The sequence below is a fragment of the Callospermophilus lateralis genome, unplaced genomic scaffold, assembly GCF_048772815.1.
Source record: "Callospermophilus lateralis isolate mCalLat2 unplaced genomic scaffold, mCalLat2.hap1 Scaffold_93, whole genome shotgun sequence".
Taxonomy (NCBI): Eukaryota; Metazoa; Chordata; class Mammalia; order Rodentia; family Sciuridae; genus Callospermophilus; species Callospermophilus lateralis.
In genome coordinates this window covers 2,582,843-2,727,021 of record NW_027517451.1, presented here as the reverse complement: position 1 = coordinate 2,727,021, position 144,179 = coordinate 2,582,843, and the positions used below count along the sequence as shown (strand labels likewise).

The following is a 144,179-nucleotide window of genomic DNA, read 5'->3' as shown; positions in this document are numbered from 1 at the left end:
TCATCCCAGCAAGATGGAAATAAACACCCTGTTTGATAAGAGAAAACAGATAATTTATGTCCACCCTGAAGAGTTACCAGCTAGTGAGCCATTCCTATGGGTCAAGTGCTGCATTTGCATTTTGATGGGATATTATCAAGAAATTAATGCACCAGTCAGGATTTATTACCTCAGGAGCAAACTGAAAGGTTCATTAAAAAATCGGTTTCACTTGAAGATAGGCATTTCCTCAGAGTTAGCTTTGACATGTTGTTCCTCACTCTCTGTGCCCGTGGCAGCCATGGTAGAAGGCCAGTGAGGTGAAATTAAGGGCATTCACTTTGGGTACTCTTGTGATAATAAATGTATACATCAAGGCCGCACTGCCTTGTCAGTTTAATTGCTTCTTGTGCTCCTTAACAAGCCAATCTTAATCAGTCTGGACCACGTTATGAATAATTTAGGGATCAGCAGACTTCACGCTTAATAAGATGTACTAGATTATAAAACTTAAGTGCACTGTTTATAGAAAGCATGCAAAACACTTTAAGTTTTTATTAGCAGCAAGAAAAAAAAAAACAAGCAGTGAGTTATTCTAACATTTGCAGTTTGTGAGCAACAGCTGTGTTTCTTAATGCTGTAACCCCCTCCACTTTTGTTGAAGGCCACAGTTCAGCCTCTCGAGCCTTCTAAGCCTCGGTGAGACATAATGGGAAATTTGAGCAGGCTATGAGATTAAAGCTCTGAATCGATGGCCAACCAGCAATTGTCGTTTTAGAAAAAATTCTTTTATCTTTTTAAATGCAAAACAGACCTTATTCTAAAACAGTTTCCGATGGCCAAAATTACCTTTTTGTTGTTGTTGTTCTGTGGCACAGATGGATTTTTAACTTAATTGACTAAAGAGAATGGACATGGAGCCTTCTAAGTTTTCTTTAAAAAAAAAAAGGAAAATAGAAAGATGTCTCATTTCTCTCACAGTGCGTTTGTCATTTAGGACTGACTTTAAATAACACTTATGTAAGATGGAGTTTCTTGCTAAAAATCCAACCACAAGGTTTAGCCTTAAAAATGAGGTAGAAATGTATAAAATGAGAAGAATGAACAGATCTCCATAAGGTCATTAATATTTGTGCATTTAATAAATATTGTTTGATTTAAAAGGACCATTTAACCTTATTGTTTTAAAAGAACTCTTTGTCCTCCATTTTATCTCAACATTTGTGGGCTGTGAGTCATCCACAGCGTAATGCATCATTCCGTTTATGACATCTAATAAAGGCCTACTGCAAGCATTAGAACCAGGTGCTTCAACCATTTTTCTTCCTGCTCCTACCCCTATTGTTCTCACCGAAATAGAAAGAATTCCATTTGGGCCAGCTTCACTTTTATTACTTTTATTTAAATCAAGACACATTCTAATAACCACGTACTTTCATTTGGTGTTGCTGCAAATAATAAAACGTATGTGCGTGTGGGAGCGTGCTCATATTGATTGAACAAGGACCAACACATTTATATGTGTTGGAAATAAAAGAGTTCATTTTTTAGTAATTTGCTGAGGTATTAAAAGGAGGCTATTGTTGGAAATGAATTTATGAGTCAAAAATATGCATGGCAGTAAATGAAAAACAACTTCAAACCTATTTCTTAACCTATAGCTGGACCATCATACTCCTTTGTTCTTGTGCAGGTTAATAGAGATTGAGGAGATGGGCAGAGGAAAAGCACTGCAATTTTCTGCTATTTAAGCTTGGCAAAATGGCACTCTTCAGGAAGCAGGAAAAAGTATGAAAGCGTAATAGGCATTTTAAAAGTAGAAGTTCATATAGCTGCTTGAGAGATTCTCAGATTTAGGCATGCATAGAATCTCGAATGAGATAATCAGCATAATGAAATTGAAACCTGTCTGCTGCCTGCTGCTGTTCTTCCCTTTTTCAGTGGACTGATTTGTAACACTCATCTTGTTCAGGCAAGGCAGGCTTCAAGATTATCCAGAACTGTCAATAGTAATTGCCAAAGTATTTTATTACCTACAGAAAATCAAAGGAATTTTATAACAAACAGTTATCAAGTTTCAATACACGGTATAAAGAGAGCAATTTTAGTTGGAATACAATTGTGTTTGGCTTGCTTTAATGTTCTTGAGACAATTCCTGTGCAACCAACTACAACATTCCCTGTATTTAAGCTAGAGGCAAGAATCCACATATGTACTTGTAGCATTAAAAAAAAATTACATAATGCCTACAAGCTTCTGCAAGCAAGTGGTTTTTAATTGCCATACAAACTCTGCCTTAGCTAATTACTTCTGAAAAGGAAGAGGGTTTTGTGAAATGCAAGATGACATTCGAAGTTCTGCCATTAAAGAAATATAGTTTAACTAGGGTATTCTCTGTATGATATGGTACAGAATGTGCCTTTGAGTTAGAAATTAGGACTTTACAAACTTTGGTATTTAGACTGAATTGTTACAGAGTGCATCACTGTGTATACATAGAGAGCTTTTGCAGCATGTTGAATTCAAGTTTATCAGGTTTAGATTTCAGAATTATTTTTACACCACAGGGACAACCACTTTCAAATAGTTATTTATCTTTTGAAGTCAATATGTTTTCTGAAAGAAATGCAAGAATTCCCTGGGAAAACATTCCCCACAAACCTATCCTACCTTCACATTGGAATGTAAATGCTCCTATTATAGAAGAGAATATAATAAGATATTCTTTATATCTTCTGGTACTTATTTAGAAGTCCTAGTCCACAGAAGGGCCAAAAGAAGGCTTTTTGTGTCATTTTGTGGCTCTGAAATCCCAAACTGATATTTTCTATGATAGCACATGTTTTGCTAATTCCTGTCAGCATACTTGAGCTGTCAACCAACAGTCAGCAATACCCATTTGAGTGTAAAGACCATTTAACTGTAAAGGCACAAATTTACTTTAAAATATTTATGAGCAAGGGAAATTCCTCTGACTAGTTCTGAAACAAAATTCCAGACTTTTCTTTTGGAAGAATGTGAATCAGTATGGGGGCAGAGGAAGGATGGCACATGAGGCAGTTCTTTTCCTGTTTGAAACATAATATTAATTTTTTTTAAAAATAAGATGGCCAGGATGTTAATATTTATTCTTGTAAAGTACAACTTTGGAATTAAGGAAACTACACTTCTTTGAAAATATTTTCTTCACTAAGTCTTCCTAATTGCCTCTGAGTTGACCTGTTTTTTCATACAATTGGGATCATAAATCGGAGGTAACTTCCAAAGAGTATGCAGAATAACAAAGAGGTGAATGTTATCACAATGCTTAGTGTATGTGTCTATCATTAGCTGGATTACTTATTTAAAAGTAATTTAAAAGGTAACTTCAATAATTGCACACTCATTTCTATCTTTTAGTTTGAAATATTTGATTTAATATAAGCTTCAAATTTCCAAACTCAAAGTCATTTTAATGAGGGAAAAAAACAAGGTTCTTATAAATACACATTTGACATCATTATAAATATCTTTGCCCCACTATATTTCATTTCATTTTAAATTAAAAAAAATCACTGTGATAACATACCAATGAAGAATTCTCATTTGTATGAAGAAAAAAATAAATATACACTGTATATTTATATCCAGATCATAACTATACAAAATTGTTATAAATCATATTTAGAAACAGTTGTGTTGTCGCATCAGGTCATAATTCAGACTTAGAATATTTGCATTAAGTCCACCCATTGTTTTAAACGTCTGAGCAAATACTCACCTCAACATGAAACAAGAAATCTGAGATGGTTTTCCTTTGATTTTCCCCAAAATATTAGAATATATTCAGATGCCTTATTCCTGCCAAATAAAATGAAAGGAAAGCTGTAGCTGTGTAAATTCATGATTGATTTCACATCAGGTGATTTGGGAAGTTATGAAACTAATGGAAGCAACATGGATTGAACCATCAGGGCCTTTCCAGTACAGTGTTGAGTGCAGCCCAACGCCCAAAGGTTGGTTTTTAAATATCAATGAAAATTTCAGTTTGTAACTTAAAGCTGTATAAGACAATGTATATTTAGTGACTTTAGGATTTCTAGTATCAGAGGAATTTGAGCAGCTATATATTCTTTGAGGATTTGCAAAAAGATAGGAGGCCTACACTATTAAAGAAACAAAGCTTTTAAAAGTGAGTACCATAAATACTAGGAGAGAAATACTTTCATTTAAAACAAATTACCCTTCCTAGCTCAATAGACAAATCTATATCCTGAAGAAAAGGGAAAGAAATTAGCATTTTCATTGGCCTTTGAGAACAGTGTGCCTTTCAAAATGAATCCTGAGGTTCCAGAACTTTCCCTGTCCCTGCAAAAGCACTTCATCAACATGCAAACTTCTCCTGGTGTAGTGTTAACATGGAAAAGAGAAATTAGTTAATTACGTTTGTTGATTTGGGTTTACCTTTAAATATTTATTTATTTAACCAGTCCACTGGAAGGTTTAAAGTCGGATTAAGTGAGGTGAGAGGTCGAAGGGAAATTCCACAGCTGCATTTGTGGAGAATCATGCCTCCTCCTGTCGCCTGAGCCCTGGAAATGAAGTGTTGCTGTGTTGTTCACTCACTGGGTCAGATCGAAGCCCAGCTCAATAGCATTAAACTAGCCCCCATTTGAGAGATTTGTCTTACAAAACCCTGAAAACTGCTCTGAACATGCATACATTGATTTTGTTGCTGGAATCTATTGAGCTTTGATGAAAAGGCAGCCTCCACATGCAGGTAAAAGGGGTTTACCTCTTCAATATTAAAAAGAGAAGATTAAAGATTTCTGTTCTACTAAGGCTGCACTAATCAGTGGCACACAAGGCTGAGAGAGTAGGCCTCATGTCTAACGCTAAGCAATTTTCTGTGGTGGAGCAAAAAGTTAAAATCCCTCACGTGACCCTCTGTTTGCTGCAGCTTGCTGTTCGCCCATTTTGCACAGTTAATCAAGTGGCCTAGGGCACACAACCAAATTGGTTTTCCATCATTTACACACGATAGTTCTCGATTTTGTTAAGGGATATTCGTTTTAGTCATAGGATTGAAAATGAGAATATTATAAAAGGGGGGAAAGCATATGAATTCATCAGATCATAGAGTCTTACCCAATTTAGAATCCACTCAAGATGTATAGCCATGTTGCATTTTTGATATGAAGCTGAAGTCTATTATATTTACTTCCATGTGGTAAAAACACACACACACACACACACACACACACACAAATTTCTTTTTTTTTCCCCTACGAGATGAGATTTATCAATTAAACTCACCAAAGAATACTTGGCATTTGTCCTTGGTATATACAACACCTACTTTCTTTTCTAGCCAAAGATTATATGCAACTTTGCATATAGACACACACACACACACACACACACACACACACACACACCAGAGGATTACAGTGTCCTTAGATAGTTTGCACACATCATTTCTCAGCAGGGAATTCCAGAATGAAATGAATGCACCTCTTCTACAAGAAGACCAATTTTACACCCTGTAGCACTAATTCCTGTAATTACTTGTGTCCGTCTTAGCCATGATTTGGATAAAGTGATATGAAACCTTTCTGAAATTATGGTGTAAGTAAGCCTTTAGGGAGAAAAAAGGTTTAAATAAACTAGCCATGCTGTGAGATTTCATATATTGTATGATATCTGAAAATGTAACAAATTTATCTAGAATCAAGTCTTATCAGCTATGTCTTTGATCTATTATAAAAAAAAACACAATAATGATCCTGAAACAAACACTATCAAAGCAGATGAAGCTAGATAAGAGAATTTCAGAAATTAGATAACACTCATCTTCCATGCTTTATAGAAATCACTGGGTTTGCCTTTTAGGCATGTGTTGCCTGCACTTTCTCATGACTCACTCAGCATGGTTCATCATCTTCAAGCAGATCTCTTTTTCTATCACTGCTAAATTACAACATCCCACTCAAATAACATGTAGTGTGATCATCCAACAGACAAGATTCCTAGCTCCAAACCATTTAATGTCTTATGTCATTAAGATGATAACCAGTGAATGCAGAGAAGAGATGAGATGGCTTATGAAATTCCTGAGATCTGACTAGTGAGCTGTGGGTGTAGACTCAGTGTTATTTTTACTGAAGTTCTCCCAAGCCTGCTGTGAGATGGTATATTCAATCAGTTTTGGTTACAGATAAAATAGGATTAATGACATGGAAAAAAAATCTTAGCAAACATTTTTTTTTTTAGGAGCTGTTTCGGCTGAGGTGATAATTTATTTTATGGGACAGAACAAATATTTTTCTTAGGTCCACCAAACATGTATTTTTAGTTAGTTCTGTTCTTTCTTTTTAATGGAATAATTGGCAGTTTGCAGCTTTCAAGAGATGGAAAGAACTCAACTTTTAATTATTTTTGTTATGTGGATTTATAGCTTGAATCTTAAAATATTTTGTTTCTATAGTCATGTCCAAGTGCCCCCAGAGTTTTTAAGGAGAGTTTATTTACTGGGGTAAAAGCCAAACCTTTTTTATTATTATGTTTTTAATCTTTGCAAGCCAATCCATAAAGATGCCTTTTCACATTCTTTGATGTGATAAGAAAGTATTAAATCAAAGTGAATCCCTATTGGAGCCACCTAGGGACTGGATAGTGCTTGAGCCAATTGTTACTACTCCCGAGTGTTTAGACAGAACCACACATCTCTGTCTGCAGATCAGGGGGACCAGTGATAGGCATACTGTGCCACCTGCTATCATTTAATTAGTATCATCATCTGATTTCTAGTGGAAAATAATAACATCATGCACTTTTTAGTAAATATGATTGCCATAGTATATTCCAGATTATGTTACTCCAATGTTGTATGACTATTTTATGGGAAGGGATTCTTATATTCACAAATTTGGATCTCATGTGTGTGTGTGTGTGTGTGTGTGTACATATATATGTATATTATATATGTGTGTATATTATATGCATATATGTGTGTACATATATATGTGTATTATATATATGTGTGTGTATTATATATGTGTGTGTATTTTACCTATCTATTGATCTATCTATATCATACATATATTTCTATCCATTCCAAATTTTTCTTAAAATTTCAGAGCAAACCCAAAGATTCAAGAGATCAGAGCAAACCCAAAGATTCAAGAGATGTATAATAACCACCACAGACTCAGTACACAGAGAAAAAAAGGCTAATCTTTGAAATTGTATAAATTATCTTTTATACTCCTACTACATATGGTGAGATATTAAAGATTAGCAGTAAGATTAAAGGTAATTAAAAATACATTCCATATAAGCAGAATGTGATGGACTTTTCTGTCTCTCTTTCCAGGAATTACATGTCAGTAAATGAGTAGGGGGTTTCTGTTTGAGATGGCTTCTTTCTTATACAGACATCTCTGCACACTGAAGAATATGAGACCAAAGGACTGTAAGAGATGTAGGAGCATTGTCATCTTTAAACCAAAAAGCAACACCTATAGTCTCAAATTCCTGAGAAAGAGTAATGCTGACAAACAGATTTGCAGTCAGGGCTGTTAGAGACAGCTCTAAGATGCATTCCCCATGGAGAGCACTCGGTTTTATTTTTCTGATATAATATTAGAAATCACAACAAAAGGTATATAATCAGTGCTTCCTGCATCCACATTCCCCTTTAGTGGCAATTAAGACAACAAATAGGTAGATAATGATAGTTTGGAAATACACAGATAAATCTTCTTATCTATACATGTTTTTATTCATTCATCCATATTATATAATTGTTTAATTTTCTGTAGCAGTTTTATTTTTCATGAAAACCCTGATAAAAAATAAATTATAAAATGTAATATCTAGCACGTTTCCAAAATACAGCATAATCTTGTAATACTGTTGAATAAATATGTCCTTAAACGCACATAGACAGCATTTCCAATGGAAATGCAATTATTTTCTTTAAAAACTCTATTGTTTTTTAGCTACCATTGATTATAATATAACCAAGTATATGCATGTTAATGATCGTGTTAGTCAATAGAAGCCAATAAAACTTTCTTTACTAGTCAGTTGTTCAAAGATTTCATTTGTTTATACAATTTCAAAATATGCCCTATCTAAATCACTTGCTTTGAAAAATAGCCCCTTAAGAGGCCTATTTATCTAATAGTCACCCACATAGCTGTATTCACATTCTTCCTTTCATAATAGCAAAAGAAAAATAAAAGAAAGCGTGAGGTTGAGTTACCTTTTTCTCTATCTTTTAATTCTGTTTAAATTTCTATCCCTTCTTTGTGTTGTTTTGCGCATTCCTACATCTTGCAGTATTGTACACTGTGAAGACCTAGTAAGCGAGTTAAAGGCTGATGACGCTAACTAATCCCAGCGCAAATGACTGAATCGATAGGAAACCAGCCACTGCTGTTTAAGTGTTTCGATAAATGTACTTTATTTTCTCTTGAATGGATAAGTGTCGCACTTAAGAGTCCTATGGATCTCTCTCTCTCTCTTTCACACACACACACACACACACACACACACACACACACCACCTCACACTCCTTATTTTCTTTAAATCTGACAATTATTTTTTTTTCTGTTACTTTCAACCTCTTATCTAGTATACCTTAATCTTTCATTTACATCTCCAAAGGTTTGAAATGAAAAGGCCATCTAGATATCATATCCATATCACTCAGGCACCTCTGTGATTGCAATTTTAACAAGAAAGCAGTGTTATACTCCCATAAATATTTAAAGACATTTGAAGATACAGTCTTAGGCACTTTTATGTCATAATATGTTAGCAGTATTGTATGAATGCCAGTCGTCTTTAATGAAATAAAGCATTTTTGCCTGTGTGAACGTGTTTATCAAGAACAAGGTTAGCAAGTGCTTTTCATTTACTAACTTCCTTTAGACATAATCTCTTTCACATAACAGAAAATAGTTATGCTCTTTTTCCTTCCAGTTAGACAAAGAGAGCAGCCAAGTTGAAAGAATACAAATTGTATTACATGTAATTCATCTTGATTAACCTAATAAATTAAACTAAGGTACTTGTAGCTTTCAACATATCCACAAACATGAATGTTCTATTCATGACTCCCTATGAACCATCCATTATTTCCCTGTGAAACAGTTCAAAAACTATAGAGCCATCATCAATGCCCCTTCTCATGGAAGAGTTAATTTTGAACAGAACTTCTGATGACTGTCTAATGCAGTTATGATGCCACTAATTGAAGGTGCAAAGCTTCTCCTGCCCCCCTGCATTCTACGTGTATGAAATGCTATTAACAAATACTCTTTTGAATTGAAGGGAGGGACAAATTTGTAATTAAAAATTACATTCTACAATTATTAGAATTTTCAGTAATTCTATTTTTGTGTTTACTACTACTATTTTTGTTATTACTACTGTAATAACCCAAAGTTAACTTACAGTCTTATCCTGAATTATTTGACTGAGAAGTCAAACTATAGCATAAATATATTTTTGCTCTGCAGGGACAGTCAAAATGCAAGTCTTATCATTAAACTTGTACCAATAAAATTGATAACACTGAAAGTAGCTTTTCATCCTCTCTCCTTTTTCTTTGAAGACTGAAAAATGCCAACCTAAAGTGTAAGTACTTGAGCATAGCCAAGCTCAGAGCCTCAGCTGTCATTTTAACGTCTCGCTATTTGTATAAACTATTTCAACTCTTCTGCAAATTCACTCTTCTTTAATCTTGCATTGTTGTTCTCTTGATGCAACATCTCAGAACTCGCTCCATTCCATTTTCATTGTCAGGAGAGCTGCATCAAAGGAGAAGCTTTAAAAGAAATGGTGGGCTATCATTAGTTCATATGCATACAAGTTCCGCATGGGAAGATGCTGTGTGTAGGATCAGCCTTAAGATGTGACTGATAGATCTTATTTGTCTGATAGAGCTGGCCAGGGAAATAGAGCTACAGCTGGTTACTTCATTAGGTCCTCTCATTGATTGAACCCTGCTGAAGTGATGCAGCAGGCTCCTCAGAGAACTGCTGGTAATAGAACAAAATGAATTCTTATCACAGAGATTGGAAAGGCCATTAACCCTGGCCTCCAATGCTTTTCAGAGGTCACAGACAGGAAGCCAAGCGGTGAATGGGAAAACTGTTTTCTGTCTAACTACAGGTCACGTTAGAAGGGTGTGTGTGACTTTTTTACCCTTCGGCTTCTGTACGGATGAAACCGTTATTCTGGCAGATGTTAATAATCAGCTGTAAATAAATATTGGAACCAGAAGAAGAAAAATGAGAAAGCACAGAAATTTATTTCAATAAATATTTAATAAAAGAACAATTGTTACCAGGATATTTATGGCCGGTTCTCCTGCAGTTTTAAAACTAATACTTTTTTTCATATAAATTGGAAAGAAAAATACATAGAGGTACTTTAAAAGCAAAATTTAATATGAGCTTTTATAAATGTGTTTCCTTCCTTCTTTTCTGTCCTTCGGAGATGGTGATTATAATTGCTCATGGCTGCCTTGTTTCTTGTCCTTGCTAGGAAGTCACCACCAGGCCATCTCTGAATGAGCACCATGCTCTGCTCACCTTTCACCTGGTTGAAGGGAGCATAGATCTACAGAACAGTCCTATAATTTACATTTAATGCAACCTTTCAATTGACCAAGAGCCCATAACCTAAGCCCTCATCTCACAGCTGAGGACTTTCCCACATTTGTCAGGTTCTCTGCCACTGGGATCAGCCAAAAGGACTCATCCATTTAAGTCCAGAGCAGCACATGGCAGTTTATCTGTTTCCCTGAGGAGAAGTCTTTAGAGAAGTCACTGATATTTTAACACATCTAGTCTGAGAAAGATGACTTCATAGATGAGGAAATCCTAATGAAGAATGCATCTCATAGAAAGAAAAAAAATGGAGTGATTTCTTTCTGCAACAAATGCACATTATTTTCCAGTGTGTGTGTGTGTGTGTGTGTGTGTGTGTGTGTGCACGCAAAAAGATGTACCAATGACTATTTTTAACAATAAGTTGGTGGCTTCTATACTGATGACTGTGACTTAATTTCAGTGTCTGTGGTCATGTGGTATTCTCTGTTGGAGCCAATCTTTCACTAGGAGTTAGTTTATTTAAATGTAATTGGGTCCTGTGGATGGAAAAAAAACCTTACCGATTTTATGTCTTTGGAGACCCACCCAAACATTTGGTTTGGCCTTCCATACAAAAATAATAACAAGAAGGTGTATGCTGTCATTGCCCTGCTCGAAACACTGGAAGTGGTTTGGCAGGGAAGAAGCCAAAACAGATTATTCTGGATAAACATAGAATCAGATGTTTCTGCACATTAGGTTATGTATATGTACATAAGTACAGCTATATAGATTGCATTTTGGTGAGAATGGAGGAAATCCAAATTAACGTTTAGAATGTACATGTTGCGAGTATTTTTAAGTAACAGAAGGGCTTAATTTTACGTTTTTTTTTAGCATGAGTTTATATTTAATTGATTCAAGTATTAAAAAAATCATGTTTAAAATTGCATTAAGTAAATAATGTTTAGGGCATCAAATTCCAAATTAAAAATTAATTTCTGTTGTATGTTTGTAGGTTGCTTTTTGGTATAAAATTTTTCAATTTATTTGCTGTATAAGTTAGTAAATATGCTTTTAAAAACTAATTAAGTAAATGCTTTCACTTATTTCATTTATCAAGAATTTCAGATTCTGTTGCAGATGTTTCAGGGAATGACACAGAGGCCTGGAATTTCAGCTTGTGATACCTGGAGTGAAGCTCATGAAACTTTTAGACTTGTAATTAGTTGAGTTGTGCACTCTGAACCTCTGTGGTGGAACTCCAAGTTCAGTACACTTTGTCTAATAAAGAACAGGCATTTTTTCTTTGTTAGATTTCAGTCCAGGAATACTTGATAAACATTTTCATAGTTCTTCATACAGTGGGTATAATTAAGTTTTATTAAGTCAAATGGAAGAAACAGAATATGCTTTAAAGGGAGAGAATAGTGATATTTTTTCTTCTTATCTTTTAAGCATTTATCTCCTTCTATTAACATGAATGAGTTAGAGAATGGAAAGAGTTCTCCTTTTCAGTTCCATAAGGATTGTAAAGGAAAAAATTAATTAGTGAAACAGTGATTGTTTTCTTCTGCCTGACCTATTGCATAACTCAGAGCAAAGTTGTTTTTTTGGTGTGTGTGTGTGTGTGTGTGTGTGTGTGTGTGTGTGTGTGTGTTATAATGTATGTGATAGCAAATAACTAGGATACTTTTCCCAAAAACCAATTAGGCTTTGTTGACATATTTACATACAGCATATATTATTATGAATTTTAAAGACAGTGGTGGTGGCTATAGAACCAGGATTATGCATGTTCATAATATTTCAAAGTTTTAATTTTCAAATTGTTCCATGGCTTTTCTCAGGATATTTATTTAAGTCTATCAGTATTATGTACAAATAAAAGAAAAAATTCTAAAAATTAGTTTCTTGATGAGTCTTTTAAAATAATACTGTAAATATTCAAGTTTTTCAACTTCTTAGAAATTTTCTAAAGGCACCTTTTTATCTATGGAAGTCTTATAACATTTTTTTTTGTTTTGATTAAGAATTTTTTCAGGAAAAGAATATTACAAAATCGGTGAGCCAAAAATATCATCATCTTTCAATATTTTCATATTTCTTAGGTATTTCAGTGATAAAACTTGTGGTTGAATTGGAGAATTAAAAGGGGTATCTGGAAAGCAACTTTATTTACAAATCAGGTTGAAAGATTAAAATCTCTTCTTCCTTGGTATGGTTTTCAAATCAAAAATTTCTCCACTTTTTGTAGAATACATATTAAATTTTATGAAAGTGCTTTGAACACTGCCATTGGTATTTCTCTTGAAAGTCTTATTTGTCTAGCACTGAAATTCTCAACTTATTCCTAAAACTAGTGACAATACGGACACATTGGATGCTCTTCTGGTAATGTTCTAGGTGACATTGCTTGATGCAGTTATACTTTATTTAATAAACTGCATTCTGCATAAGGATTTAATTAAGTGTTTGGGGAGGCCATTAGCACTTTTAGATTCTTGGAGTAACATTTCTTGGCAATATGTAAGCAAATGATTCCAAAATATTTGATTATTTCAGTTTTAAAAAATCAGGGTTTTTTTCTTACTTTATATTGTAGAAATCATATAATCACTTTGTTTTTTTTTCTCTGTTTGAAGAGTAGTCTGTTTTGTTTTTATCTTACTAATCCACCAGTTTGCTTTCATGGAGACATGATTTGATAATAACTATCATGTTATTCTTCCCTAGCATTGTCCTTAATAATTACAAAAAAGAAACTCAAAAATTGTGACTGTAACAAATTAGACAACTTCATCCTTGGTTTTCTGGTAAATAAAAAAGTTTTTTTTTTTTTACATTAATGTGATAAAAAGGAATGTATATTACTTTCCTTAGAGTTATGTAACATCCCAAAAGGGTTTATTTAGGCTATTTGTACAAAGCTTATGAATCAGGAATCTAAGGATCTAGACCCCTTTTGATTGTCTGCAGAATTATCTATATGTGCGTTTTTTATAGCTTACACTAGATTATTAGTATTCCTTAACAAGAAATACTGTTCTCTTAGAATGCTGAAAGAAAAGTAGTACCATATGGTTTGAAATACACTTAAGAAATATACTTAAGAATTACATTTTTAAATTGCAGTCTTCTTTGTTGCTACTGTGTCTAATGCTTTCTCTGAAACCCCACTCTATGAACCTTACCATGCCCTCATGGAGGAACTGTGCCCCTCTGGCACCCTGGCTGCATAGACAAACCTCCTCTCCCCCAACTACAAGCTGCTAACTCAACAGCTTCCCGGGACATTGCATTCTTGAAAAAAGCATTTAGAAACTAGGATTTTCCTAAATCGAATTGACAGAACTGGTTCCAGAGTCACCTTTGTGTTTCTTCTTCTCAAGGCTTCAGCATTAAGCTCTCAGTCAAAACAAATCCATTTCAATGATTTAGAAAAACAGGTAACAGAGGGAGAAGGTAGAGTGAAGATAGATAATGACATATCCAGTCCCTTTAAGAAGAAAGAAATGGGAAAAAGCATAGAGTTAAGCGTTAAGTAGAGTAATAGGAAATATGAGCAAATGAGAATATTGTAAGATGTATTTCTTAGCAACTGAGTGATGAAAGGTATTTTACTGTGTGGTTAATATGTGGAGGAGTTACTCAGAAGACTTAAGATAATGAAATGAACATATTTTAGAAAGTATTAAGGATTATACAAATATTAAGGACCAAAGGCGAAAACTATGAAAGGGAATTTGTGAAACTAAATATAAATTTTACTGTTTTTATCTGTTTGGTTTGCTATACAAAATGCCATAAACTGGGTAGTTTATCAACAATCGAAATTTATTCCTCACAGTTCTGCAAACTGGGAAATGCAAGATCAAGCAAGGTCTGGACAGCTGCAGGTCTGTAGGGCTTCTTTCTTCAGATGTGGTGCCTTCTTGCTGAGTCCTCAAGTGGTGGAACGAATGAACTACCTTTCTGTGGTCTTTGTTTTTCAAAGAGCAATGAGTCCCCACCTCTCACCTTGAAGACTGGTACTTCAATATATGAATTTGGGAGGACATAAAAATTCAGATCACAGCACTTACAGTTAACAGAGTTAAGGTGAATTGAGAGTTAAGGTGAATTTTAAGAGCTCTCGGCTTCAACCTTATAGCAAGAATTTATAAGTTGACAAAAATAATTTGCAGATGTTCAGTTAATGGGAAAGACAAAAGAGTCCTTAAAGCTCATCTAGGCCCACCCCCTCGTTTCACATCTGAGGAAATAGCAGCTCCCAGAAGTTTCATGAATCAGGTTTACACAATTTACAGTACCGCACAAGCCTGGAATTCCTAGTTCAGCCTCCTGCTTCTTACCTTTATAACATTCTGCTATATGCATAGGTTGAGTGGAAGGTTTTAAAAGATGATCATTATCCTTGTTTTAGCATTTGTCTGCAAAATGTGTCTCCCAGTCACTTTAAAAAAATATATCACAATAAAAAATAAGATATACTGCATTCATAATTCTTTCTTTCACAACGTTAATTGCTGTGTTTCTTTTGGCTCCTATCACCAGCACATCACTTCCCCTCACAGTGGCAGTTGATTCTTTTCTCTCCTCCTTCAGATTAAGGATTTTGAAGGCACAGGAAGGCTGTCTAGTATCTCCTAGTCAAATAGGGCCATTGTTGTTGAGTGGGCATTTAGAATTAATCTAAGTGTCTTTTTTGCTCTGAATTAAAATTATAGGTCTATCATTATTTCTAGTCCCCCAAAACACTGTTACTATTACACATTTCTAATAAGATATAAACAAACAGAGAGATGGAAAATAAGGGGTTTAGGCAAATCAAGGTAGATAGAAAACAGTAAAAAAATAAAATAAAATAAAAGTTCAGCTGAAGTGAAATGGAATAGCAGGGGCCAAATGTTGCTTCAGAGATAGACCATTGTGGATCTCTAGAGATTTAATAGGCAAATGTTTTCATTTTAAAGGTTATAAAATAATTTTTAACAGCAGTCTCTTTGCTTACACAAAAAAAAGCACTTTAAAGGAAAAAAAATAAAAAGAGAAATTAAGAAAGTATTATTCAGGTTTGTACATAGTCTCAATTCTTTTTTAATAAACAGTCCTTTCACACTTAGTTTTCATCCCATTTATAGAAATGATTTTGACCCTTTGAAGAATTTTCTTGTCCAAACCATCATAGTTCATATAATTAAAAGTCAAGTTGACAGTTTATTTCATCCCTCAGCCAGATTTTCCTTGACCATGTTTCTCAAAGGAAGTTTAGGGAGATGACTTTATTGCCATTTTGCAATAATTGTGTACTCTTTTGTTTTCATCCTCTTCAGCTTTTGTTTTAAGCAAGAATGTGTTTGGACTTCAAATAATTAAATGCATAGGACTTACACATTCACAAAACAATCACAAGAAGGGACTGGGGAAAAGAAAACAGTGCATGGTGACTCATTTCTTTGGTGTTTAAATGTTGTACAGGAGGAAGAAAAGGAGAAAGGATTTCTAACAAAGCTAGTATATAACCTTAAAGAACATGCCTCCTCCTTTAAACTAATTATAGGATTTTAAACTCTTTGACCTTTGGGAAAAAAGTTTGCATCTAATAGGTGAGCAAGGAATTGGAATCAGAATCAAAATAAAGTGGAGAAAAAGATCCGATTTCCAGTATTATTTGGAGGATTCCTCCCTCTGTTGCCATCACTGACTATAGAAACTACTCAAGAGGAATGCACAGTGTTCAGTGTGTGGTTAGGAGTTTAGACAGAAGAGTGAGTCTCCCACCCTCAAGAACTTTATATGCTGCCTGGAAGACAGAATGAATGTATTTGTCACATTAAACCAGGTAAATTATAACATTTTGAGGGACAGCACATTCAGTACTGTTTAGGGGAGTGTCTGAACTGGGGATTTGTACAGCTAGTGAAGAAGGTATGAGGACATGAAGATGAATAGTATAGGAACATAAACTTTTATTTGTTACAGTGTGTGTGTGTGTGTGTGTGTGTGTGTGTGTGTGTGTGTGTGTTTGCTTGTTTACTTATTTATTTTGGCATGCTCCTTAGGAAGGAGGGAGGGAATGACATGGTTCAGACTTAGGGATTAAAAAAAATTGATAAGACTGTTTGACAGCAAGAAACTGAGAACCTAATAATAACCAGTTACAAAAGTAGGAAAAGCTAGCCACTTCCTCCTGCAAAAGATAGTCTAGACTCTGGAAAGCTTTAAAGGTGAGCCAATAAGTTCAGATGTGATGAAGCAGAAAATAAGACGATTCCAAAAGCTCTTGAAGGTAAAAATGGCATCCCTAAATAGGTGTTTAGGAAGGTTAATCTGGTCTGCCATATGTAAGAGGGATAAATAATGTTGAGGAGGACCTGGAGGCAGACAGCTCATTCATTCAAGGCCAATTAATACGTAGAATTGAGACTAGCACAGTGATAATGTTGGGAAATAGGAAAGTACACTGAAAATAAACCCACAGACAAACTTACCAACTAAACATGGGCATTAAAGGAGGAATCAAGGATTCTGCTGAAGTTTGGAAAAAAAATCTCAGACTAGGTGGGCATGGGGAAGGCTTTCTGGTATCTGAACACATACCATTTTGTGAAAACCAAATGGACTGTGCTTTCTGAACCTCTTTCCTGGACCCTGTTTTGTGTCACTCACTAGTGCTGGTCCTCTTTCCTCTCTCCTCTGTCCTTTCTTCTCTCCCAACTCTCCTTCCCAATTTTTGTCATAATTGTGATATTATTCTCTGAAGGTGATCAGCCATAACCTCAATTCCATTGTCTTTAGCATAATTAATTTCTTTCCCCCATTGTTTTACAGAAATTCACACCCAACTCCATCCTATGATACCTGCCACTGCCTCACTCTTGTCTACATTGATTTTTCCCTTGCCCCTACATCATTCCCATTATTCTACCAGTGTTCTATATATTCCTCACTTGTAAAACCTTCTCATGATGGTAAATCTACATTCGGATACTACTCAAATATTTTTATTCCTTTTTTTAAATCACAAAACTCCTCAGATAATTGTCTACGTTGACTTATTCATTTCCTTCATCTTCTTTCCCTCTTATATGCAAGTTCAGATGGTGTTTGCTGTCTCCTCCACAAAAGATGTTCTGCTCAAAGACCATAACTGCATTCTCTTTGGCAAATGATTGATCAATTCCTGTCCACCTTCAACTAGACCAACCAGCAGCCTTTAACAAGTTGACTTCTCCTTTCTTTATAAAATGCTTTGTTCATTAGACTTTCTGTGTCCCATCTCTCTTGTTTTTGTTTTTGGGTTTGATTTTTTTTTCACACCATATTCTTGCTCGGTCTTCTTCTCTGGTCCTTCCTTATATAGGAGGGAGTAGTCAGTGTGTCCCACTCCAGAGCAGCCACTAAAGAGAATGCAGTTCCTCTAGGAAATTTTAAAAAATAAGAAGAAGAAAGAAGGAAAGAAGAACAAAGATAAAACAATGCTGTTGTGCTTTATTATGATTGTTACCATGTGTTGGCAATTCCACATATTGTCAATTAAATTAATAAATAAATGAAAACACTTCTCCACTCTAGGACAGATTGTTCTTAGTGCCCACCTCTGGCATGCATTGTGTATCTCAGGCTGCCTTGAGTTCTTATTGTCTAGGTGACCTTTTCCCATCTGACCTCAAGGGCTTAAACTGCAACTTACATGTACACCTGTCCTCCTCTCTTATTTCCCTCTCCTTTTATGTTTCTGTCCCTTCCTCCCTTCATGGGCACACACCACCACAAACCCTTGCCTGTTTGATGCATTTACTTGCATAAATTAATAGAAGATGTCAAACTAAATGTATTCAAAATCATTGATTCCAAGTCTTCTCTTCCTTTCTAATTTGTCCTGCCTACATTTTTTTTCTCATTCTAATAAATGACATATTTATTTTCTTTTTTGGGGGACTAAAAACATTGGAATCATCCCTGATTCTTCTTTCTCTGTCACTTTTCTCACTGAATCCATTGCCACATCCTATCTAATTCTCCTTTGAAATATATACTCCCTCATTTGTCCACAACATTTCCAACTCACACGATCACCAGTGGCCGTATTTTTCTTCAGTCTATAATTTCACACTGTATGTTAAGCTTCTGGAAATGTTGTTTTCGTTTGGCCACTGCTTAGCCATCCACCCCAGGGTCCTGTGCCCACTCTTTGTTCTTTGTCAGTATCTTCTTTAGCCTTTAGTGTCCTTCATTGTCATTTGCTTATTAATTTTTGTTCCTCAGAGATCTTCACTCAGCCCTCATATTACATACTTGATTTGTTCTTCCTGAAGAATTCATTTACTCACAAATCATTAGTTAATGCTGCTTCCAAACATCTCCAACCCACACTTCCCTTCCAAGATCTGGTTCCATCAACTTTTATGTTTAATAAACATCTCAATTCAAATTCCTATTCAAAACTGAGATCATCTTTTCTCTCTCTCTCCAATCTTAGAGTTAACATTACTTTTCTCTCCACTGGAACCCATTTTTTTCCTATCTCCATGACATTTTCTAGGTATTAATAAATTGAAGTATAGTGGATGCTTTAGTGATGTGTGTGTGTATGTGTGCGCGCATGTGCACGCACACTTAGTGACAAAATTCCTCTCCTTGTATGTATTCCATCCTCTGCACTGCACCCCAAAGATGAAAGTATGATTATTGCACCCCTGCTTATAGCTCTCACTTTGCCAAGATGCAGGGACCTTTGCCAACACTTGCATTCACACAAGGGAGAAAATAAATTGGCTATTTTTCAAGAACAATTTTTTTTCTACTTCTAATACAGTCCAAAGAAAGCCATGTGCCAAATCTCATCGATCTCTTCCTCATTAATGAATGATTCATTGATTTATTAAGTATTGAAAATCCAGAATAGATTCCAATAGTACATATTTCACTCTTGGCTCCAACCAGGTCATTCTGAATTTCCTTTTCTGGAGCTACACATACTTTCACTACCTTTGCCTCTCCAGATGTGTTTAACTAATGTTTGTATTCGTCATTGCCTAGGTCAATGCCTAGGTCAAGTGTAGTGTACATCATTACCTAGGTCAATGCCGTAAGTGTAACATACCTATATAAATTTGACATGTTTTTCCCAATTTGGTGAGATGCAGAAAATTTCAAACCATGAAAACTCAAAGATTATTTACATAAAATTTAAAAAGCTTTTTCACATAGTAGGCTAATGGCAAATTTATTTCAACAATTTTAGTGTTGATAAAGGAATTTATCTAGTCATCTGAAGATTTTCCTGGTTATACATAAATCACAAAATAAATAAGTCTGCATATGAAAAACAAGAATTTTTGCCACATATGTATAACTGTATTTTATTATAAGCCGTGGTGAAAATACTCCATGTCAGTGTATGTAATCTTTAAATGTTTAGAAAATACTGTACAGAGATAGTACTTGTCCCTTTTCCATGATTACTGAGAGGTGGTGACAACAACTTAGATTCCGTCTGGTAACTAGGTATGGTGGCAAAGAGAGGTGATACTGTTTTCCCCATTTTATAGATGAGAAAACTGGCTTGAACACATTAACAAGTCAGTTTAAGTTTCCACAGATGCAAGCCAGAGCTCCTTATTAAATTTCTTACTTCATATATTTCCCACTTAACATTGCCATTGTGAAAGCTCTAAAATATCCTGGGTTCACTATGAATTGATTTAGAAAAAACTTAAAGAGTTTTTTGCTTTAATGCGATATTCTGTAATCCATGGGATTAAAGGGACTGCAGTGTAGGGAATAATCTAGAAAATTGCTCAAATCCAACATGTGTGTGTAGATGGAGCTTTTTAGAGTTGTCGGGTTTTTTTTTTTGTTTTTTTTTTAGATAACTACATTTGCCAAACTGCTTGTATATTCTAAGATTACTTATAGCTTCTCATCAAATTTTTACCTTACTGGAAGGTGGGTGGTGGTGGTCTAGAGTGAGGGAAGAGAGGATTGTCCTTCTTGCAAGAGAAAACCTAAGGCTTACTTATATACCACTACCTTCGGATTTCATCTTCTCTCACCGTTTTACACAGGGCCAAGCCAGTGTCGCTGAACAGTCTTTGCAACTGGTACACATACCACTTTCATTAAAGCATGTATAAAATTTCCTTAAGGACTTAAAAAAGCTTTCATATTATGTTGCTTAGGATATTAGTATTTAGTCTTGTTAGCATTTACCCTTTACAAAATATCCACACAAATAGTAGTGATCTTTTACTGGCCTAAAACACTAACTTTCCTGGTGGACAAAGAGTATAGTACATATAAATGTAATTTTAAATGTCTTAATAACCAAATTGCTGTAGCCTTTTCTTGAAATAAGTTGTGTTCAGCAGAATGGATGAAAGCCAGAGAATTGTGCATAAGCACAACTACTACTTATATGTTATTACACACTTAATATTCATTGACTTTACACTTCATTATAACCCTGAAATCTTGTTTTTTTTTGTTTGTTTCTTTTTTCATATATAGGATTCTGAATTTCAGAGAGGTTATGTAACTTGTTTGATCTCAAAGAGCTAGAAAATGATTGAGCTGTGATTTGAAGTCAAGTGTATTTTGTTCTTAAACCCATGGTTTTCCCTACAACAAATATATCCATAGGAGCATTCAATGTTCCCCTGAGGAAATACTTCATTAAACCACCTGGCTTCTGAGGGCCAGGTTGCTCTGGCAAAATTGGCAATTTTATGACACTTACGTATTTACTTTTATTTTTGCTTTCTCAAACCTTTCAAAACATAACCATTATTTCAACACAGAGTATACTTTCTGCAGTTCTCCACAGCAAGCACGGATGATGGCTTCATAGATAATGGTTCTAGGTATGTCACTGAATGTGACCAAATAGTGTAAATGAGAATGAAATAAAATTTTGGGAATCATGAAATTACAGGTTACAGAAAACATATTTTAAAAGTTGCAAAATGGATTTGGCTCTTTAGTTGTCATCATTTTAGGACATTTTAGGCTCAGAGGGAGGCACCTACCAGTGCAGAAGTCTTGGGGAAGAAGATGTTAAGTGAGAGAAGTTACAGAAGCTTTCAGGAACCCAATAAAATGATTGAACCAAAGAAAGGCAACTCCCCTAGGGTCAATGACATCTTTGAAAGAATCTTTAAAAGAGTGAAAAGAAATAGTGATAAAGAAGTACCCCTGAATAATCATTTGTTTTCTTTTCTTTTAAAAAAATTCTGAAAGTTTTGACTAAGTGTGGCTTTGTAGAAAATTTACTAACTGTGGAATAGAAAATAGAGGCTTTAATGGATTAAAAAGTAGGTGTGAGACAATGTGGACAAACCCTGAAAACATCATGCTAAGTGAAATAAGCCATTTGTGAAAAGAAGCATAACTTAATTTGACATACTCAAAGTGTCTTCAATAGTCAAACTGGTAGAATAGAATGTTAGAATGGTGTTTGTCAGGGAGTGGGGGTAGGAGGAGTGAGAGCAAATAATTGGAGGGTATAAAGTTTCAGTTAAGCCATCTGAGTAAGTTGTAGAAATCTATATAGCCTTTATAGCTGTAGTCAACACTACTTTACTGTACATGTAAAAATTTAAAGGATAGATCTCATATTAAGTGTTCTTACAATGAGAGAGAGAGAGAGAGAGAGAGAGAGAGAGAGAGAGAGAGAGAGAGAAGGAAAAAAAAGAAAGAAAAGCAAAAGCTAGCTCTGAGAGAGGAAGAAAAAAGTTGAAGTAACCGGCTAGTGTTCAACATGAACAACAGCCCTTACTGAGTAGAGCAGAGATGAGTTTGGAGAGGAGACCTGCTTATTGTGTAGATGAACAACCTATAAACATTAGGTTAAGGAATGAAAATTGTTCCAGACCATATAGACATTGTGATGAATTCCATAAGGACTTAAATGTGAGAAACTGCCCAATTCCTTGAGAGATGTGAATGCAATATTATGCTCAAATTATCATCATGGTAGTTCAATCTTTTAATTTTAAAGTAATCAAATGAAACAATCTTATATGATAAAATGTATTAGGAATTAGTAAATTTAAGAAAGACTATGTTTCGGTAAGAGCTCTTTAAAATATAAGGCATTAAGAAGATGTAGGAGTAATTTTTTGAAACTAATTGATATTGAGAACTTATTAAATTTCTTGGAGGCCCCATTACACTGAGGTAACAAATGATTCAAGAAGCAGAAAAAAGTGATCACACATTCCAGGCCTAGGAAGCCCCAGGAGATACTTCTCCTTTACTATATAAAAATAACTTCTGCGTAAAACCAGACAGGGCAGGGCAAAGTAGCTTTACATTTCCAGAAAATAAAAAATTACAAATCCAGCCCCATTCAGATAATTGACACTGGAGCATCCAATGCACTTCAATCTATTACTGCCTAGAAGAAATAATTTAAGAGAAAGCACTGCAGGTCAACAAAGATGATGTTGCTTGGTTACTCAAAATCATTTGGTAGCATGCTGAGTTGCTCAGCTTTTTAAAAGAGCACTCTTTGTATACACATAGGAAAAGGATGAAGAAGACCACTTGAAACCATTTTTTATTGTAAAATTGCTTTATCTGAACACTGACTTCACTTTTGCAATGCCTAAGCAAGTTCAGAGGTCTTTGTTAAAGTGTAAAGCTACCAAGATAGTAATAAATGCTGAATTCGAGTATTCTTCTAAATATTAATCTTGTTATGATGAATTTGCTCTGAAAGAGTCTGAGCTGTTTTTTTAGGAGGAAAAAATATTCAGTTCTTTGGCTTCCTGACCAAGGACTCCTTGGGCGCTGCCTGGAGGCAGCACTGTCCAGGAAGGAAGTTCAGAGCTTCAGAATCAGACTGACTCATCCAAACCCTCCCTCTGTTGCTCTCTGCCTTTGGAAAAAAATTACTTAAACTGTCTGAGCTTTGATGCCTCATCTCTTCCATAAAAGCAATGATGTTTCTGTTATAGATTAATGTGTGGATTGAGTAGGAAATTAATGTTTCATGCCTAGCACCTAACAGGTTTCCAACAAATGGTAACTTATTATTTGGAAATTAGAGAGATGCAAATATCTTTTCTTGTATTCACAGTCTTTAAAATATCCTTTTACAATGAGTCACATAGCTCTGTAGAGTCTGGAGAAGCTCCAAAAATGGAGGGGGAGAGGGGTGGTGGCTAGATGGGTTAAAGAGTGAAAGTTGTTTGAAACTTGCAGACTCAGTTTTAGAATGTAGTTTTATTCTCCAATTTTAAAAAGTGACTTAGAATTGAGCTTCTCACCATGGATACAGAAAGATGGATTTCAAAATGTGAGTGATGACAACAGAAAATGTTTTTCTTTCTCTTTATTCTGTTAGACCGCTTCGTTTAATATTTACTAAGTTTGTTGGCTCTTGTTTCTTTTAATGTGCTACAAATTTTTGTAGAAACAGTGATATACTTTATTGCTTAATGTATTAGTAAATCCAGAGAAGGGGTGAGCGGTGGAAGTTTTGAAGGCAGATATAGTACTTCTCCCTTATCTGCAGAGATATGTTCCATAGACCTCCATGGTAGGCATGAAACTACAAATAGTATTGAGCCCTATGTATATCATTGTTTCCCACATATGCATACCTATGGTAAAGTTGAATTTATATACTTGTACAATAGGAGATGAGTAACTTAATGTAGCTCTTAGCACAATTAGCATACATTTTTTTCCTTCTTTTTTTTTTTTTTTTTTTGCGGGAACGTCCTGAGCTTTACTCCTCGGCTCGCTGACCGTGGTCACCCCCAATGACAGAGCAATGACCATGACTCCAGGGTGCCCGGGCCTGTGGTCGCGGGCCAGGGTGGCTGCTGTGACTCAGGTGCAGGCTGTGGCCTGGCCGTCTCTGCTGGGCAGCGACTTGCCCGCTGGCCGGGACTGGTGTGGCCCCACCATGGGAGCTCCCCTCAGGCTGCAGCGGGAACGGACGCACTACACGCAGGTTCCCGGCTCTGGGCAAAGCCTGGGGTCGCTTCTGGCCAGGAGTGAGGTTTGTGATGTGTCCACAGCCCTGCTTGGGAGTGGACGCTGCTGGCGTTGGTGACAGGCTCGGCTTGGAGCCCGAGGCCTAAGTAGCTGCTTGGAGGTGTCCCTGGAGGAATCCGGGGTTCCTGGTCCCACAGACGTGGACAGCTCTGGGCTGCCTGCTCTGTTAGTCCTTCTGCTAGTCTAACTGCTCACTGGACAGACACAGGTGGGGATTCTCGCACAGCAGCCCTCTGTGCCAGCTCACAGCTGAAGTGTCTGCTCCTCGCCGTCATGGTCACTGTCCTCCAGCTGCTCCAGGATCCCGTCCAACACCACAGACCGCTTCTTCTTCGGGGGCTCGTGGAAGTGCTCGGCCGTCTTCCGCCGCAGGGCCTGCAGGGTCACCTCGGAGTCTGCCCATTCCAGGACCAGCCTTTGGCCGTACAAGTGGGTGCTGTAACACAGGGCATTGAAGGCTCTCTTGGCATCCTGCTTTGTGAGGAAGTCCACGAAGCCGAAGCCCCTGTGCGTGCCTGTCCCGGTCATCTTCTTGGGCAAGCGGACCGTCTTCAGCTCTCCGAAGGTGCTGAAGAGCTCGCGGATCTCCCTGCGGTCAGCCGGGAAGGGGATTTTCCGCACCAGGATCTTGGATGAGGTCTGCTTCCGGGGAAGCTGCTTCTTCCGGGCAGAGGTCAGGGTTGGTTTGGTGGCTTGTTCTGAGATCCGCACTTCCACCTTGTTGCCGTCCACGATGTGACCCTGCAGCTGTTTGAGGGCTCTCTGGGCTTGCTCCGGCTTCCGGTACTCCACAAATCCAAACCCCATGGAAAGCAGCGCCCCTGCTTTGTTCTTCTTCCTGGAGACGGAGCAGCTCCTCACGGCCCCCACTTTGGAGAACACTTGCTGCAATGTCTCCTCCGTGGTGCTGAAGTTGAGGTTTTTAATGAACAGAGTGCACCCTGGAAGGCTCTCCTCATCCTCCTCTTCCTCGTCTGCCTCCTCCTCTTCTGACTTGGCTGTGGGGGCCTCTGTTCCTTCCTCCGCTGGCTTCTCACCATCTGGGGCCTCACCATCAGCCACGGTTTCTGGCTCCACCATGTTCTTTTCTGCAGATGTTTCTTGAGGCTCTTTCCCCTGTGGGGCTGTGCTGGAGAAGACGCCAACTGGAGCCCACTCAAGATACAGGGGGACATGGTGGAACTTGGAATAGGCCAGGTGTCGGAAGGCCTTGCGGGCCTCCAGGGGCTCCAGGAACTCCACGATGGCAGTGACGCCACCCTCGGGCAGCAGCACTCGGCCCAGGCTCCCGAAACGGCCGAAGGTCTCCTGCAGCTCGGCCGCCAGGGTGCCTGCCGGGAGGTTCTTGGCCAGAATCACAGTCTTGCTTCGTTCTGCTGCCGCCTGGCTGAAAGAGTCCAGGCTGACGCCATTGTCGATGAGGAAGCGCCGCACTTCTTGGACCAACTGAGTCTCCCCGAGGGCCACGCGCACGGCTACGCTGCCCTTGGTCTCCTGGTCGAACACTTGGCTCTTGGTGGCACTGTACTTCTGCGCGATGGCATCGGCCACGGCATTGGGCCCCATGAACAGTGTGTTCCAGTTGTGGGAGCTGGAGCTACGGGCTTTGTCCTCGGACGCCTTCTTCTTCTTGTAGGAGGAGCCATGGACGTCCGCGTCCTCACTGGCTTCCTTCCTGATGGTGGACCGTAGCACGTGCAGCATCCTGCCCTGGAACACATGTCCGTCCACGGCCGCGTAGGCCTTCACCGCGTGCTCAGGGAACATAAAGGTGACAAAGGCAAAGCCCTTGGGCTTCTTGGTCAGGCTGTCGATGGGGTAGTGGAGCTCTGTCAGGGGACCATAGGTGGAGAAGAGCTTCTCCAGGTCCTCCTCGGTGCTCGTGTAGGGCAGGTTACGCACAAAAAGTCTTCCAGTCGGCCAGATCCTCCTCCTCTTCATTTTCCCCTAGTGTCCGGCCTTGCCAGGGCTGTGTGCTCTTCTGCAGTGGCCCCTTGGCTGTGGGGACTTGCTTCTCCCTGAACACCTCGATGTAGCGTCCACCCATGTACTCCCGATTGCACTTCAGGGCTCTCTTCACCTCCTCTTCACTGCTGAAATCCATGAAGACGTACCCTGTCTTGTTCCCATGTGCATTTCTCACTATTCGAATGGCCACTGGTTTCAGGGGCGCCAGGAATTCCAGGACATTTTTCTCTGTGACACTGAACGGGGCTCCCCGTAGCTTCACGGTGTAGGCCGTGGTGGGTTCCTTCTGGTTTGCTGGTTTCTCTGTCTGGGCTCTGGGCTCCTGTGGCCTCCCTATCCCAGGCAGGGCCCCTGGGCTCCCTCGCTCCGGCTGGTCGGGGGTGGCAGGGGACTCCTCTTCCTCGCTGCCTCCATCACAGTTTACGGCTTCGTCCTCGCTTTCCTCCTCCTCTGAGGAAGAGGACTCGGCTGCCACCACCTTGGACTTCAGGTACTCCATGTCCGACATGCCCCGCTGGGCAGCCGCCTTAGCTTCCAGGCCTTGCTCTCCTGGCTCCTCCTCGGCGGCCTCCTCCTCACTCTCCTGCCCAGAATCGGAGTCAAAGTTCAAGTAGTCGCTGGTCGGCTTGCTCTTCCCTTTTGGGAGCTCAGTGTCCAGGGCATCATTTGCCCAAGTGGCCACCTGTGTCCGCTTCTGGTGAACTGACAGGAATTCCTGGAACTCCGTATCTTCCTTCAGCTGCTCCAGTTCACGTGGGGCCTTTTTCTTCTTGTCATCCTTCTTAATTTCCGGGGGGACGGAGACTTGTGAGGGCTGCTCGGGCTGCCTTGGTCTCTGGGCATGTTTGCTCCAGGCTCGAGGCTTTGTTGGGCCCCCAAAGGACTTGCAGAACTCTACTGTGATCCGGGACGTGTCGATAAAGCTCTTGTTGAAGTGGTTCAGCGCAGCCTGGGCCTCCTCCTCGGAATTGAAGCCGATGAAGCCAAACTTGCGAAACTTGCCATCTTTGGTGTACTTGAGGCTGCGCCGAAGGCGGTGAAGAGTTGCCTGAATCGCTCCTCCTTCATCCCATTTGGGAGGTTCTTCACGATCAGTCGCGACATGGCACCAGGTTCCTCTGTTCTCTATTTTTTCTTCTTTTATTAAGAACTTTTACCTGTTCACTTAAAGGAAACACTTTATGTCTTCTCTTTGGCACATCCAAACTGCCAGCATCCCTACTCTGCACTTTTAGGCCATTATTATGTGAAGTAAGACTTTTTGACCACAAGCACTGGAATAGCTTGACAGTCAATCTGATAACCCAGAAATGACTAATGTTCAGGTAGCACATAGAGTGTGGATATACTAGACAGGGGGCTGATTCATACAGTGGGTGGGACAGTGTGGGATGACTTGAGATTTCATCATGTAACTCAGAACTGTACATGGTTTACAACACATGAATTATTGATTTCTGAACTTTTCTATTTAACATTTTCAGACTGTTGTGACTGCAGAAAGACAAAATGCAGATCATAGAAGACTACTTGTACTATCAGTACTATACCTGAACATCCACTCATTATTTTTAAAATTTCAATTGTGACCACACTTTGCGTTTCAAATTTTGTTGATAAGAATATACAAAGCAAATGCTGTTGCTGTCATCAAGTGCAGATTAGATTTATTCCCAAATCTTTTTATATCTAGACTGTTAAGAATTTAAATTCTAGATCGTTTTCTGACCATAATATTTCTATTGATTTTAGTTTTTTAAAATTGTTGTTGCAGCTGTCAGGGAGGAAAATATTTGCTAGAACTTGATGATTAAGTGCCTAAAAGATATCTGTTTATTTTCCAGAATAAATATCATTCATAAACGAAAGGGAAAGGTAAAAAGTGAAGCAGATATGGCAGGGCAAGGCAATGAGAGAGAGTTGTAAGAACTTTCATCCCACAAGGTAAAGGACTAGGAACCCTAGACTTCTAGACATTATGATCCATCTTTGCCAATATAGACCTGTGGGTTAGTCTCAGGGAAAAGCAAAGTTTGGGCCAGATAAGAAAAAATAACACAAGAAATAATTACAGAATTTAAAGGAAAGGTATATGGGGTTGGAGATATAGCTCAGTTGGTAGAGTGCCTGCCTTGCATGCACAAGGCCCTGGGTTCAATCCCTGGCACCACCAAAAAAGGAAAGCTACATTCAGGATTTTAAAAATATGGTTTAGTATATCATTGTGGTTAAGAAAAACTCCCCTGAAATGAGAGTATGACCTCAAAGCATAGCTGCATCACTTGGTTGGGGTGTCATAATGCATCAGAATCTGGCAGAGAGCAGATACTCTGCACAGTGTTGATGATGATTGTGATGATCAATACCCCATTCCCCAGAAAGGGCTGCTGATTACTATCTCATTGTGTTAATAAAAATGGAGTAATTTGCTACCATTTTCAAATGTGTGAGCATCACCAAATTGACAGGGTAGAATTGAATACTGGATAATCTAAGTCAATGGTATTATTTTTAAATAATATGAAACAAAAAAGGTCAGGGCTAGAGAACACAGTTTAGTAACCTAATTAAATCACCAGCAAAAGAGACAGATTCTGTTAACATCAGTCAGTTTTGTTATTACACAGCAATTATTAGAGTGAAATATTGCATGATGCTATGTATCATTATTAGGTTTTAAACATTTCATTTTACACAGGCAGAAAAGTATAGATTAATCAGTTTGTTTGATAAATTAAAAGCTCCTTAATTAAAATATTTATTATCATTTGTATAAAGGGAGCAACATGGTTGAGGCTCTAAAATGAATTCTGGGGCACTCTGAAATAAATTCCCTGATGAAATTATTTGCACAAGTAGGTCTTCTTGGAATAGTCTCCAAGCGCCGCAGGACCTAATTTGTAATATTAAGTAGCAGTTTCTTATTTTGACATTTTGTGCATTTCCCTAAATCACTATCAAATGAAATGATTTTTAACGTGACACCAAACTATTATTTGCTTTATTTTTCTATTCAAGGAATGTGAATGTGTTATGAAATATCAGATTTTTTCATAGGATTGGTGAAAAGTTTCTTCTCTGCCTGCCTGTCTGCCTTTCTTCCTCCTCTCCCTTTCTTCCCTTCTCCTCCCCTCCCCTCCTCTCCTCTATTCTCCCCTCCCTTCTCTTCCCTTCCCTTCTTTTTCTTCTTCTCACTATGTTTCTAGCCTTTGCTGAGCCTAGGAAAACCTTTATGGGCTCCCAAGTATTGTGGTATTACAATTGAATACATTTAAAATTTCTCAGCTTTTTTAGATCAGACAGACAAGAATTTCATTTCAAGCTCTATCAATTTATAATTTTATGACCTGGGACAAGTTACCCATATCTTTAAGGCCAAGTTTCCTTTTTGTAAATATTAATAACTGCCTCTTGAGTTTATTTTGAGGATCACATAATTGTTTCTTACAAACAGCTCATCAGAGTACTTGTCAGGAAACAAACTAAATAATTTTTTTATTCTTTGACATTTTTATTTTTAATAAATCTTCAAGCGGGCAGCAGTCATTTGGCCAAATTCAGTTAGTAGCACTGTATCTATTTTGGAGAAGCCAATATGATAACACTGAAGTAGGAATGGAAGGGAAAGTATTCTTGGATAAACTATACTTATTTTTCTTCTAGGAATGATCAGAAAAAATGGTTATACACACACAAACACACACACACAAACACACACACATGCACACATTGATGTATGTAACAGGAATTATTATCTGTGTTTAGCATAATTGACAGTGCTTTGAATTTAGAGTCCCAGGGCTTGGGGAAAATTTTATAAATTCGTATCATGAGTCTCATCTGTTTCAGGATATATAATGTAGGTATTTTTTGAATAAACGTGTCCTAGTGAATTTCGTATGATTTCCTCTGTCCTTATTTGAGACTCTGGGAAGATAAAAGGCTGCTCTTAAGGAATTCACAATTTATTGGGTAAATACAGATTGATCCTATAAAAACTTATGATAATGTATCAGTATAAATGCTGAAACATATATGTAAGATAATTGGCTGAGGAGCACATTGGTTTTGAGGGGAAAAAAGAAGGTTAAAGGGGGTAGAAGAAAACAGACACTTAAATTCAAAGGGACAACAGCGATCAAGGCTTAAAGTTATGCTTATTGGCCAAGAGGAAGTAGGTAGGCTTCTTGAGTGACATGTTGGATGTACATCAAGGCTGCCAACTATTTGGAAGTTACTCCTGGATTTATAATCAAGGACTAAGGATAAATTCTTTCTTTCAAGATTAATTTAAGATTTATTTATAAGTAAACATTATTTGGTGTGTGCATTTGGGCTGAGCCCTGTTTATTATGATTGTATTGTTTTAAAATAGATTACCACCAAAGGCCAAAGGTTTTGTACACAGCAGGAAAAACAATTAGTAAATGCAATAATAGTGCCTTGTTGTGCACTTCTATTTTCAAGGTTAATTATTTGTTTAATTAAAGCCTTCAGAATCAACCAGAGATGCTATTGCCTAAAAATATTAGATAAACATGATGATTCTCTTTGGCAGTGTAAGAATTGTGTAACAACTTTTTTAAAAAAAATCTTGATACTTTATGGCCTTTTATGACTTTGAAGACTATATCACATTGTGCTTTTATTTTTTAATGTTTTGCTCTTATTGACTATTTTTATACATATGTCTTCATTTTAAAAATGTGGGAATGGAGGCTTAGAGAACTAAGTAAATGAGAAAATACAGGAGCTGGGCTTTGTACTTAAGATTCTTAAGATAACTCCTGAGATGTTGATGAGGTATTAGATTAGAAAGGTTAGGAATTTGAGACAGGTGGGATGTTGTAGAGACTATGGAAATTGTCAGGGAACAAAATGGCAGAAAAAATAGACAACGTTAATGGAAAGCCTTGTAAAATGGAATCTACTTCATATAATTATAATTCATTATGGAGAAAGAATGAAATATTAAAGGCAATTTCTGAAATGTAGCTATTTTTAATAACTAATTTCCACACAACAGGGGACAAAAAGGAAGACTACAGTTAGGTGAAATTAATGATCTGTGTTTGGGTTGAGTTTGGCAAACCAGGATATTGTTGGCACTTCCACTCTGGAGCTCAAATACAAGATCAGAATAAAGATGTGAATCTAGTGATGACTTGGACTGATTCTTTGGGTTTCCCCTCAACTCCTTGATTTTTGCTTTGCCTCTCATGTCAGCTGCCATATAATGAATTTTCCTTTCCTTTCGGGGGAACTTGTCAGAGAAGTAAAAGAATACTCATAATCTGTGTAAAATACCATCATCATTAAGTACATAATCCTTTAATGTAGTCTTGGTCAAATAGCCAACAGGTAAAAATCAGAAAGAAGCTTTTCTGTTCCCAAGTTTTATCAATATTGGTGTACTTGTTCAGTGCTGCTGAAGTTTGACAGTTGAATCTAAACCTACCACACCCTGGTCTCAATTTTTCAACTACCGCTCACTATGATGTGTGCTAGCAACTCATCTGAACTTTACCTGGTAACTTACCACTTCCGCTAGCCAAAAGTGGGTTTCTTGTGATATTGGCAATGATACAAGAGCTGGGTATGACATGCTGATTACCTTCCACTCTAATGTCCTCTGCAGAAACTGCCTCTTTGGGAGCCAGGACCTGTGAGGATGATCTTACAGAGCAGCAATTGAGAGCAACCTCAGGTAATTATTTTCTTTTCTCTCAAAACCTTGCCCTGTTCTAAATGAGTTACATTTGTTACTATTATAATTTTTTAATTAATGTCCCCAAGAATTGCTATAATTATATATGATCAAATTTCTTACACAAATAAGTAAAAAGCAAAATCAAATATGTCTATATTTGGAAGCATATGCAAAATGACTTCAATTTTTAGAGTTTTAGGTTCACAGTGAAATTAAGATAAAGGTACAAATTTTATATATCTCCTATGCCCTACCATGCATGGCCTCCCTCATTATCACGATCCCATACCTGAGTGGTACATTTCTTATAATTGATGAACCTGTATTGACATAATTAACATCCAAAGACCATAGTTTACATTAGGGTTCATTCTTGGTGTTGTACATTTTATGAGTTTGGACAATATTTTAATGGTATGTATCCATCATTAAGATAGCATGTAGAATGGTTTCACTGCCCTAAAAATCCTGTATGCAAATTATTCATTATTTTTATTTCTTTTTTGCCTATCCCCCTACTTCACCCTGTGGTTATCCCTGATCCTCACCTGTGTCCATCATATTTCCAGAATGTAATATATATGAAATCATATTGTATGTATCCTTTCCGGATTGGCTTTTTTCACTTAGTAATGTGCATTTAAGTATATTCCATGTCTTTTCATAGCTTAATAGCTGATTTTTGTAAATCAATGAATAATATTTCATTGTATGGATAGTTGAGTTAATTTGTCCACTCATTTAAGAGCATCTTGATTGCTTCTGAGTTTTGGCAATTGTAAATAAAGTTATTATAAATATCTGAATGCAGGTTTTTGTGGAGGCATAAATTTTCAGTTCCTTTGGACAAATTTTAGGGAGCACAATTTCTGGATCACATACTAAGAGTAGGTTCAGTATTATAAGCATTTTGCATTTCCACCAGCAGTGAATGAGATTCCTGTCACCAGTATTTGATGTGAGTGTTCAGGATTCTGACCTTTCTAATAGGTGTACAGTGGTATTTCATTGTTTTTACTTGCCTTTCCTTGACAGCATCTTTTAATATATTCATTCATCATCTGCATATCTTTTTTGGTGAGATTTATCTTAAGGATTTTACCGACTCTTAATTGAGTTGTTTGTTTTCTTACTATTGATGTCGAATATTCTATATCTTGATAAAAGTCTGAGTTTTAATATTTTACATTTTGATAATTTTTTTTCTTGGATATGTATTTTGCAAATATATTTTTCCAAGCTGTGGCTTGTTTTATAATTACCTAGGCAGTGTCTTTCATAAAGTAAAAAAAATTAATTAAGTCAAGTTTACCAGTTCCTTCTTTCATGGGTCATGTGTTTGTTATGTTATCCAAAAAGTTGTCATCAAACAAAAAGTCATCTAGATTTTATTTTTTTATCTTTCAGGAATTTTAAAGTTTTGTGTTTTGCATTTAGGTCTACTATTCACCTTGAATTAATTCTACTGAAGGATGTAATATCTGTGTCTAGATTCATTTTTTGCATGTGTCTCTAGCTTCTTAAAGATTAAGATTTGTAATTTCTCTCATCTACATTTTTTAAGCTGTGAAATTTCACCTAAATGATCTGTTTTATATAAAATATCTTTCAATAATCCAGAGATCATTTTCAGTAATTAATGGAGTCATTGGAATTTTGTAGCCATGTCAACACATTCATGATTCTCTGTGCTTTGCATTTGTACATGTATATGTTAAAAATGGCAGTTGCACTTCCTTAGCTGCATTACATTTAGGTAACTTAAGAGGAAATTTACCCATGTTGATATAACACACCTCATTTGTTTCTGCTATATAAATATGACCTTGGTTGCCAGATTTATACAATTGAAATAATAATGTGCTATATTATTAAAAAAAAGTCCTTTGCATCCATTATGGTATATTGAAATACTTTTTTAAAAGGGCTTTGCACGTGAAAACATCCCTTTACTATGTAGTTAAGAATCCCTCTTTAAAAATTTCAGCTTCCAGGTGAAGCTTAGTTTACCTGTGCATGTCTCATGAATATTTTTTAAAATGCTGTATGTTATTTTCCCCTACAAAACTAGATAGCACATTTAAGATACAATAATATAAACTCAGTCTCCCTCCCTCCACCCCAAATTCATAAAGGTTTTATTAATGACTTTTTGCACAATATGGCAAAAACAAGACTTACAACAAAAACATTAAGTTAAAAAGAGACAAGTCCCCATTAATACATTTCTTTAATGTTTTCTAAACAAAGACACTAAAACTGTCATCCTCACCTCAATCTCTGAGAAGTTTTAGATTTAGATCTGTCAATGCCTTCTGATTGTTTTCATCTATATGTTCTACAGAGAAGTCAAATACAAATTCCAAACTGAATTCCTTTCTGCAAAATCATTTCTACTTTTCTGCATCTCAATTTATGATATCAGGCCATTGATATACTTACCCAAATAATTAAACTAGCAGCTGTCAGTTTTTCTTAAAATGTTGATGAGTTCCTTCTTTATGCGTGGGACTTCTGGGCACACATTATGAATAAGGTATATCAGTGACCCTTATATTAAATGACACTTCTAGATAAATAAACAACAAGGAATTTTTAGACTACAATAATTATGGTAAAGGATGTGAAAGAGGTGATATACCAGAGCAGAGATTCTTAAGGTGTACTCCTCTCATAGACAGCATTAGCATAACCTGGGAGCTTTTCACAAAACATATTCCTGGGCCCACCCATGACCTAAATCAGAAACACTGGGAGTGAGATCTAGCATCGGGTTTTACAAGCCCTGCAGGTGATGGTGAATCCTGTCCAACTCTGAGGACCCTTATCCTGAGTGACAGGTGATGCTCTACTTTAGTAGCAATGGTCAGACAGGTTCTTTTAGGAAGTGACAGGTTACTTGAATCCTGAATAAGGAGCATGGACAAATTATGCAAGGAGTCTGGGAAAACATATTCCTACAAAGGTAGGAAGAAGTTGGTTATATTCCAGGAAGTGAAGGAAGGCTAGGAGGAAGGAATATTAGAGAGTGGAGGGCCAGCAACATCCAATGTGGTACGAAAAGTAGGCAAGGGCCTAATCCTTCCATCCATAGTGAGGAGTTGATGTATTATACTAAGTGTAATAATAAAGGGTGCCAGAAGAGCAGGTTGATTTTCCTTAGCTTTATGGAATAAGTTATGGGAAAGCAAGAGTCAGTCTTATTTATTTGTGAAGCCATTACAGTAATACAGATAAGTTGCTAATGATACTGGCAAGGGAAATGTAAAGTAAATGAATGCAGTATGAACTAACTAAATATTTTGGAAGTAGAAGTCCTTCCAAGGACTTGTTGATGGATATAATGCATGTGATTGGGAAAGAGAAGAGTCCAGAATGGCTTGTGGTGGATGGTGGCACCATTAACTGAAAAGATGAAGTTGGGAGAAAAATGGAGTGAGGTACATTAAGTTGAAGAACTCTGATTTGAGCATATTGAGTTTGCTGTACCTGTTAGACATCAATGTGTATGTATATAATGTAATTTAAATATATAAAACTAGATGAAATCAGATAAAGAGATAATATACATTAAGGAAGAGGGCTTGGTACCAATGGGGGAGGTGCTTGACATTTGGTATTTAATGAAATAGTGAGTCCCTACCAAAAGTAAACTTTTAGAGTGAACTTCTAGAGACGTAGGATGAAACCATAGTAGTCTAATACAAGGAAATCCAAGAGAGGTGCTTTTTGCTAGAGATAAAGAGTAGCAACATCCGTTGATGAAAGTAAGTTAAGTAAGATGCAGAGAAGTGACCTTTAGATTTTATAGCATGGAGGTCATTAGTGACTTTGAGAAAAGTACTTAGAAAACAGAAGCTACACACATACATGTAGAGAGGGCTGAATGATGAGTGTGATTTTTCAGAGAGAAAATAAACACCCTTTTAAGTTTTATTGAAGGGCAATAGAGGAATGGGATAGAATTAGGACTCCTCCCTTTCTTCCCCTAATTTTGCTTCCTAAATTTAATTTAACATTCTAACTAAAATATATCAAAGGACTACTATTTTCCAAGCACTGTTCAAGGTGCTTCTTGCACAAAGATGAATACATCACTGTTTTCAGAAAATGTTTACCTATTAAGGCAAAGCAGAAATATTAATATAATTTCCATATACTATTATATAGGTACATTGTTTGATTGTTTGACATCAATGTACAGGAAAGAAAAAAAAAACTTACCCCAAAACAATAATCTTAGTTTGAAGTTCAGAAAAGACTTTTTGTTGAAGAAAACAATGAACAGTACTAGTAGCAATACAATGACCATTTTTAGTATTTATTTTATGCTAGGCTCTGTGTTGACTTATTTTATACCTTAGCTCATAATAAGCATATTGAGTAGGTATTATTAATTCTATTTTTCCAGATCTTGAAACTGATATTTCCAAAGGTGGTCATGAAGGGAAAAAAGTGGGAGTTATACTATAAAGAAAAGTTGTTCTAGATAAGATTTTTTTTTAATTTTTATTTTTTTATTGGTTATTCAAAACATTACAAAGATTGCAGAATCACATCGGTTACACATCCACATTTTTACATAATGCCATAATAGTAACTGTTGTATTCTGCTACCTTTCTTATCCTCTACTATCCCCCCTCCCCTCTCCTCCCATCTTCTCTCTCTACCCCTTCTACTGTAATTTATCTCTTTCCTTATTTTTTTCCCTTCCCCCTCAAATTCTCTTATATGTAATTTTGTATATCAATGAGGGTCTCCTTCCATTTCTATGCAATATAGGAAATATAATGATAAGTATAGGGAGAGAGGACATTATGAACAGATAGATGTTGGTTCCACAGTGCTTACAAAATATGAGCTGTATGAGAAGCATCAGCATGACCTGGTGTCTTGTTAGAGTTGCAAGTTCACAAGTCTTACTCTCAACTTACTAAATTAGAAACTTTACAGATGATGCCCAGCAATTGGTTTTAACATGTCCTCCAGGTGATTCTGATGTTCTAAAGTTTGCATATTAGTTGCTTGGTATGAAATGAAGAGAGATGGGTGTACACCAGGGCAGAGATATTCTTGCTTTGCACAGAAGGAGCATTCTCTTTTTATGTGATAGGGGTCACTTAATACTTTAAGTAGAGGAGTCAGATTTAAGTAGAAATTATAGAGGGTAGATTTGAATGGAGAAGAACTGAACAAAGGGACCTTGGAAAAGTCCAGGAGAAAATTCTCACAAGCCAGTTATCTTGAATAGAGATGCTCTATATATAAAACTGAAGACATTTAAGTGACCATCCTCTATTTCTCTTTTACATGATCACTCCATGGGCTTTGAAAGTATGCTGTGTGTTTTCACTCATATGAAAGCTCAAAAAGTTCATCTTAAAGAATGGAATAGGGTTTGCTAGAGACTCAGAATTGTAGGAGAGAAGGGTTGGGGGGAAGTTGGACAATGAGTTCCAAAATGCAATTAGACAGGAATAAGTTTTCATATTCTGTAGCCCAGTGGGGTGATTATCATTTATAACAATTTAGAATATATTTTGCAAACACTAGAAGAGTTTGAAGTTTCCCAACTCAAAGAAATTATAAATGTTTATGGAGACAGAAATGCTAATTACCCTGATTTGATCATTACATGTTATACATGAATAAAGCATATCACTACACATGTATCAAATTATCACATCTTACCCTATAAATATGTACAATTATTATGTGTGAATTGAAAAAATTTAAAAATCGCACAGTATTTCTTAGAAAACTCAGAATGAGGGTTCCCAAACCCAAGTGAATACTGAAACAGGGAAACGAGCACAATTGACTGGCCTTAGATGAGAGGAATCTCATTGAAGTAGATTTGCTTAGAAATTGTATATTATGATTTTGTAGGATAAATTGAAAGTGGTTTTCCAATCATTTTTTATTGTTGTTCAAATGAAGTATTCTAAGCTAGTCATTCAAAAACTTCTCTTTTAAATACAGTTGGTGTGTGGGTGTAGAGTAACATAAGATGATCATTTCAGGCATGTTAAAAATGCCGGGGGAAGGTAATTATATCATACTTCTGTAATATAAGACTACAGTATTTTGTCTTCTTTCTATTATCCTGTAACATTTAAAAATGAAAATATCATTTGTCTGAAAATTGGGATATTCTAGTGGAACCTAATGCACATTTGTGCTTAAGTAAGATACAAACATAGATTTTATTTTTTATATTCCGTGAAGCAAAGGATAATTAATAATACACATTCCGTGAATGCATCAGTACTACGAAATGCTATAATACTTTCATTTATTATTGTATGTAACAGTTTAGAGACAGTGATGAAAATGAAGACTGCTTTAGCATCTTTATTTTTGGAATCTTATGTAATGTTTTTATACCTTCAGTTCTAAGGAGTTTAAGACATTTAATATCATATATTTTTCCCCTGTAAAACATCTAACATTTAATGGTATTTTAAAATGGAGGAAATGTGGTACTTGGAAATTAGAATGTAGCTGGGCTCCCTCCCCTGACCCCAAATCTAAACCCATAGGTTTTTCCCGAGAAAGTGGTTTCTTCACATTAATTCTCATGACTCTAAAGTCTGTTTATATAATGAATGTCAAATTTATTTCTAAAACTCTCTTTGAGAATGAAAGTGACCTTTTATTCTGACTTATATGAAACTTTATGGTGTGTATAAGTTACTTTGTGATTATTTTTTGCATGATTAAAAATTTGCAAAGTTCTTATGGCTCCAAAGAGCCTACCTGCAATAAAAAGCTTTCGCCTTCTAAACCAGAAAACAGGTCTGAATTGCTTGAGCATTACAGCTAATTGCCTGCCTACTTCAAAGGAAGAATCAAAAAGAGAGAGAGAGGAAAAAAAAGTCACAGAAGCAGAGGCATTGCAGGCAAATCCACCTCTGAGGGTTATGAGTTGTGGCTTGGAGGAGCCAGGCAAAGTTATGGCCTCAGAACTGCTGTTTGCGTTTAAGTTGATGGGGAGAGTCTATCCCACAATCTTTCCCTGCTGCTGACACAGAGTCTTTATTCACATTCAGATTTCTCAAACTGTTGCCAGGGTCAGGCGGAGGTCAGACACCACAGTGATGTATAGAAGAACATGTCTGGGAATTTCTCTCATGCTTAAAACACATACCAGAAAATGAAGAAGAGGACCTTGCAAAATCTGTCTGATGAGATCCAGATTATACTGTAGCTTTTCGTTTAGTGCCTTCATAATTTTCTTTTTCTTCTCCTGACACACAGTGTTTTATTAATGTGAGTTGCGATAGCCCTTACAATTTTATGTCCCCTCAAGATAAGAACACTCAGTAGCACTCTGACACTTCATTTTCCAGCTCTGGGGGAAAAGTCCAGTAAATCTTCTCAAATAAGTCTTGCATCCCTTCACCACAATAGTTGAAAAGAAATTGTCACGGGCCTGACTCTGGATATCATACCACATTTGTGGGCCTGACAGAACCACAGCCTTCCAGCTTGGTCTGGACCACCATATCCACCTGTCCAGCCAGTGCTGGAAAGAGAGATCCTGAGTTGGATCAGTAACTGATGGTCACTGATGGGGGAAAGCAGGAGAGAACCAGAAAAGATTCTTTATCTTTTTATTGTAAAATCTCCATCTGTTTTTGCCTGAAAGGGAAGCTTCCCCCAAGCCCTTAGATGACTGATGACCTTCATTGGGGTCTCCCCTCTACTTTTGTGCAAAGTGCAAAAATAGAATAAATGGATTCCTATGGTGCCTTGGAGGACTCACAGTTGAACCAAACTCTTATTTGAATGTATTAAATGTCCTTGTTCTCCCTTTAGCTTTTTGGAGTTTCCTATAGAGCCCAGAACGGTTTCCCCTCTGTTGTTTTCCTACTCACACAGTTGCAGAGCATGGCTGGCAAGTGAGGCACTAAATATAATTTTTTTTTGTGCTCAGCTGCTACGTATGACAGTGGATATTTCATTCTGCTGTCAGAATGTTATTAATAAAACATGGGGTGTGGAGAGGGCCACGATTTCCCCTTTCAATCACTATAGCAATTGCAATGAAAATTGTATTCAGTGTGTAATTTTCAGTTAATGCTTGACACTTAAAATGTCTGTAGCAGCGTTTTGTATGGTTATTGAAGGGTTAATTGTATCAGGTTCTCTGCATAAAAGCTGTGCTTATCAAAAGCAAATAGAAGAGTGTATGCAAATGTGTGTCGATGACCTTTTGCCTTTCCAGGGTTAATTTATATGGTCATTAAAGATTTTATGAAATTGAGCAGCCTAGTGCTTCAAATCCCATTTTACCTTCTTCTCCTAATTTATGTAATTCATACCTGAACCGGGGAATATGATTTTTATTTTTTGTGCTGCAATGAAAACAGCATGCCATGCTGTGAGGAGTTGAGAGCCTGGTTATCTGGCATTACTCAGATTGCTAAAAATTCATTAAAATGTGACATCAGCACACTGAGAGACAAATGATTGCAGGATGAAAGAGAACAGTGGGCCTTTCACGGATTAGTGCTGCACAGCCCCAGCATAGAGGCTAACTGCATAAACAGATTAATCCACCAGCAGTGGCATAGCTAAGATTTACAGAATAATTAAATAAGTTTGAGTTACTATGAGGATTTCCATGTAATCTAGCTGGTGTGAACCCGTGAATGAGGTGTGGGGTGATGTGGTTGTCATAGAAGTATACCTTGTTATGTCCTAGGCCCTATATAGTTTCCCCTATTTAAAAAAATACAAAACCCCCAACTATAACTGAAGCTTCAAACTCTTCCTCTACCAAAATTTCACAGAATTCCTCTGAGGTCTGGTATCTGAAGGAAGGAGTAATACCTATCTTTTATTTAACCCATTTTTACCACATTATTTCACTAAGAATTTTTGCTAAGAATCTGATTTGTTCTGACACCTATTCAAGTTCATGGAACAAGGGCCATGTTGTTAGAAAGTTCTACTGTTAAAAGTACTGAAATGCCTTCCATCATTTTTTTTCATCTTTTCAGCTTAAACTATATCAAATTATACTAAAAATGATTTCTTTCTTTCTTCTTCTTTTTTCAGTATAGATGCAGGCTCTCAGTGGATTAAAAATGTTGTTATTTTAGATAAAAAATTGCATGGGTACAGTCAGCATGTTCTAATATGGACTTTTGCATAAATGTATGTTCTCTCTTTTGAGTAGGAATAGCTACAGACAATTCATGAATAAAGTTCTAACATGGCCACCAAGTTTATTTTAGTGTGTGTTTTAGTTTTTTTTTTCTTCTTTCTTCTTCAATTGTATTCACTGGTCTCATTTCTTAACAGAAGAACAAAGTGAGGAGACAGAAGGAGCTATTAAGCCCCCAGCAGTGGCCGAGGATGATGAGAAAGACACAAGTGAGAGAGACAATGGCGAAGGCAAGAGCTCCCATAAAGATTCTGGTAAGATACTAAACTCTTTCACCTTTCATTTTCCTCTATCCTTCCATTCGCTGCAATCAGCCCTTCCTTCACTCCCCCCACCACCAAGCTTATTAAAAGCTTTTATTCATTTTAAACTGTCGGAACATTCCTACTACTATTCATTGCATGTGCATTTTGCATGTGATTTCTATCAGTAGCCTCCCATTGACCTATTTTTAATCATAACCATCTGACAGAATAGATGTGGATAAGTTGAAGAATATTACAGGACAACCAGCGAGATTATTTTTTAATCAAATCAGTTTGTGTGTTTGTAATTTTTTAAGCCCTTTCATTAATCTTAGCTATTAAAATAAAAAGCATGAACATTATAATTACCAGGATTCTAGGTTCCAGACCTTCTATTCTAAATAAATACCATACTATAGTTTTAGTTTACTTTTTTCCCTTTACTGACTGTTCTTTTTGTTAAATTTCGTAACAGCTTTTAAAATGTTCAAAAATCTGTAAACATGCCCCTTGTTATTTAAGTCACAGGTTGACAAATTGTGTCCCTCAGGGAAAATATGGCTTCTTGCCTGTTTTGGAAATAGAGTTTTATTGGAATGGAGTCATGCCATTTGCTGATGGTTCTTACCTCACTACAATAGCAGAATTTAGTAGTTGCAAAATAAACTGTATGGCTTATAAAACATAAAATATTTACTATTTGCTCCTATTCAGAGGAAAAAACTGGTCAAAATATACTCCAGAATTACTGTCTCATTTCTGCAGGTGGCATGATGTTTTTATTTTTTTCAGAAGCCATTTTGTTTTGTAACGTAAACACTGACTCCTTAATATACATGTTTGCATTAAAGAATTTATCAGAGAATTACTACCAGTAAGAAATCAGAAGCAAAATAAATACAATAGTGCTCCATTTTATTTATGTTTTAAAGTCTTCAAGGTCAATAAAATTATATGTAAGATTGATTAATGCAGCTTAATCAGTTAATTAATATGGAAAATAAGTTTCTTAAAAATTAAAAAGTCTGTTCATTTATTCAGTGTTCTGAAAGTTAAATTATATTTTACTCTAAGTTTTCCATGTTTATTTAAAACTCTAAAGCATTTATTGACAATAAAAAGGCAGAAGATTTTCAGAAATAGCATCAATATTTTCTAAGTATTAAATTCATTATTTTCCAACTAGATTTTTATATTGTCATAAGATGCATTTTTGAAATTTTAATGATGATTAATGGGAAAATGTTATTGGTTTTGCATATGAGAGTTTACAAATGCAAATAATATTTATGGAAAGGCCAAGCTGAATAATAAATAGTTGTCTATACAGATTTTTATTAATTGAGAAATTTTTTGTTAAAGTCCATGACTAGATTTAAATTAATGTTTATTAAAAGTTTAATCCAAATTCATTTGTATAATAGAAATAAACTACTTGTTTCCTCATACTATGTCTTCAGATTATATTCTGACTTAGATTATTTCTAGATTTTCTAAAATATATTATTACTACACAAATTTTGACATGAAGGCATATTCTTTGATTGATTTTTAATAAAATAGATATTGTTACTCAAAATTACTCAAATGAGCTAAACACTGTTATTCAAAATAGAATGATTATGACATTATTTGCATTATATGAAAAGGCAAATCCTAATTAATCTAGTCATAACTCAATTTTTTTTGATGGTTTTCTGTTAGAAAACTTGAAGCACTTTAAAAGTTACATTTCAATTCTTTGACATTACATATTTCTCATGATTATTGTAGGTTAAAGTATAACATTATTTCCTCTGTCTTTTCCAATATGTCATCAATATGGGCTTTTTTTTTTGTCCTGAATATCATCAGGTTCCCCATCACTTTCTATTCTCAGTGTGTATATCAACTAATTGACATACATATTCAGAAATTTTTGATAATCCAATTTCTGGTTTAGAGTTTAAAACTCATTATAAATTTATGTTTTTTAACATGAAAAATAAAATTGAATGACATGCAAACAAGATAATATTTTTGTTTCTATTTCACAATTAAAATATGTTAATTGCCAATAAACAAATCATTCATGTTGGTTTAAATTGATATATTGATGCACTCTCTTCTGATTGAATGCTCTTACTCAATATGATACTATTATTTATTTTTTTTTTATAGAGGGCTTTTATGCTAGAATTGTCCAAATAGAACTTTATAGCAATTAGGTGATAAATGGAGTTTTATTCTATGTAAAATTTCTAAGAAGCAGTCATTCACTCTGTGGTTATTTCCCCATGTTCTTTAGTAATAAGGGAAGTATGCATTCTTAGTAACAGGTAAAATTCCCACATAGGTCCCTGAACCATCTGAGCCATGCAATGCTCAGATGCATAATGCTGGAAAGCACTAAGTGAAAGCTACATTGCTTTCCTAGGGGAACTGTAGAAATGCTTTATGAAGTGCTCAGTTCTCAGTGTTCATGCCTCTACAAATTCATATCTTGAAACTTAATCCAGAATGCCATAGAATGGAGAAATGGACCTTTAGTGCATGGTCGGCACATGAGAATTTCACTTTCATTAATAGACTTTCGTCCTCACAAAGGAGGACCAAGGGTATTGTTTTCTCCTTTTGCAATATGAAGATGTAGCAAGAAGGCAACATCAGTGAAGCAGGGGCCTCTCACCAAACCCAAATCTTCTCTTATTTCGATTTGGACTTCTTAACCATAAGAACTAAGAGAAATAAAATTCTTATGTTTATAAATTACCCAGTCTAAGATTTGTTAATATGGTAGTTTGCACTGAAATAGAAGGAAATAATAGGGAGGGAGTGATTTTGACCACTATTCCCATTTTTGTTATGATTAGCCTGTGCAAAGAGTAGGGGAACCTTGAATAATTATGTACATTAATGCCAACTTCATTGGTCTACATTCCACTAAAGTTTCAGAACTGATATATTTAATGGAGCAAAACAATACCATTCTAGGTATCTTATATACAGTTACTTACTTGGCAATGACTTCTATTTCTCTATACCTATTTATAAAAGAACACCAGAAGCAATCTGCTTGTACCTGGTAAGGTCAGCAATATACTTTTATGGGATTGTTTCTACTCTTCTGTTCTCTGCCAAAAGGCAGTCTATGGTTAGTTGTTATTGTTTTTATTGTACTGGGTATTGAACCCAGGGACATTCCAGCACTGAGCCATTTTTATTTTTAAGTTTGAGACAGTGTCTTTCTAAGTTGCCCAGGCTGGTCTCAACCTTGTGAATCACTTTTCTGAGTCTCTTGACTCACTGGGATTATAAGCATGTGCCACCATGCCCAGAGGTCTATAGATATCTTAATTGTCTTTACAACTCACAATGTCATACTGTTCTATAATATTGATAATATTTTGATGATTAGACCTGTAGAGCAGAGAGTATCCTGGATGTCTTATTAAGCACACAAAATAGGAAATGAGAGCCAAGAGGCTCAGAGAATGACATTTTACAAATTTTGGGGAACTAACTTGTTTAAAATATATCCTCACCAAATAAGCTACAAATTTATATAAATTATGTCACATTCTATTAAGTCTTGGGTCTGATATTTGAAGAGAACATATAGCATTGTTGAAGTGTTACTAAAAACCATTCATTGAATAATGTTTAAGGCTGTCATGATGAAGGATTAAAGTTATATGCCAAAGTGTTCTGCATGAGTTTTGCAACCTTGAAGCTCTAATAATATTAACAGAATCTGTGGCAAGTAAAGATGTTTTATGCAGCATCAGAAAAACCCCAATTAGAGATTAGTGTCACCTCCTGCCAGGATTTAGAGAAAAGCCTTGAACTCTTTTACAAAAAACCATCCTGTTTTGAAGCAAATCTTGATTTCTTATTGGTCTCAATAAAGGCACTACACCTGACTATAGGATATCATGTGATCATACACTCTGAACTTCCCATGATAAAATGAATATTATCACATCTCTCTCAAATTTTCTTTCTCTCACATATACCCCTTTTGATTATGGGAGATGGCTTTTCAAAATAAGGAAAAAATGTTTTAAAGTATGAAGAATAGTACCACACACACACACACACACACACACACACACACACACACACATCTTTCAGAACTGCTCAAGGTAATTTTTTAATTATTCCTGACCAATATATTGTTCTTACATGTATGTTGTGTGTCTATTGACATTCATTTTCATAAATAGGAAATCTTTCTTGAGCATTTCTTAAAGTCAAACAATTCATATAAGCAGATAATGTTTAATTTTCTCCACATATCCTCTTCCTAAATCTGTACATATGTTCTCATAGGAATTTCATAATAACTTACCTGAAAAGGAATTTTTACTCAAGCAGATTTATAATTAGATATATAAAATATGCTAATTATATTGTTATGCATTATTGTAGGATTTCATTCCCAATATTAAATATTTCTGAAAAACACTAAAAAAGGGACACTCCTTCATAAGAAGACTTTATTAAGGATGTTGACTTGTTGAACTTGTAACCTTAAAAATTGCTGGAAGCATGAATTTCTCTTCATTTATGAGAAATCACCATTAGTTGATCTAATTTTTAGAAAACTGGAAAGAATAAAATTGGATTAAGAATGGTGGCAAGAAGAACTAGTCAGTGAGGTATGGATGGACCACATATACAAAGATATTTGTCTCAGGTAGAAGTTCACTAAAAGGCATTTACTAAAAATTAAGCTCTTCATAATCATATGCACAAGGAGATATGTTGTATGCGTTTCAGTCAACCACTTCCTCAGATCCCCCTTTTTTTTTCTCTAAGGGATTATGAACAAAATGTTCATCTCATAGTTCTAGTGATCATTATGTTCTCCATGAAATCAGTTGCCCCTGAACATGATGGATCTACTTGCTACTCTTATGGTGTATCTATCTACCAAATGTATAGACCAGTGGTAAACATTCAAAATGACTTCACATGATGGAGGGGTCAGAACTAAGTGCTGGCAGGTTAATTATATTGGGACCCTTCCATTCATTTTCTCCTTTGAACAGAAAAAGGCAACTGACACATATTTTGTCATCTTGGCTTGACTTCTGCCATCATAAGAGTCCATGGAGTCATAAACAAATTCATCACCAATAAAAATTCTTCAGATTAACTCACTTCATATATAAGAAATATTGCTATGAATTTATGTATACAGAAAGATTGGTCTTTCAAGAACCCCATTATCCCAACTCCATAGAATTATTAAACAATCTTTGAAAACATGGACTTGTAGTGTCAGTTTGACAGCACCCTGAAAGGGTATCATCTAGCTTATCAAAGGAGGCAGTCATCATATATTCTTTTAATCACTGACCTACATATGTTGATATTTTTCCCGCGGCCAGAGTATGAAGGTCAAGGTGATAAAAATGGCAACGACTGTTCTCTCTACTCTATCTACAAATAACAAATAACTCTCTTATACTTATGAATCTTCTGTTTATTAAGACATCCATTTCCTCATATCTTGGTTATTTGTTGATTTAGGAATTTTGTTAGCTATGATAAAAGCATCATTACATATGGCTTTCCTTATTTAAGTTTTATCAATTTTGATAAAGACACAGCTGGTCTTTTCTTCTTTCTTTTTTTTTTCCCTTATTACTTCTTCCCTTTACCATCTACCTAAACCCATTTCTTATTTCATTCTTTTGTCCTTCTTGTACTTTCCTTTTTCATAAACAGTGATTATTATATGAATAATAAATATTATATAGTATATATTAATAAATAATATTTATATATTAATTATTAAATGTTTCAAATAATGTTTCAGAAAATCTAGGGTTGTATTTTTTTCTTTCACATGTAGAAACTAGATGATTGTAATTATCAAGAATGCTTTTGATATTTACTTGCCAACTTGTTTCAATTACCATTTTAGAATTAAATAAAAAGTAAAGCAAAATAAATATATAGTTTTGCAAGATGAAATTACTTTTATCCTAAAACATAAAGCTAAATATTCTTAATAATCTTATGCTTAACTTTTTTTAATATAAGAAAATTATTCATAAGTTGCTTTTCTCTATTACAATGAAAAAGTTTTTTTTTAATAAGATAATGCACTTTTGACTCTTCAACCATAACAATTGCAAATTATTTTAACATCACTTTTGTCAGGAATTGTAATGTTGAAGCAATTTTGCACTACATTTTATTATTCAATAAAAATCTTCAAACATTCAAATAAGGTCATAAAAATATTTTCTCTAGAACTACATTGAAACAGAAGCAGTCATTTGAGTCAGATTTTGAACTATACATTCCATCTAAAAGCCTTTTTCTTGTTTTGCAAAAACTACTCCAAAAAGTTATTACTCAAGTTTCCTCCATGGAAATGTTCTTAAATTAGTCATTTGGCCATCAGAACATTGCTGAGAATCATCCAGGGAGATGCCATAATGATTTTTGTTAGGCTTCAACTGAATACAGTGATTGAGAAACATTCGCTACCAAATTATTTGCTTTAAATTAAGTCAAAGGTAAATTTCTTTTTAAATTGACTAAATGATGGAACTGTAAATGTGTATTAGGCTGTTTTTCTATCCAGTTATCAGTTTCTTGAAAGTGGCTTATCTTTTTGAGTTTATTGAATTACTTTCCTTTCCACTTATCGTTTGTTATGTGCAAGTTACTATTTTAAACACTTATAAATATTAGGACATTAAATAAACATACTATGTATAGGATAATTAGATGCAACACTTTTACAGATTAGGAAATTGAGGATTATACAGCTATTGTACCTTATCTAAGCTGGTAAGTGAAAGGAAGTGATAGATAATAGGTGGTAGAGTGAATCCAAGCTTAACCCTGAAGACTGTTCTCCTACCTCACATGATATAATTTGTCCGTGAAATATAAAATTAAAACTTAATTCAATTTACTTTACTGTTTTATATTTGGTAATATTTCATTAGTAGATATGTATGTTTGTTTATACATACAAAAATGCACACAAATAAATACATACATACATATATATGAAGATATATATATAATTATTCTGAAGTATTAGGTAACACAACCAAAAAACCCTCTAAAAATTTTCTTTAAAGTACCTTCTGAAGCTTGATGCCATTAGTGATTATTGTAAAGTGTTTAATCATACTTAATTCAGCTTGAATTATTTTGATAATAACAGAGTTGCTATAGGAAATTCTGTTGCATTTCCTAAAGAAAATATGGTATAGTGAAAAGCATTTTGACTTATTTCACATCATTGACTAATTTGCAACCAAGCATAATTTCTTAATTACATCCTTTTACTTCACCAGGATTTTGTAACTGCATTTTCCTGTTGCAAGATGCTTTTTATTAAGAGAATATACTTCTAGAAGTTATGCAAAAATTCAATCATTTGCATTATCAGTGGTGAGAGTTTGGACTGAAGCAATTACTCAGTTGAATTGCACGATGATTTCTTCTACATACATTTAATAGTATAAGCAATGATAAAACCTGACATTCACAGAGTGTTTTCTATGTTTTAGGCACTGTTCTCAGAGATTTTTCTTGGATGAACTCATATATATATAAATAATCATTTTGATGCTCAATATTATTAGTAAGTACTATTATTTTCTGTTTCTCAAAAAATAATGAGTAAGGCAAGTCTTACAACTAGAAAATAAGGGCAATTATCTGTTCTCATGGATAGATTAAACCCAAATTAATCTGTTGTCAACTGTTGAAAAAAAAACTATTTTCATGGTATTAATTCAGTTTCATTTATTTCATTCATCCATTTAATATATAAATATTATGTGCCAAATACTAGAATACAGGATTCTAGTGGGGGGTACAACAATCAATCAATCAATTTTAAAAATTCTCTTCTCTCATGAACTTAATATTCTGAGGTTAAAAATAAATACCAAGCAAATAAATATATACTATGTCTGGTAGTCCTAAATGCTATGAAGAAACCAGTGTTAGGTTAAAATACAGAAAAATACATTTGGAGATTGTCTCTTATATGAGTAGGTCAGAAAAAGTATTAGATTCTCTCTAACTAGTCGACACAGGTGCAGAGAATGGAGAGAGGCAGGAAAGGGAGCCAGGAGTCAACAGAATGTAAATACTCCAAGCAGAGGAAAAACTCATCCAATCCTGACATGGGATCATGTAAGAGATGTTTGAAGAATAGCAAGGAGGCATGTAAGGAAGGAGGAGTTGGTAGAAGACATCAGGATGTAGCCACTGTTCAGAGCTTGTGGCTGTATAGTTCATCAGATCAGTAGGGCACTAAATGACTTTGAATTTTACTCTGAGTGACATGTAAGGCACAAGAACATTTTCATCAGATCAATGTTTTTACTTGACTTTTATTTCAAATGGGTTGCGCTAGTTACTTTGTGGAGAATGGAATATATAGGAATAAGAGTGAAAACAAGGACATAAATTAGGCTACTATACTATCCCAGGGGGACCATATGGTGAGACTGGACCAGGAAGATATAATTGGAAGTAGTTAAATGGTATAGGTTTGGCTATGTTTTGATGATAGACACAGCATCATTTGTCAATGAAGGAGTGCAAGAAAGAGTGAATTACAGTGAATCACAGGTCTGAACAAACAGATGAATGGAAATCTATTCACTGAGATGGGAATAATTCTAGTAAAATAACTTGTGAAAGACAAAATTAATTATATCAGACATGCTACATTTAAGATATCTATCTAACATCCAAGTGCAGATGACACACAAGCAATTAGACATATTAGTCCAAATCTGAACTGTACATAGAAAATTTTGAATTGAATTATTTCATCAAAACCTAATGAGAACACAGAATAACTGAGTGTAGATAAAAAAAAGAAGAAATCCAAGAACTTAAGATGAGAAGGGGTCCAGAGAGACTGAAATAATTTCCATTATGGAAGAAAAAAATGAAAGAGAGAATGGAACATTTTTTATGAAACTTTGAAAAGTACATTTAAAAAGAAGAAATGATGTATTGATATAATAAAATTACTAAAAAAAATTGCCATTGGATTAATCTATATTGAGATCTTGGTGAATCTGATAGAAGGGGTCCCAGAAGAGAAGAGAACTCATTGAGGTGAAGTGAAAGTATAGACAGCAAGTTCAGATAACTGTAATTTTTTTAGCAACTTTATCAATATGTTTTCTCTCATAAAATAGACAATAATTTTTAATTTTACTATAAAAAAGTGGTGCAGAATTGGAGAAGGACCTGAAACAGAGTATATATTGAAGAGAGGTAGGTTTTCAAAAACCAGTCAATTAATTATTATTTTTTAATATAAGAGATTTTGCACTATGTGCATATGAAAGCAATTGTGTAAGACATGTTTGCAAAAATGAAAACATTTAAGCCTCTAGAAGAGATAGCATACAAGGTAGAAGTTGAGAGGTTAGCTTTAGACAAAAGGAAAGGTAATGTTTCTCTAATATTAAGAGAGAAGTTAGCATGCATAGAGAAGCAAGTAGGTTGTTACATTGGCTAGTGACATTTTATAAAGTCTACTGATTGGTTTCAGTTTTCTCAGTAAAGTCTACAAGAGGTCATCAACTAGCAATGCAAAGATAGGGGAGGATCTTTAAAAGTCTCACCTGAGGGGAACAATATGGAATAGTCCTTGGGAGAATGAACAGATTAGAAATTATGGTTTGGCTGCATAAAAGACCCATATGAAGTTAAAGGTAACACATTCAGAATAATACTAATCAGCATGATTGGCAATTTTTTAATGACAAAAGGAGGTATTAAAACAAATTCAGAGTGAATACTGAGTTGGATATAACCAAGTATTAATCAAGGGAGACTTTGCCAAGGTATGCCACAGGACTGGGGACAGCAGAGAAATTGAGGGCATTCTATGAAGTGAAATAAGCCAGACATAGAAAGACAAGTAAGATCTCACAGAGTAGAGAGTAGAATGGTGGTGCCATAGGCTGTTGTGGGTAGGTGATGGTGAGAAGTTGGTCAAAAGAGACAAAGTTACAGTTGGAGATATAAATTCAAGAGATCTATTTCACAGCAAGGTGACTCTAGTTAATGATGATATATTGTATGTGTGCAAAATGTTAAGAGAGGGAATGTTGAATATTCGCACCACAAAAAAAGATACTTAAATGAAATCATGCCTCTTTAACTTAGCTCATTTAACCACTCGACAGTGTTGTATGTATACAATGAATATGTGCAATTTTATCTGCCAGTTAAAAATAAATACTTAATATTTTTTGAAAGAAGTAAAAAAGAAAGAAACCTTGAATGTCTACTAAGGAGTGAGTAAAGTGGTGATGGTATGAGGACTGTGAGCTGAGTAAGAATGGATGGAGATTCTACATCAGGGGAGGAACAGTGAATGCTGGGGGTAGCCATGTATAACTCAGAGATTCTGATAGGGTAAAATTATTTTATAATGGCCTTTATAAGTAGGGAAAATGTCACTTGCTGGTTTTCAGTTCAGACTCAAATGTACTTTTCTCTTTTGAAAATTTCTTTCTCCTAATATCTATGAGTACATAGATTTCAGTGATTAGTATGAAAATTATGAAATTTTAAAAAGTATTTTTAAAAAGAGGTAAACATTAGGTATAAATTCTATTTCAATGTTACTTGGGGTGAATGAATCTGTTTAGGTTGTAGACAAGCAATCAGGTTTTGTGTGTGTGTGTATACATATATATGAGTATATACATATGCATGTTACATATACACAAAGAAACATGCATACATATGCATACATATACACATACATATATCAGTAAAAAATAAACAGACTTGGGAAAGCAGTAGGGTAACATGGAACTCAATGCAATTATTTTTAGTAGTTTCAAGTACCAGATTCAGAATTTATGCAGAGGAAACTTTTAGCTTGAATGAGTTAAAGCTTTTGGATTTGAAAACCTGTCTGTTTCTTAATATAATCAGATATGTGAGTCTCTGTAAACTTTCTTTGCTTTCAAAGGCAAACATAATTAATAATTTCTGTAAAGGTCTTTAATCGTTCCAACATCTGTTCTTGGTTTACTATAAAAACCATGTCTCTGATCTCATGTGTTGAACTACTGTATGTTTGCCACTGTCTATTTCCTGTGAAAAAATACATCGAACAAAAATAGCTTTTGTTCCTAATGTTCCAACCACTAAAACAGCTGAACAAATAACATCCATGCTTTCATTTAGAATAATTTATTCCATGTACATGTTTATGCAGAGTCATTTGGCTTATTGGATGTTTCATCATTTAAAAATCAAATCTCAGAATTTTAGACTACTGAAAACTCTGCTCTAATAGTTTCCTCATGCTTATAGTAATTCTCTTAATGGCATTTCCTTCCTAATTCATCATCTTATTTTGTGTATGATTTGGTATATATAAGTAGAAGTGGTTAAAAATCTCCTTTATTAACAAAGTTAGCGGAAATTTCCATTGGAGGCCACACATTTTGCAAATAACATTTAAAGATTAAATAATTTGTCATTTAAACCATAAAAAGTAACTATGTTTGCTCTTTTGTTGCCTAAAAAAATAATAACTATAGATTAGTAATGATCTAAATTATAATACATTTTTCTGAGCTCAACACACTCCAGATGACTTAATGGTAGGCCAGGCAACACACAGCTAGCCTAACTTCCATTCTGAAAAATATCTTATTACATAAACTTTGCTAGCCAGACATGGAATAAGCTGTGTGCTGATTAAATAAGACAAATACAAACACTTTTTTAAAATCAAGAAAACCAGTTACTTAAAAATCAGTTCTAAATCATGTGCAGTGGCAACAGTTTGAAATATTTTTTAGCATGCAGATCTCTTCCACTCTTTTTTAAAAAATTAAGAATTATTTTTTAAATCTTGGTCACCACAACATTCTGTTGGAAACCAAACCCTGCAGTCAGTCATTCAGCTAACCAGTAGACCCAGTGTCTAATAGACCATCTGGAAAGCTCAGGACACCTAACGTTTTCAGTTTAATTCAGATATTGTAATCTGTGAGTAAAGTGATATCAACTGTCAGTTTTAAGGTTTGAGTTTGGAACAAGGTCAATATTCCATCAGAATTCAGCTACTTTGAGGAGTAACCACTTTGTTGATTGTAGTATATTCTAATATAGGATATAATAAGCTGTTTGTTTCTAGGGTTGCTATAACAAAATACTACAAACTTAGTATCTTAGAAGATTAGCAATGTATTATCTCACCATTCCCGAGGTCAGAAGTTTGAAATCAAGGTGTCAGCCAGACCATAATTATCCAAGGAAAAATTTATTTTGGCTTTTCTAGCTTTGGCGAGTTCCTTGACTTCTAGTAGCAATGATTACTGTCTTCACGTAGCATTCTCTTGTGTGCATGTCTCACTGCACCCAAAATGTTCCCTTCTCATAAGGACAGAACATATAAAAAATTAGGACTTCATTTTAACTGAATTGCCTCTGTAGACCTAATCTCCAAATAAGATGAAATTCTACAATACTAGTGGTTAGGTATCTTTTTTGGAGTAGGGGATTTTGGGGCAGGAGAATTTAACTCATAACAAAGTCTTTTTGTGTTGCCAGCCAGTTTTCTCATAGGTATGAGATAGGTGTGTTTTATGGCTCAAATTTTTTCAGCAATGTTACACTAAAATTTTATATGTTTGTGATTGGTAACATGTAATTAGTGTTTTTTAATAACCTTACATAAAAATGTTATTAACAACTAGAGTATTTCATAAAGAAAATTATGGCTTGGTAACTATTTCACAAATCTAGGGTTGTTTAGCTTGGAAGCTCTCAGAAGATACCACTTGTCTCACATCCAAGGGTGTGAATGGAATTCCTTCCACTCACCCTGACTCTCTGCTTGAGTCAAACCCTCAACCATAGTGGTGAGCACAGCTCTGGTTATTTATATCATTGTGACATCAAAAACTCTGATAGCTGCAAAGAGCAATGTTTGATAGCTTCTCTGAAAGTGTGTACTTAAGTTAATTTCTTATCTTCTTTATAACTTGTCAGAAGACCAAGAAGGACCTCAAATATTCAACTTGGTTTCATAATATCACATATTATTTTTCCATTCTTTTCTCTACAATCAAAAGCTGATTTTTACAAATACATTACTAATTTATTTTAAAACAGTCCACCAGAGATAGTTTAAGTAACTGATGGCTTATATTCATTTAATTTGAAAATAATTGCTATGTTTACTTGCTACCAATTTCTCTAAATTTTTTCTAATTTTTAACTTTGTTCAGACACAGCTTTCTTTAAAACAATGACTTGCTCTATCATGTTCATTTTCAAGAACAATTTTTTTTTTTTTAAAAAAGCTCTTTCATCTTCATGGAGGCATGTAACAAAAATGTATATATTTGCATGATGTAAACATGCTGTGAGACAACTTACACATTACTAAAAGATTATGCAAACTTAGATATTTAACAGATCCACCATTTCACATGGTTTGTTTTGTATTTAGGTGAGATAAGTTCAGATCTGCACAGAAAAATTCAAATATGTAATTTGTATTGTTCACAAGATTCACCATAAAGTACACTAAAACTCCAAAAGGTATTTATACTGTATAATTAAAACATTGTACTCTTTGTTGAATACCTTTGGCAGCCATTGTTTTATTCACTGAGTTCAACTTTTTTGGATTCCACCTGTAAGAGAGATCATACCATATTTGCCTTTCTGTACTTGACTTATTTTGCTTAGCTTAATCTCTGCCAGATTCATTCACATTCCTGCAAGTGACCAAAGAATTTTGTTCTTTTTTAAGTTGACTAGTAGAACCTTTTTTTATCCACTTGTCTGTCAATGGGCACTAAGGTTTATCCCATGTCTTTGCTATTGTGAATAATGCTGCACAGAACCTGCAAGTACAGATATCTTTTTGACAAATTTATTTCATTTTGTTTGCATATATGTACTCAGAAGAAAATTGAAATTCAACATTTTTTCATATTAAAGACTCTCAATAAATTAAGTGTAGGAGGAATATATGTTAACATAATGAAAATCACATGTGATATACCCACAGTAACATCATACTCAATGGTGAAAAGCTTAAAGCTTTTCTTCTAAGATCAGGAACAGGACAAGGATACCCAATTTCATCACTTTAATTCAATATAGTTTTGGAAGTCTTAGCTTAGCTAGAGCAATTAGACAAGAATAAAAATAAGCATCAAAATCATAAAGGAAGTAAAATAGTTTGTTTGTTAATGACATGATCTTATGTATAGAAAATCCTAAACATACTATTAAAAAATGGTTAAGGATAATAAAGGTACTCAGTGAAATTATAGGATATGCAATTAACATTAAAAATCTGTTATGTTTCTAAACACTAGTAACAAACCATATGAAAAATAAATTAATAAAATATCCCAATTATTATGCCATGAAAAAGTAAAATATTTAGAGTTGGGTGCATTCACACAGGCCTGTAATTTCAGAGGCTTGGGAGGCTGAGGCAGGAGGATTGCAAGTTTATAGCCAGCTGCAGGAACTTAGGGAGACCCTGTCTCTAAAAATAAGTCAGGGGTTGGGGATGTGGCATAGTGAGTAATCACCCCTGGGCTCATTCCCTAAGACCAAAGTAAAATAAAAAATTTATGAATAAATTAAACAAAGAGGATGAAAGATCTATACAATAAATACCATAAAATATTGATGAAAGAAATTACAGCGGGGCTGGGGATGTGGCTCAAGTGGTAGCGCACTCGCCTGGCATGCGTGCGGCCCGGGTTCGATCCTCAGCACCACATACAAACAAAGATGTTGTGTCCGCCGATAACTAAAAAAATAAATAAATATTAAAATTAAAAAAAAAAAAAGAAATTACAGCAGATACAAATTAATGGATAGATCCTGTGTTCATGGATTGGAAGAATTAATATTGTTGAAATGCTTACACTATCCTAATGGGTCTTCAGATTCAATGCAATTCCTATCAAAATTCTAATATAATTTTTTATGTTAATAAGAAAATAATACTAAAATTTTATGGAGCCATAAAAGATATAGAATAGACAAGGCGATCATGAATGAAAAGAACAAAGCTAGATGGACAAAATTAAATGTAATAAAATACAATAAAACACTGTGCTCTTCTGGAAGGGATGTCAGAATGCCATATGTAAAACAATCAGTCTTTAAAGTGCTTGTCAGTGCATTCTGATATTTTCTATTCTTTTTCCAGCTTATGCATTTCTATTTTCTTTTAGATTGTGGTAGTCCCCCCTAATCTATGAACCATATGTTCCAATGACAGAAACTGTGGGTTGTACTGAACCTTTTGCATACTATGTTTTTACCTGTATGTACACACCTGTGATAAGCTTAATTCATGGTTCTAACACCATAAGAGATTATAGCAATGATAAAATAAAGCAATTAATTTAACAATATAAGTTATATAATGTGGTCTCTCTCTCTCTCTCTCTCTCTCTCTCTCTCTCTCTCTCTCTCTCTCTCTCAAATTATCTTATAGTTCTTTCAGCTTTAGCTGCACCCCCAGCTCTTTTTATCTTTTATTTTGAGACAGGGTCTCACTAAGTTGCATAGGGCCTTGATAAGTTTCTGAGGCTGACTTTGAACTTGTGATCCTTCTGCCTGGGCTTCCTGATCCGCTGGGATTACATGTGTTCACTACCACACCTGATGGGTTTATTCTTAAGTGTTACATGAACCCAAGTACTGTGATACTGCTACCATTAGTCTGATGACCAAGACAGCTATGAAGTGATTAACTGGATACCCTGTAAGTAATGGATACGCTGAAGGGATGATTCATATCCTGGGTGGGATGGTGTGTGACAGAGAGAGATTTCATTGCAATGCTCAGAATGGTCTGCGTTTAAAAACATATGAATTGTTTCTTGCTTGAATTTTCCATTTCATATTTGACCATGGCTAACTGAAAATTGAAAAGCAAAATTGCAGGTAAGGGGAAATTACTCTATTTTGATTTCTTAAAAGTTCTAGACATGATGTATTAATGATAGTTTATAAATCACCACTGAGTAACTATTCATGGATTGAAAATCACACGATTAAATTATATGCTCTGAGAATGTTGCATTTGGTGACATTATACACACACAGACACACACACAGACACACACACACACACACACACACACACACACACACACACACACTGTGTTAGAGATACTGCTGTTCACCTGGTACTCTACTGGTCAGAAATGCACATTTGCTATTGTGCCTCATTACTTCTGCAACATAGTTCAGCATGGTTCTAGATTAATATTGCTTTCCTAGTGAAAAATGTCCCCTTTGTGGAATAATGCATTCTATCTATGATCCTCAAAAGCATCTTGGAGAAGGTCTGAAATTCACCTTCTCCATATTTTTCTCTCGACCATATTTCATTTCATTGACTCAAAAAATATTCATGGAACACTTTGTATATGCAGGATGCTATGCTAAACATTGACATTTCATCAGCAAGTCAATGCAGACTTGAGCTGTACCCTCACTGAGATTATAATTAGGTGAGGGAAATAAAAATATGTATTTACATTAAATAATGTAGAATTGTAGCATTTCATGGCATGGATAACAGAGATACTCTGGTTTCCAAAATTCCTCTCCCTGCTGTTTTCCCCTCCTCCCACCTTCCTTTTCCCACTATATGTTCTCTGTGTTAAAGTACCACAAGTGTACTGCCTACCACAGCTCCCCTCCAAAAAAGGAAAAAAAAAATCAATGTTCATCCCACAATATATACAGGCACACAGATAAAATATTACATTGTCTTTTGGTAGGGGGTAAGGTAGGAATGGAGGAATATTGGAAGAATGGAAGGAAGGAAGGAAGGAAGAAAGGAAGGAAGGAAGGAAGGAATTAGGAAGGAAGGAAGGAAGGAAGGAAGGAAGGAAGGAAGGAAGGAAGAAAAATTCTGACTTATTCCCTGCAAACTCATTTCCAAATACAGACTTGCAATATAATTCATTTGAATTTGAGGATTTTCAGCAATGCTATTTGATAAAGCAAAAGAACAGCCCCACAATTTTCATGAAATCAATTTTCTTTGATACATGAATTTTGTCATGGAGGGCAGAGATCTGCACCTTTACTTTTCCTGAGGCAGGTAGAGCCATGCAGATTCATAGGACAAAACAAATTTGCAACCTTTGTTCTTTCATTTGAACTGATTATTTCTTATCGAAATAGATTCTCTTTAAGTTTCACTCAGGCTTCCAGTCAGGGATGGTTTTCTTGAACAGTATTGGCAGGAGGCTTTTACTTTCATTTGGATTTTCAGCTTTAGTGTCAGGTTGAGTACAGAGTTGATTAAATTATTCTATTTCATTTCTAAGATACCATTTTTAAATGTCAAATCATTGCTAGATGCTAGACCTTTCTTTGTATTTTAAAAGTGTATTTCAGCCTGCTTTTAAAGAAAAAAAATACCCCCTAAAATATTGAATCAATAGGGTCTAAATGATGGATGTTTATGCAGTTGCATCAGTTGTCTGAAAATAAAACCTATGATACAGATGTCTCTTGCAAGCTGTGAACCAGTGGTAAAAGGAAGGGAAGAGGAGGAGGAAACAGTGGTTACCATTTTATTTTTTTTTTCAGCAGGTGCCATATGAATATCACCAGTAATTCTGATTTGCAGTGGTAATATCTTCAAAATGAGTTCTTAGGAGGAAAAGTGCATTTAGTGTTAGAGGTATAGACAGTTTGTAAAAACTAAAAGTTAGCCTAGTATCTCATTTAATATATTGCTCTGAAGAGAGTACCCTGCCTAAATGAAAATAGAATCCAATGTATATTTTATTTCATATATATGTTTTTCAAATCAGTCAACAACAGTTTGATTACAGGGTTTCTTCTCTCCTTTAATTCATAAATTGTCTCCAAACAATTAGAAAATGTAAGATTAGGAGTTAAAACAAGACATTTCATACTCATTTTTATTATATTAATATAAAAGCTTTACTTAGGTACAAGGTTATATGGCATTAAACCTGTATGTAAACTGTTACTATTAGTTACAGTTTTATACAGGATAGAAAAGATCTGGATTAGGTAATTGCAAATAAATTATTATTGGCACATAAATAACAAGGGGAACAACTGATAACTCATTAGTTAAACTTGTCAAATAATTACAGAATAATTGCAGCTCTCATCAGCAACTGTTATAAGCTGATGAAATTTGTTTCAATAGAACATGTATAAATTTGCACTTTGTTGAAACATCTGCAAACTGTGGTAAACACTTTTAGTGCATAGGGCTAGAGGCATTTTTGAAGTGACTTTGAAAATGTTCAAGCCAGTAGTTTTTTTCCTTCACATTTTGTTTCCGATAAACTTTTCCTTTTTGATTCTTTTCTCCTTTTTCTCTTTCTCTTCTCCTTATTTTTCCTCTTACTCTTCCAATCTATTTTATAAGAATTTTAAACACAGTACATGTGGTTCACATCTTTAAACTCTGAACCTAAAGCTCTTATATCTTTGAATGTAGTTTTATAATGCAATAGATTTTATACTTATGTAGTAAAAATTAATTCCCAAATCAAATCCAAATATGTAATGATGTTTTCTATTTGGACAGTTCTCTCATCTAAGATTCAGACATTCATCGACAAATATTTGTTGAACACAAGCTATATACAAAATACATGAGCTGTAGAATTGAAAAAGAGATCAATTTGTATCCAGAATTAATTTAATTAGATGGACTGTGTTCAAACTCCAAGTGATTTAGTTAAATTTTTCATAGTTCTAGGTTATACTAATGGCATAACTAATACTTTATAATTGGATTAAGAATGCATAAGAAGAATAGAGATTTGGAATAGAAACCAACCTTGAAACCTGCCTTTTTCATAAACTCCTTAGGTAATCCCTGGCAAAATTTTCTTGGCTCTAAACTCTGAACAAATTATTCTTTCTTCCATCTCAACTTCTACCATGTGAGTTAAGGTGCTTTTATCCAGATGCTACCTCACAGTCTCCTTAACACAGTAGCTTCTGCCTCAGCCTCTGCCCATTACACTCCATTAAGCACAAAGTCAGAGTAATTTTTCAAGAAAATGCACAAGCCAGATTACATTGCAATCTTAAATCTCTCCAATGGTTAATGCACTGACAGTGAATGCTGAGCTCTCTACCTGTGAGGCTGCTATCTAATCTTCCAAATTCACATTATTGAACTCAAATTGAGCTTCACTAGTCCTTTCTTTTGCTTGTGGAAATCCTATTACTTTGCAATTTAAACTCTATAAATTTTCATTTTTATCTGTCTAAATGATATTTCACTAACTCCCTGTGCATTTGATTTCGTACCTGGGGTCAACTTCTTAGCTCTAGACATAAGTTCTATCTCATCAGAGAACTCTCTCTTTTCCACACAGTCTATGATCATTCTTCATAAACTCAACAAATATTTATTGAGTACCTGTGAACTGAGTCCTGGCCAGTTAATCTATATCATATCACTAAGCTTTTAATTCCTTCATACATAAGATAATTGTTATTTATCTCATCTATGTATTTATTTACTTATGTATTCTGTCGTTTCACAAGTTTTAACACCCAAGAGGCAAATTTTTGTTGGTCTTATCCATAGACATGTCTACAGGGCTAAACATAGGATCTGGCATTTTATAAGCACTTAACAAATATTTTAAATAAATGAATGATTTCAGAATATTTTTTGAGAGGCATTATGTGTCAATCATTCAGAGTTGCTCAGCACACAGTTTTTGCCATCAAGATTGAAGGGAAGCAAATAAAAAAAGAATTTATTCATTCAACAAATATTTTTTAAACATCAAATAAGCATCCTCTATGTCCTATGTGAGATACTAGCTGAGAAGTTATGAATAAAACATAATTTCAGTCACAAGAAATTGACATCAAGGAGAACAGAAATTTTTATGGGCATGCACTTAAAATAGGTAAGAGGGTAAATTTTATATTGTGTGTTTTTTGACAAAATTAAAATATTAAAAGATTTGTTACATTAATTATATTTGAGGCACATTCTTTGATAAAGAAATACAAGTGTCTATGAAATTGCTTAATAGAAAGATTTGAGAAGAAAAAAGAAACAGTGGAAATTTATTGTTTCACTGTTCTGGAAAACAGAAGGTTCAAAGGAGAGTTTTGTTGAAAAAGTTACCTTTATATGGGAAATGAAAGACAGGAATTGCCTGATTTAAGACAAGCATAAAAGTTCTAGGCATAGTTTCAGACTTTAAAAAATGGAGTCAGAGCAAAGGGCACATTAGAAGACTAAGATGAGTCTGAAGGAGTCACTAGTGATAGGATTGCATGATGCTTCAGGGTGGGGGATTCTGAAGACACAGTAAATTTAATTTTGGGTTTTAAAGGATTTTCTGAAGGAAAAGTTACAAAATCTGAGTTGAGCACTGAGTGTGATTAGGGAAGGTGAACAAAATTTACTTCATATTATCCCTGCCAATCCTCTGGAAGAAAAACATGCTTTAAAAAGTGTTTCAAAAATGGAGTTTAGCTGGAAGTAAAAACAAGGAAGGGAATTACTGTCAGAGAGAATCAATGGAATAAATACAGGGCTTTTAAAAAAATCTAATAGTACACATTTCCTTCTTTCACTTAAATGAAAATAGCAATGAAAAACATGATGGACATATAATCATCAAATAAGATGGTGCATGTATCAGCTGACAATGTCTATCATAATTACAAACTGGATGGCTCAATCAGTGGAAATTTATCATTTTACTCTTCTGGAAAACACAAGTCCAAACTTCCAGGGTTGTTTCCTTCTGAGCATTGTAAGGAGAGAAAATGTTCCAGCATACTCCTTGGTGTGTAGGTTGACATTGTCTTCTTGTGTCTCTTTATATCATCTCCCAATGTCAATTTTTGTGTCTACAAGTTTTCCCTTCTTATAAGGACCCAAGACATATTGGAAAAGGTCCTACCTTAATGATCTTACTTTAAATTTATTATCTTCTTAAAGATCCTGTCTTCAAATAATATTTCATTCTAGAGGAGGAGCATGGGAGGATTAGATGAACTCTAGATAGGGCAAAGGGGTGGGAGGAGAAAGAAGGGGGTATGGGGGTAAAAAAGAAGATGGAATGAGATGGATATCATTACCCTAAGTACATGTATGAAGACACTAATGGTGTGAATGTATTTTGAGATATGAAAAATAGTGCTCTATATGTGTAATATGAATTGTATTGCATTCTGTTATCATGTATAACAAATTAGAATAAAATAACTTAAAAGAAAAAATTGTAAAAAAAAAGTCAGATTGCATTCTAAGTTACTGGGAATTGGGATTTCAATATATAAATTACAGGGGAATACAGTCAGCTTATAACAGTTTGTCAAAGTGTTTTTGTGAACAGTAAACTATCAAAAACAAATTAGCATTCACAATACTACATATTCCACTGGGTAACTTCAAGGATCCAAAGGTATTGCTTATGAGTACATAATTTCAAGAAAAAAAATGTATTCTTAAGACACTTAGGAATGTGAAAATACATTCATAGGTATGGATTAAGATTCTTAAAAGTTTTCAAAAGACATTGATCAGGTGCTCACTTTGGCAGCACATATACTAAAATTGGAATGATACAGAGAAGATTAGCATGGCCCCTATGCAAGGATGACATGCAAATTCATGAAGTATTCCATAATTTTTAGCACAGGAATTAAAATCAAGAAACAATGAATGGGATGGATTCAAACTCAAAAGCTTCTTCTCAGCAAAAGAAATAATCAGTGAAGTGAATAGAGAGCCTACAGAATGGGAACAAATTTCTAGAACATGCACATGAGATAGCGCACTACTCTCTAGGTATTTAAAGAACTCAAAAATCTTAACACCAAAAAACAAACAAACAAACAAACATACAAAAAACTCAAATAAGTCAATCAATAAATGGGCCAAGGAAATGAACATACACTTCTCAGAAGATGATATACAATCAATCAACAAATATATGAAAAAATGCTCAATATCTCAAGCAATTAGAGAAATGCAAATCAAAACTAATCTAAGAATTCATCTCACTCCTGTCAGAATGGCAGCTATTAAGGATACAAACAACAATAAGTGTTGGCAAGGATGTGAGGATAAGGGCACACTCATACATTACTGGTGGGACTGCAAATTGTTGCAGTCAATATGGAAAGCAGTATGGAGATTCCTCAGAAAATTTGGAATGGAACCACCATTTGACCCAGTTATTCCACCCCTTGTTTTATACCCAAAAGACTTAAAAACAGTGTGCTACAGGGACACTACCACATCAGTGTTTATGGCAGCACAATTCACAATAACTAAATTGTGGAACCAACCTAGATGCCCTTAAGTAGATTAATGGATAAAGAAAATGTGGTATATATACACAATGGAATATTACTCAGCATTAAAAGAGAATATAATCATGACCTTTGCAGGTAAATGAATGGAGTTGGAGAATATAATGCTAATTGAAAAAAATCAAAAAATCAAATTCCAAATGTCTTCTCTGATACAAGGATCTGTAAACAAGTCAAGATGGCTCCTGGCATTTTGCCAGAGGGAGTGGTTTGTGAAGTAATGCCAGTGAGCTATTAAGTGTGGAGATTCCTTATTGGTTGACTGCTGTATCTAGTTTATGTTAATTAAGATAAGCTGTGTGTAATGTATATATACCCCTCCTGTCCTACAATAAATGGCTCCCACTCCAGCTGTATCAATCTACACAAGTTGCTCTTCATCCCCCCTGTTATTTTGCTGCAGCCGGACTGCAGCACTGAATCATAAGGGTGATGGGTGGGGGGCAGAGCATGGGAGAAACAGAGGAACTTTAAATAGGGCAAAGGGGAGAGGAAGGAGAGGAAGGCATGGGGGTAAGAAAGATGGTAGAATGAGATGAACATCATTACCTTAAATACATGTATGAAAACATGAATGGCATGACTTTACTTTGTGTACAACCAAAGACATAAGAAATTGTGCTCTATTTGTGTAATATGAATTGAATTTCATTCTGTTGTCACATATATCAAATTAAAATAAATAAAATTAAAAAGAGGAAAAAAATCCATTGATTAGGAAGTAAGAAACATTTATGGCTCTTGCCTAAATTAAAAAAAAAAAGAAATTGTATAATTAAAAGAGATAGCAAAAAGAAGACTCATATTTGAGTATAGGCTAATTATGTTTTATTTGAAATGTTTGAGAGCCTAAATGTGTTAGATGGTTTTGGATTTAGGAATATTCACAAAAACATTATGAGATGTCATGGAGGTGAGACCCAAGTTAAAATATGAAATTCATTTGTGTTTCACATGTCTTAAACACATAACCTGAAGATATTTTGTACAACCTTTTTTAATGCACCTGCATTTTGACTAAAACCTATTACATGAGGCCAAGTGTGGCATTTCCCACTTGTGACATCTTACTGGAAATCAAAGAGTTTCAGATTTGGGTAAATGTCAGATTGCAGGTTTTTTTTTAAATTAGGCATGTGCAAACTGAAGTATATGGAGGACAGCTGGAGTGAAAGATACAGAAGACTAGAATTAGAAGACAGAACCTAGGAAAAGATATGTCTAATGTGGAGAATACTATATTGTATTTTGTATATTGTACTATATTGTATTAGTACGTATAAAAATAATTTATTTTGTGTTATTTTGCCCCACTTTGTTCCTGAGCAAAATTAATGCCCAAAATCTTCATTTTGTTTTCAGTATGGTCAAATTTTGGAAAATTAGACCTATTAATCAGGATTTTCCAGGGAAACAGGCCAGTGAAATAGAAGAGACAGAGAAATAATAGAGAATGAAACTTCTTATAAGGAATTGACCCACATGGTTATGGAAGCAGAGAGGTTTCATGATCTGCCATCTACTACCTGGAGACACTGGAAAACATTTTCATAGTTCAAAGGTTTGAGAACTGGAAAACTGATGGTGTAGACTCCAGTTCGAACCTAAAACCTGAGAACCAGGAGCACAGAGGGTAGGAGAAGACTGACATCCTAGCTAGAGCAGTTAAGAAAAGAGTGAATTTAATTTTCCTTGGCCTTTTTATTCAGTTTGGGCCCTCAAGGGATCAGATGGGGAGGCCCATTTGTTTTCCTCAGTTCAATTCCTGTGATGAGCTCTGTCAGAAACACTATCACAGACCCATCTCCAAATAATACTCAACCACTTTTCTGGGTATTCCATGGTCTAATTAAGTTGAGGTAGAAGATTAATCATCATAGCTGGTGAAAGTGCTAAATAGTTCAACATTATTATGAAGATGTTCAGTGTTATAAGATAAAAAGTGAAGTTCCTAGTCATGGACCATGGAGATAAATTTAAAAACAAAATATCTGCTCATTTCTATTAAAATTGAGCTATCAGAGTTGTACACCAACTAAGAATTATACACTGTAACTTTTGAGTTATCACTTTTCCCCCAGATAGTTATCAGTGTCAAAAACAATTATAGTCAATTTTCTAAAGACTCTAAATTTTAGGTTTGGGTCTTAAAAATATGTATGATTGCCTCTTCATTTCACCAAATTTAGTTTTGCCTAATATTTCTTTCAGCTCAAATTCCTTTCTTTCTATTTTCTTAACCCTCTAAAATAGACCCTTGTCCACTCAAACTATTTTCCTTATGTCTTAGCTTTTCACTATGCCTGTATTCTGTTTTAAAATAATTCATCTCTTTCATTGTGAAAAGCTGCATTCACTTTTAAATGTTTTTCAAGTAATTAATAGTACAGCAGGGCTCACAATTAAAACAAACAAACAAAAACTGATATTTCTTTGCATGTGGGAAAATAAACAGGTAACCATTAGTTCTCTCAACAAATATTTGTCATTTTATAAAGGCAGTCACTTGCTAATGATTAATATTTTAATTCTCCTACATTAAGCTTTATAGTGCTATTTTTTTAGATTTAAAAAAATCTAAAAAAAAAAAATCTGGGGTTGTGGCTCAGTGATAGAGCACTCACCTAGCACATGCAAGGTCCTGGGTTCGATCCTCAGCACCACATAAAAATAAGTAAATAAAAAATAAATAAATAAATAACCCACAGAAACATTCCAAATATTTCAGAAAACTGTTTTATTCTGGTGTGGCAGAAAAAAAAGTGGAACTAACTTGAATTTTAATTACATGCAATTTCAATCTCTCTCTCTCTCTCTCTCTCTCTCTCTCTCTCTCTCTCTCTGTACTGGGGATTGACCCCAGGGCCTCATGCTCAGAAGGCAAGCACTCTACAAGCTGAGCTATTTACTCAGCCCCATTTTTGTGGGTGGGAGACCAGGGATTGAAGTCATGGGCACTCTACCACTGAGCCACATCCCTACCCCTATTTTGTATTTTACTTAGAGACAGGATTTCACTAAGTTGCTTAGTGCCTCACCATTGATGGGACTGGTTTTGAATTCATGATCCTTATGTATCAGTCTTATAAACAGCTGATATTACAGGCATGCACCACCATGCCTGGACAACTTCAATCTTTTTTTTTTTAAAGACAGTATGTGAGAGAGAGAGAGAGAGATAGGGAGAGAGATAGAATTTTCTTTTAATATTTATTTTTCAGTTTTGGGCAGATACAACATTTTTGTTTGTACGTGGTGCTGAGGATTGAACCAGGGCAGCACGCATGCCAGGTGAGCCTGCATGCCAGGTGAGCCTGCCAGCGCTTGAGTGACATCCCCAGCCCCAACCAGCTTCAATCTTAAGGGCTAAAGTACTCGCAAATTAGATCAAAGTCCATGTCAATATCTTGGTACTATATATATAAAGTTGTTGATAGACCTTATATTCCAGTGCCTCATATGTGCCAGACATAAGTGAGCTCCACTGAGCCCCAGCACCTAGAATTTTTTATGGAGGATATTGGAGATTGAACTCACGAACACTTGACTACTAAGACAAATCACCAGGATTTCTTTTTACTTTATTTAGAGACAGGATCTCACTGTGTTTTTAAGCACCTCGCTTCTGCTAATGCTGGCTTTGAAATTTTGATAATTCTTCCTCAGACTTTTCAGCAACTTGGATTACAGGCTTGCACTCTAACACCCAGACCCTGGTACATTTTTAATACCTGTTTTATGTAGATTTTAACCAGTAGCCTTAACTTTTTTTCTAATATATATTTGATTTGAATCCATAACCCAGAAAACAGTGAAACAGAATCTATTTTTTATCTGCAACTCTGCTTTTGGTTATGTCAGTGTCTGAGTTAAGATTTCCCATTAAAGAATTTACTATGTCTTGTGTTCTCATTCTGACCTCCCATATGACTTAGTTCTGAGTTTTAGAATATCTGAAACAAGGTTCCCAGAGATTCCAAATTTTTTGGAGTATTTAGAAAACACCACTCTCTGAGTCTTGTCTTCTAGGGACCAGTTTGAATTTTAAGTGTGTAGCTTCTGAAGGGATGGATTAATTGGATTTTTTGCTGCTGGAAGGAATTTTCTGATATACTTTCTATCTAAAAGGTACTTTATTTGTTTCCTTTTATTAGATACTGTGAATAATGGTACAATAAAAAATAGATATGTGGCAATATATTTAGCAAAAGGATTCCAAATTTTTTACATATATACACAAAGTTATTATTACTGGATTGTATGGCATTTTTTTTACCAAGAAATATTATTTATAATTTTTTTTATTTATTTAAATACTGGAGATGAACCCCAGGGGACTTTACCAGTGTGCTACATACCCAGTCTCCAACACTTTTATTTATTTATTTATTTTTGAGGGAGGGTTTTACTGAGTTTGTTAGGACCTTGCCAAGTTCTTGAGTCTGGTCTTTAACTTAATGAATCCCTAGTTTTCTACCTCTTATTTTCCTAAGCCACTGAGAGTACAGGCATGTACGATTTTGCACTTCTACCCCAAATTATTACTAGTGGTTATGTGGTATTTTTATTTTGGTCTTTTAAAGAACCTTAACACTTTTATAAAAATATATTTATTAAATTTATATTGTCACCAACATTTTTACATATCTGTGTACCCTTGAATCCCTATAAATTATTAGATATTTGCTTGGTTTTGTATGGTTTGGTGCTGGGCATTGAACCCAGAGGTGCATACCACTGAGATACATCCACATTCTTTTTTATGTTATATTTTGAGACAGGCTCTCATTAAGTTGATTGCAGCCTTGTTATGTTACTGAGGCTATCTTTGTACTAACAATTCTCCTGTGGCATTTTCCATAGCTTCTAGAATTTCAGGCAAATGCCACCACACATGACAATTTTAGATTTTTATAATAGCCATTCCAACAGCACTGCATAGGCTGAATAAAATCTATTTGATTAATGCATTAAATCCCTGAGGCAAGTTTATGTGAAGTAGCCAGTGTAGGAGAGTTGTGTAAAGATTAGCAAGGATTGTGGAATGTGAAAGACATTATTATCTAAAGTACATATATGGGGCTGGGGATGTGGCTCAAGTGGTAGTGCACTTGCCTGGCATGCGTGCGGCTGGGGTTCTATCCTCAGCACCACATAAAAACAAAGATGTTGTGTCTGCCAAACACTAAAAAATAAAAATAATAAAATTCTCTCTCTCTCTCTCTCTCTCTCTCTCTCTTAAAAAATAAAGTACATAGATGAAGACAGGAATTGATGTGAACATACTTTATATACAAACAGAGGTATGAAAAGTTTTTTTATATGTGTAATAAGAGTTGCAATGCATTCCACTGTCATGTATTTAAAAAATAAAACAACAAAAAAATCTTTATATGTATTGCTGAGAATCAAACTCAGTGCTTTACATTTTCTAGCAAAGTAGTCTACAACTGAGACACAACTCCAGCCCATGAACCCAGCTTTTTATAGTCTCTTTGTAGTAATCAGAAACAACTTTAAAAATTAAAATTGCATTTATATCACTTTTCCTAGTACAGTAATGTATTACTAACTAAACTTATTCTTAGTATTTTTAAAAAATAATCTAATGAATGACTGTTATTTTTCCAGAGATTATTTTATCACTTCTTTAGGCCTTGGTGAAGGGTCTTTTTTTTTTCCAGAATATAGATTTCTTCTATTATCAAATGGGTCCATGCTAACTGTGTTGAAAATAGTGATTCTAAAACTCCACACAATCCACACATTTCCAAGACTATAGTGGAAAGGGAAAGACAATATTCACAAGCAAGAAACCATTCCCCATGGAAGCATAGTATCAGTGTCCAACCTGGAGTGTAATCCAGATCTTTCAGTGGTAAGGTTGTTTAAGAACCACAACCATAGGTTTTTGGGATCCTCTAAAGTACACTGAATGGCTTTAAATCACTTACTCTTCTTCAAAATAAAATTTCTGCTCCTACTTAAAAAATAAAGCACTATGAATGAGAAAGGTTAATGAGACTTAAGTTCTGTGGAAGTACTGAGGTTGACCTTTAATTATAGTTTATAAATAGTCAAATAAGAATGGCCTTAGTGTTGTCTCAACTTTTCCAACACATGATATGAAATACTTAGATGAACTGAGATGAAATAATGAAAATGCATTTCAGGGAAGTGATATCACAGAAATTTTCAGGGTAGAATCTTGGAAATGTGGAAAAATATATTCATATACATATGCATTTCTATAGAAAATAATAAGTGATAAGTATATGAGTATGAGGGTAAATTCAGTGTGCCTCATGCATTGTAGGTTGAAGGTAATGATAAAGTAGTAACTGAGGATATCCAGAACTCTGTAATCCTGGGAGACATTAATAGCAATTTAGAAAAAGAAAATATAGTTAAATCCCTTAGATTTACATCTGTCCTCTGTTCCTCTTATGAATAAGATTCTGTCAAATGAGATTATGTGGGTATGGTTCTCTCTGAATTAATGTTTTCTTTTGTTTTTAGGATTTTGTCAGCTATGTCATGTAAAGCCCTGTCTTAAACTCACTTTGGGGGCTCTTTTACCTCCTGTTCGGAACTGCAGAGCAGAGTCTCACCTCACTCATTCTGTGCAATGAATTGACTTTTGTCAATCATTGCAAACAATGGTTCGAAGAATAACCATATTGGAGCGTCTTTCCTATCCTATAATATGGTTGTCAGAACCTGTAGGTTAAAGGGTAGTTACTTGCTATGTTTGAAAAATCTTCCCTATAAAAAGGGCTTATCAATATATATATATATTTGTTTTGGAAACCCCATAAATACAGAAGAGAAGCATTTATGGTCACAAACAAAGGAATGCCAGAAGCCATTAGATAAGAGAAAATAAAATTAAATAAAATCTTCTCTTAGAGCTTTTAGAGGTAAAAATTTTATTTCTGCTTTGTGTAATAAAACTAAAATTTCTCTTTGGCTGACAATATTTTGATGTTTTAAACTTGCTTGCAATCTCTACCTGTGTTTTGAATTCATCTATGCCTGGCTATCCCTTACCAGATAACAATCCTCTCTAAAAACCTTACATGTGTCTCATAAATTCTGGCTCCTTCTGACCAAATAAAAATTCTCTATAAATCTCAGTGGAAACTTATAAATTCTAATGTCTGGAGCTGAATTTATTTCATTTTAGGGTCTGCTGGCTGCTCCTTGTCAATCACATGTCATTTGGAAGCCAATGACAGAACCACAGGGGCCCACCACAGATGTTGGATCACACACCTGCACTCCATTGCTCCAGGCCCAGTTCCCTGCTGGATCCTACTCACTGGCATCTCTGTTCTTCACCAAGGTCATGAATTCCACTCAGTCAAAAATGGCACTCGCTGGTTCAGTCATGATGAGCAACAGGAGATCTAAAGGTTCTCCAGGAAATTCTGGTCATGGGATTCTCAAAAACTTCAAGGTATTGGCCTAGCAATATTTCAAGAATGAAGAAGTTGGCACTGTGGGTTTTGATTCATTCAGGAGCCATTAAGTGTTGAGAAATCTCCTTTCAGTAAAAGCTCTGAAGATCCCATGCAGGCAAGGCTTTTCAAGGAGTGGCAAAAGGTCCCAGGAATCCAGGCCCATTGGGGTCTAAAAGGTGAGGTTCATGTGAGTTTTGGCTCTCAACTATAGCTCAAAAGGCTTTAACAGCAAAATCATGTAAACTCCTGGCTGAGATTCCCAGTGCTCTGGAGAAAACCCCCCTTGGCCTAGATCTCAGTTTCCAAAGGCTCCTCAAATGCCTGGCCTTGTAAAATCCCAACACAATTCATGGCAATAGTTCTCTGAGATCAGTTCCAGAACTCAGTCTCTAATGGCATCACACCAGAGTTCAAGCTGAGATGGACCCAGTCATCTTTTCCAACCACCACACAAAAGACCACTATTCTAACAAAAACACTCCCACATGGCCCTCATCTTCTTCGATACAGACACTCATCATAACATTCTGGCTTGGGATTTCCATAGGGGGAGCAGTCTAAGATGGTGTGCAAAGTAAGCTCTCATGCCCATCATATGCCAAATGTCATGGTGGCCTGGACACCCTTCCTGAGAAACAGGATAGATAAAATAGTTCTGTAGTTAATACTACTCTGCTTCTCCTATTAGAGGCCTCCTGCCTGCCAGGGGTAGATTCTTTATGTGCACTGGACTCATGAAAAAACCCAAATACCTGTGTGCTAGTTACTGGAGGGCTTGCAACAACTCATTTGACCCAGAGGATCCCTGTTCTTACTTCATAGGGGTCAGGAGCCTGACCAGAGGAAGGCAAGAGACTTCATCCAATATTACACTTCTTTTTCATCCTTTTAGAGTTGGATGGACACATGGGATTTTTCTTGTGATTTCTGGAGTGCTGTGAATGTAATTCACAGCCACACCCAGGGCCAAGAGTCTGATTCAGACACAGCTTTTACAAAGCACTTTACCTAAAAAGGCACAAATTAGGCCTCATTATTTCCATTTGAAACTGATTTCTTGAGGATTCCCAAAGGAGTGCCCCAAGGCAAACACCTTCCTGACATTCAATGGAACAGAACAATAGGTAAGAAAAAAGCCTGGAGAAAAACTTTTCTTTAATTGAACACTGTGGCACTGACAGCTCCTAATTATGCAACTTGGGTTGCGATCTATCCAAGCAGGGATTCTCCAGAGAGATCCTTACCAGTCATGCTAATTTTTGAGTTTTTTGAGATGCTTGGCATTCCCTTCAGCAATGCAGTCCATGGACATGTCACAGAGCTTGAAGGTGGTACACATCTTGGACACAAAGCCAGGAAACCTTCACAGAGTGGACAAAATTCAGGAAGAATGCAGGAACCAAGGATCTTGGCAGGTGTTGCCCATCTGCAAGGCAACAGAAGTCCATTCAAAATTGGCCATGAGGAGACCTGCAAAGATTTCCACTAGACAGGACACATTCACGGCTGCATTCTTTTCTCTACTCTCTTTAACCAAAAACCTAGTGGGATCCACAGACATAGAAAGACTCACTAGTTAACAGTCCATATCAAAAAACAACAACAACAAAACAAAAAAAAAAACAAAACAAAACAAAAATATGATTTGCCTTCATGGTCTAAGAATATGAGACAAAATGACAAATTGAAACACACACCCACTAAGGCACACAAACCACCCCTGTATTTGGTCTGCATCTATCCACTCTGTCCTCTGACTGGTGGGTGAAAATATGTTCCCCAGCAGTGGCCTGTCCTGTCTCAGCTCTGGTCTCCTTGGCCATCTCTGTGTAATTGTCAGGAGCCTGCAATGAGCCAACACTTCTATCTCAGGAAAGGCCCCTGTTCAGACTATTCAAGGCATTGGGCTATCCACACATCACTAGGTGCCATTAAAGAATGACTCTGGCCTTGGTACAGACAAACAAGTGAGCCCACTGGGACTGCAACTGCCTCTGGGTGCCTCGCCTCCTGGATCCCAAGGTCAGAGATTTCCATCACCAAGAAAGTGAGGTGAGGTCACTTCCTTCAGGGAAGTGAATGAGGTCACTGCCTTGGCAACCATTTTGTCCTAAGAGTTGTTTCCAAGGGTCCCAGGAGAGGAAGGCTGCCCCACCTTCCTAGGACATTTTCACAAGACAGAAAGGTCTATATACCCTAGGAGCCCAGGATCAGCAATCCACAGAGGCCTCATTGTGTCCATATTCCCTGCATTGAGAAGAGAGAGGCTGATTCTGCCACATCCCTTCATCCTGACTGGGTTGTTGGCCATGGAAGTTGACTTTAGAACTCACAGGTCCTACCTAGCTGCCTAAATTTGCTCCAGGGATCTTTTCTGCATCTACCTTTGAGCTTCTCAGCAGCTGTAGGATTCCCTACATACCTGTATGGCAAGATCAACTCAGGACATGCTATTATGTGAAAATAGATAGTGGGAACAGAGTATGGTTAAGGGTCATATCATATTCGATTTGGATTAGGAGTCATTCTGCTGAATGAATACAGGAATTGGGCAACTGGGATATTTATAAGAATGTAAGGTGAAATGTAAGTAGGAAAATAGAAAACTAGGTAAGATGAAGCATACAAAAGTGTTGGGCCCTTGGTTTGGATAAATAGTTTTGAATTATGTTCTGCAGAGATGAATCCTCTAAATCCATAGACAATGGCATAAAATCATGTACCTGCGACTACTGAATGTAGAAGAGAACTTCCAGTGAAATAGAGATAGTAGGCAGGATTCCAGTGTAGGGTAAAGAAGAAAAGTGAGTTTAGGATTTGGACCAGAGGCCCTCTTTGCCTTTGAATAAATTTCTATCAGAGTGTAAATGGGAATGTCAGCACACATGAAGAGTCAGTCACAACAAGGCACTTGGGGAAATGTCAATACGGATGTTAGTTGATCTGGCAAAGTACAAAATGAGTGATAAGATCAGGGATATTTTCAACAGGGGGGTGGTTGAATACACTATCCTAGGAAGAAAAATGTGTATAATCACCATAGGATTGAAATTTGAAAACAATAGGCAACGCAGATGTAGATGATTTTAGTAATCCATGCTCTCATTAAAATTAGTCTTTGGTAAAAAAATAAGATAAGTGTGAGTTTTGCATTTTGTGTCCAGAAGATAATGTGATGAAAGGAATACATGGAGCAGGTGACATGCGTATTTCTTCCACCATTTCTGGGAGCATGTTTTGAAACAGTATCATTTAGAGTTTGGGGATAAAAATAGGTGTACCCTGGGTCTACGTATATAGAGATGATGCATGAGTAGACCATACGGTGAATAAAAAATATAAAAGGTTACTATTTTAAATAATGGATTGAATTGATATTTTAAAAAATACATGAAATCTGTTTTTCACATACAAACACTCAATCCAAGTAGTTATACATGTAGTGGTAATATTAGGGTTTCTAATTATAACAAACTGTGTTTGAGTTTTGATTCAAAAATGATGGTGGAAATCAAAAGTAATGTGTTATAAAAGAAATCTCTTGAAAAAGCAAGTAAATCAACATGGAAAAATGCATGGGTTCTGATACAGGGAGTAAATGAAGGTAAATCATATGCATATCAATTGTTGAATTGTGGATGAAATGATACATCCTAAGATGTATATATACAGAATAAATAAGAATATAATAATTTTGATTGAAAATTTACTTCAAAATACACATCATGTTCCATATGAATGTACTTTCATTGATGTTAAACTGAGTCACTTACTGCTGAAATATTAGGCTTAGTACTCAATACTCCCTGAAGTTTATTTTTAGTGTTCAGAAATGAATATGTATGTCATGAAAATGAATATTTCTGAGAAATACCTTGTGAAAAGTTGATTATAAATCCACACAGAAAGACATGGAAGAATCAAGGTAGTATAAGTATATGACACATATATTCATGTTTGCAAATCCAAAATATATATATATATATATATATATATATACATATTTAATACATTAAAGTGTAATAGTACATATGCCAATTGAAATTCATAAAGGGATATATATCCTTCACACATATACCCAAAATATTCGTTTTCCTATACATTTTTTCATGTATAAACTTGTTGAAGTATAAAGCTCACCACAGCTTGAATATTCAGTTACCTCAGTGTATTGGGGGGCAGTGATTTCTTCATGAAATTCGTATTTTCCAAAGTGAGAGTACTCTCAAGAATATACCTGTGATAGCAGTAGGATTATATATATGTACATAAAATTGTACATTGTGACCCAGGCGACAGAGACAGGGTGTCAGGAAGTTATATATTTGTTAATTTTGATAATTCATGGAGAAGAAAAATGAGAAAAATATGTGATAGGTTTTATAATATGTATCTCTGATGAAGCAAAAGGCAAGTCCAAGTACACACCATGCCTCCTATCAAATGCCTCTACATCTATTCCTTTAGGATTATTTTTATCTATGTTAGGATAAGTAGTAGAGTCTAGGAGGTAATGGGTTAGTGTCAGAGATTCAATATTTCAAATGGCAAAATGGAAAATGAGACTAATATACATGCGAGCATGTAACACATAAAAATCTTCCACTGTCATCCACCACAATGCCTTGACATTACTATCACCCCAAATAAGACACAATAAGAGGAGAAGAGGAAAAAATCTGTGAATACATATCTGGAATTGGAAATTCTGAGCAGCTCACAAACCTGGGTGTGGCACAAGAGATCCCAAAAGTAGGGGACAGGGTAAACATTCCACAAACATGGGAGCTTGCTGGCCTTATGACTTCTTGACTTTCTGCCTCTGACATTTGTGCACTAGACATATAGCTTTGTGCTTTAGCTTCCTTTGTAGTGAGACCATCAAAGATTGGTCTGAATCTATGTGAATAGGAGAACATGGGTTCATATTTTTCAATACGAACAGGAGGCAGCAGACCTGAATCTTCTCTTTGTTGGTAACTGTGGCCATTGGGGTATGAATGTCTCCTGGCTGGATTGTGAAACCTTTGGGTCACTCTCAATTTTAAATGGCATTTCTTGCAGCTTCCCTGGAAAATTGGTGTTTGTTTTTGAAATACAAAAAGTCAACAGAGACACAGTGCTGGAGGCATCTCTGTCACATGGGGTGAGTCAGGGTCTGAAGGAAAAAATACAAACTGGGCTGCTATCCCAGATATCTTTCCCACTGGAGCATAGCAACTTGATACTGAGCATCACGCCTAATCCTCTCCCCACAAAAACATGCCTTTACATTTTAGGGTCTGCTGGCTGCACCTTGTCAGTCACATGTCATTTGGAAGCCAATGACAGAACCACAGGGGCCCACCACAGATGTTGGATCACACACCTGCACTCCATTGCTCCAGGCCCAGTTCCCTGCTGGATCCTACTCACTGGCATCTCTGTTCTTCACCAAGGTCATGAATTCCACTCAGTCAAAAACGGCACTCGCTGGTTCAGTCATGATGAGCAACAGGAGATCTAAAGGTTCTCCAGGAAATTCTGGTCATGGGATTCTCAAAAACTTCAAGGTATTGGCCTAGCAATATTTCAAGAATGAAGAAGTTGGCTCTGTGGGTTTTGATTCATTCAGGAGCCATTAAGTGTTGAGGAATCTCCTTTCAGTAAAAGCTCTGAAGATCCCATGCAGGCAAGGCTTTTCAAGGAGTGGCAAAAGGTCCCAGGAATCCAGGCCCATTGTTGTCTAAAAGGTGAGGTTCATGTGAGTTTTGGCTCTCAACTATAGCTCAAAAGGCTTTAACAGCAAAATGATGTAAACTCCTGGCTGACATTCCCAGTGCTCTGGAGAAAGCCCCCCTTGGCCTAGATCTCAGTTTCCAAAGGCTCCTCAAATGCCTGGCCTTGTAAAATCCCAACACAATTCATGGCAATAGTTCTCTGAGATCAGTTCCAGAACTCAGTCTCTAATGGCGTTACACCGGAGTTCAAGCTGAGCTGGACCCAGTCATCTTTTCCAACCACCACACAAAAGACCACTATTCTAACAAAAACACTCCCACATGGCCCTCATCTTCTTCGATACAGACACTCATCATAACATTCTGGCTGTGGATTTCCATAGGGGGGAGCTGTCTAAGATGGTTTGCAAAGTAAGCTCTCATGCCCATCATATGCCAAATGTCATGGTGGCCTGGACACCCTTCCTGAGAAACAGGATAGATAAAATAGTTTTGTAGTTAATACTACTCTGCTTCTCGAATTAGAGGCCTCCTGCCTGGCAGGGGTAGATTCTTTATGTGTACTGGACTCATGAAAAAACCCAAAAACCTGTGTGCTAGTTACTGGAGGGCTTGCAACAACTCATTTGACCCAGAGGATACTTGTTCTTACTTCATAGGGGTCAGGAGCCTGACCAGAGGAAGGCAAGAGACTTCATCCAATATTACACTTCTTTTTCATCGTTTTAGATTTGGATGGACACATAGGATTTTTCTTGTGTTTCCTGGGGTGCTGAGAATGTAATTCACAGCCACACCCAGGGCCAAGAGTCTGATTCAGACACAGCTTTTACAAAGCACTTTACCTAAAAAGGCTCAGATTAGGTCTCATCATTTCCATTTGAAACTGTTTTCTTGAGGATTCCCAAAGGAGTGCCCCAAGGCAAACACCTTCCTGACATTCAGTGGAAAAGAACAATAGGTAAGAAAGAAGCCTGGAGAAAAGCTTTTCTTTTAATTGAACACTGTGGCACTGATGGCTCCTAATCATGCAACGTGGGTTGCTATCTATCCAAGCAGGGATTCTCCAGAGAGATCCTTACCAGTCATGCTAATTTTTGAGTTTTTTGAGATGCTTGGAATTCCCTTCAGCAATGCAGTCCATGACCATGTCACAGAGCGTGAAGGTGGTACACATCTTGGACACAAAGCCAGGAACCCCTTCAGAGAGTGGCCAAAATTCAGGAAGAATGCAGGAACCAAGGATCTTGGCAGGTGTTGCCCATCTGCAAGGCAAGCAGAAGTTCATTCAAAATTGGCCATGAGGATTCCAGCAAAGATTTCCATCAGACAGGACACATTCATGGCTGCATTCTTCTCTCTACTCTCTTTAACCACAAACCCAGTGGGGTCCACTGACATAAAAAGACTCACTAGTTAACAGTCCATTTCAAACCACCACCACCAACAACAACAAAAAAAAAAAAAAAAAAAAAAAACAACGATTTGCCTTCATGTTCTCAGAACAGGAGACAAAAATGACAAATTGAAACACACACCCACTAAGGCACACAAACCACCCCTGTATTTGGTCTGCATCTATCCACTCTGTCCTCTGACTGGTGGGTGAAAATATGTTCCCCAGCAGTGGCCTGTCCTGTCTCAGCACTGGTCTCCTTGGCCATCTCTGTGTAGCTGTCAGGAACCTGCAATGAGCCAACACTTCTATCTCAGGAAAGGCCCCTGTTCAGACTATTCAAGGCATTGGGCTATCCACACATCACTAGGTGCCATTAAAGAATGACTCTGGCCTTGGTACAGACAAACAAGTGAGCCCACTGGGACTGCAACTGCCTCTGGGTGCCTTGCCTCCTGGATCCCAAGTTCAGAGAGTTCCATCACCAAGGTATTGAGGTGAGGTCACTTCCTTCAGGGAAGTGAATGAGGTCACTGCCTTTGCAACCATTTTGTCCTAACAGTTGTTTCCAAGGGTCCCATGAGATGGAGGCTGCCCCACCTTCCTGGGACATTTTCACAATACAGAAATGTCTATATACCCTAGGAGCCCGGGATCTCAATCCACACAGGCCTAATTGAGTCAATCTTCCCTGCAGTGAGAAGAGAGAGGCTGATTCTGCCACATCCCTTCATCCTGACTGGGTTGCTGGCCATGGAAGATTACTTTAGACCTCACAGGTCCTACCTAGCTGCCTAAATTTGCTCCAGGGATCTTTTCTGCATCTACCTTTGAGCTTCTCAGCAGCTGTAGGATTCCCTACATACCTGTATGGCAAGATCAACTCAGGACCTGCTGTTATTTGAAAATAGATTGAGGGAACAGAGTATGGTTAAGGGTCATATCATGTTCGATTTGGATTAGGAGTCATTCTGCTGAATGAATACAGGAATTGGGCAACTGGGATATTTATAAGAATGTAAGGTGAAATGTAAGTAGGAAAATAGAAAACTAGGTAAGATGAAGCACACAAAAGTGTTGGGCCCTTGGTTTGGATACATAGTTTTGAATTATGTTCTGCAGAGATGTATCCTCTAAATCCATAGACAATGGCATAAGATCATGTACCTGGGAGTACTGAATGTAGAAGAGAACTTCCAGGGAAATAGAGATAGTAGGCAGGATTTCAGTGTCGGGTAAAGAAGAAGAGTGAGGTTAGGGTTTGGATCAGAGACCCTTTTTGCCATCGAATGAATTTCTATTAGAGTGTAAATGGGAATGTCAGCACACATGAAGAGTCAGTCACAACAAGGCACTTGGGGAAATATCAATACGGATGTTAGTTGATCTGGCAAAGTACAAAATGAGTGATAAGATCAGGGATATTTTCAACAGGGGGGTGGTTGAATACACTATCCTAGGAAGAAAAATGTGTATAATCACCATAGGATTGAAATTTGAAAACAATAGGCAACGCAGATGTAGATGATTTTAGTAATCCATGCTCTCATTAAAATTAGTCTTTGGTAGAAGAATAAGATAAGTGTGAGTTTTGCAATTTGTGTCCAGAAGATAATGTGATGAAAGGATACATGGAGTAGGTGACATGTGTATTTCTTCCACCATTTCTGGGAGCATGTTTTGAAACAGTATCATTTAGAGTTTGGGGATAAAAATAGGTGTACCCTGGGTCTACGTATATAGAGATGATGCATGAGTAGACCATATGGTGAATAAAAAATATAAAAGGTTACTATTTTAAATAATGGATTGAATTGATATTTTAAAAAATACATGAAATCTGTTCTTCACATACAAACACTCAATCCAAGTAGGTATACATGTAGTGGTAATATTAGGGTTACTAATTATAACAAACTGTGTTTGAGTTTTGCTTTGAAAATGACAATGGAATTCAAAAGTAATGTGTTGTAAAAGAAATCTCTTGAAAAAGCAAGTAAAGCAACATGGAGAAATATATGGGTTCTGATACAGGGAGTGAATGAAAGTGAATCATATGCATATCAATTTGTAAATTGTGGATGAAATGATACATCCTATGATGTATATATACAGAATAAATAGGAATATAACAATTTTGATTGAAAATTTACTTCAAAATACACATTATCTTCCATATAAATATACTTTCATGATGTTAAACTGGGTCACTTACTGTAGAAATATTAGGCTTAGTACTCAATATTCCCTGAAGTTCATTTTGAGTGTTCAGAAATGAATATGTATGTCAAGAAAATGAATATTTCTGAGAAATACCTTGTGAAAATTGATTATAAATCCACACAGAAAGACATGGAAGAATCAAGGTAGTATAAGTATATGACACACATATTCATGTTTGCAAATCCAATCTATATATATATATATATATATATATATATATATATATATACACATATTTAATACATTAAAGTGTAATAGTACGTATGCCAATTGAAATTCATAAAGGGATATATATCCTTCACACATATACCCCAAATATTCGTTTTCCTATACATTTTTTCATGTATAAACTTGTTGAAGTATAAAGCTCACCACAGCTTGAATATTCAGTTACCTCAGTGTATTGGGGGGCAGTGATTTCTTCATGAAATTCGTATTTTCCAAAGTGAGAGTACTCTCAAGAATATACCTGTGATGGCAGTAGGATTATATATATGTACATAAAATTGTACATTGTGACCCAGGCAACAGAGACAGGGTGTCAGGAAGTTACATATTTGTTAATTTTGATAATTCATGGAGAAGTAAAACGAGAAAAATGTGTGACAGTTTTTATAATATGTATCTCTGATGAAGCAAAAGGCAAGTCCAAGTACACACCATGCCTCTTATCAAAGCCTCTACTTCTATTCTTTTAGGATTATTTTTATTGATGTTAGGATAAGTAGTAGAGTCTAGGAGGTAATGGGTTAGTGTCAGAGATTCAATATTTCAAATGGCAAAACGGAAAATGTGTCTAATATATATGCGAGCCTGTGGCACATAAAAGTCTTCCACTGTCATCCAGCATAATGCCTTGACATTACTATCACCCCAAATGAGACACAATGAGAGGAGAAGAGGAAAAAAATCCGTGAATACATATCTGGAATTGGAAATTCTGAGCAGCTCACAAACCTGGGTGTGGCACAAGAGATCCCAAAAGTAGGGGACAGGGTAAACATTCCACAAACATGGGAGCTTGCTGGCCTTATGACTTCTTGACTATCTGCCTCTGACATTTGTGCACTAGACATATAGCTTTGTGCTTTAGCTTCCTTTGTAGTGAGAACATCAAAGCTTGGTCTGAATCTATGTGAACAGGAGAACATGGGTTCATATTTTCCAATATGAACAGGAGACTGCAGATCTAAATCTTCTCTTTGTAGGTAACTGTGGCCATTGGGGTGTGAATGTCTCCCTGGCGGAATTGTGAAGCCTTTGGGTCACCCTCCAGTTTTAGTGGCATTTCTTGCAGCTTCCCTGGAAAATTGGTCTTTGTTTTTGAAATATAAAAGGTCAACAGAGACACAGTGCTGGAGGGATCTCTGTCACGTGGGGTGAGTCAGGGTCTGAAGGAAAAAACACAAACTGGGCTGCTATCCCAGATATCTTTCCCACTGGAGCATAGCAACTTGATACTGAGCATCACACCTAATTCTCTCCCCACAACAACATGCCTTTACATTTTAGGGTCTGCTGGCTGCACTTTGTCAGTCACATATCATTTGGAAGACAATGACAGAACCACAGGGGCCCACCACAGATGTTGGATCACACACCTGTACTCCATTGCTCCAGGCCCAGTTCCCTGCTGGATCCTACTCACTGGCATCTCTGTTCTTCACCATGGTCATGAATTCCATTCAGTCTAAAATGGCACTCGCTGGTTCAGTCATGATGAGCAACAGGAGATCTAAAGGTTCTCCAGGGAATTCTGGTCATGGGATTCTCAAAAACTTCAAGGTATTGGCCTAGCCATATTTCAAGATCTGTGTCTCTCTACACCATCTCTGGAGTATGTGGCTCTGGCTGGATCTCACCACACTGTGTGTTTTGTGCTGAAGTTTCTTCTTTTGTCACTATATTTTAAACATTTTGCACATCTGAAACTATTCTTGTTAATCATTCTTTACTAGTGTGCATGGAATCCCTTCCAGAAAATATACTGTAATTTATTTATTCAAAACTGCATTGGCCTCTTATACTGGCCATAGCCAGGTAGCTGGACTCTAGAGATGCAGCTCTCCTCTCATACACATACCCCAGCAAGTTCTCAGATCTAAGGATGGCCATCTCTGCAGAGGTTGTTTCAGCGCCTCTCCTTGCCTACCCTCTTCACATAGCTTCCAGCCTTACCAGCTAAGTCTAATAGTCTTCCCTATCTCTGGGTAGAGTCCATATCCTTGCCCTAGTGTGGGAGGATAGAGACTGAAATTATGGTGGCACTGACCTGCCTTGTTTGATGGCAGTCTGGTGCCTTGTTCTGATGGAGGCTGCCCATGGCCCCTGATGACACTCCTTATGGTAGCCAGACCCAAGTAGTGGGGACCAGAGTCAGGTCTATTGGTAGACCTTCCTAAGTAGCCTTGGGGAGCTGCTGAGTGGACAGAAACCAGAGTTCCCAGGTCAGCCCAGTTGGGCCTGGCACACAGTGAGCCCCATTCAGCACTCTGATACATGGACCTGGCCTGATCTGGGACATAGGGGTGTTAAGAGCTGATTTATTCTCATTCATATAGCCTATCTCATTCCCAGGGGTGCTCTCTGGCCCTCCAGTCAATACCTCAGCACTCTTAACTGGCCCTCATGAATCACAGTCCATAGAATTGAATCTCCACAGTTGGAAGATGTCAAACAAGGGTTTTAGGGTCAAATTTGGGGTCATTTGGGTTAAATGGTACTGAAATTCTTTCTTTTCTTCTTGACTGCAGGTCATCTCAGGGCCTTGGTTTTAGAGTGGGGTAGGTAATATTCTCTCTCATAGAATCCCTATGTGCCAAACTTCAGGGCCTGGTGTGCCCAGGAACCCATTTGGGAACCTGGTGACTGGGGTGCTTTAGAGAAGTGGAGGGGAAAACCCTCGGGCCCTCAGCAAGCAGAGGCCCTGAGATAAGTGGGAAATCCCACACAAATCTATACCCATGGGGTTCCTGATGGGTGGAGGAACCATGATGTTGCCTAGCAGTGAAAGGCAATGTACAAATTTAACCTTTGGATTTATGACTCCATTTCTTTGCAGCAAACGTCATGGGAAATGTCAGGCCAAGGCTGAAGCTGGGTGAGGGGCCCATCCAGAAAGAGGGTGGGGTTGAGGAGGCTGAAGGACAAAGGGATTTAAGCCAGCATGAGACTTCAGGCACCTCACCACCTCCTGGGAGCACTCTCAGATTGCTCCTTGCTTGTTTAGATCCCCAGCACTGTGTCCTCAATTTGCCCCAGCCATTGTAACCTTGTTAATATGTTGCTTTTATTTGCCCTCCTGCCAGAGCCCAGATTTGGCTGGCTCAGGGACCTTCCAGAAGTTCCCCCCTCCCTAAAGATTGGGAAGCCTTAGGATCAGCTTGTGAATTATTGCCTGGCTGTGTGACCTTGGGTAGCACCAGCCTTCCCTGGTAACTGGAGGCCTCATCTATAAACCACAGCTGTTGACCAGAGGTGGTGTTCCTAGCTCAGTGCCTTTATGAGTAGGAAACACTCCAAATCCTGGGATTGTTAGGTGTCGGGCTCTGGAAGAGATGGGTGGGGCTGGGTGCAGGGCCAGGATGAAGATTGGCTTGTAGCATCTCACAGTAGCCCCAGCACCTGGAGCAGAACCCACACTGTAGGTGCTCAGTAAAAATAGTGAGTGAACATCGAAGGCAGACAAGGTCTTAAGCTGACTGGGAGACTTGACTTCAACAAAGGGGACAGGTTAAGTTTGGGACCATAAAGACTTCCTTCCATACCCCAAAATTCTTACTCCTGGGGGACAACTCTAAGAGCCAGGAGGCCCCTCACTGAGGGTTCCAGGTCAGAGTGTGTGGACTGCTTCTTTGGCATGTAGGTTCTCCTCACACCTTGCTTCCTATGACAGGAAGATAACAGGTTTCTGTTGTCCCACTGCCTTTTCACTCTCCCTTGGGCCAGACTGGAGCTTAGGCTGCCTCTGGATTCATAGCTAGCCAAGTCCCTGTAGAGGTTGGGAATGTTTACAGTTATGGAGACTAAGGATAGAATTTGCATGTCTGGACTGTGAGTGTGGGTAAACAAATATGGCTGTGTGTGCATGAGGACATGTGCCTGGAGTATGCATATATGAGAATGAATTTGCATCTCTTTGGAGATGTCCAACTGTATACCTAGGTATTGTGTGTATTCGTATCTGTGTGCATGAACTGTTTTTGTGAGTCTGTATTTGTGTGATTCATAAGTTTGTGGGAAAGAGTAAGGTTGATTGTGTGCCTGTGTGGTGTGAGGTATGTGTGTGTATTACCCTTCCCTTGTTGCACCCCGCCACTTAGTCTGGCACCTTGTTGCAGCTATGTTTGCATCTTGGGAGTTGGCAGCCCAAGAAAATGGGAATACAAAATAAAGGACACAGAATAGAGAAATGGAAAAAAAGGCAGAGGGCAGAGTGTGGGGTAAAGGTGTGAGCAGAAATGACCAGAGCATGCAGGGAAATCAGGGGCATAGGAAGTGGCTCTTCCCAGCCCTGAGTGCTTCCATTTGGGCAGGTTCTGCAGCCACTGCCCATAGGCAGCATATGACATGGGGCCACAGGAGCCTGTTGTCAGAGAACTCTGGGAGGTGGGAGTGTGCACCTAGGGGCAAGTTGGTACCAACCTGGATCCTGAGTTCTTCATTGGTTTGCAAAGGTGGTAGCAGCGTTCCTGGGAAGATGGGCCATGAACAGAGGTGTGGCTTGGGAAACTAGAGATCTCTCACTAAAGAACCAATTTTGCTAGTCCCAAATTCAAAATATAACCAAATAATAGAAACTTTTCACTTATATAAAGAAGTATAGCATTCATCAAGATAACAATTGGATACTTTCACATATGGGATTTATAATGGCTTTTAAAGATGGGCCATGAACAGAGGGACTGGAGAACCTAAGGACAGTGGCTACCTGAACACAACCAAGAGATGATGGACCACATGATCTCAGGATATTGGAGAAGCACGGAGGACCAGTGTGCAAAGGCCACCTGGAGCTCAGGTGCCAGGTGAATACTGCACTCACCATCTAATGCTCAGTCAATTTAGTGGCAGTAGTGGATGACATGGTTCCTTGGTTTAGCTCCTTGCTAAAGGAGGAAAATATTTTTGTGTTTTTAGGAAATGTTTTTGCTAGAGGCATTAAAAGAAGGAACTGTGGAGAGAACAAAAGAGGTTATTCTCCCTGTTTTGGGCTGGAGTCTGGCAGGAGAGGAACTTCTGTAAAATTCTAAAATATAATTCTCTGAACTAAGCCTCATGATTATTGACCTTTAGAGGTTTTACCTTATGTCTTCTAGAATCAAGATCTTCTTAGAGGCCACACAAACACTATCTTTCTCAATTCCTTTTGCTAGATTAAATTTGAAAAATTTACTGAATGTATATGGATTAATCTTAGACATATCTTTAACTAAAAGATTGACACATTATGTAAAACTAACCCCCATTAGGACATTTTTACTAATTTTCAGAAAGCATATGACATGTAGACAGTAACTTCCATCTATTAAATTGTTTGTGAATGTGTTTAACCACTCACTCACAGGGCACATGCTGATTAAGGATCTGCACTCTAGTATTGCTTCTCCCAGGAATTTATTGAACATATACTTATTGGGTTCCAAAATAACCAGAGTTTGTGGTAGGTGTTAAATAGCAGTACAACAGAAGAAACATTTAACTAATGTAATCTTTACATTGTATGTTTACTTACATGGGCAGGGAGCACAGGACCATACTTCCCACTCATGTTCAAAGCTCTACAACTAGTGTACACAAAACTCTAAATTATTAAAAAACTAAGTTCAGCTATTTCAGGAATTTATATTAATGAGTAACATGGGATACTAATTACATGTTGTTTGAATAGATGATCTACAATTATTTTCTTCAAGGGAAACTAGAGATCTCTCAGTAAAGAACCAATTTTGCTAGTCCCAAATTCAAAATGTAACCAAATAATAGAAACTTTTCACTTATATAGAGAAGTATAGCATTCATCAAGATAACAAGTGGATATTTTTACATATAGGATTTATAATGGCTTTTAAATTTGGAAGAAATATGAAACTAAGTAACATTTTTTTCTGGTAATTTTATCCATTTCTTCCACAAATACTTATTTAATACCTATGATGTGCCAAGCTTCACGCTAAGTAGCAAAGATAATAATCATGAACATACTAATGTCTTGTCCTCAAAGAGACTAGATATAGTGAAAAAGCAAGCCTGAAATATAGTCACAGAGCAGTGTAATTCTCATAAAGGATATTTAACCCAGTTTCTTGAGGAGAGGAGATAAGAAAGTCTCAGAAACCAGAAAAGTATTTGAGGCAGGGAGTACAGTTAATGCAAAGTCTGGAGACAGAGTTTATGTATAATAAACACAGCTACCAGCCTAAATTATGTATGATAGATATTTGGATATGCTTGAATCTTCAAACACTATGTGATCTGGAAAGAGAGTTTGTAAAATAGTTAAAAATAAAATTTTATTTTAAATATGCTGAATCCTCATTAAAGCCGGAAATGCCATGTGCTACTAAAAACTCCATCAAAAAAAAGGAAACTAATAGAACAAATACTTAGTTTAGAAAAGTATTACTTTCTATCCATTCTGCAAAGATGGCTGTAATTTGTTGGGAGAAATAATAAATATTTAGTACATAATTTTAAAAGTTATAACCAGGAATGTTGTCATATCTAGATTATACATCCTGCATTTTGATTAATTTATTTTGTATTGCAACAGTTACAAATATTAGTTCAACATTGGAATGTGGGCAAACTTTCACAATGCCAGTGGCAGGGTGGTACCTAGGTATCTCTGTATTGCATGGGCACACACAGCCCCAAACACAGGAGAATGGGACCATGGTACTGAAGTAGCATTGCTTGAGGTTTTTCATGAATTTTGAAATACACTCCCAACCTAAAACTGCTACAGTCATTAAGTTATTAAGTTTGATTCTGACATCCCACTTTGTGTATGTTTTATGTAATGATTTTATGAAGAAATGCTAATATATTACACTACGGCATTTCCTTTAAAAATAGCATGCTTTCAGTGTTAAGATTTGGACTGAAGGGTTTCTAATGGGCTCACTCAATGCCTGTACATAGGAGAACAGAGTCCTTCAGTCCTTCAGGTCTAAGTACTGGGAAAGGCAGGCTACTTGTACATATGTTGGTGCACACAATGACACCAATGACATAATTACATTTGAAATCTAAGTATTAAAATAATTGCAGAAATGAAATATCTATTATCCTAATATAAAAGTTTAATATTGCATAATCAAACTTAGGCTATAAAAGTTAGTACTGTGGATAAATGTGTATTTTTAAACTTTTGGAAATATATAATATTGGCAGTTTCTCACAACTCACTCATTGTAGATATTTGCATGAATATTAGACCATTTTAAAGCAATAATGTGTTAACATAATATTCAATATGATTTGTATTTATTTCCAAGTATTATGGCTAAGGAAGGAAGAAAGAAGAGATTAATCCCAGTTGTAAAAATTGGTTGTCTGTATAAATTGGCCCCTAAGGGCAATTTTCCAGATTGGTTTCCTTGTTACTTGACAAGATCCAGTCAAAATCATATTTGTCTCTTTGTCATGTTACTTTAGCAGGGCAAATTGATTGAATGGAACAGGTGCCCATGTGTATGAATCAGTGATCATGGAAAAGCACTTATTAGCTGTTGCAGGGCACAGGAAGGCATGAGGGATTAGTGGGAGCAGGAGCACCAGGTTATTGATGAAGATAATAACAAGGCTCTTGGGGCTGCATGCACCAAGGCCATAAAGTTTTCCAGACAAGCACATCAGGATGTGTAGATACATTGATGGGGAACAAGAACATGAATAAATATGAAGCACAGCTTCTCACTTGGCAGAGTTATTAAAAGTCCACTGCAGGAAGATGAACCATTTAAATATATTAAGCACTCCAGGCTGCTAAGGCAGAGTTGCTGTCACCACCAAGGTCATTGTTTGAGGAGCTTCTGTTGTTGCTGTTTTTAATTCTCTTTCTCCTTTTGGAAATTTGAATTTGTTTTCACTCCAGCCACATCTGAATCTCAGCTCTGTGCACAGGCTTGGAAAAGCAAAGAAGCACAGCCTTTCTGCATGAGCTCAGTTAGCCTCTAATTTCTGGGACTTGCTGATCAACTTGTAAGTCAACAGGGAGCCTGCAGTTAGATGAGCTTACTGTCTTTTAAATATTAATTTGCTTGTCCATTTGTTCTGAGTCCTCTGTACCTAGCTTCACTGAGCTCAAAGCCTTGCCACAGAATTGTATTGGGGGTACTGAGCCTTGAATGGCTCTGTGTGAAAGGAAGACACAGAAGCAGAAATCCAGACTTAACCAATATAATATGGAGAAAGAATGTGCAATTTTAAATTACCCTGATGTCATTAATTTAGGAGCCACATAATCTGAAAAAAATAATTCTACATTTGCTGGAGTACAAAAAGCTCTAAATTGATATAGGCAACTCTCAATAATTTTGCTTCAGGGTTAAACCTCTTCCTTCTAAGGAAAGATCACTGCATGGTTCAATATTTTAAATCCTACTACAACATAATAACATTTTAGGGAGTGTTTGCAAATGCACACTAAGCTGCCACACTTGGAACAGTATTTTATTTTAGTATCTGAATCAGCCTTCTGCAGAGGCCTAATCTTAAGTGTGACATTTTTCTTGCTATCACCCATAGACTGGCATCAATATGATGACAGTGGAAAAATTCCACAACCTCTTCACTAATAAGATAAAGAAGGAGGTGGTGAAGGGGAAGAAGATGGCAACCAACATCATGCTGAGCCACATCTTCAACATCCCCAGACCTGGAACTTCATCAACCTGAGGAACTTCTTTGCCCAGTTCCAGGTGCCTATGATTTATGAAGGGAAAGCTCAGCCCTGGCATAGCCTGGGCCTCAGAGAGAAAGAGGTATCAGTTTTCCCCCAATCATCAGTAGCTCTGGTGTGGGTGTTCAGGGTCCCCTGACCTATTAGAGGCATATAGAGACCCTGTGACTAAGTAGGGCAGGTGTAGAGGGGTCAGAAAGGCCTTTCCATCCCTTCATTTCTGCACCACCTCTTGGATATTCTCTCCTTATCTCTCCTCCTGATTGCACCCATGAGCCTCATTCCCAGCACCAATCTTGCATTCTTTCTGGGCTTAAGCAGAGTTGAAAGAAAAGGTGGAGCCCATCCTTTCCCCTTCAGCCACACTGTGACTTGGAGACAGAGCTGGCACTCTCTCTCAGTTTGACATTGAGCTATCATGAGCATCCTGGGGCCTCCCAGACCCCCTCACTACACGGTTTGGGACTGAGCATCGATGTGCTCCTGCTGCTTCAAAAGCTAATATACTGAGAAGGTGGGGAGGTAGGGCAGATGGGGCCTTCCCCAGAGCTCTCTGTCCTCAGGACATTGATCCCCTGCCCAAGGGGCCTTCCAGCCTCCAGGGCATGCACTCCATGGTCATGCCTCTTCTTTTCTCCCTGCGTCAGATGAAGAAACACTTGTGGGAGTATTTTAAAAAGCAGATAAGATCATTTCTAGAAGAAAAAAGTGGGGATGTCCTGCATGAAGGCTGCCCTGTGTCAAGCAGACTGAGAATGGGACTGATCAGTCTCTTCCTTGGGGAAGATACCAAACTCTGCTTACCGGAGTGTGACCTGACCTCACAGTGCTCCATTCTCTGCCACAGTCCCTGCTCACCAGATGCCCTGCATGGTGACCTCCACCACATCCTGGTAACATCTGAGAGGTATCCCATGTTTTTTTTTTTTTTTTGTCAGAGATTTTGTAGGCATTTATCATGATTTCTATCTGATTATAGAGATAAGTGATAGAGAAAGGCTGAGTGCACACTGGGGAAAAATAAAACCACAGTCATGTCACCACTTGCTCCTGTCACTTTGCTGGCATGTATGTCATTGCTAGTGTTGTTAAATTCTGTGTTCTCCTGAATACCCTGACTTCAAAAAGCTTCACAGGACCAGGCACCATGACAGCACTGTCATCCCAGCTACTTGGGAGGCTGAGGCAGGAGAGTTGCTTGAGCCCAAGAGCTTAAGGCCAGCCTGGGCAACTTAGTGGAACCCCATCTGGAAAAATAAATGAATAATATAAAGTACATGATAGAAGTGCTCCTGGGAGGAACTTCCTCTTCACACTCAGCATGCCTTAGCACTGTGGCCCAGGCCTGCCTGCAGGTGTCACCTAGGTCAGCTGCAGAACCCACATGGATGCTGTTCTTGCTGGCCCACCTGTGCTGGTGGAAGCACACTGTCCCTGCTGTGTCAGCCGTGGCCTTCTATGTGGTAGGGGAATCCTCTTCTGAGCTGCTGTGCTTGGAGGATCTGCTTCTGTTTGGTTTGAGCTTGGGTAACATCAGGTGGCCTCTCCTGAACTCTTAGCACCTGTGGGTTTCCTAAGCTTTAAAGACCCAGACAGTTGCTGTGCCCTGTATGAAAGAGAGACAGTGGTAAGGATATCTACCAACAGCTGTGTATGGGTGTGAGAGAAGGAAGAAGCATCAATTTCTGTGCCCATGGAACACAAATCATGTGCCATTCCTTTTAAAAAGTGACTTTGTAGCTGGGCATGGTGACACATGCCTGTAATTCCAGCGACTCAGGAGACTGAGGCAGAAAGATTATAAGTTTGAGCTTCAGCAACTTAGGGAGGCCCTATCTCAAAATAAAAAAAAAAGGTTGGAGATATAGCTTAGTGGTAGAAGGTTTCTGGGTTTAATTCCAGTTTAAAAACAAAAACATTTGTTTTGTGTTTAGGTCCACCATTGTCAGACTGCCTGATTCAAACCCTAGGCCCTATGTGAATTCCTTAGTCAGAAACCAAGCACCTCAATACCTCAGCTGTATGGTGTGGGTAGAAATGACTCTAGTGGGTGTCTGTTGGCATTTGTGGTATCCTGGGGCACTGGGTTGGGGGCCAGGAACTTGTCCCCATTGCCACATTGTGCCTCCTGGTCTGGTACTCAGTCCAGGTGTGTATTATGCTCCCTGTGCTGGGTGCAAGTGGCTGTCCCTTCCCTCCTGGGACATCAGACCACAAGGCAGTTTGGACATAGAAATCCACAACTCACAGTAGGTCTTGGTTCCCTTCCAGATGGATTGTTGCAAGGGTATTTGGCTGGCTTGGCATCCTCCCTGAATTACTATATGCAGCTGGTCCCTCCAAGAAAAGACTCTGTGAGCCAGTCTGAGAACATCTAAGCTGCCCTCAAGGGAACCTCCTTCTCTCAGTTTCAGGAAGAATTGCTAAATGAGTAAGTTGTAAAGCTGCATTAATGTAAATGCATATTGGAATAATATGTCAGCACTTTGTCACGAAGCTACATCACCAGTTCTTTAAATTTTTAATTTTTGAAGCTGGGCATGTTTGCACATGCCTGTAATCCCAGGTACTCAGAGGTTGAGGCCAGAGTTCAAAGCCAGCCTCAGCAAAAACAAGGCACTAGGCAACTCAGTGAGACCCTGTCAATGATATAATAAAAAATAGGGCTGGGAATGTGGCTCAGTAGATTAGTGCCCCTGAGTTCAATCCCCAGAACCACTCCCCACCAAGAAAAAAAATATTTAATTTTTGAGATGGGTCTTGCTAAGTTGCCTGGTCTGGGCTTAACTCATGATCATCCTGTCTCTGAAACAACTGGGATCACTGGCATGGCCAAAGTGCTATGCAGTCTTCCTCTTATGACTATATTAATGTGTGTTTACTCATTTGTGTGACAGACACTTAGCAACTCTGTATATCCCAAGACTCAGCCCTGAGTATCACAAATCACAGTTTCTGATCTCTGACATTGCCTTTTAGCTGAAGTGGTGGATGATGAGTGCATTTGGTAGGGCTGGAGCAAGCTTCTCCTTCTGCTAGCCATAAAGCTCAGGCCATAGAACTGGCCAGAAGAAAGCAGAGGACTTCCACACTCTCTGCTCTCTGATTGTGAAGGCATTGCAGTGGCCCATGGGTGGGAAGCTCAGGCCTCCTGGAATGGATGTCTTGGGTGGGCAAGGGTACAGAGACAATATCTTGCCCCCACCTCAGGTCTTAAAGGCACAAGTGTATCCAGGTATTGCTAGGCACCCCTGGGTGGGATGGAAGGTGGGCTTGAACACCACTGCCCCCACTGAGAACTGTGCTTCAGCAGGAGAAATGGGACTCCCAGATGCAAAACTCCAAACTAAATACTAAGCAATATGCATTCCGCCAATTTAAAAAGCCAGAATAAGGCCAGGGCTGGGGCTGGGGCTTAGTGACAGAGCACTTATCTAGCTTGGCCGAGGCAATGGGTTCCATCCCCAGCACCACCAAAAAGATAAAAGTCAGAGCAAGAGTCACAGAGGACTAGAGAACAAAGGGACCAAGTAGGACTAAACCTCAGGGTAGAGAATTCAATCCAATCCCACACAGGAGCCTGAGAGAAGGAGCCAGCAGATCCAGATCTATAGCTCTGTGGAGCTCTGTGCCTCCTCTTCAGTGACTGTAAAACAATTGGCAGGAGAATGAATATGGTACAGATGTTGGGGAGAAAGCTGGAGGCCCAGATGGCACCCAGGGGCTCTGGCACCCTGCATGCCAAGACACATACCCTTCTCAGGTATGCCCGTGAGCACATGCAACAAGACAGGCTGCATTTTGAGCTGAACCACTCTCAGTACCCTGAAGGTGCTGCTGTTCAAGAGTGCATGTCCCTAACCACAGCTGAGCAGAAGGCTCTCTGAAAAATCCTTACATGCCTTGATGTGTTAACAGCATGCTTCTAAATAAGGTCATCTTGGAGTGAGGAAAGATTCTTCAGAGAAGACTTGGAAAGCACAACTACATAAAAACAAAATCAAAGGGAGCTGGGCTGTGCTCAGTGACAAAGGTCTGCCTAGCATGGGCAAGGCCCTGGGTTGTCTCCCCAACACCATAAAAAAACTTTTTAAAATTCAATTTAAGTATAAAACTTAAAATAAACCTGAATTAAACATGAAAACATCACTGTATTCACACACAGATAATTTTCATGTGTGGAATAACCTGTCCCCTTGCCCACTCCATCCACTGGGATTCAGTGCCATCATTAGGGATAAAGGTAGTGAGCTCAATTGTTCCCATCTCTCATCTAGTTTTGGAACCTTTTGAAATGAAGGTTTCAAAATGGAAATGTTTTTTTTTTAATTCATTTTTTTAGTGTCAGGGATTGAAACCAGGGGTGCTCAAACATGGAGCCACATCCTTAGTCCATTTTTAATGTTTTTTTTTTTTGAGACAGGGCCTCACTAAATTGCTGAGGGTGGCCTTGAACTTTTGATCCCCCTGTCTCAGCCTTCTGAGTTGCTGGGATCACAGGTGTGCCATGCATATGGCTATTTTGTTCAGTTTTCATTTGATTCACTCCATATGTTTGTTTCCATGATGCATTGATATCTACTTTAAAATCTTAGAATTCTGGACCTTCCCAGCCTTGCTTTTCCTTGTCTTGAGTCTGTTCAGTGCTCTCACTGCTGCCCTGGTCTCTGTCCCAGTTTCTTCCTTCAAGAACAAGTTTCTTGACTTCACAGAGAGAAGGAAGCAGTTGCTGTGTGTGGATGAGTATGTCTTTCGATCCTGGTTAAGTCTGCTATCTCTGGGAAGCCTCGTTCCATATATGGAAAACTCCACATAATACTTGAGTCTCATGCCTGCTTGGGTCCTGGACTGTTTTCTAGGGGCTCACAACAGGCTGCAATGGCTTCAGAAGATCTCTAAGATTCAGAAGATGTCTTGGAGGTTTGTGGTTGGAAGTAGATTGTCAGGTCCTTGCTTAGCAAAAGCAGGTAACATGCTGAACATTGAATGCTTGTGGGTCTTCTGTCCTGAAGTGCAGATTGGGGGAAGTGCTAAGAATTGCTGAAATAAGAAGTCATTATTTCTTAGGGTTAAAGTTTGACTTCCCAGAGTTGATTCTGGTCTAGTATACAGAGCACAAAGGAACATAGCCACTTGTTAATTATGAGTCTTAGAAGGCTCTGTGAACATCACATGTGTCATAGTTGCTGTTTTTCCCTTGATGCTTTTTGGGGTAAAGAAAATGGTATAAGGGCTGGGATGCAGCTCAGTGGCAAAGCCCTGGGATTGATCTCCAGCCCCCCCAAAACAAAAGACAATAAAAAGAACACCAACCAAAAAAAATGAAAATGGTACAAATTTTACCAGTGGAAAATGAAGATTGGCTCTTGAGCCCTTGAAGTTTAATGTGCAGGGAGAACAAGACAAGTCCCCATGCCCTACTCTCTTCTAAGCATGAACACCTGTTTTCTGGTTGATAGTTTCATATTTCCTTTTCTCTTCCTTGACTTAGCATGTTGGGTAGGTTTTCAAAATGCTCATTTACCTCATGAACATCTATAATGTCATGTAAGTAGATCAGCCAATTGCTGCAAGGCTCCTATGTTGTGTGAGCCACCTCCTGTCAAAGGGGGAAGGTGGCACACCAGCAAGTGCCCTAGTGTACTCTGCAGTTGTGAATCCAGCCATCAAGGTTTTAATTTCTTCTTTTTCTTAAAGAAAATGAATTGGGCTTTGGATGCAGCTCAGGGGTTGAGCGCTTGCCTAGCATGTGAAAGGCCTGGGTGCACTCTCCAGGACTAAAAACAAACAAACAAAAAAAGCCAATCATAGCTCTTGGGTGCTGAGATTTTGCTTAATTCCCATCCAACATTTTGGCCTTTGTGTTTCTTTATTTTTAAATGATCATTTTCAGAATGAAAATGTATGTGTCCTGCATTTTTTTAAAATGTTTGCTTCTATGGTTTTTGTAAGTTGCATGAGTTTAAAACAAAAATCAAAGGTTGCCTTGCAGAATCATTTACTCCCGCACCTGTGCATGACCTTTGCCACCTGGAGAAACAGCACAGGAAACACAGAACAGGAATGTTCACCAGGGGCCCAGGTGTTTATGGAGTCTCTCAGCACTTCTGGTTTCCCTCCTCTGAGCCCCTGGGATGTCTGGACGTGGGGAACAGCACAGGGTCTCCCTGCATGACAAGTCTTTGGGACTTTGCAGGGTTCTTTCTTGTATCACCAGGCTGTCAGTTAGTAAATGTAATACCCGTTCACACCAGGTGGAAAAAATTCCATACACAGTGCACACTCTTCTTCTAGCACCCTCCCTCCCTCTCTCCTATATCTCTCTGATTTTTTTCTTAAGTTATGTTTAAATTATTAGAAAGAGTCACTCTTTGCTATTTTTTCGAAGAAGGGAATGTATTTGAAAATATTTTAACTTGGTTTTTATAGAGTGTCAACTGCTAAGTTAAGTCAAAATGACTGTGTTCCCTTATTATCACAGTCACAGCTTTAAGGCTCATTGTAATGGTAGCCTGGAGAAGATCAAGTAAATGCCTTACTTGTGCTCATTTATTTTATATTAAATAATTAATTTATTTGCAGTACTGGGGATTGAACCAGAGGCTCTCACCACTGAGCTCACTCCAGCCCTTTTTGTTTCTTATTTTGAGATAAGGTCTTTCTAATTTGCTGAGGCTAAACTTGAATTGGGCCATTCTCCCGCCTCAGCCTCCTGAGGAGCTGTGAGTACAGGTATACTTGTACATCTCAAAAAGGAGAAGGGACTGGTAATTGATAATTGGTATTGTTTTCTCATTTAACAATGACTTCAATGATCTCTCTGGACTCCTGGTGGTGGTAATATTCTTCAGAAGACCTCATGAGAATCCTCTTGACTGTGGGCTTGAAGTTCCATGAAGCTGTCTGCAGGATCACCAAACACCTGAGGTTTTATGAGATCCCTGCCTCATCTTCTGAGTTCATTTGCAGAATCGTTGGACTTAGACCTCCAGTGGTGAGTGGGATTTATGGACCAAATGTTATACCCAGGAGAGGTCTGACCACCTCTGTACAGCCCTGGATGACACCAGGATGGGTCAGTATGGGACTAGGGCCACTTTTGGAGTTGGTGGAATGCCTGAGGCCTAGCACAAGGGAAATGCATGCCCCGCTGAGGCATCCAGATTGTCCTGAAAGGTGCTGTGCTGTTCAATGAAATTGTGCAAGGGCCTTTGTTTCAGTTTCTCTTGAGACCCCTCAGTGCTCTACTGCCCTGCTCTCCCCTGTGCCCTGTGTTCTAGTTACCCTGCCTGGAGCCTTGTTGTTGGTATGTCTCCCCAGCTCCTTGTGTTTCTCCATCTTGACGCTTACTGTGGCTGATGACCATGCTCTTCCTGCTGTCTGAATGGGTCTTCCACTCTGGTTGGTTCCTTACTGCAGGAATGGCATCTGCTTGGTCACCTCATCAGTTTGCCCATATGGAGGCCCCAGGGTGGTTCTGTGAGCCTCAAGGGGGGCAGGAATTGACAGACCCAGGTTTTGTGGGTTCTGTAAAAGCACAAGTTGTGCAGCCCTCAGGGGCTCAGGAGAGGCCTCTCTAAAGAGAGGCCTGAACTGGTGTTACATGTGGTCCCTGGCAGATACCTCTGGAGTACAAAGAGGGGCTGAGGGAGGGTCAGAGGCCTTGAGCCCCCAAAGGGGGTGGTTCGTTTGTGTGGTGGTGGAGGAGAGGAGTAGAGAACGTGGCTGTCTGCACAGAGTTGCCAAGGGAAGAGGACTGGCTGGCCTTCAGGCCACATCCCTGAGGAAGAGGTGCCAGAAGTTTGCATGGCACCCTGGCTCAGGGTTCTCTGGAAGGTCTCTGCTTATGGGTCCATTCTTCTCAACTGTACTTGACTGTTGATCTGTTTTCCATCTCCAGGACTGGGCATGGCAGATCTCTGTCAGCTGGAGGTCTAGTCTTTGAGCTCTAGGGAGTTCTCATGAATTGGTTTATTGTGGTTTCCTTCTTGCTGGGTTCACATCAGCAGCTGCTAGGCCTCCTGAAATGGTTGTCTGATTCTCATAACATTTCTCCTGTTTAGGCTATGCTTTCTGAGCCTTCTCCTCAAATTTCTTGTGCAGCCTGGGCATTGAACTCTTCATATCAGCTCTCACATATATTTAATTTGAAGGCACTCCTTTTTTCTTTTTTTTTTCTTTTCCTTCTCCTTCTCCTTTTTTGTAACAGGTATTGATACCAAAACCCTCTGAACTCTGAACTCAAGTGCACTGAAACACCGAGCCACATCCCCAGCCCTATTTTATATTTTATTTATTTAGAAATAAAGAAATAAAAAATAAAAGTAATAAAATATTTCTTTTTTATTGGTTCTTTTTAGTTATACATAGAAATAGAATATGCTGGCATAATTATAAAAGCATGGAAAATAATTTGTTCTAATTCAGTCCCCAGTATTTTTCTTTACCTTAATTTCCTTCCACTTCCTGTTCCTTTCCCTCTACTGATCATTTTGCTATTTACTTAAGAGTCTTTTAAAATTAGTATCGTGTGGATATACAGGATGATGAGATTCAGTGTGTACATTCATGGTATATTCACACAGGTATATAGGAAAGTTAAGTTGCATTCATTACACTGACTTTTCCTATCCCTTTCCTCCCCCCCCCCTTATATTCATTCACTTTCATCTACTCTTCTGATCTTACTTTGATTATTTTTAATGTCCCCCTTATTTTGAATTAGTATCCACATGTCAGACATAATATTCAACCTTTAACTTTTGGGCTGTGGCTTATTTAACTTATGATAATCTCCATTTCCATCCATTAACCAAAAAAAAACATAAAATAATTTTTCATAATAATAAAGTAATTGTAACAGTCCATTCTGTACAATTACCACATTTTCTTTATTCCTTTGTCCAAGGGCACTGAGGTTGGCTCCATTGCTTATCTATTGTGAATTGAGCTGCTATAAACATTGATGTGGTTGAATCACTGTAGTATGCTGAATTTTTTGAGATTGCATTTTGTTGGTTCTTTTTAGTTACAAATGGCAGTAGAATTCACTTTGATGTAATTGTATAAGCATGGATTATATCTTATTTTGGTGGACTGAGTAATTTCTTTTTTATTATTATATTTATTTTTTATTTATTCTACTTAGTTGTACATGATAGCAGAATTTATTTCAATTTATCATACACAACTGGAACACAACATTTCAATTCTCTGGTTGTACATTGTGTAGAGACGCATCATTTGTGCAATCATATATGTACCTAGGGTAATGATGTCCATCTCATTCCACCATCTTTTCTACCCTCATAACCCCTACCCAACCTCCCCTTTGCCCAATCCAAAGATCTTTCATTCTTCCCATCCTCCCCCCATCATAGATCAGAATCCCCTAAAGGGAGAAAACATTCCACCTTTAGTTTTTTGGGATTGGCTTACTTTGCTTAGCATTATATTCTTAAACTCCATCCATTTACCTACAAATGTTACAATTTTACTCTCTTTTAATGCTGAGTAATATTTCATTGTGTGTGTGTGTATGTGTGTGTGTGTATGCATGTGTTTGTGTATACATGTATACCACAGCTTCTTTATTCACTCATCTTTTGATGGACCTCTAGGTTGCTTCCACAGTTTAGCTATTGTGACTTCAGCTGCTGTAAACATCTGTGTGGCTACGTCACTATACTATGCTGATTCTAAGTCCTTTGGTATAGATTGAGGAATAGACTAGCTGGGTCAAATGGTGGTTACATTCCAAATTTTCAAAGAAATCTCCTTACTGCTTTCCAAAGTTGACACACCAATTTGCAGTCCCACCAGCAATGTATGAGTGTACCTTTTTCCCCACCTCCTCACCAATACTCATTATTGCTTGTATTCTTGGTAACTGTCATTCTGATTGGGGTAAGATGAAATCTTAGAGTAGTTTTGATTTGCATTTTTCTAATTACTAAAGATGTTGAACAGTATATATATATATATATATATATATATATATATATATATATATATATATATATATATATATTGTTGATTTATTGTATATCTTCTTCTGAGAAGTGTCTGTTCAGTTCCTTATCCCATTTATTGACTGGGTTGTTTAGTTTTTTTTTTCTTTTTTTGGTATTGAGGTTTTTTAATTCTTTCTATATCCTGAAAATTAGCACTTTATCTGACATGTGTGGGAAAATTTTGCTCCCATACCTCACTGATTGTTTCTTTTGCTGAGAACAAGATTTTGAGTTTGAATCCATTTCATTCATTGATTCTTGATTTCATTTCTCATACCTTAAGGGTCTTGCTAAGAAATTCAGGGCCTAATCTGACATGATGAAGATTTGGACCTAATTTTTATTCTGTTAGGTACAGTGTCTCTGGTATAATTTCTAGGTCCTTTATCCACTATGAGTTGAGTTTTGTGCATGGTAAGAAATAGAAGTTTAATTTCATTTGCTACAGAGGATTTCCAGCATTCCCAGCACCATTTGTTGAAGAGGCTATCCTTTCTCCAGTGTATGTGTTTGGCACCTTTGTCTAGTATGAAAAACCTGTATTTGTATGGGTTGGTCTCTGTATCTTCTATTCTGTACCATTGGTGTACATATCTATTTTGGTGCCAATACTAAACTGTTTTGTTATTATTGTTCTGCAGTATAGTTTAAGGTCTGGTATAGTGATGCCCCCTGTTTCACTTTTCATGCTAAGGATTGCTTTGGCTATTCTGGGTCTCTTATTTTTTTAAATGAATTTTATGATTATTTTTTTAGTTCTATGAAGAATTTTATTGGGATTTTAATAGAAAGTTCATTAAAACTGTGTAACAATTTGAGTAGTATGCCCTTTTGATTATATTAACTCTGCCTATCCAAGAGCATGGGAGACCTATCCATCTTCTAAGGTCTTTTACAATTTCCTTCTTTATTGTTCTGTAGTTTTCAGGTCTTCCACCTCTTTTGTTAAGTCAATTCCCAAGTATTTTATATTTTTGAGGCTATTTTGAATGGGGTAGTTTTTCTAATTTCTTTTTAAGTGGATTAATCACTTATGTATAGAAATGCATTTGATTTATGGGTATTGATTTTATATTCTGAAACTTTGCTGAATTAATTTATTAGCTCTAGAAGTTTTCTGGTGGAATTTTTGGATCTTCTATATATAGAATCATGTTGTCAGCAAATAGTGATAGTTTACGTTCTTCTTTTCTTGTGCATACCCCTTTAATTTCCTGTTTTTCTGATTGTTCTGGCTAGAATTTTGAGGACTATGTTGAATAGATGTGGTAAAAGAGGGCATCCCTGTCCTGTTCCAGTTTTTAGAGGTAATGCTTTGAATTTTTTTTTTTTCATTTAAAATGATGCTGGCCTTGAGATTAACATACATAGCTTTTACAATGTTGAGGTCTGATCCTAATATTCCCAGTTTTTCTAGTGTTTTGAACATGAAGGTGTGCTCTATTTTGTCAAATGATTTTTCTGCATCTATTGAGATGATCATATGATTCTTGTCTTTAAGTCTATTGATGTGATGTATTACATTTACTGATTCCATAATGTTGAAACAACCTTAAATCCCTGGGGTGAACCCCATTTGATCGTGGTGTACTCTTTTTAATATGTTTTTGTATGTGATTGGCCAGGATTTTATTGAGAATTTTTGTGTCTGTTCATTAGAGATATTGGTCTGAAGTTTTCTTTCCTTAATGTGTCTTTGTCTGGTTTTGGTATTAGGGTGATGATAGCCTCCTAGAATGAGTTTGTAAGGGATTCCTCCATTTCTGAATAATTTGAAGAGTACTAGTATTAGTTCTTCTTAGAAAGTATTGTAGAACTCAACTGAAAATTCATCTGGTCCTGGGATTTTCTTTGTTGGTAGGTTGTTGATGATGTCTTCTATTTCCTTGATTGAAATTGATTTAAATTGTGTAACTCCTCCTGATTCAGATAGAATAGATCATATGTTTCTAGAAATTTGTTGATGTCATCGAGATCTTCTATTTTATTGGAGTATAAATTTCAAAACAGTTTCTAATAATCTTCTGTATTTTAGTAATATCCATCATGATATTTCCTTTTTCATCATGAATTTTAGTAATTTGAATTTTCTCACTCCTTCTTTTTGTTAGCCTGGCTAAAAAAAAAACAACATTTTATTTTGTCAACTTTCTGAATTGTCTCTTTTGTTTTAATTTTATTGTTTTCTGATCTGATTTTAATTATTTCATGTCTTCTACTACTTTTGGTGTTGATTTGTTCTTCTTTTTAATGGCTTGTGATGTAATGTGAGGTCATATATTTGACTTTTTATTCTTTTAACGAATGAGCTTACTGCAATCAACTTTCCTCTTAGCACTGCCTTTATAGTGTCCCAGAGATTTTGATATGATGTGTTGATATTCTCATTTACCTCTAAGAATTCTTTTAAATGCTCCTTGATGTCTTCTGCTACTCATTTCTCTTTTAATATCATATTATTTAGTCTCCAGGTATTGGAGAAGCTTTTATTTTTTATTTTATCATTGATTTCTACTTTCATTTCCTTATGCTATGATAGAATACAGGGTAGTATCTCTATTTTTTGAATTTGCTGATAGTTGCTTTGTGGCCTAATATATGGTCTATTTTAGAGAAGGATCCATGTATTCCTGAGAAGAAGATGTATTTACTCGATGATAGGTGAAATACTTGATATATGTCTGTTACGTATAAATCATTAATTATATTAATGAGTTCTGTAGTTTCTTTGTTTAGTTTTTGTTGGTGAGACAGGTGTGCTAAAGTCATGCAGTATGATTGTGTTGTGATCAATTTCTTCTTGAAATTGAGAAGGGTTTTTTTGATATACATAGAACCTCCAATGTTTGGGGCATACATATTTTATGATTGTTATGTTTTGTTGATGTATGGTTCCCTTAAGTTGTATCAAATGTCCTTCTTTACCTCTTCTTACTAACTTTGGTTTGATGTCCATTTTATCCATTAGTAGATGGAAACTCCTGCTTGTTTACATGGCCTATGTGAGTGGTATGTTTGTTCCTCCATCCTTTCACTTTCACCTTCACTATGTGAATGTCTTTTGCTATGAGATGAGTCTCTTGAAAGCAGCATATTTTGGGATTTTTTTAAAATCCAATCTGTAAATCTATATCTTTTGAATAATGAGTTTAGACCATTCACACTCAGGATTATTATTGAGACATTGTTTGTATTCCCAGTCATTTTGGTTTATTTTTGGTTTTTAACTTGACTTGGTTTCTCCTTTGAGTGGATTTTCCTTTAGTGTAGTTCCTCCTTTTACTGATTTTCATTGTTATTTTTATTTCCTCCTCATGTAACATTTTGTCAAGAACATTCTGTGGTGCAGATTTTTTTCATTGTAAATTTTTTTAATTTTTATCATGGAAGATTTTTATTCTGTCATCAAATCTGAGGCTTAATTTTGATGGGTACAAGATTCTTGGTTGGCATCCATTTTCTTTCAGAGCTTGATATATGTTGTTCCAGGATCTCTTAGCTTTGAAGGTCTCAGCTGAGAAATCTACTAAGATCCAAATTGGTCTATCCCTATATGTAATCTGAAAATTTAATCTTGTGGTTTTAAAAATTCTATCCTTTTTCTATATGCTAGGCATTTTCATTATAATGTGCTTTGCTGTGGATTTGTTGTAATTTTGTATATTTGCTTTTCTAAAAGCCTTTTGTTTTTAATTTTACAATTCATTCTTCATGCTTGGGAGATTTCCTATTATTACTTCATTGAAGAGATTGTGCATTCATTTGGTTTGTATCTCAGTGTGTTCCCCTATTCCAGTAATTCTTATATTTGGTCTTTTCATGTTTTCCCATAATTCGTGAAGGTTCTGTTTATAGTTTCTCACCCTCTTCACTGTGTGGTCAACTTTATTTTCAAGATTATATATTTTGTCTTTATTGCCTAAGGTTCTGTTTTCCAAGTATCTAGTCTACTGTTGGTGATTTCTATTAATTTTTGTATTTGGTTTATTGTTTCCTTCATTTTAAGGATTTCTGTTTTGTTTTTTTTTTTTTTCACAGTCTCTATGTTTTTCTTGAAGTAACCTTTTGTTACCTGTATTTCCTCTCATATCTCTTTGGTGGAACAGTCAATTGTTGCCTGTATTTGCTCTTTTAATTTATTCTTTGTTCTGCAGATCATTTTAATTATGTACGTTTGGAATGGAATGTCAATGGAATCTATTATTGTATCACCTTGGTGTGTTTCAAGCACTTTCCTCCCTTGTTTCTTCATGTCATCCATGTGTCTTCCTCTCTGGCAGTGTGGATTTGAGGTATTATAGTTTCCAACTTATAATCATGTAGTGACCCTGCATATTACCAATACCTTGCCTGTAGGAACCTGGAAGATGGTCTTGTTGGTCCTTCCTGTTGTCACTAAATGGAAGCCAGGGGAAAGCCACCCCATGCATCAGTAGATGGGGCCATAGCATGGTCACTCTCTTCCTACCGTGGAGTGGGCTGGAATCGCTGTTGTCTGCTCCACCTCCTTCTGTGTGGCAGGAAGGCTGAAGTCACTGTCATCTGCTCCTTGTATTTTATTTAGAGACAGAGTCTCACTGAGTTGCTTAGCATCTCGCTTTTGTTGAAGCTGAGTTTATACTTGTGATTCTCCTGCCTCAGCCTCTCAAGCTACTGGAATTACAGGCATATGCCACCACACCAGCACCTTTTTTCTATTTTTTTAGTTGTAAATGAACACAATACCTTTATTTATTTATCTTTATGTATTTCTGAGCTTCAAATCAAGTGCCTCACTTGCTAGATGAGCTTTCTACCACTGAGCCACAACTGCATCCCCTCCCTTTTTGCTTTAAAGATCCATTTATATACTATGTTGTTGTCATGGATCATGTGTGAAGTATCTTATATTTTGAGGATTATTGGTATTTTTAAAGATTTTTCTTTTCCTTGCATAGTTTTCCACTTCATCCAATTTGCTTCTTTCCATTGGCTTTTCCTCCTTTCTTTTCTTTACTGCACACTGAGGATGAAATCTAGGCTTTTCCTTTTTTATGATGCACTGAGCATCAAACCCCATGACTCACACATGGTAGGCAAACATTCTACCACTGAGCTACATAAGCCCTACTTTGGGTTTTTGGTATGTTCCCCATGCTAAAGCTTTTTCTATTCTGGTTGGAGATTTTTGTTTGTGTCTATAAAAACAGTCACCACAAATGGATTGATAGGCTAAGGGCTTCTGGTCCCTGGCCCCTGAGGCTCTGTGGCTACCCTTGAATTGATCTGGCTCTCGAGGGCTTCTCTTTAAGGCTGGTCACTTTTGCAGCCCCCTGCCTGCAGCCAGGTTTCTGGATCTAAGAGGGTGAGTAGGAGAGTGAGCTCCTCTACTCCAGTTTCCTGCCCTGGTGGCTGTGTGGTCCTCTTCATCCTTAAATTGAATACACCCTGTCCTTTGTAACTACCCAAGACAGGTATATGTCTGGAAGTGGCCTCCAGGCCTGAGAGCCCTTCAGGTGGTCCTTCCTGTCCCTTGAAAGGCAGAGGGCAGCCTCCATGGTGGAGTGAACTCTCACCAACTGCTTCTTTAACAGACTTTGAACACACTTCCTGTTCACTTTCTGCCTCCCTCAATCTAGGGTGACCTTAGAAACTAGTGTCCTTTATTACCAGGTGCTTGTGCTTGGCCTGGCTGAGCTTATGTGTACTGTGGCCTCAGGGTCTGTGATTTTAGGCCCCTGGAGTATCACTTGCCACTGACGTGGTCATCTTTCTACTTCCCAGTGTGTGTTCCTATTGGGCTCCTTTTCTACTCTCCTCATTCCTGCTGGTTATGATATTTTAAAAAGCAATTTCTAATCTGTCACTGGAGTTGGGTTTGGGAGGAAAGGAGATGGATATGTGTTTCCAACTGTCCTTTTCACAAAAGAGCTTACAGTCTGTTATTTATCATGAAAACTGATGAATGAGCCCACAGCAGGGTAGAGGGGAGAAGGAATGAATTCTTCCTGTGACAAAATCCCAGCAATGGTGTTCACTTAGTTTTCTTAAGGCAGTGATTAGAAGTACTTATAAAGTAAAATAAGAAGCTATCATGACTAGCAGTTTAAGTTTCATGCTTCCTTGTGGTTTCCAAAGTGGATTTTGGAGAGATTAAAGCAAGACACCAAGAAGACCTGAATTGCAAAAGACTGAATGAAACCATGAGTGTGAGCCAGCTGGAGTCCTCGTCCTGTAAACAGATGACACATTACAACCTAGGCCCTGAGGTCCAGGAAATGGCTGAAAGGATAGACTCACTGACAGACAGCCACATCTTCCAGATCTTCTGGGAAGAAGCTGCAGAGTCATTGAATGATCCCAAAAGGGAATGTGAAAGGTGACCTCTTGCACTTACAGAGGCCTATGAGTACTTATACTCACCTTGTTATCAAAGGTTCATGAAACTATATCCGGATCTGAAGTTAAGAGATGTCACCTTGGCAGAAATTGATGTCATCTTCAAAGACTTTGTAAATAAATACAATGACCTGACTTTGGATCACCAGATCATGTGTGAAGTACACCCTCAGGCCCCGAGGGGCTAGATATCAGAGCATGTTGAGCAGATCAAGGAGTACCATAGCATTCACCAGGCAATCAGCTCCGCCAAGGTTATCTGCAAGGTCAAAAAGAATTTTGGTTTGACTGGTGACTTCAGTGTTCTTTACACTTTAATAAGATTTTTTAGTTATTTGCTGGGGACTCCTCTGAGGTGGGGGCCAACCTCAGACTCCTTGGAAGCCCCAGGGATTCTGGGATCGGCAGTGTGGCAACCCCTTGAAAGGCTCTGTTTGGGCTGCACTGAGGCTAGAACATTCCATGGCCTGCATTTTTACCTTTGTTTGAGATAGTGTGACTGTTCCTTAACTAGTGAGTTTTCTTGGGTCGATATGAGAACCAAAAATTCAGGAGAGAGAAACCATCCTCTTTCCAGAGGAATCTTATTTCACTAGGTCATAAAAGCACAGAAGAAAATATTTTGTCAATTGTCCAGGTACCTTTCCTAGTTCCAACAGGAAGTACCAAATGGTACATTGTTCCCTTCATAGGTCAGGCCTGAGTTTCTCCCTCCTGTTTCTTAGCCTCACATTTTTAAGGTGTGTGTGGCCTATGTTTAGTAGAGACAGGCACGATAGTGCTTAAAATTTAGCAGAGTGTGGAATAGTCCATACCTAATCTTGAAACTTTCAGCAAGTCTGTAACTCTCATAAACAGAGAAACCCGAATCTGGCAGGGCTGCTGTGCAGAACAGGTTTCAAAGTCCTTGAAGGCTTCATCATGGCACTTAGGTACTGTGGACAGTAGCTTCCGTAGCATAGCAAAGAGGGCCATGGAGGTCATACTATTTTTGGTGCAAGAGTGTGTCACACTCTTGCTGTAGCATCTTCTTGTCCAGGCTTGTGGGAAGGCAGGCATGGGTGATCTCTACAATAGCCCTCAGCAGAGCTTCATCTTGCAGACTGATGACTTTGAGGCCACCTGCCATTAGAGACTGGATCAGATCAGCTTGCAGCTCATCTAGGCCAAGAAGCTGCTACAAGACATCGGTGAGCCCCACTGCCAGTGTCTGGAGAAGCTGGCCCTGCAGAAGGAGCTGGTCAGCTGACTGCATGAGATTCTGGGAGGTACAGGGGTAGCTACTCTTCAGGTGTTTGCCAAGTTTTGTTCCTGAACTTGAGGACATCCCCCCTCAATCACATGTGTGTGTTAGTTGGAGTGCAGTGTCTGCTTCCAGTAGTTTGCATCAGGACAGCTTTTCAGAGTTCTGATTAAAACTCTTTTCTTTGCTGCTCTCTCCATCTTTGGATGCTGGCATCATTTTCTTCAGTATCTTGACTCCTTTTCTGCCTTCCAATTCATTCTGCTAGAGGACAAGGCAAGCTCTTGCACACAGGGGAATGTTGCTGCAGCAAGCTTGCAGAATCTATGCATTTCTCTCCCAGTCCAGGGCTGGACAGCCTATGTGGTTGTGTAGATTAGATAGAGGGTGGTGGATGGGAGGTAAGAAAGGCCAAACAGATGGAGCAGGAGCAGCACTGATGCACCACAGAGGCCTGGCAGGATACCTCCTGCTAGCACTGAGGCTCTGCTGGCTCCAGCTCTCATCCAGATCTGTGCTGCTTGTACTCCTGAGTCTGCTTTGATGTATAATCTTTGGTAATTAACTCAGAAGAATTATCTCAATTTCTAAAAAATAACTAATTATACACATATTATTTACCAAGTGAACCTGTTTTTGTTTAAGTGATGATGTTTGTGAATTAAAGGAAATAAGGTGCACACAAACCTAGTACAGTGCCTGGGAATTATTTGGTAGAGGTTAGATGTTGATCAGTGGTGTCATCATATCCTGCAAAACACAAGGTATCCTGGAGTCCTAACTGAAGGAAGGAAGTGGGAGTAGGCCCTAGATGTTTACTTAGTGTCTATTGATGGCCTCGCCTCACTAAGGATCATGCCCCAGGTATGAGTTGTGCAACATCCTGGAGTGGTCCTCTGCAAGTCCCCTTTCTGTCCCAGGCATCATTGAGCTCCAGGTGTTTGTGGACCTTGCCTTCATCTTGGCTGAAGAAAATGACATTGATGTGGACTGGGTGGTCTGCTTTCATGATGCTGTGCAGGGCTATGCGTTCCTGCTGTATAAGCTGGACAAGAAGGCAAGCTTCGGCGAGTTCATGAAACTGCTGAAAGAACTCTGGAAGGCTCTGCAAAATGATCCTCACCTTCCCAGTAAGCTGGTGAGTCTTGTTCCTTGTTCCAAGACATGGTGATCTTGCAACCCTGGGGAACTTCTGTGCTTTGAGGCCACACAGGCAGCCATTTAAACTGATGTTGAAAACCAGCTTTTCTTCATGAATGGAAATGCTTTCTTTGTCTTGGGTTGGAATAGAGTTATGGAACTGCATATCAAGAGCAGTCTCCACCCTACAATACAAGTGTGAAAACAGCACAATAGGAAGTTTAAAAGAGGGTTACAGTGGTTCTCTGAATGGTAGTAATTGTCTTTTATTTTATTACTTTTGGGTATTTTTAACAATTGATATTGACTAATTTTTTATCAGAAAAATATGAACATTTAAGTAAATTGTCTATACCAGAGTCTGAGTTAACCTTCACTACGTAACTCACCCAATGAGCAAAGATGCCCAGAGACCTGCACTGGCCTTGAGACAGCTGGTCCTGCATGTGGTTGAAGGGTAGGGAGATGGACAGAGAGAGCAGTTTGCAGTTTGCCTGCTAGAAGCTCATATTCTCTTAAAATTTTTCTAAGTTTTTTTGGTCATACTCAGGGACCATGGCAGGACATTAAGAACTTAGGGATCCTGTTCAGTCAGGCATTTCTCCTCAGAGGGTCTTTGTTCTGGGAACCCAGGAGGATGGTGGCCTGCCACCAGAGGGCACAGCCTGTAGTCATCTAACCAATCATCCATAAGTACAGGCCATGTGCACTCCAGGGTCAGCTAGGAACCTGGCACCATTGCAGCCACAATGAGTGGTCAGTGTCCTGGGGTACCAGAAAGGGGTACCTGAGGCAACCTCAGGAAATGGGCAAGAAGTTATGCCTAGAGCCCTGGAAGATGGTGGCTGGAGTTTGCCCAGCAAGAGCAGAGGCATGAGGAGGACAGGAAGGAAGACAGTCATTCAAACTTTGGTCCATGTTCTCTGCGTTTGTCCCAACAGTGAGATTCTGCCAGAAACTTGGATTGGCTGAAGACAGTGAAGGAAAGCCATGGGTCCATCAAGCTCTCTTCCCTGTCCCTGGCCACAGCAATCAACAGAAGAGGCATCAATGAGATCAGGGCATCCACAGGCAACCAGAAGGTGAGCCCTCCCAGATTCTAGGTATGGTGTTGGTGGCGTGCACTGGCCTGTTGCAGAGTCTGGGTTTCAGCCACCAGAAAATTGCTTCTAAACATGTTCTGCATCCTAGATCTCCCCAGATGCCATCCTGCACCTGATCCTCCCTGGGGGTCACAGTGGCCTGGAGCCAGATCACTCCTATACATTGGAAGACCTGAAGGATTTTTTAAATAAGCTGATGCTGATGTCTGGCAAGAAAGACCACAAGAGAATGGAAGTGAAGAGGTTTTCTGAGGTGAGCAGGTGCCCCTGTTTCCTCAGGCTGGGCATGCTCACTGCCCCACTGCCTGCAAAACGAAACAGGCAGTGGTTGGCCTCTGGTGGACAGGGTGGCTCCAGAGAGTATAGCTCATGGGTCTGCAGGGTGCACCTTGCCTGGAGCCACATCTGAGGTGGGACAGACCCTGGAGGCATCAGCTCCTCCTTAACAGCATCAGAAAGATCTCACTACTGTTGATCAATCCACTGCATTTAACAGGAGGTGATCAGGTAGATACTCCTTAAGAAGAAGTATGAATGGCTTCATTTACTCTGTAAATTTGTAAAATCAAACATCTCAAGATTCTAATGGGCACTCTTCATCAAAACTAAAGTAACCAAGCCAGGTGTGATGGCACATTCCTGTAACTCCAGCAACTCAGGAGGTTGACACAGGAGGATTGCAAGTTAAAGGCCAGCCTCAGCAACTTAGTGAGATCTTGTCTAAAAATAAAAAGGGCTGGAAACATAGCTCAGTGGTAGACTACCCTGGATTCAATCTCCAGTACTAAAAAAACTGAAGTAAATGTTGACACAGGTTATTGATTTATATAATAGTCTCTATCTCATGTAAAGGTTCTTTTCTTACAGTTTATTTGCACTTTACAATTGACATTTTTTTCCCCAGTGCTGGATAGAAAGCCAGGGCCTAGCACATACTAAGCAAGTGCTCTACCACTGAGCATAGCCCAGCCCACAGTCTACATTCTTATCTGCTACCTGATCTCTTCCTGAAGGTGGCTGCCCTCTCCCTAGGCTCATCATGTTTCCCAGTGACCCTATGGGAGGAGTGAACCCAAGCCGCTTGAAGTAGAACTCCTGTGTGTCTAGATTGGTATGTCCCCCTGCAGTAGCTCACTGTGACATCTGCCTCATGCCTCTGTTTCCCCCAGTTATTCTGCCATGTGCAGTGGCTTGTGGAAGCCTTCCTGAACCTATATTCTGTGAGAAACTTGCTGTTCCAAATCTGGACTGCCGAAGTCTACTGTTGCCCCAGGAATGGCATCTCCATCTGCCTGGACTTCCACTTGGAGTTGGTAAGCCAGCTGACAGAGAGTGGGGATGTCACCCAGCTGCTGGAAGCCCTCTGTAGGCAGATGGAACACTTCCTGGATGACTGGAAGGAGCTGGTGAGCAGGAATTACAGGGAGCAATTCTACCTCAACTTCTACATGGCTGAGCGGCTGGTCCACCTGAGCACGGAGCTCAGGAAGCAGAGTCCCAGCAAAGCTGCCCTAATGATTCTGTCCTTTATCAAAGACAACTGCACCCCAGCTGACATCATAAGGGCCATTGAGGGGTTCAAGGAGGCCACCAGACACTGTGTAAGGACAGTGATGGAAGAATTACCACCATTGCAATCCTCTAAGATCAGTCTGGTGACCAAGCTGAGGGCTATCATGGAACAGTTCCTGGAAAGCATGAGAGTCTTTCTGCCTGGCTACCTGGACCTGGAGGCCCTGGGCTATTGTCTGGCTCACCTGGCCAGGATGGGTGACCCATGGAGCGGTCTCTCCCTGAGGGCCTTCAGGCTGGCCAGCCCAACCTGGTCATGTGTGGCCCCTCTGAGGTGCTGTTGGCTGCCCTGGCCATCTACTTGCAGGCCTCAGTCCATTACCTGCCCCACCTTCAATGAGGTACTACTCTGTACCCCAGGGACCATGTTTGAGGAGATGGCCCTGCTCTTGCACCATGGCCTGGCTCCAGTTTCCTGAGGGCAAAAGGTCTGCAGCCTGTTATTCACAGACTAGTTGAGCTACAAGGTGGCCTGCCTGGCAAAGGCCCTATTCCATAGCCTGTGCACACAGTGTCCCTTAGAAGACTACCAGCTGGTGATGGTATGTGACATCACAGGAGTGCTGTTCCCTGCCCTCAGCTTTCAGCCAGCACAAAGTCCACCTCATCCCCCAAGCACCCTTCTGTGCCATCCAGGCCTACTTGGCACATCACTACCATGTCCCAGTACAGACCTTGTTAGTGGCAGCTGTGTTCAGAGACCAGATGTGTGTGGGGATTGTGGCCTTGGAGAGAGAAGGAATAATGAGAGCCCTGGGGTGGGCAGGCAGTTTCTCAGGGCTTCCAAGTGACCCCTGCTTCTGTAGCAGTGGACACCTCAGATAACACCCCTGTGCAGGTGGGAAAGTGAGTCTCAGGAGGGTCTGACTCCCTGCAATCAGTGCATCCCCTAGATTTTTTCTCCACCCAGGTTGCAATTCCTGGGAGCCTTGCTCCTCTCCTTGTGTGGACTTCTCTACACTTTTTTCCTGCATAACCTCCTTTGACCATTTCCAGGTTGTGTTGAAAAACCAGCCTCTATCTCAGAGCAAAGCCTGTCCAAGGAAGGGACATGACCTTTGTCCTTGGAAAGACCCACAGAGCGCTCCTAGGCACATTCCCACCCTGCTAAGTGGTTTATCTACAAATAACAGGAGAGATCTTCTGTGCCAGGTTTCCCTGACTCAGTCAGGCTGAGACCCATAGTAACCTCCAGGTGGAGACCCATAGTAACCTCCTAGCAGCCACCAATCAGCATGAAACGGAAATACCTGGGGTGCCAGATGACCCTCCCAGTAGTTTATGGTGTTGGGAAACCATGAAATTCAGCATGAACACCCCTCTTGGCTTAAACCAATCAGTTCAAATGAATCCCCCTTTTGTAGTTACCAATCACCCCTACCCAATATGTTTCCGCCAGTGAATGTGCTAATCATGTTTTAGAGTTGTTATTTGATTTTCCCGCGGTGTGTGATGATTTGCTAAGAGATGCTATGATGTATGTGGGGGTTCCTGCCTTCTCCAAAGAATGTATAAAACTGCTACAAACCCTGGGCTTGGGGCCTTTCAGTGTCACCAGTTGCTGTGTACGTGCAGAGGACCGAGCTAGCTCACAATAAACACCTCTTTGCTGTTTATATCGATCTTGGTCTCTGGTGGTTTTTTGGGGGTCCTGAATTCGAGCATAACAGTGTTGATGTGAGCAGAAGAGGCACAGCTGCTCTGGCTCCAGGAGAAGAGTGCCTTTGTACCTTCCCTTTAGTCACTGTTATGTTTCCTTGGAAAGAGGTGGTGATTTCCATTCTGTTGACTTCAACCTGTGAGCATCACTGTGCCCTTTCCAGACACAACCTGATCTCTCCTCCCCCAAGGAGCATGCCTATGCTTTTACTTTATTACACTTCCATCACTGTCATCATGGAGAATGTGAGGATGCTGGGTGGGTGACAGCTCGGGACTCTGGCTTCATGGTGGAGTTGTTCTCTAATATGATGTTCTGTTGCATCAGTTTTAAATTTTATACAGAGAAGTAACTTTTAAAAATTTTTTTAACTGGGGATTAACCCCAGAGGTGCCCTACCCCAGCCTTTTTTATTTTATATTTTGAGATATGGTTTCACTAAGTTGTTTGGGGCCTTACTAGGTTACTGAGGCTGGCCTTGAACTTATAATGATCCTATCTTGGCATCCCAAGCTCCTGGGATTATACGCATGTGCCACTGCTCTTGGCAGAGAAGTAACTTCTAATATATCTGAATCTCTTCTTCTTGGATCCAGAGGCTTAGGATCTAATTTCCTTGTTTTAACATTACACGAAAATCTCTCTATGTGAAGAGACTGCATGAAAAACTGAAAAAGAAATTCATCAGTGAAAAGGTGCCTTTAAAGATTGTTCAGTGACTGACTCTCAGGTGGATGAGGGTCAGGTCCTGGGCTCCCTGCTTTCTTTCTGGGATGCTCAGTATTGGAAAACACCCATGATATTCCACTTTGATGTGACTGCTTTGGTAAGTGTCCACATTGCAACTGAATGGCTACATCAGAAGTCTCACATTCCCAGGGCCCCATCTGCTTCTCCTTGTATGAAGAGTCCCTTCCTTCTTCACTTGCCTGTAGTCAGTACCCTTCTCTCAAAGAAGAAGACAGGAGGGTGCTGGGGTTTGGGAAGAATGGTTGGCAATTGTGTATTTTCAAATCCATGCTTCTATGTCTTTAGGAACAGACTGGAACTTGGGTCTTTCTTTTCAAAATCCTCATTTTGCAATACCTAATGGATATAAGTGGGAAAATGTGGCTTCAGAACCCATTCCATTTATATATCATTGAAATTCCAGAAGGAAACTCAGTACTGCCAAAAAGGTCTACAAAGCTGTTATTTACACAAGGCCTTTGATTCTGTGGCCTGTAGCCTGGGTTGACACATCTTGATTGTTTTCCACTTTCACCTTAGGGGAACTATGAGTACATGTAAGGGAAAATGCATGCTTGGACTTAAATCTTAATGATATCTATAATGATGATACTCTCGTGTTGATTGATAGCATCTTGGATTTTTCTGGATATGTCAGATTGGTCCTATGTCTGGGTTGAATCCCAGGCATTCTGAGTGTGGGAAATTCCTCTGTTGATGGCCACTGTCTCCCTTACTGCTAGTGAAGATGGCATTGAGACTTCATTTATGGAAATCTGTTAGCTGAGACTGCATGAAAACTTGAAAAAAAATAGTTCAACTGTGAAAATGTGCCTTTTGTTGCACATGTGTTCATGCATCGTGGAGAGATGAAGCCACAGGATGGGAAATAGCTTTCTGGTTCATAATGCAGCTGCCATAGTTGAGCTTCTGTAATGCTCTACCATGCAGATGCCAGCCTCTGTGAACAAGAGGCTGCAGAAAGCCACATGTATTCAAGTGACTGTTTTCATAAAGGCCTATCCACAGGAGACCACATGGAGGGTTAACACATATGGGCGTCTTTCAGGAAAACAAATTCTAACTTCTATTTATGTCTCTTCTTTGCAGAATCCACATGTCCCTCAGTTCAGTTTTTTTGACATCTTCCCCAGAGTCACCTGCAAACCTCCAAAGAAGTGACAGCTATGGAGCTGAGCCCTGAGAAGAGCTTCATAGAGCCTGGAATAGATGAGAGAGAGTTCTGCAGTGCTACTTCCCAATATTTAAAAAGATTCCATCAAAACAAAACCTAGACACATTTCAATATCAAGAAGACTCAGTGGAGTGCATCCAGCACCTTCTAATATATTCTGGGGTCATAAACCCCTCCTGGTCTGAGCTCCAGAACTTTGTTTGGTTCCTCAACTCTCAGCTCAAGGACTGTGAGGCCTCTGTGTTCTGCAATGCAGACTTTACTGGAGATATACTACAGGGCTTCAAGAACTTTGTGGTTACCTTTATGATTGTCATGGCAAGAGACTTTGCTACACCAACACTTCATACTTCTGACCAAAGCCAAGGGAAGCACACAGTCACCATGGATGGGGTTGATGAAGAAGAACTTGCCCCATTCACTCTCTGGAGGAGGTGGGAGTCAGAGCCTCACCCATAGGTGTTCTTCAATGGTGACCACGAGACCATGACATTCATAGGTACCATCTCTGGGCCAATGAGAATGGCAACATTGATGCCATCAACCATCTCAATGGGGAGATAATCAGGAAAGATGCCATGACAGAAGAACTGTACAGGGGGTTGTTACTTCAGGGGGTTTCCTTCAATGTTGACTTTGATAACCTACTCAGACATGAGAAACTCTTGAGACTCCTGCCAGCTACTAGGAATTCCTCAGACCCTTATCCCTGATGAAGCATATGATCTTACAATGGACAACATGCTCAAGATTCTGGCCATTTAAATGTGGTTCTGGTGTGGGATCCCAGTTATCATCATGGGAGAAACGGTCTGTGGGAAAACCAGGCTCATTAAACTCCTTAATGATCTGCAGCATGCTGATGCCTGGGCTAAGGCCATAAAACCGGTCAAGGTCCATGAAGGAACAACTGCAGCTTTGATTCACTCCAAAGACTTAGAGGCTGAGAAAACTTCCTTATCCAATAAGAACCAACAGCAGTTAGACACCATCTTGTTTTTTGACAAAGCCAACACAACAGAAGCCATAAGCTGTATTAAGGAAGTCTTGTGTGACTAGACTTTGGATGGCCAGTCCCTGGAGGAGGACTCAGGCTTGCACATACATCATAGCTGCCTGCAATTCTTACAGGAAGCACTCCCAGTAGACCATCTGCCATTTGGAGTCAGGTGGTTTGGGATACAGGGTCAGTTCAGAGAAGACAGCAGACAGGCTGTGCTCTATTCCCCTCAGACAGCTGGTGTACCATGTCCACACCCTGCCCCTGAGGCTGATTCCTCTAGTGGGAAATTTCGGGCAGCTAAATAGCACTGATGAAAAGCTCTACATCCAGCAGATGGTGCAGAGACTGTTGGACTACATCAGGATCAGTGAGGATGAGACTCATGTGATCACAGAAGTGCTCTCTGCCTCTCAGAGGTTCATGAGCAACACTGAAAGTAAGTGCAGTTCTGTCAGCCTCTGGGATGTGGAGTGCTGTGTGAAGGTGTTCACTTGGTTTCATGGCTGCAGCGAAATGCTATTGGTGAAGCTGAACACCTTTATCTGTGAGATCAGTGTCAGCAAAAATAACTTCAGGAGAGACCCCATCTTCTGTTCTCTGGTGCTGGATGTGGGGGTGTGTTACCATGAATCCATAAAGGAGAAGGAATCCTACTGCAGAGCCATTTGCAGGTATTTTCCACAACCATATGATGACAGAAGGGTCATCCTGGATGAGATCAGGCATGCACAGGATCTTTTCCTGAGTGAGATGCCTCTGAGAAAAACCATAGCCAGGAACCTGGCTCTGAAGGAGAACTTCTTCATGATTATCATCTGCACTGAGCTAAAGATACCCCTCTTCCTGGTGGGAAAGCCTGGCACCTCCAAATCTCTTGCCAAGACCATCATGGCAGATACCATACAGGGCCAGGCCTCACACTCCACTCTATTCCACAGCCAGAAGCAGATCCACCTGGTGTCATTCCAGTGTGCCCTCCACTGCACCCCACAGGGCATCATGAACACCTTCAAGCAGTGTGCTCACTTTCAGCAGGGGAAGGACCTGCAGCAGTATGTGTCTGTGGTGGTGTTGAATGAGGTTGGCTTGGCAGAAGATTCCCCGAAAATGCCCCTGAAGGCTGTGCACCCATTGCTGGAAGATGGGTGCATTGAAGGTGACCCTAACCCCCACCAAAAAGTTGGCTTCATAGGTATTTCCAACTGGGCCCTTGACCCTGCCAAGATGAACCAGGGTAGTTTGTGTCCCATGGCAGCCCCAGTGAGAAGGAGCTCATAGAGAGTGCCAGAAGGATCTGCTCTTCAGACAGTCTGGTGCAGGACAGGGTCCAAGGATACTTTGCTCCTTTTGCCAAAGCCTATGAAACAGTGTGCAGCAGGCATAACAAGGAAATTTTTTAGGCTTCACAACTATTATAGCCTCATCAAGATGGTCTTTTCCACTGCCAGAGCATCTAACAAGAAGCCTTCTCCACAGGATATAGCACAGGCAGTCCTTCAGAACTTCAGGGGCAAAGGTGACATCCCTGCTTTGGACATCTTCATGGCCAATTTACCTGTGGCCGGGTGCGTGGGAGAGGTCAGTCAGCACCCTGGAACTCATCAAGCAGAGTTGGGGAACTGGAAGAAGCTGAATCCCGCTACTTGCTCATACTGACCCAAAACTACATGACCCTGCATATCCTGCAGCAGTCATTCTTCAGTGAGGACCAGTAGCCTGAGATCATCTTTGGTTCCAGTTTTTCCTGGAATCAGGAGTACACCCAGATCTGAAGAAACATCAACCAGGTGAAGACCTGCATGAAGACAGGAAAGATGGTGGTGCTGCTGAACCTGCAACACCTCTATGAGAGCCTGTACAATACACTCAACCAGTACCACATCTACCTCGCGGATCAGAAGTATGTGGACCTTGGGCTTGCCACTCATCATGTCAAGTGTCGGGTCCACCCTGACTTCCACCTGCTTGTCATTGAGGAGAAAAATATGGTGTACGATCAGTTCCCCATGCCCCTCATGAACCGGCACTACCTGGGCCTCAGCTCAGTGCTGCAGGGGTGGCAAAAGAACATCATGCAGGAGCTCATGCAGTAGGCAGAGCAGTTTGCTGATGTGAAGGCCCATCAATTCCTTGCTGGGCACAAGTAAAGCCCTGCTGATGTCTTTATCAGCTTCCATTCCGACGCCTATGCCTCCATGGTACTGCAGGCTGTGAAGAGGCAGGGCCCTGGGGACCTGATGGAGGAGATGTACCACAGGGTGTCTGAGGAGACCAAGCTGATTCTACTGTATTGTGCCACACCAGATGCTGTGGTGCAGCTTAGCATCTCCACTCTGGGCTCATTTGTGGTGCAGGCGCTGTAACACAAATACTGGAACAGGCAGAGCACCACTCTTTTGCAGATTTCCTCCAGGCCCATCTTCACAATGTGGACCTGGAGAACCATGCCATCGTCACAGAGGTGACTACCCCCACAGCCTTTCCTTTTTCTCTTTCACCCATGAGCCCTCTATCTCCAGTGCCAGAAGGTCTCAACTCTGTTTAAGGCACTGTTCAGTTTGGGAAACCCGTATGTCCCTCCATGTTAGGCACAATAAGGATAAGTCCATTTTGGCCTCTCTCACATGTTTGTGAGCAGAGCTCTATTCTGAGAGCAGCACAGAGCACAAAGTTCAGTTCCCAGAATACTGGGCCCACCTGGGATATAAGTGATTGGCCTGCTTCTCATCCTTGGACAGCCTAAGAGTAAAGGATGAGGATGCCTCCCATTCAGATGCCCTTAGTCTCATAGGTGAAAGCTGTGCAGCCATGTGGGGGAATAAATCATAGTTGGTTCTCCTTAAAAGACATCTCCTGGGCTTGCCATGAGGGCTGGCTGGGTAGATGTCAGAGGCAGAGGCCTCCTTGATGCACAGGTGTTGAGTCTGAATCTGCATCTGTGCAGGAGTCTAGGAAGGGACCGCTGACAGAGCTTGAAATTCAGGCTGTGAGTGCAGGGTTGTGGAGATGGGACAGGTGGAGAGACATGTGGAGGGGCTTGTGGACAGCCTTGAGCTTGATCTTGACTGCCAGGGAGGAGCTATAAAGGAAAGTGTATGTAGACATGCCCTAATGGCTGGGTGATGAAAAGACAGTGGCGTAAGAGAGTGACATTGAGAGGAGGGATCTGTCAGGAAGCTTCTGGCATGGTGCAAACTACAAATGGTTAGCAGGCAGTGTGGCTGGGCTAATCATCAATTCCATGGAGGGGTGACAGGAGGTGGAGGACAGCCTTCCTGAGCTCATTGAAGCTTTGTGCAATCATCATGGAGACCCCAAGAAGGAGCAATGTGTTTGGGAGCCAGTGGTAACATCTGTTTTGGATAGGTTTGGATGTCTGCTGTGTGGTTGGATGTAGGAATGACAAGCTTGTCAGTAAGGCCAGGTCCAGAGAAGGGGTCTGGAGCCAGGCAGAGTGGCACATACCTGTAATCCCAGTGGATTGGGAGGTTGATGCAAGAGGATTGAGAGTTCAAATCCATCCTCACAACTTATGGAGGCCCTAAGTAACTTAGCAAGACCCTGTCTCAAAATAAAAATTAAAAGGAAGGGCTGGGTTATTGCTCAGTGGTTTAACCCCTGCATTGTTCCCTGGTACCAAAAAAATGGGGTCTGGATAGCTGAGATCCTATGTGCCTGGGAATGTCTGGGTTTTCACCATGGGATATGGTCCATGGCAGAGAATGGAAAACTACTAAGGGGAAGGAGAGTTGTCAGTGGCTAACTCCATTTGATAGCATGAAGTCAGATTACAAGATGTAATGGCATTGTTCTGGGCCCTAAAGGGTCAGAAGGCTCTCAGGTAGGGTCCAAAGCTGGAAGAGAGACATTGGAATCTCAGAAGGAGATAAAGGCTTTTTTTAGTCCGGGCAAGTCTTCTTTCTGCCATCTATTAGCCCTGGAGGTCCTGCTTGCCTCAGCCATTCCTTGTATATAAAAACTGCTCTGGGTTGGGCTTCTTCCTGTCTGAGTGCCCACTGGCCCTTGGTTCTGACCTGGTGCTCTGTGCCCTTACTTGAATTCCAGCTGATGACTTGTGTTCCCATGTTTCATGCCCATGTTCAGATGCCCTTAGTGTCATAGGTGAAAGCTGCGCAGCCAGGTGGGGGCATGGATCATAGTTGGTTCTCTTTAAAAGACACCTCCTGGGCTGGCCTTCTCCAGACTGCTGATGAGCCATGACTGCTAGGTCCTATGGGTAGAAGTGAAGGGCTTGGCCCTGAAACTTGTGATCTTGTCACTGCAGCAGTTTGACACTGAGTACTCATTCCTCAAGGAAGTTTGGTGAGGTGTCATACCTGCTCATTACCCTTGGCCCCTGCCCTGGGAATGTAGTGTGGCATGCCAGAGTGTGGTAACCACTAGTAAGGAACTCTGATTACTATGAGAGGGTCATTGCTCAGCCTCCTGATTTGTGAATACTTACCAGTGACTTCAATTTTTAAAAATTTTCAAGACAGTTCTATTTATTTTTCATGGAACACTCTATTACTAGATATTTTATTAAACTTATGAGTAGACTTTAAGATCATGAATAGGGTATGAAAACATAAGGGAGAGTAAAACAGTAATATTAGAAAATTGATATACTTCAAATATCATGCACTTATCTGCTTGTGCATAACAATGAAAAAATTCAGTTAATTTCAACATCTACTTAGTATCATCATGTAAATCAATCATAGGTAATGCATTTTTTTTCTTAAACTTCTGACATTCTAAAAGAGGGAAAATAATGGACACATGCACAAAAGTGGCACAATGAATGATCTAGAAAATACCCAGATAAGGAATGTAGAGGCAGAAGAGAGCAATGCATTTAAATGATATTTCACAAAAGAGATAAAGGATTAATTATACCTTGATGGTAGTGGATTGCTGGAGAAAAAGTGCAAGATAGAGAGAATGAATCCAAAGTTTGGACAGGAGAAAAAAGATGACTTCTGGGAAGTTGGGCTGACTTAGGTCTGGATTTATACTGGAGTATGGGGAGATAAGGTCAGACTGATAAAGGTTGGGATCATATTACAAGATTGTTTAAAACACTTGTGAAATTCTGATATCAAGTCATAGACCCAAGATACATATCAAACTGTGTTAGATGGTAGGCATACTTACTTAAATCCCACCATTCTAGGAGACACAGTTGGCATGGGGTATAAGTGAAAATGTTTTTAAGTTACCCTCTTTAATAAAATGGTAAGTAAAGAACTTCCCAATTTTATGGTTTATTTTTTATTGTTTCTTTTCACTTGTATATGACAGCAGAATCCATTTTGATACAATTATACAAGCATGGAGTATATCATAGTCTAATTAGAGTTCCATTATTAGGTATTTGGTGGTGAAATTCACTGTGTTGTTTTCATATATGTACGTGGAAACCTATGTCAAATTAATTCCAATGTCTTTACTTCTCTTATTCCCCTTCCCATAACAAAATTCCCCATTGTCTAATCTACTGCACTCCTATTCTTCCTTTACTACCCCCTAATTGTGGGTTAGCTTCCACCTATCAGAGAAAACATATAAACTTCAATGTAGAAACACCTACTATATAAAAGTAAATTTTCAAACCTTTTAAAATTAGTTAAACATAATATATTTTATGGCCTTCAAGTATGCATCATTCTTGAATATTTCAATACAGATATATTATTTTTTGAACTAAGAGCATTTCCCTGGAAACCATTTACATAATAGATGAAATTAATAATATCTTTAACAATTAAAACTATAGGTCATCAATAACACTGAAGTTATGTGTATACAGATTATGAAGACCTTATTAATTTGGACCCTTAAGTAATCTCTACTGCAGATCTAAACTAAAATTTCAAGTAAATTTAATAAAATTAATTCAAACAAGATTCAATTGTCAAGAGATTGTTAAATTTATTGAGCATTACCATAGATTTAAACCAATTCATTCAATTAATATTAGGTATTTTTAAAAAAGGAACATCTTATTATGTTATAATCACCTCCATAAATGGGGATTAGAGGCACTGTAGAATATTTATTTATGGATTTTTAATGTAACTATCCTGTTTATTGCAAGGAGCTGTTAACCAAAATTAATAACCCTAATTATATGCAACACCTGCAATATGTATCATTAAATAAAATTATACATGCACTTTAAAAATATATTTTTGAAGGATGTAGAGTTATAATTTACTGTAGTTAAACAAAATCATATTTTGCCTTATATTAAGTTTTATGTAAAAATGATGTTTTACTTGGGGGCTAAAGAACATTGTCATTTTTGAGAAAGAATTTATCTGTGATCTCACATTTTCATCTTCATATATAATGAGCATTTTGGCTATGGTCTATGATTAAAAAGAGGAAATTATTTTTATAGGATGATCACATATAATTTAACATCATTATCAGGTATTATAGTTATAAAGTCAATGAAATAATTAAGGAATACTTGATTGTAGTATTTGAAATTACTATCAAACTATGCTTAGTATTTCTAGAAAATAAACAAACTTGTTTTATACTCATTATTACTGCTTAATATTTGCCTGTTGTTCTCATAAACTACAAGATTCACAAGGTTTATTTTTTAAAAATAATCTTTAGTCAAGACCACAAAAAGTAAGGAATTTGATTCTGAACAAAATGAAGTTATATATTTCTATCATATGGTAGTTGAATATGTATTATGATGTATTCTAAAATAAATATAACTTTGAATTAAAATAATGCATTAAAAAGCATTCAGTGATCAAGCTTTTCTTATATTCCAGGAATGGAGCCAAGATACAGGGACCCAATTTTGAAAAGATGAAAACATCCTTAAAGCATTTGTAATGTAAATGGATATGAATTCTATAATATTTTCCATAAGGTAGTTATTAATTGATTATCTTATTTCTAGAGTAAGAAAAGTTTTATTGTATGAGAATTGAAAGTTGGTTGAAATGTAAACACCAACATTTCAGTAATGTGAATGAGAGAAGACAGTTTTTTTTTATAAACATATCTTTATTTACATAAAAATAAATAATATAGGCAAATATTCTTATAACATTTAAATTATTATCCCTAAAAGTTAGGGATAATAATTTAAATGTGAATTATTTCATGAATTTTTCAATACAATAAATTTGTATTATGTTTATAATTAGCAAATAATCTTGTAAAAGGAAGACAGAGATGTCCAATTCAAAGATAGCTAAATATATTTGTAATGGAGAAATGAGAAATAGTTTCAGTATGTCTATCACAGGCCGATCCTCAAGAGAAATCAATCCTAAAACATCTTTTTCTCATAGGCATATATCCTTGAGGCCTATAACAGGATAATGGGTAAATAGGAACAAAAACAGAGTTGGCATATTAAGAAAGAAGACTCCTGAACTCTCAGATCCCCCATTTTATTAAACTTTCCTTTGATTCCCTCAGGAACCAGCAGATTTGCATATTTGGGCTCTATATATTGATTTTAGGTTAGTGCTGGTTAAAACTGATTTTTTGTCCTTTGCAATCATATACATACTCAAATCAATGAATAAAGCAGAGTAATATATACATTGGTATACAATATTGATGATGTTAATTCTAATATATCATTATACAAAATTAAATAATAAAAATCATGTTTGTTTCTTCAAATTACATGTTGTTATTTATTCATTTTTTTCTCTTTTTCCAGTACTGGGTTTTAAACCCTCTCATGTTCTATAGTAGATACATAAAATGCTACATTCTCAGTCTTCCTTCCTCCCTCCCTCCCTCCCTCCCTCCCTCCCTCCCTCCTTTCTTTCTTTCTTTCTTTCTTTCTTTCTTTCTTTCTTTCTTTCTTTTCTTTTCTTTTCTTCTTTCATTATTTCCTTCTTTCTTTCTTTCTTTCTTTTTTTTCTTTTCTTTCTTTCTTTTCTTTTCTTTCTATTTTGAGAGAGTATCTCATTAACTTTTCCAGGCTGGGCTCAAACTTGTGATTCTTCCTCTTCAGCTTTCCAAGTCCCTGGAATTTCAGGAATGTCTCTCCACATTTACTATATGTTTTCATTTAAAGATGGAAAAAGGACCTCTAAAACATACATAAGAGTTTTGTAATTCATAATACTGTACCAGTAGTTTTTTATGTTATAGAATACATCTTCCATTCTATTTTAGTATCACAATCCAGTTTAGCTCTGTGATCCTATTTTGTTTCTATGACAATGTTTTACATAATTATTAATACCTATGTTTCTTATGGATATTTATGATGTAGCCACCATGGGTCAAATGCTGTATTTGGACCATATGCCAAACTCTTATTTTATCATTAAGTATTTCATACAAATCTAGATAAAGTTTTACAAAAACAAATTAATAAGCGTCTTTTATGGTAGAGATTTTATAAAGGGAAACTTCAAATAGATCTGCATTATAGCTGTAAGGCACAAAGAACATATCCTACTGATAGAATTGTATCCAAGAGTATCTTACTCTATACATAACACACAAACCAATAGCATAATTTAATTCATGATTTCACTTACTTTTAGACAAGAATCTAAAAGTAATACCAAATGAACTCATTAGATTTAATGATAAATTACTGTTTCAATTCTCCATATTTATTCTGTTAATACAGTTCTTTGCTTTGACCATATAAATAGTGTACCCTAAAAGTTCCTATTTTTGAAGAAACTGAAGGTTTCCTGAGATTGCAGTCTTATAAGAAGTAATAAGTCTAACTGTGCTAAATGTATTTCTGGTGGTCTTTGGCTGATGGACATTGACAATAATTCATATTCACATTTTATAGAAAAAGGAAAGCAAATTTAAGAGAGAATTTTATGCTTATAAAAGAGCTCATTAATGTTAGATCTTCAAGAAATATGTTAAATAATCTAGTTAACCTAATCAATTAATAGATGCAACAACTGATAAAGGAGAGGGATAAATGACTTGATTGTTGTACAGATATTATTAATATTAAAATTGGAATATAAAGTATTTTCTCTTAATTATAATTATATTTATTGTAATAAAAATTCTGCTGTCACAACAAATGTAACATAATATCAGTGATTATGACTGAAAGAACTTCAATTTAATGATAGTAAAATAAATTTTTCATGAAAAATTTTAACTTATAATTTTTTTTGTGCAGCCCGGGTTCGATCCTCAGCACCACAGACAAAGATGTTGTGTCTGCTGAAAACTGAAAAATAAATATTAAAAAATTAAAAAAATGAAGTTCAATTTAAATTCATGAACCCATGAGAGTAAAAATGACTTTAAAATTACTGGCTCACAAGTTTTTCTAGGTGATCAGACAATTATTATGGTGTTGGTTTCTATAAAATATCTAGAATACAATATCCATTGTTTCTAGGATTTTTCTTCAACAGGGAAGAGACGGCTAATACTTTTAACTACACTTATCTGATATCTTGGTTTCACAGATAAAAATGAGTAAATTAGATTTAACATCAATGGGATTAATCTTCATAAATGATCTCATATATACCAGAGGAGACATCAGATTAATTTGCAAAGTTAAAATGCTAAAACATTGGACCGGGGCTATGGCTCAGTGACAGAGTGCTTGCCTGGCATGTGTAAGGCACTGGGTTCAAGTCTCAGCACCACATAAAATAAATAAAGAATGGTATCATGTTAATCTACAATTAATTTTTTTAAAAAAATGCTAAAACATCAACTGCTAAATATAAAATCAAATATTCTTGACTTCTTAAATTCCATAATATATTTAAACATTAATCATTTCTGTGTCTTCACTAAAAACAAGGTTATTAAGAGTCAAGATTCGGGCCAAGTTATAGCTCAGTGGTAGAGTGCTTGCCTTGCATGCATGAGGCCCTGGATTCAATCCTCACCACCACATAAAAATAAAGAAATAAAAACAAAGATATTATGTCCATCTACAACTAAAATAAAAAAGAGAGTTAAGATTCTATCAGCCAGGCATGGGGATAGTGGCTTGGAGTTGAGAGAAGAGGATTACAAGTTGAAAGCCAGCCTCAGCAATACCAAGGTGCTAAGCAACTCAGTGAGACCCTGTTTCTAAATAAAATACAAAATAGGGCTGGAGGTGTGGATCAGTGGTCAAGTACCCCTGAGTTCCATCCATGATACCCCCCCAAAAAAGAGATTATATCAGGTATAATTTTATATACAAAGGTTTCAGTTAGGTTTCATTTAAAATATTATAAAAACAGAGTATTTCATCTTATTAAAATGGAGTAATTTGTCTAAATCAGAAATTTTATAAGGATTGTTTCAGAATATAAATTTTTAAAAGGGTCAATAACTAGGAAAGAAATATAAGAAAATTCTAGGTATGGAAATATATTTTAATATTAAAAGTAAAAGAAAAATAAATATTTTTGAATGAGAAATTCTTTTATGTGATAAAATAAAAAGTTGTAGAATGTCTAAGTAAGTTGCACAAAATTTGTGGAGGGTAAATCTCAAAAAGTTTGTGTAACTAAGTTGGCTATAAATAGCACAATCAGTTAAAGTTTTCAAGATTATTTCCTAAGATCAAATATTAATGTGCTGATATAAACCAAAGTTTAATCTTCTATGTGGTGAAGTAACAAGAATTTTTTAACACATTAATCTGCTTTTATACTACAAGATAACTTCTTGTGTCTGATAAGTTTTGTTATTTAGAGAAAATAGTCTTAAAGGAATTTGGGTTTGTACATCTCTGGTTAAACAACAACTATTATTTTAGATTATTACACTATACTACAGATTCTAATTTTTTCTTTAAAAACTACACTTGGTTAATATAAAAACACCAGTGTAGTTGTGGCATTATTATTGGCTTCTTTGTATACTAGTTGTATCATGCCTTCCAAGTATACAAACCTTTAAAATATACGGTTTAGAAGAACATTTCATCAAGCTGGTGTACCTTGAATTTTAGTTTTGGGATTATAAAAATTATATTTCTTGCCGAGCATAGTGGCACACACCTGTAATCCCAGCAGCTCAGGAGGCTGAGACCAGAGCATTATGAGTTCAAAACCAGCCTCAGCAATGGCAAGATAACTAAGCAACTCAGTGAGACCCTGTCTCTAAATAAAATTCAAAATAGGGCTGGGGGTGGGGCTCAGTGGTTGAGTGCTCCTAAATTCAATTCCTAGTACCAAAAAAAAAAAGTTTCTTGGTTCATAACTATTATACAAACTAAATATGTTCTTATTCTTGTCAATTTCACTTTGTATTTTCCCTGTAAACTTTATAACGATTGTCTGTTAATGCCTTACACAGGCACAACTTCTAATATAACAACCTGAGTTAATTTGAGATAATAGGCCATCATCTATAGGACTGACAAGATGTAGGGCTAACTTCCAGTACTAATACTGACCAGTTAAATGGAAGGAGTAAATAAGTGTAAAGTTATAGTCATTAAAGATAAAACCCAGTTCTCATACTTTAAGTGTGATCAAACTGGCCTGCAAGATATTAAAAAATTATATTATAAAAATTATATTTTGGAAACCAAAACTTGGAGATTAAAGTTAAGGAAATAAAAGTGCCAAGAAAGAAAACAACCAATATTTGGCTCTTGCTCTCGGAAGTCAGCTTGAACCTAAGGACTAAGGGGACTTCTTTCTCTAAGGGCTTTGCAACTCTGGGTCACATGATCTCCCAATCAAGGAGATTCATGAGACCCTGGAGACCAGAAAGCCAACTAGGGTGCATGCTGCAAAGAAGAAGGTCATTGGAGAGGAAAACATCCCTGATCAGCTTGAATCTAAGGACTGAGGGGACTTCCAAGGGAAGCCACATGTGGTCAACAAGACCCTGACCCATCCTGGCAGATGGCTCTAGAGTTGCTAAGAGGCTGCTCTCAAATTCCCAATAGTGACCTCCTGAGGAAACTCAGCTGACCCTTAACAATAGATAGGAGCAAGGCCAAATTGACCAGTTTGGTCTTAAACATCTAGAAAAATAAGTTATTACCAAATGAGCCATACCTGGGCATTTCAGAGAAAAGAAATAGTTCTCTGAATGCAATCTAAGTTGTACACTGTTACAGCCCCACCAAGAGTATGTAAGGCTGTAGACTAGGAGAATAGGAAAGAAGGATTCTTAGGTGAGAGTGCCTGAGAAGAGACTATCAGAGTCAGAAGCTTTTTAAAGTCAATTTAAAACCCACAAATTATAGGATTGGGGCCATAGTGCAGTGGTAGAGCACTTGCCTAGCATGTGCAAGGCACTGGGTTTGATTCTCAGCACCTCATATAAATAAATAAAGGTCCATTGACAAGTAAAAAAATGTTTTAAAAACCCAAAAATCTTCCTAACCTCCCACATAGGCAGGCTTTATCTGTGTCTGCTAGTTTGATTATCTAGCCCTAAGTGACATAAATAAAGCAATCTCTACTAAACACAAGTTATGCCAATAGAAAGGTACTTTACAAAATTTAGATGACTTTAGATATCTTAGCTACATCTTATGGGGGCATCTATGACATTATAAAAATTAAGGGTGTGTTTGTATTCCTGATAACGCTGACAGATAACTAATATCCTGAAGATTTGCACTCCCAAGTAGAGGCCAAGTCCTCACTGGCTTTGCCATGGGATCAACTTCTTAGCTCTTAAACTTCCTGGTGAAGAAAATGTGCTGGTCTCTCTTACCCAATCATCATATTCATTTATTTTACATTAATCTCATCCAGAACCCATGTCTTCTTGTTCCTCTCATAGAAGCACCCACCTCCCAGATGACTTTACAACCTGTTCTTTTTGAACCAGACTTTTACCATGGACCTTTCAACTGACCCCAAATAGTCCTAAAAGGGAAACCCAAACTGCTTGCTCCATGTCGCTCCCTCCCGGCCTGAAGAAGCCAGAGTGGTCATCACCCATTTCTCCTTACAGCAGTAAGGGTTCCTTTGATGGGAGGGGGGATGCGACAAGGGCAGAAGACCGGCAGACAGCATGGAGAACGGATGACTGGGTTGGAAAGATAGGGGCTGATCACCAACAAAAAGGAAATGGAAGGCTAACACCTCAGAGCACGTCCCTGCTCTCAACTGTTACCCACCCCTCCAGGAATAGCTCCTCCCAACAGGAGGAGTGGCCAGTGAGCATCCCCAGGGGGCTCTTTTCCTGCCTTTTGGTCACATAGGAAAGATAGGAAGTAGGGGAGGAAAGGAAACCTGAGATCTATAAAGGGGCAAGGCACACACCCCTCCCAGAGACACCAGCTCTGGTCCTGCCTTCTTTACAGGGAAGTCCAGCTCTGCCTCCAAGGAAGTCCAGCTTTTCTCTGGTGTTAAATCGTCAACACCGGGGGAATGAGGACCCGATCCTGATTTTCCAGACCTGCGTCAACAGCACCCTGGAGCTTCTCTTCATAATGCTTACACTGTTTGCAAGTACACATTCATTTGCAAGATAATTTGTACTCCTCTTTTGAAAAAAAAAAAAAAAGCCCATTTCAGTTGACTTTTGAGCTATTGTACCAATGCTGAATCCCTTGCAGCTACTGTAGAGAGAGAAGGTCCCCCTGGAGGGCTGGTTGTCCTCGCCCCCTTGACTTTCATAGAAAGGATTAGGACCAGGATCTCCCTGCCAAAGTAAAATCTAGAAAAGCAGAAACTGGCAACATACCGTCACACCCTCAGTACCAACACGCACTGGTTTCTACATCATGACCATGTGGGCATCGTCTGCTCAGAGCCACGTCCACCTCCTGTCCTCATGAGGGCAGGGACCACACACCCTGGCTCTTGGTACAATGACCTTTGTGGAGTGGAAGCCTCCCAGCCCGTGCCACCATTCTTGCTTCTGGGGAAGTGAAGCTGCCAGCTGACCCCCCGTCACGCTCTTGCACCCACAGGCCCACCTGGAGGGCACAGGAATCAGGAATGGGGCGCCCTCTGCTCCTCGTTCCTAGGACAGAAGCACTCACTGACATGAGGGGGGCATGAACCAGCCTCAGAGGGGGCCTCCCAGCTGGGCATCAAAGAAGGGCAGGCATGCCCCTGAGGGCACCCTGAGACAGAGGGGAGGACAGGAGCAAGGGCAGAGATGCCAGCGAGGTCAGTGTGTCTAGAAAGCTGGGGCAAGCAGAGGCCAAGGCCCCAAGGGTTCAGGGGCAGACTGGGGGTGGGTGGGGTCTGCCCTTGGTCTTCTGGTGATAGGGAGCCACTGAAAGCCTCAGAGCTGGGGAGCCGCATGGCACACCTGAGTCCTGGCACCACCTCTTCTCCTTGGAGAGAAGCACAGATATATCTTGATGTAAAAAACTTTGCGTGGGGCTGGGGATGTGGCTCAAGCAGTAGCGCACTCACCTGGCATGGGCAGGGTGCTGGGTTCGATCCTCAGCACCACATACAAATAAAATAAAGATATTGTATCCACCCAAAACTAAAAAATAAACATTAAAAAATTCTCTCTCTCTCTAAAAAAAAAAAATTGCATGAAGAAGATGCTCACTAAATATTGGCTAACCACACAGATCAGTGACTAAGTATTGTCAACTGTCTTGCTGTCCTATTTGTCCAACATTTTAAAAAACAAATTATGAAGGCATAAAACAGCTAGACTTTTCTGTGATCATATCTTTCTTTTCATTTTAAAATACTTCCATCTTACAATAATAAAATCTTTAGCTGGCATTTAAAAAACAAATCTCTCCAGGGCAGTGAGGAATTGCATCAGAGAAGGAAGAGCTGGGGTGGGGCTCAGCAGCAGAGTGCTCACCTAGCACATGTGAGGCCCTGGGTTCGATCCTCAGCAACACATAAAAATAAGTAAATAAAACAAAGGTATCATGTCCAACTATAACTAAAAATTATATTTTAAAAAGAGAGAAGGAAGAGAGGAGAAGGGAGGGCATCGAGGAGGCCACAGTGGGGTCTAGGAGAGGCCGCTTCCAGCCCCCAAGGTTACGAATCCCAGAGTGAATTCACAGAGGGGAACTGGAGGACTTCACCTTCACCACAGAGCCAGGTTCACGTGGTGATCAGCACCAAGATGGTCACCATCAGCCTCCTGATGCCAGCCTGGAGAGGGACACAGCATGTACCCGAGCTAACCACATAGATCAGTGACAGACCCAAGCTGGAGGGCTAGCTACAAAACTGGCCTGCAGTGTGGAAAGGCAGGAGGTCAAGACGAGACCCAGAAGGGCCCCAGAATGCAGAGGCTAAGGGTCAAGGCTAGGAAATACAAGGAATGCACCTGAACTGGGCCTCAGTCGAGGCCAAACAGCCGGGTTGGCACCGACGACGGAATCTGAGTGAGGGTGGGGTGTGAGAGGATGGGTGTAGATTAATACAGATTTTCTTGGTTTTAATAATCTAAGTGTAGACACAGTCATTGTCCTTAGAAAGGTCCATGCAACTATTTAATGGCATTCAGTGCATGTCTCTGACTTACCCTCAAATAGTGTGATGTGTGCACTGCATAAAAATACAGAAACATATATACACATCCAAGAAGGAGTGATCTATACATTTTATACAGACATATGTAGATTGAGAAGAAATTGTAAGGCAAATAATGATTTTTTAACAATAGACAAGTGAATCTTGGTAAAAAAAAAATATCCAGAAGTCCCATATACTATTAGGGTAATTCTTCTATAAATTTGAAATTATGTCAAGAAAAAGATTGTCTTCCTCAAAATGTTAAACATAGAGTTCCCGGATTATCCAGAGATTCCACTGGGTATGAAATATGTGTTGACACAGTGACTACAGAAAGGTCCACAGTACTGTTATTCATAACAGCAAAAGGCAGAAATAACCCAACGTCCCCACCTGAAGAACGAATAAGCAGAACGAGATACATATGCAACGGAATATTAGTCAGCAACAAGAAGGAATGAAGCACTGATGTTAACAGGCACCAGGGAGTGAGCTGTGGAAACAGTGACAGAAGCTAGGCAGGAAGAAGTGCGTGTCTGTGACTCCTTTGGATGCAATGTCTGGAATGTGAAGACCCACCAAGTAAAAAAGGAGGCAATGGGTGGGGTATCGGGGAGAAAGGGGGAGTGACTGCTTGGGGTGATGGAACTGTTCTAACTGCAGTGGCAACGGCTGCCCGAGTCTATGAGTGTGGTGAAACCACAGTTAGACATGTGAAGTAGGCGAGTGGTACGGAATATGAATCAGTTCTTGAAAACAGAAAACATCACCCAAAAATAAGTGAATAAAAGCTAAAATGAATGAAAGGAGCAGTCCAAACGAGGAGTGAAGAGGTCTGGGTGAGTTCCTGGAGAAGGGGGACCTGCCTCTGACTGCATGGTCATTCTGCCCTTGACCTTCCCAGGTCCCTCGGGCACCTTTCTCTGCCCCACACCCAATCACCAGTCTGGCTCTCTTTCGACCCTGCGCACCCTCCTTGTCCTCTCTCCCTTCAGCAGGGTGAGGCCCGTGGGTGGAGACTCCCTTCCCAAGGACCGCTGTGCTGTGACCGCCCCAAGCCCATTGCCATCGCCAGCTGCACTCACCTCCGGCTGAAGGCCAGGTCCATGACTCTCCGCTGCTTGTGCCAACGCTCATAGTCACATTCGGACACCAAGCCCTGGCCAAATAGTCTGTGGGAGACAGAAACTTGATGCAAGACCAGGGTGTGTGGGCAGTAACCGTGTGGTGTGCGTGGGTCACCTGTGGGGCTGTGAGAAGGTCCTGGGACACACCGTGAGTGCACCAATTGTGCCACAATAAAAATGTGTAGCGCTCAGGTACTAGGCATGACCTGTCACCCCACAAGTGCCACAATATCACACATCTATTAGAAATAAGACACAGGGGATTGTGTGTCCCAACCTTCACAACCCCACACTCCCAGGAAAGAGCCAATGACAAGAGCAAGGACACCATGCACAGACATCCCCTGTGCCTGCCTGCCAGTGCCACCTCAGCCCTAGGGAGTCCCTGTGCTCCCAGCGGAGGCCCTCCAGCCCCTCAGCTCCTTACCTCTCACCAAACACAGTCTGGATGGCGCGGTACATCTTGGAGTCCTTGTTGTACTTGGTTGACATCAGGAACTTCTAAACATCCCCAAAAAAACAACATAAGCTGAGGTACCCATGAGAGGCTGCAAAGGGCCCTCCTGAAACATGCCCCAGACCTTGGCATCGGCTGAGCGCCAGCCCGGGCGGGAAGCTCCACACACAGCGTCTCTCGGAAGCCCTCATCCATTCACTGAGGAGGGCAGTCTTGAGGCCACAGCAACGCCTGGGGACGGGGGATGAGGGAAAGGGGGTCCAGGGGGGCTGAGCGATCTTCCATCCCAGCTGTGGGGTTCCTCACTCCAATGCCACACTCAGGACCCCACGCTACCCCCCTTCCCGAACAGCCCAACGGAAGGCGCAGGCTGCTCTGACCCCAGGGTAGGAAGGGGAGAGGCCTGGGGGGCTTCAGGGCACAGGAGAGACACTGGCACAGATTCAGACTTGCAGCCCCAAGCAGCCCCAGAGGCCAAGGAAAACCTCCTGGAGGCACAGCCAGCTTGTCCCCAGGAGCTGGCTGGTAGCCATGGCAACATTAGCCAACAGCTGGGCGGCAGCACAGGCCAGTGGTGAGCAGCGTGGGCCCGGATATGCCAGTCTGAACTGGGATCTGGGCCCCCCCACCACCACATCCCTGCACGAATAGTGTGGACTCCATGACCCTGGCTGGGTTACTCATGTCCCCTGCCCCTCAGTGTGCCTGTCTTATAAGATGGGCTAAGAGTGCCTGCCTGCTGGGGCTGCTGCGCAGGGAACTGGGTGTGCAGGCGGGGTGCTCAGCATGCGCCGGGTGTGCACCAGCACCCTGCGGCTCACCCTCAGACACAGGTCGTGGAGCTGAGGGTTAGAACTGGCCACGGTCACACTCATGGAGGACATGGGACTTGAACTCAGGCAAGTTGCTAGAGGGCAGGTGAGAAAGGCTGGCATGTGGCTGAGGGCAGTGGGGGCCAGGCACATTCCACAGAGGGGTGTGGAGTGGGGAGGGGTGTGAACACCACAGAGCCTGGACCCCGAGAGCTGCCCTCTCTGATGCCAGGCTTTGCCCTGTGGGCACCAGGAGGCAGTCAGGCTGCTTCTCTACTGGAAATCAACCCAGGGCTGCTACCTTCTGTAATTCTAGCTCCTGGGGTAGAATGTTGATTTTTTTAGCTGAAAGAAAACCCCAGAGATGACTGACTTCACATAAAGAGCCATATCCCAGGAACCCTGAGCCCACCCCAAACACTGTCATTGATAAGATGAGCTCTGTCATCAACCCCTCTGTCACCAGGAGGAAGACACCAATAAAAGCCCACCTTCTGTCCCTGCTCAGAGGCCCCTGAGCACCTGAGGTCCACAGCCCATCCGAATCTGAACCAGTCCCTGCTGCCAGGGCAGGACAGCTTCAGCATGGGCTCCAATCAACGTCCCCACTGCCTGGCGTCTCCCAGGGCCTGCTGTCCTCGGGCTAGGGACCCTGTGGTTGCCCGCTGAGCAGAGCTCTGGGCCGGAGCATGCTCAGGAAGGAACAAGCTCTTTTTGCCTCTTCTCTGATGCACACCAGCCCAGGAGGCAGTAAGGGTTCCAGACCTGCCTCCTGCCAGATCAGAAAACAGGGCAGAAATATGTGACACGTCTGTTTTCCAACACCATTTTGAGACAAGCAGGACAGGACTGTGAACCAAAGGAGGGAGGAAAAAAAGATGTAGGCCTTAAGACCTGGTGTTTACCCAGCTTTCACCTGGAGGCAATTCCAGGACAATGACACACTAAAAGAAGAGACCTAAATACAGTCCATCAGCCTTGCCAAGTTGCACACAGAGCTCAGAGTCCAGGAAGGCCAAGGGAAGCTGGAATTTATAGGACAAAGAACCAAGAGGAGCAATGGCCAAACGAGCTCCATGCATGGGGTTACCAGAGTGTTTGATGACCACCAGTACATCTGTTGCGGTCTCCATGAAGCTGGGCCAAAGCAGATTCTGAGAAGAGGAGGATTATCACACAATTACAGGCTGGGCAATTCCCAGAGCTTAAACAGAGCCAAGAATCACTCAAGTACCCACCAGCCAGAGTAGACACGTTTCCAACAGGAAGACTTCATTAAAGGCCCTAGGAGAGTCACTGTTTAGCAATAGGAATAACCTGGCCCTGGAGTAAAAGTCAACTCTGTAGCCATCAATCAATACCTTAATGCAAGCTGAGAAAGGATCAAATTGATCTGCAAGTTACTTTACCATCTGTCTGAATGAAGTCCAACAATTTTTAAAGGAAGAAAGCAAAAACATAGATTTTTTTAAAAACAGAGTCTTCTTCTGTTGACCAGGTGGGTCTTGAACTCCTGGGTTCAAGTGATTCTCCTGCCTCTTGAGTAGGTGGAACTATAGGTAAATGCCACCATGCTTGGCTCTTAAAACAAAATTTAATGCTCAACAATGAAAAATCCATAGTGTAACAAGGGTGATGACTACGCCACTGCATTTTACACCATCTTATCTAGTATTAGCTTTACTTTGCCCCGGTGAAGTTGTTCTTTGTCATTCCCTTCCTACCAACTCTGGTCTCCAAATACTGGTGAGCAGAATGGAACTTTGTAACAACATTGGCCAGTCGTCAATTAAAAAAAAAAATAGAAAAGTCAAAAAAGAGGAAATTCTGGCTTATACCCAGACCTAGACATAATAAATGTGATAGAATGGTCCAGCAAAATTTTAAACACCAGTTAAAATATTATAAATATATTCTAATTGCCTAAAAAATTAGAAAAAACTTGGAGGATTTAAATACCACTACACACCAACATATTCAAAGAATCCACATATCCAAGAAGTTCAAAAAGAATCCCAAATAGAATTGATACAAAGGAGCTGGGCACAGGGGAACACACCTGTAATCCCAATAAACTCTGGAGCCCTGAAGCAGGAGGATCATAAGTTCAAGGCCAGCCTAGGCAACTTAGCAAGATCATGTCTCAAATCAAATCGAGTAAGGGATTGAAAGGTAGCAGCCCTGGGTTGATTTACAGTAGAGAAGCAGCCTGATTGCCTCCTGGTGCCCACAGGGCAAAGCTCGGCATCTGAGAGTACCTCCTCGGTGTACTTGCCTACCATGCATGAAGCCCTGGGTTCAATTCTTAGTACCACAAATAAATAAACACAAAGAAAAGGACCCAAAGGCAGATCATAATTCAGTTGCTAAAGTGATAAAGAGAAAGTCATAAAAACAAATAGGCAGAGATGAAGTGGCAACTTGAAGATAGATTGATATAAGTTAAAGATGATATTATCAATCCTAGGATGACCACTGAGAGAGAACACGAAAAAGCCAATAGCAGAGATAAAACAGAATACTAAACTGTACCTGATCCAAAGAAGGCAGAAAAGGAGGAAGGGGAGACAAACAACAGACGAACACACAGAAAACAAACAGGAACACGAGGGACTCAAGCCTAACTGTAAAAATAATTACATTAAACATAAATGGCCTCAAGCGCTCCATTTAAAGGTAGAGACTGTCATACCGTATACAACCGCAAGAACTCAACTACAGCTACCCATGAGACACCCACTTTAAATCCAGAACCCCAAGGGTTAATAGTAAAGAGACGCCAGGCGACAAGAAGCAGAAGAAAGCTGAAGTGGCTGTATTGAAGCGGAGAAGAGGCACTCCAGGCAAAGAGCACTCCCAAGGGTAAAAACAGACATTTCCAAGAATAAAGGGGTCAATTAAAAAAAAATTAGGAAAGTCTAGCCTATACCCAGGCCTAGACACAGTAAATGTGATAGAATGGTCCAGCAGAACTTAAACACCAGTTGCAATATTATAAATATATTCAAAGAGGTCAGTCCTTCATGGAGACATCATCCTACTGAATGCATACGTACTGGATAATAGAACACCAAAATACATGGAGTAAAACAGGTAGGACTGAAAGTTGAGACAAACTCATGACTTTGATTGGAGGGTCCAACACCCCCACACCCAGTAATTGTCAGAACAGTTAGAAAGAACTTGGAGGATTTAAATACCACTACACACCAAGTTGATCTAATTAACGTTGGTAAGACACTATTCAGCAATTATGAAATATGCATTCTTTTTAAGTATTTGTAAATGTTTATCAAAATGTACCATATGCCAGGCCCTAAAACAAATTTCAATGAATTTAAAAGAATTGAAATCACAATGAGTATTTTCTTCTTTTTTTTTAGACAGAGAGAGAGAGAGACAGAGAGAGAGAGAGAGAGAGAGAGAGAGAGAGAGAGAGAGGTTTATTTATTTATTTATTTTTTAGTTCTTGGCGGACACAACATCTTTTTTTGTATGTGGTGCTGAGGATCGAACCCGGGCCACACGCATGCCAGGTGAGCATGCTACTGCTTGAGCCACATCCCTAGCCCACAATGAGTATTTTCTCTGATCTTAAAAAACTAAATTAGAAATCAATAACAGAATAATATCTTGAATATCCAGTAATATCTAGAAATGGAATAACACACATCTAAATAATCCATGGTTCAAAGAAGAAAGCACAAGAGAAGGTTAGAAAATATTTTGAATTGAATTAAAATGAAAATATGACCTACTAAATTTGTATTAAGACAGTTCCCTTTAAGTATTTATTTTATAGGCTTTTTTCCCCCTAATACTTTTATTTTGTTGATTTAGGTTTTTTTTTTTTTTTAACGTGGTACTTGGGATCAAACCCAGTGCCTCATACTCTACCAATGAGCCACAACCCCAGCCCTTAAGTGTTTCTTTTGAAAAAACAAACAAACAAATGATTGAAATCAATGATATAAACTCTCATCTTGAAAATTAGAACAAGAACAAATTTAACCAAAATTAGTAGTGGAAGAAAATGATAAAAACCTGAAATCAGTAAATAAGAAAATGGAAAAACAATAGAGAAAGTTGTTAAAGCCAAAATGGTTCTTTGAGCCACTCATTCATTTGCCTTGTAGACTGATCAAGAAGTAAAAGAAAACCCAAATGACTGTTCTCAGGAATGAAGGAGGGGACATCACTACAGATCCTACAGACATTAATAAGATGAGTAATGTCATGAATGCCTTTGTACCAATTATTCTGACAACTTAAATGAAATGGACAATTCCATGAAAGAATGAATTTCCAAACTCAAGAAAAAAAAATCAGAATGACCAAATGTCAATTAAATAAACTGAGAAGGAAATCCTGACACCTGCTACAATATGGGTAGAACTAGGGGATGTTATGAAAGCAAAATAAACCAATCTCAAAAGAACCAAAATTCTATGAGTCCACCTAGATGAGGTGCTGCAGTTAGTCAAATTGATAGAGGCAGTAAGTGTAGTGCTGGTTGCCAGGAGCTGGGGTAAAGGAAAATGGAGATTTATTGTTTAATGAGTACAGAGCCTCAGTTTGGGAAGATGAAGAAGTTCTGGAGTTGGGTGAGGGTAAAGAATGCACAACAATGTGAAGGTACTTAATGTCCCTGAGCTGTACACTTAATTAAAACTGTAAATTTAGCAAGGTATGGTGGTGTGTAATTGCAGCCCCAGCTACTAGGGAGGCTAAGGCAGAAGGATTGCAAAGTCAAGGTCAGTCTGGGCAACTGAAGGAGACCCTGTTTCAAAATAAAAATTTAAAAAGGCCTGGGGATGTGGTTTAGTGGTTGGACATGTTTGCCTAACATGGGCAAGGCCCTGTTATATTTTATTTTATAATACTTTAAAATTTAAAATATTTTTAAGTACATGACTTTTAAAACACATGAAATATTTATTTATTTATTTTATGTACCAGGAATTGAACACATAGGTATTTAACCACTGAGCTGCATCCCCAGACCATTTTTGTATTTAATTTAGAGACCGGGTCTCACAGAGTTACTTAGGGCCTCAATAAATTGCTGAGGCTGGCTCTGAACTAGTAATCTCCTGCCTCACCCTCTGGAGCTGCTGGGATTACAGGTGTTCACCACCATGCCTAGGGAAATGTTTAATTTCTCAAAATACAAACAAAACTTCCCTTAAAGCCCAGTCTAGATCCACCTGGCCCCACTGGTGAATTCTATAGAACATTAAAGAAAATAGTAATACCATTCTTATGCAAATTCTTTAAAAAAAAAAAAACAGAGGAGGGATTACCACTTCCTGACCCGCCTTGAGTCTGGTATTAACCTGATACCAATACCTGACAAAGGCACTACAAGAAAGTAAATACAAGGACAAAAAACCTGAATCTAGAAAAATAAGCCTTAACATATCATGACCAGGAATGCAAGGTTTGTTTAACACTTGAGTATCAGTTGCCACACTCACATAACGCATCATACTAATATACACCTGCAAGTATCGTGAAAGTCTCTGTGCATGTTCTTGGTCGCATACTTTAAAAACTCTTAAACTATGTCTGTGAAATTTGAGCTTTTTTGAAAATAATCTTTGACCTTCAGTTAGTAACACCATGGTTGTTCAGCCTGTCTCCTGAAGTGTGCCCAAAGTTGTATTTTAGGGTTGGGGTATTGCTCAGGGGTAGAGCATTTACCCAACACATTTGAGGCCTTGGCTTCAATCCCCAGCACCACAAAAACAAAACAAAGCAAACCCCACTAACACCACATGTTGTATTTTGCCCCTCACTGCGGCCACGCTGTGTCACAGCACTATCTCTGAACGTCCACTCTGTAAAATAACAGTGCCAACACTAACTGAGCAAATGGCGTGTGCCTGGCATGGGCCCCATGGTTCCATCCCACTGATCTAAGAGAGGCAACATCCCTGTTTTATAGATGAGGAACCAGGCCCAGAATGAAGTCACTTGTCCTAGGTCCCACAGCCAGCCAGCCATAGTGCCCAGATTTGAGCCTGGTTTGGCCAACTCCAAAGCAGATGATGGGTATTCATTCTTTATTCCTACATGGTACAAACTAATGCCTTCTGTCTCGGTTTCCTCATCTCTAAAATGGGGACTAATAAGAGCCCCCACCCCGTGAAGATGAAATGGGTCAACAGTGATGGAGTACCTAGAAAAGTGCCTGGCACACAGTAAGTACTGCTTGAGTATCTTAGAAGCTTCGTGTTATGCAAATCCACCCATAGTTGCTTCTCATCAGAGAGCTTCAAGGTAGGGTTAAAATTGCTGCCTCTTTAGATGAAGAACTGAGGCCAAGAAAGGCAAATTCACTACATTGTAACCAGATGGATCAAATTCCCAGCCCAAACAGGAACAGCAGAGTCCCCTCCCTCTCTGTGTGCCCATGGCAGTGCTTGGAGGTGGCCCCAGTGGTGGCCTCTTTCTAAGAGCCCCCCCTTCTGGATCCTTGGGAGAACAGCCCGAATGCATGTGGCTCTGGAGCGGTCCTCCACGTCCCTGGGACCAGGTTTCACTCCCCCAACCCAGGTAAAGGGAGGGAGCTGCCCTGGAAACCACACCTTCCCTACCTTGACTGACTCAGGGCTTGTGACGATGACCGAGGTTTTGTGGAAGACGTTGACATGCACAACAGGTCCGTACTTCTTAGCCCTGGAAATCAAAGTGACCAGAAGGAGGCTGTCAACCATCAGAGATGTGCCCCTCAGCCCAGCCTCAGCCCAGGGGGTGCCCTACTGCCAGGGGAAACCGAAGCATCCCGTCCCAGAAGGCGCTCAGCACAGGGCAGGAGAAGAACCCCGTGCTGGGGGTCCGGAGGCCTGGGGGTGAGGGCTCTGCTCTTGCCCAACCATGGCTGAGTCACCTTCCTCCCTGGGCCTCAATTTCCATGCCCATGAGATAGGATTGCAAGACCCTCATTCAATTGCCTGGGAAGGTCGTTCTGGGAACCATATCTTCATGACAACTTTTCTTTGGAAGCCCTTTGAAGAGTGTTAAGTCCCAGCCCAAACAATGACAGTCTTGTCCCCTCCCACACACCCAGTGTATAGATAAAGAAACTCAGGCTCAAAGAGCTTCTGAAGGCTGGTCTAAGGTCCCCCCTTTGATGAATAGCACAAGGTGACTCCACCCAGCCTCATTCAGCTGTGGCCTGGGCCAGGGGAGGGTGGGGCTGGGAGTTGTGTGACTAAGTGGGATGACTTCCCTCTGAGGACCTGGAGTAAGGCAACAAGTGACAAGTTTGAACACACCAATCCAAAAACACATCTTGGAGCACATGGCCACAAACCTCGTCCTTTTTCCAAAAGTAGGGGAGGTGTCCTAGAAGGAAACTGGAAGAAGAGGAAGCATTAGGCTCAGCAGCAGCACCACCAAAGGCTGCCCCTCCCCCACAGGGAGGCCTGAGCGCGAGGAGGCCGTGGGCTGGCTCAGGACCACCAGGCAGTGACGCAACCCAGGTCCCACCAGCACTGAAGGCTTCCTTGGAGAGGAGGCATTGTCCCTGGCCAGAGCTCCAGGGCTGGCACAAAGCAAGGGCTCAGGAGCATGATGTGTCTCTCCTTCTGATATCCGTGGCGTACTTCCTGTGGCGAGCACCGTGCTAAGCCTCACCCCACCTGGGCACTCTGTCTCCTGGGTAATCTAGGTATCATGAACCGTGTCATTTATGGGACAGAGAGGTAGGGACCTGCCCACAACTGCACTGCTGGTCCCAGGGTGCTCCAAACTCCTCACCAAAGGCCAGTTTATCTAAGTCTGCAGGGGAGGCACTGGAGCATAGCAAGCCTGTTGGGTGTGACCTTGAAGCACATTTCAGGATGCCCGTGACTTCTTGCCTCTTACATGATTTTATTCCAATCATGCTCACTGCAGCATCAAAAAATGGGTGACGATGAAACTGCAGTTGGAGTTTTCTGGGTCATGGAGCTCAGATTCTCCCAGGGAGAGATGGAGAGAAGATTAAGAAGAGGAAGTAAATAAACATGATGCCAGAGAGTGATGGGAAAAAAACAGGATACATATTGGGACAAGAGTGCTGGGGAGAGGGGCAGGAATGGCCATTTAAACAGGCAGGAACATCTCTCCAAGAAGGTGGCCTGTGATCTGACACCTGCAAGTAGTAAAGGATTTGGCCACACAGGTATTTAAGGAAATAGCATTCCAGGCAACAGGAGCTGGTGCAAAGGCCCTGGGGTACGCATGTGCTTAGATAGCGAGAAACCCCCTGTAGCCAGAGCAGAGTACTTATGAGGCAGCTGGTACAAGGTGGGGTCACCAAAGTTGTTCAGTGGACATAGGGTGCCATAGGCCATTGATCAAACTTTGCTTTGAAATCAGTCACATGGGACCACTGTAGGCTTCAAGCAGTGGAGGGATCTGATTTGGACTTAGGTAGATTCTTTCTGCTGCTGTGCTGAGAGTAACTGGAGTGGGACAGGGGACTGGAGTGAAAGCAGGGGCACCAGTGAGGGGCTAGGAGAGGGATGAGGCCAGACCAGGGTAGGGCAGTGGCGGTGATAAGAAGTCAGATTTCTGACTGTCCTCAAAGGCACAGCCAACAGTGCACACTGACCACACGGATGTGGTGGTAAGGCATGGGAGGTACCAAGGGTGCCCTGGGCTGTGGCCTTGGAAGCTGGGAGAATGGGTGGAGCTGCTGTTCACTAAGATGAGAAGGACTGAGCAGAGCTTGCCGGGCTGGCAGATGGCCTCCTGCCCACCCCATGATTCTGCCACCAGGACCCCTCTGGCTCTGCTGCAGAGAGGAATGGGTCACAAGTTCCGGGAAGTAAACACACTGTGGAGAAGCCCCCACCACCAGCCCGGCCCCCTCCACCTCTGCCAGGTGGCTCTGGCACGTTCTCTGTCCAGGACACTGAAGGACCAGGCAGGATGAGGACGGGGAGCTGACCACTGGGTACCCTAGGGTTCTGGAGCAAAGCTCATTCAGTGGAGAGGCAGGAGCCAAAGTTCCGAGTTCAGAGGCAGAGTTGAGGAGCTGCAGGGAGCGAGAGGGTGAAGGGCAGGGTCTTCCAAGCCAGGGATTGGACAGCAGGTAATATCAAATGGTGTGGTGCAGAAGAGAGGACCAACTGATGGCCAGGGTGGGGGGCAGAGGATGGCTGGGGCAGGGTGGCTGAGCAGAGGGGCAGGCTGGCCTGGGCCAGGACACCGACATGCATCTGCAAGAACAGATGGAAGACACAGGGTGGGCAGCGAGGCCCAGGCCCCCTGGAAAGATGTTCTCTGCACTCATTCCTTTGGCTCAGGGAAGTAGGAGGCAAGAATAAAAGCCGAGTGTGTGGGTGGAGGGGGAGGTGACGGAAGTCAAGAGAAGGCAAGAGAGCAGACTGGAGAGTGGGCGGAAAAATGCTCTGGGGCAGGAAGTACTCGGTGACCCTGGCAAAGGAGGCCCATTCCAGGTGTGTAGCCCTGCACCGACACCACTCAGCTTACAGAAGGATGAACAGACAGGCTGTATTTTCAGAGTAATCGAACATTCTTACTGTCAATCCCAAAATCTATTCATGTTGGGGGAATGGTCTCATTCTTGTAGGCCTGTGTGACTCCAGTGGGATCCCCAGCTGCTGGGGTCTACCACCACCTGGGAAGAAAGGCAAATGTCACCAAAAGGTGACAGAGGGCAGGGAGTTGGGTAGGATCCCCATGGCCAGTCAAGAAAGGAAACTAAGAGCTATTCCTTCTGTTCCTGCAGGAGACGCTAGGAGAAGACAGCAGGAGGCCGGGTGTTGGAAATAGGCAGGTATGGCTGAGGGGATCGCACCACACTGGGGCTTTCAGCTCAGCACCCCCAACGGACAGAAGCCCACTTCCCACACCCCTGGTGATAGACTGGATATGGTAGGGCAGCCCAGAGAGAGGGGGCGGACAAAGAGTCCCCCTGTCTGGCACTGCCCAGCACATCCACTTTCTTATAACACTGTGATTGGCCACATGTGAATCCAAGGTTTGCTATGGTGACAGAAAGCTCTGGACAGGAACGAGAGGAGGGGCCCATGGTGAGACCACTTGGGGATGAAGGGAGCCTACTCCCTGGTTGAGCAGTGGGGACCCCACCAGGGGGGAGAGCTGGGTCAGTGCCTCACCTGGTGGGCCGGGACGGCGAGTGTTCAGATGGGCATCCAAAATCTACTGGCTGCACCACAGACAGAGCCCGAGGAGGGGCCTCGCCATGGCTGGGAATCACCCTGGGCAGCTGGGCAAGTCAACGGGAGGAGAGAACCAGCTCTGTCCGGAGTCGAAGTCAAAAAAATGTCCTCCAAAATAAATAAAAACCAGGAGAGACCATGCAGTGTCAAGTTGACACCACTGCACGCCACCAGACCTTCGGGGCTGATGCTAACGTTAAGAGAGCTGTGACAGAGAAATAAAGAAGCAACCCACATGGGTGTGAGACAGGCAGGGGGCTCTAAGTTTCTGTCTGTTAAATGAATCAGTGCAGAGGGAAATGGTAATAAGAGCACAGAGAAGGTCACTGGGAGGACATCCTGGAGAAGAGGGCCTCCTACAGAAGAAGGACA

The 144,179-nt window shown here is 38.9% G+C and overlaps 1 non-coding gene and 2 pseudogenes across 1 annotated transcript; 2 read left to right on the top strand and 1 right to left on the bottom strand.

The window, feature by feature from the left end:
* Positions 1-24,789: 24,789 nt before the first annotated feature.
* On the bottom strand, positions 24,790-27,652 carry LOC143388934 (putative RNA-binding protein 19 pseudogene; annotated as a pseudogene).
* A 7,525-nt stretch (positions 27,653-35,177) lies between these two features.
* On the top strand, positions 35,178-132,307 carry LOC143389136 (E3 ubiquitin-protein ligase RNF213-like; annotated as a pseudogene).
* Positions 63,263-63,369, top strand: LOC143641278 (U6 spliceosomal RNA). Its single transcript, XR_013155291.1, has one exon. It is a non-coding gene; the product is annotated as a U6 spliceosomal RNA (small nuclear RNA).
* Positions 132,308-144,179: the final 11,872 nt, after the last annotated feature.